This window comes from Marmota flaviventris, chromosome 18, assembly GCF_047511675.1.
Source record: "Marmota flaviventris isolate mMarFla1 chromosome 18, mMarFla1.hap1, whole genome shotgun sequence".
Taxonomy (NCBI): domain Eukaryota; kingdom Metazoa; phylum Chordata; class Mammalia; order Rodentia; family Sciuridae; genus Marmota; species Marmota flaviventris.
This window is the reverse complement of record NC_092515.1, coordinates 33,127,045-33,271,223: the sequence shown is the minus strand read 5'-3', so window position 1 is coordinate 33,271,223 and position 144,179 is coordinate 33,127,045. Positions and strand designations below refer to the sequence as shown.

The 144,179-nt window shown below is 39.9% G+C and overlaps 1 protein-coding gene across 2 annotated transcripts; it reads left to right on the top strand.

The window, feature by feature from the left end:
- The first annotated feature begins 26,213 nt into the window (after positions 1 to 26,213).
- On the top strand, positions 26,214 to 128,839 carry Tox3 (TOX high mobility group box family member 3). Of its 2 annotated transcripts, none has more exons than XM_027939187.2 (7): positions 26,214 to 26,300; positions 98,945 to 99,010; positions 103,324 to 103,575; positions 116,149 to 116,418; positions 120,635 to 120,862; positions 122,631 to 122,711; positions 128,090 to 128,839. In XM_027939187.2, exons 1-7 carry the CDS (start codon positions 26,214 to 26,216, stop codon positions 128,837 to 128,839), a joined length of 1,734 nt encoding a protein of 577 aa, XP_027794988.2. The 2 variants fall into 2 exon arrangements, with proteins under 2 accessions (XP_027794988.2, XP_027794987.2); XM_027939186.2 differs by having other exon boundaries at positions 103,321 to 103,575.
- Positions 128,840 to 144,179: the final 15,340 nt, after the last annotated feature.

Genomic DNA, 144,179 nt, shown 5'->3' with positions numbered 1-144,179 from the left:
GGATTCTAACTAGAATAAGATATACTCCATGTTTGGACAAATATGTCAAAATGGACTCTACTGGTGATATATAACTAAAAATAATAAATATTTTTTTAAAAAGAAAATGTGGTATATATAACACAATGGAGTTTTACTCAACCATAAAGAAGAATAAAATTTGTCATTTGCTGGTAAATAGATGGAACTGGAGACTATCATGCTAAGGGAAATAAGCCAGAGTCTGTAAGCCAGGGGTCAAATATTTTCTCTCATATGCAAAAGCTACAGTGAAATAAGGATTTTTTTTTTAAAAGGGAATCTCATGAAAATAGAAAGGAGTAGAAAATATGGAGTAGAGGAAGGAGATCTAGTGGGAGGAATGAAAGTGACCAAATTATGCTATGTGCATGTATGACTGTATCACAATGAATTCCACTTTTACGTATAACGATAATAATGCCCCAATCAAAACATTAATAAACAGAAGAAAGATCAATAGAGTAGAGGAAGGGAATCAGGGGGAAGGTGGAAGGGAGAGAAGGAAGAAGTACTAGAGGTCGAAATGGAGCCAATTATTTATATGCATACATGAACGTGTCAAAATGAACACCACAATTATATAAAATGATAATGCCCTAAAAAAATTAAACAACAACAACAACCCCAGCATTCCACACAACATCGTGAAGAGGAAGACTTCAGTGACTCATCAAAGATAATGGAGGATTGCTGAAAATTCATAAAGCTTCTATTTGTACAGACATGTCCCCCTACCCTCAACAAGTTTATTGTCCCAGAGAGGCACCTGTGTTCATAAGTCCGTCTTCCTGTTCACTGTGTTAGGAAAGGTGTGGCCATTCTTTCTTCTTTCTTGCTCATAGTTCAGAGCCTGAATTTTGTTCATGACACTCTAGTCCCAACAGTGGCTCATGTGGCCTAACACACTCTTGCAAACCCATTCCCCTTTACCAGGGATAGGTCAGGGATGGCCATGTGACCTAGTTCTAATGAATCAAGTATAAGGAAATAGCTGCAGGAAGCTTTTGAGTTCTCTTTCTCTGGCAAGAAGGATATATTGCAAGAATATGTCTCCCATGCCTGCTTTGTTCCTGCTTGTGGAAGGATGTGTGACTTGGAGCCATGGCAGCCGTCTTTCAACCATGAGGAGGAATATTGCTAATACCCTGAGAATGGCAGATCAGGAAGACAAAGCCTAGATTCTCAGTAACATCATTGAACTGCGGTGCTAATCCTGGAACCACTTACTTCCATATACCTTGCTGTGTGAGTTAACCAATTATGTTTATCACTTTAACTACCGTTACTTGGAGTTTTTGTTACCAGATCAAAGAGACTATCTTGGAATAGGACCTTGGTATGAATGTCTAAAATACTCCCAAAACATCCTTTCTACATCATGAAAACCCTGAGAACTACGAGAACTGTTAGAACTATTCAGAAGAGAAAGAAAGACTACTTTCTGGGTGGGATATCAGTAAAAAACATCTTGGAGAAGGTGGCATTTGGTTCGCACTGAGTGAGATGGGTAGATTCTGGACCTGTACAGGTCAAGAGAATGGTATAGCAATGAAGAAAGCCTGAAAAGAAGAGTATGTATGTAGAGAAGAGCAAGTAGCTCAACTTCACTGGAAAACAGAATGGAGAATGTAGGAGATGAAAAAGAAAAACTAATTTGGGGGTAGATCGGGTGTTGGGTGATGGTTTGATACTATGCTAAGGACTTGGTGCCTGGGCTAGTGCCTATAGGTGACGCAAGAGAAGTTTAAGACTTTACTACTGAGATGCTTCCAAAGTAATTCAGAAGACAATAAGTATTCATGGAAACTCTCAGGAATATAAATAAGCCAAAATATGGACTTAGGGTATAGGTATGGCACAGAAATAAATAGACTTCCAGAGTCAGGAGAGAAGAGTGTTGGATAGGATCATGGAATTGTGGGATGTTAAAAGTGAAAATCATCTGCTCAGTTCAGTGTCTAACTGTCCAAATGAGAGTGGAATTCCATCTCTGGTGCTCTTGGAAAATGAGCCACTGAACTCCAACCTCTTCTGGGACAAGGATTTTATCAGTTTACATCCATCTTTGAACAATTCCAATGATCATTCAGTTTTTGATCACACTATACCAAAATCTATCTTCCTACAGCTTTAGACCACTGACCCTAGTTTTACCCTATTAGCCTGGGGTAGGATAAATTTAATTATTGATTCCACAACTTTGTAATAAGAATATATACAATTCCCTTTCCCTGGCCTCATGGTGGGCAAAGTCTGCTTCCCAGCCTCCTGACTTGGAGATGGCTTGGTTTGGGCAATGCAGTGGTGGCAGATGTGACACCAGCAGAGACTTTTCATGTATGTGCCCTTTTGTGTTTCTCACATTACTAAGAGAAAATATTCCCAGGGAGCACCTACAGGTTCCCAAAGAAAAAAGAAAAACATGGAGCAAACCCGAACACAAACCATCCACTGGAGTGAAGTGCAGCCCAGCCTCCATTAGATCACACAACCACCAGCTCACCTACAGATGCATGCGAGATAAACAGATGCTGTTATAGGCCAACACAGTATTAATGTGTGATAGCTGACTAAAACACAGAGCTAAGGACATGTTTACTCCCTTTTACACCTGAATGCTTGACAAATAGACAGAGGCCACTATTATTCCTGTAAAATATTATCATTTTGTTCTCATTTGTCCCCAGTGCTGATAACCATTCCTTGTGTGACATGCATCTGAAATCCCTCCTGCATCTAATTGCTCACTCTTTCACCCAGAACTGAACACACAGTGCTCCCGGTATAGTATGCCTCTCACCGAATCTATTAGGATTATTGCTGCTCTTCATCTGAAAATAAGACTTTTATTACTACAGCCTAAAATTGCTTTAAAAAATAAGCAGTTTTGTTGTTGGATCCTATTGAGCTTGGGTTAATTAAAACTCCCATGTTTTCTGACTCAATTTCTGTCAACCCAGCTTCCAAATCCTGTTCTGACACAATTGACTTTTTTGATGTTAAATACAGATTCTGTTACTCTTAAGGATGATATTGAATTGGTTTTACCTGACATGCAGGCTTATCAATACAAGTTGAATCCTAATTCTCCCAACCAACCTTCCTTCCTTCCTTCCTTCCTTCCTTCCTTCCTTCCTTCCTTCCTTCCTTCCTTTCTTTCTTTCTTTTTTCTTCCTGCCAAACATTCTTTCTCCATTTAGGTCATCCATGAATTTGGTGAGTTTGGCTGTAAGGTCTTCTCCAAAATCATTAAAGTATTTGAGGGGCAGAAACCAGAACTCCCTGCCATATCTCTATAGATGTGAGTGTGATTGTTTGAAAACAACAACAGAACTCTGTTTTTGCTGGGTAGTCATCCTACCCAGGTTTTTGGCTTGTTGTCCACAAGAACATCATCAGTGACATGGCCAGAAGCCTGGCTTGGATCAGCGATCACTAGGGCAGTGACTTGATTGAAATGGAAACTGATTGGTATAATCTGATCTACTTCCAAAGACCTTCCAAAGAATCTCTTCTTCTTTTTTTTTTTTTTTTAATGAAACTGCCAGGTGTGGTGGCGCATACACAGGGGCTCAGGAGGCTGAAGCAGATGGATCTCGTTCAAAGCCAGCCTCAGCAACTTAGTGAGGCCCTAAGTAACTCAGCAAGACCCGGTCTCTAAACACAAAAGAAGGGCTGGAGATGTGGCTCAGTGTTTGAGCATCTCTGGGTTCAATCTCCAATATAATTTTTTTTTATGAAACTTATCATTAATGAAGTACCATAATGTGGTACACTGCACTCTGGTATGATGGACATTATCAGGACACTCCACTTGGTCTTGAGTCAGACTCTCTGAATGCCTTCTGGACCAGTTTAATGGTGCATCACCCCAGATCCACCCTTCCTTTCAGGAAGCCTGGTTACTACAGCTTCTGCCAGTGTTGTGATGGGAGGGCTCAGGGGGGCAGCAGTTTCCTCACTCCTGGGCAACTGGGCACCTCTTCTCCTCTCTCCCCCACTATGCACTTCTCACCTCCTGCCCCAGGACTTTCCTGTTGCCATTGAGGTATAAGAAACCTTGTCACCCACAAGGCACCTTCACCTTTGCAACCCAGAAGAGCATAGGAGCTGAATTCCCTGGTGTGGGCATGAACTGGTTTCCCATGGCCTCCCAGAAGACACCCAGTAAGACTAAGCAATCAGCTTCTCATCAAGCAGTGCACTGCCCTGTCTGGCTGGCTCTCCTTCCCTGCTCATAAGCTCACAAGCTCCCTCGGCTCTCTCTTCCTCCACACACTGAAAAGCGAGCTCTTAAGCCATGTAAATAACTAGGTGTCATAAGAGGGAAGGTGCATGCTGATATCTAGGTTGTTCAACTTGAAAGCAAGGTCAGGATGGATTTGGGGTAATGCATAAATCCAACCTGGCCCACAGGGCTGTGAGGGAACCCAGATCAAGACCAGGTGGAGTGTCCTGATAAGTCACAGCATCCTGGGGTCCACTGTACCTCTCACAAAGGTCCCATTGAGTCTGAGCTCCAGTGGTAACTCATGAACACACCCTTCATTGACTTCCTTTCCTTTTTATCTCTCTCTTTCCCACTCTGTTTGGGTGCTTTCTGGGACCACCTCGCAAATAAATTACTTCCACTATTTTTTTTTTTAACTCTAGAACTGCTTCTTTGAGACCCCAACCTTTGGCTGTAGGAACGTGAGATGTTTTTCCACCTCCCCATGGACATCTTCCCTTTACCAACATGTTTTTTTCTATAATTTGAATAAGTAATACCTGCAAACATTATAAGATTATATGCAAAAGGAAAAACATTGAAAATCGAGTCTTTCCCCACTACCCTAAGTCTTCCAATCTGTCACTCGCTTCTTAAGTACCTTTCCAGAAATATTCTTCATTTGCAATCACCCATATGTGTGCATGAACACACATACCAATCTTTCCTTTTTTATTGAACAGTAGAACCAGCTCTACAGACTGACCTGGATGTTGTGTTCTTACTAAGAGATAATCTTGGTGATCTTTTTATGTCAATAAACAGATTCGTCTCATTCTTTTAACGCACAGTTCTCCATTGTACAGACTGATTTTTGTATTGACGACTATTTAGGTAATTTCACTTCTTTAACATAATATAAGCCTTAATATAATCTAAACTGGAAAACAACAGTTGTTTTATTTGCTCACAGTTCTTCAGTATGAATTTGGCACAGTTGGGCAATTTTCCTGATTATTATTATTGTTATTTTGTACTGGAGATTGAACCCAGAGACGCTTAACCACAGAGCTACATCTCCAGCCCTTTCTTTATTTTTTATTTTGAGACAGGGTCTCACTAAGTTGCTGAGGCTGGTTTTAAACTTGGATCCTCCTGCCTTAGCCTCCTAAGCCTCTGGGATCACAGGCATGAGGCACCACACACACCCAGCAATTCTGATCTTGAGAGTGGTTACTCTGATGGATGTTTTCCACCAGCAGGTAGGGACCGTGCTCAGCTGGGACACTGGGTGTCTGGGACTCCAATTCCATGTAGTCTCGGGGTCTTGGTCTTTCCCCAGGGCTTCTCTATGTGGCCTCTCTAGAAGAGGCTGAACTTCTTGTGCAATAGCTCAGGGCTCTGGAATTCCTGTTTGCTGCATTCTGTTAGCTGAATCAGACTACAGGTCGGGCCCAGATTCTAGAAGGAACTTCACAGGTATGTGAATACAAGGAAATATAGGAGGCACTGGCCTAATAGACTAGTACAGGGGCTTCAGGCAAGGCAGTATCAGGGCTCCCACCAGAAGTACATCCCTTTTTATCAGTTTTATTTGTGATAGTTTGTTTGAAAAGGATAATTACACTTTTTAATAATGGTTGGAGATCACTGATTTATATCATGAGGTTAGAAAAAGACTTATAAAGACCATATAACCATTCCTTTCCATGTATTCTATGCGGATCTATAAATCTATAAAAAGGTCAGTGATCAAAGGAATCACCGCAGTCCCTGAGCTTCTAGTCTCAGAGTCAACACTGCCAATCCTTCTCTCTTTTCCTCCCCTCTCCTGCTTCTCACTGACTTCCCATCTGTGGGCTTCAACCCATTCAATTCTTGGTTAAACAAACACTTATTGAGCACCTGCTAGGCTTAAGGCATGGTTCCAGGAGGCCATAATTCCAGTAATTTAGTCATTCTAGCCTCAGATACAGCAGTGGTGTGCTGGGTCTGGCTTGGACCGTCTCAAGAGACCTGATTATATGTACCTCTTTCCAACTCCAAGCTCAGCAACAGCATGTTGGTAGCTTGAAATCAGTTATGGCGGGAATATTTACATCAAAAAAAAAAAAAAAAACGGCAAACACTGCAAATCAGGACTCTTTCTTCTGCACAAAGATGTGGTTGTTAAACATTTACCAGCGCACTCTGGACCTAGACTTAAATCACATTCTCTGTCCGGCTGAGATGGCCCCTTTACCACAGTGCATGCCCACCTTCTGGGCTCTAACTTTTCATTCATTTACTCCATCTTTCAATAAACATGTATTGATCAACTACCATATTATTTATATCACCCTTAAAGGTCCAGTTCTACTCCTTTCTCCTCTTTTCAGGCAAGAATGTTGCTAGATTGGATTTTTTTTTTTAATGAAAAGAGAAGTTGGTAATTTGGAATTTATGTAGAATGGCCCCAATGATTGAAAGTAAACAACAAATTTAAAATTTTTTCAACTATTGCCTAAGCCAAAGTAAACACGGCTTGAAGTTCCATTTGGTAAAGGGGCCACCCGTTGGTCATTTTTGATCTAAAGCGTATTTGTGGTGTCTGGGAGTTAGCCTTCCCACTCTCCATTTCCATGACTCTTGTTGCAATGAAAGCACCCAAATCCAGGCACACAGCTGGTGTTTTGCACTCTACCATACATCTATGTATGTTTAAAATAGTGTCCTTGAGACTAAGAATATAGCTCAATGGTGAATGTGTAAGGCTATAGGTTCAATCCCCAACACGCAGACACACACACACACACACACACACACACACACACTCCTATCCGTAACAGCTTCTTTGGGCTCCCTAGTAAAACTCACTTCTCTGTCCCCCTCAGAAGTTGTATTGACCTTCTTTTAATTTAAGGGACATGCCACCCAGGCTGCTACTGCCACAGGGCCTTTGCACTTTCAATTCTCTCTTTCTGTAACACTGCAGTGTTATCTCATGCACTCAAAACAAAGATCATTTTCTCAGAGACTCTCGATTCTTTGAAACCAGATCAAGTCACTCTAATCTATCCTATTAGGACTGTGTTTGGCTCCTTTGTAGCTTGTGACATGAAAATGGCCTTAGATCTTGTTCTGAGGGGTCTCTGATTAACCAACAGCCCTAGCTGCTGTCTTCTGAAACTCTGCTGGGGCCATACTTCCCAAGGCGGCTACCAGCCCATGGCTGAACACAGCAGGAATACCAAGGCAGGTCTGTTCTTGAGAATAGTCCACCTTTTGGATGGTCACTTGTAGCCTTTTCAGAGGCTGGCAGGATTGGTTTGGATCTGGTAGGAGTGGATTAGTTCCAAGAGTGGATTGTCATAAAAAAGTGTGAGCCTGGCCCCTCCCTCCCTAGTCTATTGCCTCCTTGTTCACACCTGTGCCCCTTCTGCATGTGGCAGTTTCCCTTTCTGTTTCCCTGCCATGATAATTCACACAGCCAGAGAGCCCTTACCAGGAATCTAGCACCATACTGTTTAGACCCTTGAGTCTTTGAATCAGGAGCCAAACCTCTTTTCTTTGTAAGTTTCTCAGCCTCAGGTATTTTATTATAGACATATAAAAATGGACTCAGTCAAGTATCCATCTTTCCTTCCTTCCCTCCTTGTCTCCTTCACAGAACTGCTTCACCCTCTGAAGGCTCTCCCAGATCACTCCCTCTGTTCACTCACAGACATTTCCCCCATAAATCTCTCTCATGTGCAGTCCTGTCTTAGCATGCTTCTTGGAGGATTTAAACCAACACAAGCTTCTATGATGTTGATAAATTTAAATATATAAATACAATTTTTTTGCACATACCTATATCCCTGATGAGACTAGAAGAACAGAGACCAGGTTAGGGATTGGTTGTCTTTAGCTTACTGTTAAATCCCAGGACCTCCCACAGGGTCGGGTGCCCTGTAGAGGCTCATGGATACATATTATTTAACAGATAATGGAACAATTCAAAGTACAATTTCATATGAAAATGGAAAGTACAGTTAAATATAATGAGTGTCTGTCTTACCTATAGGCTGTATTAATTTCAGCATGAGAAATGAACTTTGGGCATGTTTCTGGAAAATAAGGTAAGTAAAAAACAGAAGACAAATTCAGTCGGTCCTAGTAGTCTACATGGTCATCTAGGGACTTAGATGAAATTACACTTCCTTGTACTTCCAGGAGGAAACCCTGGTTTTCTTCTTCCCTAAGCCATGATGGTTTGGGGATAGAGAACAACACTACATAGAGTCAACCCGACTTCTGTCCCAGATGGACAACCTCAGGAACAGTAGGCCTTCAAAGAAGTTGGCAGAGGAATTTTGAGACCTGACTTGCTCAGGATCTTGGGCAAGTTGCTTTTCCTCATCAGATTTTGATGTCTGCATCAGTACCATGAGAGGAGTGGCCGGAGGACTTCAAGGCACTTGAAGCTTGGACAACCCTGGATTGGGGTGAGTGTGATCTCTGTCTTGCTCCTCACTGTCTTTCCAGTACCAAACTCCATGATCAGCACTTAGGTAGGTACTCAAAAATCTTGAATGAATGAATGAATGAATGAAAGAAAACATGAATGGAGAATCCCTCCTCTTTTGCCTGGGTACTCTCTGTGTCAGGGCCCCAATCTGGGCCAGCAGGGAAGGCAGGAAGTAGCTGTTTACCTTGGAGGGAGCGGCTGGGTGATCTGCTTGTGCAAACAGCCATTTACCCAGGTGTCAAGAGGAGCAAGCGAGAGAGAACACACATTTATTCCTTTCCTCATGGTAATGATCCAGAAATCCCAGCCCGTCTCTCTGCATTTTTCCAGGCACTGCTGGAGTGGGAGCCCACTGACCCTGCCAGGGGCCAAGCAAGACTCCCACCCTCACTCTTCAACTCTTACTCCAAGTCATTCCCTCTCTGGTCCAGCTCCAGTGGAAATATCAGGGTCTGGAGTCATGCTACTATTGAATGTTTTTGCCTACGTGCTGTCTGTACCCTTCTGCATCTGGGGAGTAAATAGTTTGTGTGGTTCAATGCCCTGTGCCCACAACTGGAAGAGTGTCTTGCCTGGTGGCGCTGCTCAGTAAGTGGATATTGATTGATGGACGATGGGTCAGGTTTGCTCCAAGCCTGCTCTAAGGCAGTCACCAGCTTCAAGCGGGCCTGATGTTCCCACCATTGAAAACATCTCTTTGGGTTAAGCCCAAATCTCAGCCTATCACTTTTTACGGTTTTTGCCACATTTCTTGCTCTTATATAATATGCTTATTTAATTCAGCTCTCCTCCTTAATTTAAATAAATCTACTAAAAATTCTAATTGTATTGCATGACTGTAAATGGAAACCAATATTGCTTTCCCTAAATAGAGAGTAACCATGAAAAGAAATACAATGATCACAACCTTAGGGTCAAGGCAATGGAGGATAGAACTCTGGTTCAGCGTATTTTTCCTTTGTAATACTAGGTATTTTATTGTATGTATTTAAAAAGGTTATTTTGATATAAGGCCCATAGATTATACCAGACTCCAAAATGAGCCAGATGGAGTCACCTTTCTGTTAAGAAGGTGGAGATACCAAGATACCATCTATCAATGGTCCAAGCATGAGGCTTGTTATTTCTTTGTTAAAAAAGGAAAATCAAACAGTGTTGGGAGAGTGTGAAAGACACATTAGCACTAAGCTGCGACTTCCTCCATGACCTAATCAGAAGGACTAAAAGTGAACAGAAAAGACAATGAGTATCTCCATGTTCTTGAGTACCTATGGGCCACGTTAAATCATTTAGGTACCTTGGATTGTGGTAGGGTCTTCAGAAATCCTAGTTGAATGATGCATAAATTATTTAGGGAAAAATTGCAAATATCCTAGTACTGTAATTTTGGAATAATAGCTAGGTGTCATGGTTTGGATGTGAGGTGTCCCCCAAAAGCTCATGTGTGAGACAATCCAAGAAGGTTTAGAAGAGAAATGATTGGGTTAGGAGAGCTTTAAAGTAATCTGTGAATTAATCCCCTGATAGGGATTAACTGAGTTGTAACTGAAGGCAGGTAGAATGTGGCTGGAGGAAGTGAGCATGGGGGTGTGGCCTTTGGGATATATATTTTGTGTCTAGCTAGTGGAGTCGCTCTCTGCTTTCAGATCATTATTTCCTCCGTCACACTCTTCCGCCATGATGTTCCGCCCCACCTCCAGCCCGTCAGCTGTCTATGGATTGAGATCCAAATCAACTTTTCCTCCTCTAATTGTTCCCGTCAGGTCTTTTAGTCACAGCAGTGAAATAGCTGTCTAAATCACTAAATATTTATTGAGGGACTATATGTACTAAGCTCATGTGCAAAGCCTATGTTAAGTAGTCCCCAACCTATGATGGCACAAAACCAATAAGCATCCAACAAAAACTATTTTGAAGTTTGAATTTCAATTTTTCTCAGGCTAATTATATACAATGAGATTCTTTCTCAGGATTTGGGTCACTAGCAGTGAGCCACACAATCACTAGGGTAAACAAAGAGAGTACACTGAGTTACCAGTGTTTGGGGCATACAGGTATGGAAGAAATTATACGCTGTGGTCAACACTTCATCATAAAATCTGTATTGTGTGAGATAATTTTGTCCAACTGAAGGTTAATGTCAGCATTCTGAGCATGCTCAAAGTAGGCGAGGCTAAGCTCTAATGTTTGGTTAGGCAAGGTGTATTAAAATTGAAATTATGATATTTTCAATTTACAATGGGCTTATTGGAATGTAACTCCATGGTAAGTTGAGGACCATCTATTTCTCTTGAGGCTGGAGTTGGGATGAAAATGTTCATGTGATCATGGTCACTTTAAAGTGCATGGCTAATAAAGAAGAGTGAAATTATGGCATTTGCCAATAAGTGGATGGAACTGCAAAATATTATATGTTAAGTGAAATAAGCCAATCCCCAAAAAACCAAAGGCAAAATGTTCTCTCTCACTGTGGATGCTAACCCAAAACGAGGGAGCTTGGGGAGGGGAATAATTGAAATCCATTAGAGATTAGACAAAGGAAAATGAAGGGAAGGGAGTGGGGAGGGGAACAGGAAAGACAGAAGAATTAATTGGACATAATTTTCCTAGCCTTGTATACATGACCAGGGTAACTCCACATCATGCATGACCACAAGAATGAGGACCTGATTAGAATAAGTTGTACTTTATGTGCGTATATTATGCCAAAATACATTCTACTGTCATGTATAATTAAAAATAAAAAAATAATAAATAAAGTGCTTGGCTAATGACTTCAATATCTAGACTCCCTGGAGATATTTTCCTATCATTTATATCTTCAGTTATTTGGTCTTGTCTTCTGAAATGCCAGACATAAATAAATACAAAATTAAGAAGATTTGAGAGTTTGAGTAATTTTATCTTCTTACAGAAAAGATTTCTTTTATTCTTAGGAAACTGGGTAGAGGTAGTAGATCACCTGATTCAATCAGAGATTGAGCTTACTCTACTGTGGACTACATTCTTTCCGAGGGCTGGTCTGCTTTTAGTTTATTCCTCCTTCTAGAGCACAGTGCTTAGTGAATGTCAACTGAAAACCTGGGATGCTTGTCATGACCCCTTTTCCTTTATCAGATTCCATCTTAGTCTGTTTTGTGTTGCTATAACCAAATACTGCAGACTGAATCATTTATAGGAACAAAAATGATTTCTTGTAGTTCTGAAGGCTGGGAAGTTCAATATCAAGGTGTTGGAATCTGGTGATAGCCTTTGTGCTACATCATCCCATGGGGGAAGATGGAAGGGCAAGAGAGCATAAGAGAACAAGAGGGGGTATGACTCATTTTGATAACAACCCACTCTTCGCCTGGTGTGGTGGCACACCTGAAATCACTATGGCTCGGGAGGCTGAGGCAGGAGGATCATGAATTCAAAGCCAGCCTCAGTGAAAGCAAGGCACTAAGCAACTCTGTGAGACCTGTCTCTACATAGGGTTGGGGATGTGGCTCAGTGGTTGAGTGACCCTGAGTTCAATTCTCAGTACCAAAACAAACAAACAAACAAAAAACAAACAAAAACCAAAACAACCTACTCTTGCAACAATTAACCCATTCTGCTGATCACGACATTAAATTCACTCATGGGGGCAAGAGCCCTCATGAACTAATCATGAGGCTGAACCTGTCAACACTGTTGCATTGGAGACTGAGTTTGTAGCACATGAACTTTAGGAGACATAGTCAAGCCATAGCAGGTTCTGAATTCCCATTTTTCTTTTTAGTATGGACAGATCACCAGAAGCATAGCTCAGCTTCTCTGCTCTTGGCCATTGCTAGTGAATCAGAAAAAGTCCTTAAGGGGAGAGGGAGAGCGAATGTGGAGCCCACTTCTATCTCTTTGCACCTGCCGTTTTTTTCTTAGCCCCTTGACCTCACCACCTTGGTAGCTTCCTGATACCCCCAACCCAAGTCATTCAAAAACGTCATCTTGCTTTTCTAGTTCTTATTGATACATTAATCTACAACAAACAAATCTACTATTACAGGCTGATGGATACATTGTTACAAGGGAAAAGCAAGTTACAAAAGAATATGTCTAATGGGATCTTTATTAAAACAAAAAGATGGGGCTGGGGATGTGGCTCAAGCGGTAGCGCGTTCGCCTGGCATGCGTGCGGCCCGGGTTCGATCCTCAGCACCACATACAAAACAGAGATGTTGTGTCCGCCGATAACTAAAAAATAAATATTAAAAAAAACAAAAAGATGGACAATTTGTTAGAACACGCGCAGGAATATAACTGGAAAGAGGAGTCACCTGATCCTTCACATTGACTATTATACCATTATGCGGTATTTCATTTTCTATGTTATATAATTTTGTAATGTTTGGGCTTCAGTTTTCAATGAGGATATTTCATATAAGTGTAGAAAATAATATGATGATTCCAAAAACATAAAGAAATTAAAATGGCATAGCAAAATAACTAGAAGGTGATCTTGTCTTTATCTCTGTTTCCTACTTTGGGAAAACCAAGCTGACAGAATATCCAGCTATATAAGGAACAATAGAGTCTCGTGCTTAGACTCAAGCAGCAGGTCACAGCAGCTTTTCATTAAGTACAGTATAGAGGAGCCTCTTCCATCGGGGATTTTTCAGGTTAGTGAGTTACCTGTAGGGATCCAAATTATTTACTGGGTCTGGTTATCTACTTAATCTGCAAATAAAAGGGAAACCAAAATGATCAGAATCTTCCACATCTAAAAAGAAATGTATATAGCCAAACTAACTTCAGCACACTATGAATTTAAAAAGGACTTTCTTCTCAGAAAAAGAGGCACATACCCACCAAGCGCTATAATTTATAGAAGGGCTTAATTTGCAAACTCCATTTCATTATTTTGCAAGTAAATACTGAAATCCAAATTGGGACGTTAATACTTATCTGTGCTTTCAGTTTTTTTTTTGTTTGTTTGTTTGTTTTTCTGCCTAGACTTCTAGCCCTGTAAGATGATTTTGAGTCTGAATTTTGTTTCCAACTATGTTAACTAATGCTGCCATCATCGATTAAGAATTCAGTACGGATGTCTTCTATTTGCTAATCTATTGATTAAAATACTAGAAAAAAATTTTAAAATTCAGAATCCAGGTCAGAATAAGACTAAGACTCTTCTCTTGGTTGTCAATAATAAATCAATACCTGTATGTACAATTGTCAATATGTTTTGAATCCACTTGATCATTGGATAAACTTAATCAACATTTCCCTTCTCCTCTAGAGCTACCAAGTATTGTATCCCCATTCAAATCTTCTTGGTGAACTCACTTAGCCATTGACTGTAAGAGCCAGCTGTCTATACCTCCTGACCCATATTCCTGGCCGCAGGGGGTTGGACCAAAGGTGAATGTTTGATGCAAACTTGGCCAATCCGATTCTCTATCTCAAGAATTTGACAAAGAGGCACAGAGCCTAATTCTATTCAGGGAGCCATATGTGAAGGTCATGTGACATAGGGGCTGAGGCCACCATCACAGGGCCTCCATGATGGGCCTTGAGACACCTATGGTGAGAAAGAGCAATCTGAGACCAGAGAGAGGAAAAAAGATGAAGAGTCAGTGGTCAGTGCCTATTGGCTTCTTAAGTTCCCATGAATTCTGACTTTATAACTTGTACTTCGGTTCTGTGAGATTTTTTCCTATGGTTTTAAAATAGAACCCCTTCTGGCTTAAGCCTGTTCTATGAGCTGAACTGTGCCTCCCTCAAATTCATATGCTCAAGCCCTGATCCCCAGTACTTTAGAATGTGACCATTTTTTGTACATAGAGCCTTTAAAGAGGTGATTAAGTGAAAATGAGGCACTCAGGGTGGGCCCTCATTCAATCTGATCAGTGTTCTTACTTAAAAAGAAAACTGGCTGGGTGCAGTGGCACACAGTTGTAATCTCAGCAAAACGGGAGACTGCGGTAGGAGGATCACAAGTCAGAGGCCAAAGCCTCAGCAATTTAACAAGGCTCTCAGAAACTTAGTGGAACCCTGTCTCCAAATTTAAAAAAAAATAAAAAGGTCTGGGGATGTGGCCCAGTGGTTAAGCACTCCTGGGTTAAATCCCCAGTACCAAAAAAAAAAAAAAAGGAGGGGGTTGGTATTAGGACACACAGACACCAGGAACATGTGTGCTGAGAGAAAAAGCCATATTTGATCAGGGATGTCAATCCTACAGAAGTGGAGGAAAACAAAGTTCTGCTGTAAAAGTCACCCACTCTGTGGTATTTTGGTATATCTCCCCAACAGACAAATACTGTGAGTTTCAGTGGGTGTCAATGCTTACAGTAGTATGTAACAGAAAATAGACTGTATGTCTTACAACTAGAAATTAGGACAAAAAGAGACCCAGGGTGGGTTTGTCAGTGACCCAGGACATAGGCAAAGATCTCTGTTCTTTCCATGTTTCTGCTCCACCATCTGCAACTCAGCATCTCAGCCGTGACCTTGGGCTCCGTCTCTTCATGTTTACATGGTAGTTGCAACATTTTGAGACATGACATTGTCTAGAGGAGAATTTGTTATATTTGTTAATGTTTCTTTCTAGAAGCAAAAATAATTCTTAGAAACCCTCTTGCACTCCCCTGAACATTCCTTAGTGACCAGAAATGCATCACAGCTAGTGGCTAATGGCTGGCGATGAAGAGAGCCACAGTGAAGGATCTACTCTGGATGAAGGTGATCCCATGGAGAAGAGCAGGACCTAAATAACATGGGGGCATGGTTAAGAAGAAAGAAGGGGGGATGAATCTGGAGGATGTAGCTAACAGTATCTCCTTGGTTCCTTTTACAAATGCTCTTGACAGATCAAGTGCATGGGAGGCTTTGGTAAATGTTACTGAAATAGAGATATCTTTAATATCACTCCTCTGATCTGTCAACCTAGTTTATATATAAACAAAAACAAGTACAAAATGAGTATGGATTTTCATCTTTTCGTAACCCTGAATAATTTAAAAATTCTGTTTGTGTTCTCTCATTTGCTACAGATAATAATTTTACAAAATGTGAAAGTCATCTTTGAGAAGCTCACAGGCCTGAAATAATTTGCTCGAGAACACGTAAGGTTTGCCACTGAACAGTTAAAAAAATGACTAGGGGCACATGTCACTGAGTAGTGATAGATTAGATTAGAATAGAGAAATAAAGAAGTAAAATCATAGGAGTGGAGGTAAGGTAATGAGGACCAAAGGAAACTGATTAAATATATGGTAAAATCTTCATCTAAGGGGTGATTAGTGAAATATTTCAAGAAGATTGATCAAACTCGGTTTCCATAAACAGTTTATAGATGGCTTAATTATATAGCACACAGACTTAATTTGAAATTGGTTCATTTTCCTTGAAGCGCTATTTGTTGAGCATATACTATGTGAAATACCTGGTATTCGGCAGTAATAAAACGGGACTGAGCAAGACATATTTGGTTACTTTTCCTATATCAGTCAAAGAATAGGCTGGACTGTGCTACTGTGATAAGGAAATGCTGACCTCTCATAGCTCAACACCATCAAGATGTGTTTTTGCTCATGTAAATTAGAGGCACGAGTGGCCTTGTACCATCTCTGTACCTATGTCATCTGGAACACTGGGCCTCCAAGGACACCAAAGTAGGGCAAGAGACCTAAGGAGGATGCTTCCTGACTCTTAATTGTCTCGGTCTACATGCTATTTCTACTCACAGTCTATTGGCCAGAACTGGTTACATGGCCCCTCACCCAACAGCAAGAAAGGCCAGAAATACAGTGGGCAACTCTTGAACATTTGGTGAGCACTAACTGTCTCTGCCATGAGCTTTTATAATAAATACCACGCACAAAGTTGTGTTGCTTCTTTATTCATTTATAAAGTTTTCCTGTGTAAGGAATCACTATGTAAACATCATTTTAATGACAGCTTCTGCTTGAGGAGAAAAAGCATCACATTACCTTGCTTTCAGACCGTGGGTATAAGAAGATAAAGAAAAACAAGTCAGTACTAAAGAAAGGTGACATTTTTATTTCTTTGCCCTACAGTGAGGTAATAGAAGGAAAAGAGCTCAATTTGCATCACTGATCTCCTGCATACTACTTTTGGGTGTTTAAGCAAGTCATTTGGCTTCTGTGGGCCCCCTTCTTCAACATAAAAAAAGCGAATGATACTTGTATCTACCAAGAGAGATGTCGTGGGATTAGAATTGAAATGCATATGTGTGTGCGTGTATGTGTCCGATTGCTATATGTTCACATAGCACCATTACTGCTACACCATATTAATTCATTGGATGCTAAATAAGTCTGCTGCATACAGGTCAACGCAAATTTGAGATCAGAGTTTCTAGCTGCGATGTTCACATTGTCTTTCATGCAACCTCCTGCATGGAGGGTAACTCAGCTCCTGGCCTTCAAAGCTCCATTAAGTATCCCTTCTAGTCATGGCTCCTCCCCCGTGACTTCTCAGCATCTTACCTCATCAAGCTCTTCCCTTCAACACTCACTCACTGCTTCGACTGAGAATCTGGAGAAGTCTCTCAAGACCACTTTCCATGTCACTGATCTCATTATTGCAAAAGAATGGGGGTCCCTTCCTACCAAACCAGTCCCTCCAAGAAGATCATGCTTTCTGCCTTGCTGACACCAGGCTTGGCCCCCTGACCCGCTTTGACCAGTAAAAAGTGAGTGGAAGTGATGTGAGCAGAAACTTTGAGAACTGCAGCTTCTCTCTATTCTCTCTTTCTGCTACAAAGACCAACAACATGACCCAGATAGAAGTGTCGGCTTCAATTTTGGAGCTAAAATGCAAAGTACAAAAGAACAGCCGCTGATGTATGGTGGACAGGAATGTGGCTGAGAAATGGTCCTTAGTGGGGTAGCCCATGAAGATATTATGGGTTAATTTGTGCGGAAGCATAATCTATTCCAAAAGTTGATGCAAAGCTTAATCCCCACCACACATATAATTTCTTTGTAACTTTTGAAAATCTCCTTCCCTTAAGACATATTTTTCCTCCATTACCTCCCTAAGATACTGTCTATCAAATGCCTTATCCAGGAAGCTTCCTCTAATTACACTGATCCCAAATTATCTCACCTTTCTATAAGCAGCCCCCTCACATGTTATTTGTAACAATAACTGTAAAGAAATGTTTGTTGACTACATTAGCAAGGGAATGCTTCTCCAGTGGCACTGATTGGGATGTGATATTTCATTATTATAAAACTTTCACTGGTTCTTATAATATTTTGTGTGGACAAGGGTCATGCTTTTTTCATTTCTGGAAACTTTGAGTGTGTTAGTCAGCTTTTCATAGCTGTGACCAAAATACCCGACAAGAACAATTTAGAGGAGGAAACATTTATTTTGGCTCAGAGTTTCAAGAGATTCAGTCCGTGCATGGTTGGAGGTGAAGCAGAACATCATGGCAGAGGGTGTGGAGAAATAAAATTGCTCAATTTTTGGCAGCCAGTAAGGAGAGAAAGAGGGAGAGACGGGGGGGGGGGGGGGGGGGGGCGGGGGGGGGCAGCCAGGGAGACAAAAATCCAATCCCAAGGTCCCAAGGGCAGGTCTCCAGTGATCCACCTCCTCCATCCACTCCAACCAGCCTACTGGTGCAGTACAGTACAGTATTCCTTTCCAATTATTAGTCCACATATGGATTAATCCATTGATTAGGTTTCAGTTCTCATAATCTAATCATTTCATTTCTTAATAGTCCTGTGTTAACATAGGAGATTTTGGGGGACACCTCATATCCAAACCACAACACTGAGTAACATATACTTAGAAAGGCACGTAGAAAAATAAATGCCATGGGTTTTGGTTCTGGATAAGATGGGAGGGAGTATTTGCACTCTACCCTGTCTTTTGCATTGAACATATAAAACTTACTACTTCAAGTCCACAGCAGGAATTCAGTTGGTGATGTTTGCAAATTAGAGAACTCAGCAACAGCAGACCTGTAGTTTGGACTGATAAATAGGTTTCTCTAGATCTGTTAAATGCAAAAACTCCCTTCACCTCCTTTCTCTGGGTTTGAGAATTGGCCAGTTTCACATAGGTTGATCAGAAATACGAATCTTCCATAATTTTGTTGTTTCCACTGCTGTGAGAGACTAATAAGGTGGGTAGTGATCTCACCAGATTTGTGACTATAGCATCCCCAGGAAGGTGTGGGGAGACGCACATAACGAAGTGCCCATCCTCCCCGGGGATGACCAGAAAGAAAAAAATAGGTGATGAAGGATGGTTTCAATCCTCCGGGTGACTTTTACATGACCGTCTGCATACCTTGCAGAATTGGCCTTATTTTACAATGAAGGAAATATTCGGAAAAATAATAGAGACTCTTTCTTTTAAAAATACTTATTTCATCCCAGGAAGAAATCAAACAAAGACATGGTAGTACTGGTCAGATAAGTCAATACACAAGGAATTTGGATGGAAAAAAAAATCAAATATGGATTTTTAATTTAAGATCTAAAAGAATCCAGGGAACTCATGGAATTGGTTGCTGGTGAACAAGGGAGGGGACCAAAAGGAGGCAGAGGAGCCAATAGGTAGTAACAGAGGTCAGTCTGAGGCTCAGCCACATGAGGTTTGAGGGTGTTGGTTTCCATTAGCTATTCCGCCTAAAGATATTCAAACCAAGCACCAGTTCTGAAAAACCTTCAAAACCTCATTGTGATCTTCCTTCCCTTCCTGTCCTGGGCTTCTAGGGGTGTATTGGGTAAGTGGAAGAAAGGAAAATAGTGGTGCTATTTCTCTGCACAACTCTAGGGGGCAGCACCCTCACTGATCCATGTAACAGAAGGAAGGTGTATTTTCCTAGCCTACCAGCAGCCTCAAAAGAGAGGAAAGATGGTGTTTTCCCTGAATCACTTACCAAGACCACCCTTCTATTAGATTTATATTACATGTTCTTCATTATATATTATACATTCGTTCATTCCCAGAGCCCTTGTTTGGAATTTTAAAATATTTTCCTTTTCTTCAACATGTTGTTGACACAGGACAGAGTGAGTGGATAAAGCTAAATGATTTTACCTGCTCTCTTTGAAAAGAAAAGCTCTTGTGCTAACTAGCCTCATTTCTTTAAACATGTTTTTTTTTTATATGTGCAAATCCTCTAATCTAACTTGTAAAACGTTTAATATTTTGGATATACGGTTTTAATGACCATCCGAAAGTCACAGTGGCTGGACAATGGGAGCTGCTGGACTATTGTGCATTGGCTACAAAGCCATGAGGTGGCTCTTTCTCTCGGGTCAGGAGGTCAAGCTCCACAGCATTAATTTTGCTGAGTTTCTTTGTTATAAATAACAAACAAGGTCATTTATTTTCATTTTCTTGTTTCTAATTGCATGCATCGACTCCCGAGGATGAACTCCATAAACAGGTGGCTGGAATGCTGGGGAGAAAATTTGAAACTGTTCCAGAAAAAGAGGGCATGTCCCACTCTGGCGAAACAGTTTGATGAGGTAGAGATTTAGTCACTGCAGGATGCGCACCTGCACTATTACTCGAAAAGCAAACACTCATCTGTTTGGCACGCACAGATCTATGTAAATTAGGGGAGATTATTTTGCTGCTAGTTCTTGGCTGTTCTGTGATCAAATGCAATTGTTTTCTCTTTCTTAAGAAACACAATCTTTATTAGTCTCAGTTCTGGGTTACTTTTTACAATTTTACTGTTAACAACTGCTGAGTTATTAAAAATAACATGCCATATAAATTAAGCCAAGATACAAACTATGAAAGATATTTATGTGCAATGCTATGTAGATCTGTCAGGGAAGGGTTTAATGAATATTTGCCTGAAGGTTTTCTCGCTTAATGCTCCTATAGCTCTCCCTTAGTGAAAAATAAAATATGGACTGACCCCCACCCATTTGCTAAGAAAGTACTGGATCTTCAGCTCCCATTGTTCAGCCACTGGTCTTTGTGGGCTGCACTGCGGGGGGCCCCTCCTGCTGTAAACCCTCTGGGCTTCCTGATTTTCACTCTGTATAAACCTCCTCCCCCTTCACTACCTTTTGTCTCTTTGGGGGAAAAAATCTTTTTCACTTGAGCAAAATAAAAACTACCCGGTATTTGTTTCTGGAGTGTAATTATAAACTTCATTGTACATTCTTCCTGGCTTTGATGCTTATCTTGAAGAGTTCAGTGAAAATAAATTGTTTTTATGAAAGCAGAGAAACCATTTGATAAACACACTGTCTCTGAAAATTGTTCCTGCAAAAGAGGTCATTCTTTCACTTTAGAAGAAATAGAATATATTTCAGAAAACAGGCAGGACAGCAGTTGAGGATTTCTACCAATACGGATCCTTTTTATTTTTTTGAAGATAGGGTGTAAATACACTGAAAATTGCACACCTCCTGATTGTGTCGAGTGTATTGGTTTCTAAAACAGCTTTATTAAAGAGTTACTCAGGTCACGAGCAAATACTTGCTGCATTTCATATTTCTGAGAATGAATTCTTGGTTAGTACTCTTTTGCTACTAGGGTTTTGGGGTTACTGTTCCATAATTACTATATATCTGTCAGAACCTATGGGTGTATCTATTCTTAGTAAAAGTATGGTACACAGGGAAAATGCTTGGTTTTTCAGAGTTCTTCTTGTGCCTTGTGGCACAGAGGCCAACCTGACCAAAACTGGGTATATATACACAGAAAGAAAGAGCAAAACTGAATATATATTTATTATCTTGGAGAAGGAAAAGTTTGTTTATTACCACCCCTGCCATTTGCCTAGCTACTGTATTTTTTAACTAAAGTAAAAATATCAAAACAGTTCGCATTTCCAGACCAGAAAAGTTTAGATTCATTGAAAACTGAAACTAAAAATGATAAGTTTTTTTTTTTTAACACTATAATTCCTGTGTGGAACACTCTCCTGGTGATTAGTTTTAGATCCTGCACTAGAGACACCTAATGAGGGCCCCAAGGTCAGAATTCTTCCTCTATACCATGTATGTGTATGTTCACTATTGTGAAAACCTTCAGTAGGTCTTGATTTTATCTGCATGTCATTTAGACTGTGAATGTGAAGTGTTGATTCTCTGACATTGAAACTCTATTAAATTCCATGGAGTTGAGTTTTATGCACATATTAAGAATCCAGGCTGGATAGGAAAGCTATGCTTTATGACATGAAGTCAAATTCAGATATAAAACCAACTATCAGACATTTTACCAATATAATACATTAGCTGTTACTATGGGAATACACGAGGAGAAACTTGAGGAGCTCTGGCCTTGTTAATTTCCATTTGGAGCTGCTGTTAATTTGGCTACATTACATATTGCAAACAAGGATCATAATATTTGGATAGAACTTTTCATCACCCAAACTCACGAGAATTAAACTATATATAATGTTTAATAGTATCCTCATCTCATCTGGGCAAGCAGAACCCAGAGGGGTTAAATTACTTTCACAGATTCCGAAAAGTAGGAGTCTCAGTACAATTTCTGGTTATAAAACTCAGCAGGTTTAGGTTTAATGCAGTCCTCTTGGGGACCTTCTTGCTTAATTTGGAGGCAGGTAAAGTAGAGAAGTGAAGTTTTCAGGGTTCTGTCACAGTGTAATTTCCCTATTATGTTAAAGTTTATGTATTTTCCTTAGCTTGTTTTAGGGATTCTTGGGTGATGTCAATTATTCAATTAGAAACATCAATATAATAAAACTGTTTTGATCCAAATCATATAAGAACCTTAAAGAAGTTTTCTTATGTTTGCAAAGTGTATTTTGGCTGCACAAGGGATTCTTCTGTCCTCTTTAATCAATAACTGTTAGCACTGTTCAGCATAAATTCAAAGCATATTTAAGATGCATTCTTGGAGAAGTTTCTTCAAATTCAAGGCTAACCTAGTATGAAGGAAACCTTTGTCTATGGTATTTCAGGAAACAAGACTGCCCACAGACTGAAAAAAGGTGACACCCTTGAGATGACAAATAGCATGACAGTTAGAATTGCCTTACAATTTTTAGAGCATCACTCGAAAACTTTTAATGGAAGGGCTTCAAATCCCCAGGAACTCTTAAAATTAATTGGCATTTCAAATGCAACGAAGAGTTGAATCAGATCAGTTCTAAATGAAGCAACACATGATCTTAATTTTAAAGTACACAAAGGTTCTAAAATAGCAGGGCATAAAAGGCCCTACCCTTCTCCTCCCAAGGTAGATTGTTCTTAACCAAACCAAGAGGTCCTGGATACACTCTTCTCAAATCCTTCCTTAACCAGATTCCTGCAAATAATCTTCCACTATTTAAACATTCTTTCTCTCTCCTCTTTTTTCCTTCCTTTCTTCTCACCTTATTTCCTTCCGAACTGGCCTTTGAATTACTTGTTTATTGCAAACACACCGTGTATGGAGCATGGCCCTGTGTCCTTGGGATCCTGCAGTGATCTGGTGGTGTGTCCTGTCTCCTCTTTCCTGCCTTCTCTTACACCTTTCATGGAGGCCTTGAGTCTGGCCTCTTTCACACTATGTGTGCATTTGTTTATCAGATTGCTTCTCTCAATATCAATGATAGATGTGACATGAGAAGATCTCCAGGTGACTGGATGGGACAGGGCTTGTGTGCATGTATGCATGAAAAGGTGTGTAAGTGTGTAAGTAATCCACTTCAGAGTTCTTTTTAAGGACTTCCAGTGTCATGTTGAGATTCTTTCTTATTCACAAGTGCCTAAAATAGTGCCTCCTACATTTTAGGTACTCCAAAATAGTTTCTGAATGCATGGAGACTGGATAAAATCAAGGGACAGCCTTCCCAAATGACCAGTGATTTATTTTTTCTTTCTAAATGGCTCTATACACACATCTTAAGTCTCATTTATTTTTTTCCCTCTAATCAAAATCTATACTCCTAACTTTGTTTACCTTCTAGCCTAAATTGTAATAATAAAATGCAGACCAATGAGTACTGTCCTCCTCTGTTTGCATCCTCTAAAGCAAAGACTTCCAAAACAGCAGGCAAAGATGTTCTGGGGTGTGACTGGGCATTCCTAAGCCCTAAGAATCTCTTGGGGCAAGATTCTCACACTTCAGTTTCTTCTGAGTTTTAGTGCTGCACATCAGCCCAGGTTCAATTCCTGCTCTGACAGCCAGCAGGCTTTCACTTCGAAGAATATTAGTATGCCTGATTCTGGAGGTCTGATTACAACTTCAGGTTTACTCTGTCTGGAACTTTGATTATACTTTCCTTCGTTCTCTGTAATCAAGCTCAGATTGCTCCGGATGAACGGCAGAATGAGCAGAAGGTGAGGCATTTACAAAGAAAAACTCAGCTTCCCAGCCTTTTGGGCTCCTTTTAAGAGCTATCTGGGGGGGGGGGGGAATTCTTTTCTGGCACCCCAGGTCAGCAGGCTGCTCCTCTCTTGTGGCCAGACTCTGCACTTTACACCATTGTTAAATACTCTAAAAGATGCTCTCTTTCTCGACAACAGGTGGCCACTGCAACCTCCAGCTCTGATTGGTGGAAAGGCCACAGGCGCCCAGTGGCCCAGAGAAAGGGCCTCCACTTTTGCGTTTCAAGAACTTACTCAATGGGGTGTTGTCCTGATAATATCTCAGCGCACTGCCAATTTGTGCAACCTGCTGGGCCATTAGGGAGCGCCGCTGGGTTGTCAACGTTAAATGGAGACTCGGGATCGGAGTCAACCCAGGGACAATGTGAGCAGTTGTTCCTTTCCTGAACACACATAGCTTTCTTGCAGTCTCCCAACCCAGGTTTCTGCTAAGAGAAGAGCAAATACACACACTTTCACCTAATTGAAGTTTATTTTCCCTGCTTGGTTCCAGAAAGATAATATTGAGTGAAGGTACACATACAGGTGTCACAAGCCCGAGTGTCTACTTTGGAGAGAGAAAAAAATAAAAAACCCGTGTAATGCTTGTCTGAAAAAGTTCAGGCCCAGGGCCAGCAAAGTATGATCGAGGAACGACACTGTTTGCGCGTGTCTGATGAAATATTTCGAAAATTCTCTACTTTTAAAGTAGCTCACAAGATAACTGAGCCGGGGACCGGGAGCAGATTCCACAGACTCTCTAACGTTTTCTTCCGCCAAGGCTGAAGGCCAAACTCTCAAATTAACTCACAGCAATAAAGCCGAGGACAGAAAAAAAAAAAAAAAATGCAGCTTAAAGAAAGAGAAAGAAATAAAGAGGGGGTGGGTGAGTGCAGTATGGGGAAGTTAATCACCCAGAACCTTTTAGGAAAATAGGGACATTTTCTCTCTGAGAACAGTGAATGATCCGCCTAGATCCAGTTACTCAAATGCCTTTCGAATACAAACAAGAGCAAAGAAAATAAGAAGAGAACCGACAGGAGGCTTAACCCGGGAAGCTTCAAGTCTGCCTACCTGTGAAAGGTCAGGCCCCAACACCCCTTCTGAAAACTACCACAGGTGTACATGGGGTCCCGGGACCCGGCTACCGGGAGCCACGCGTGCAGGTTGTCTGCTGGGAAAGGTGTGCCCACGCAAGGGACCTTCGGGACACAGGGCCGGGAGGGTGGAGGGGCCGAGGGACAGACCCCCACGGGGAAGCATGGGGACCTGAGGAAAGCGAAGGAAGGAGGGGCGGGTCGGGAGCGGACCGCGTGGGGATGCTGGGGCCGAGGCGCGCGGGGATCGGGAAGGAGGAGGGTGGGACGCCGGGGCCACGGGACTTGGCGGCGGTGGGGCCGGCCGAAGCGGCCGAGGAGAGGAGGGGAGCGAGGAGCGCTGCGAGGCAGCGGGGACAAAGAGGACCGGAGAGGGAAGGGGGGTGAGGTGGGAAGAAGAGGGGCCCGGGAGAGGGGCGCCCGCCGCGCGAGCGACAGGGCAGGCGAGGGCTGCTCCAGGCGCGGGGTGAGCGGCTGGGCCCGCGCGGGGCAGGGGCCGGGCGGGGTCGCGCGCGCGGAGGCGGGCCGGGCCGGGGAGCGCACCGGCGGGGCGGGCGGCGCGCCAGCTGCCCGCGGTGGGAGGGGCGGAGCGGCGGCGGCGCGGGGAGGGGACCGGCGGCGGAGGCAGGAGGGGGAGAAGGAGGGGAGGGGCCGGGCCCCTTGTCTCCGCGGCTCCTCTCCTCAGTCCGCCCGGGGAGGAGGAGGAGGAGCGGGGCCAGCCGCCGCCGCCGCCGCCGCCGTCCCAGCCTTGCCCAGCGCACCTGAACTCGCCGCGCCGCCCCGGGCCCCCGCGCTGTGCCCCGCGACCTGGGCGCCTGGCCCGCGCGCAGGCTATCTCGGTGCCCCGGCGGGGCGCGTCCCCCGGGCCGCCTCCCGCTCTCCCGCGGCTCGCGTGGCCGCGCCTTTGTGTGCGGCGATCGCGGCTCCCGGGCTCCTTGGGCTCCGGTCGCGACGCCCCTCCAGCCCCGAGTCCCGCGCGCCGACCCCGGGCGCCCCCAGTCGGGCGCCCCCGACGGTGGATCTAGCGGTTGCGAGGAGGCGGGCACCGGCCCCGGCGAGCCCCAGTCCCGGCCCTCGGCCCCGGGCCAGGCTCCGGCATGGATGTGAGGTTCTACCCCGCGGCGGCCGGGGACCCCGCCGGCCTGGACTTCGCGCAGTGCCTGGGGTACTACGGCTACAGCAAGGTGACCGGGCCGGGCCGGGCCAGGGGGGTGGGGGGCAGGGGCCACCTCCCCATCCCGGGCGCGCCCCGCGCTCCGGCTCACCGCTTGCTGCACTTTTCTTTCCCCTCTGTCTCCCTTAACCACTCCTTTCCCTTTGCGCCTTCATCTCTGTCCAACTATCCTTTCTACCCCTTTCCACCCCCCCCCCCCGTTTTTTGTCCTTCTGCGGGCGCTCTGCGCGGCCCCTCCGCCTCTCCTCCCACCTCCTCCCCGACTCTCCATGCTGCCCCAAAGCGGAGCGAAGAGCAGCCGAGGACTGAAAGACTGGACTCGCGTGTGATTCTTTGTTGCTGTTATTAGTAAACACGATCGCAGCCCCCCTAACGGGGGGTGGGGTGGGGTGGGTTGGGCAACCCTGGGGTCCCTGATCTCGTGGTCCGATGATCTCGCCCCCCTCGGCTCAGTCCATCTTACCTCCCCCACCCGCTCGAGAGCTGGCCCCGGGGCCGCTTAGGGAACTGGGGAACGGAAGAACAAACTTTTGAATGTTGCCCTGCCTGGACCTGAGATAGGGGGGTGGGAGAAGTGGTTGGGATCCCTGCAGGTGGGCTCTGCTACCTTCCCGCTGGGGCGCTCTGGACCAAGGAACGGAACTGCCCGCCCCTCCCGGGTCATCGCAAGTGGCTTCTCATCTTTCATTTTTGGGGGCGGGGGTTAAGTTTGGCATTTCGGGGAGATCAGAGCTGCAGACCTCCACACCACGCCTTGGGATCACCCTACGCTCCTGCACTCCCCCCCCCCCCCCCCCCCCCGCGCCAACTTTGAGAACCCAGTGTTTCAGGCGGCTGAAGGTGGATCGAAGGCGGGCTGGCGGCGCAGCGAGTCGGTGCCGGGCTGTAGCCCGGGTGCCAGAGCCGCGCGTGCTCCGGTTCTCTGTTCTCCCTTAAGCCTCCAGGGCCGAGCTTTGGAGAAAGCATCACCCCGAGGGCGACATTCTGAGAAAGACCCGTGCTCTGTAGGGCCTGAGCCTTTTGAAATGTGGTTTTCTTTCCCCTCCCCCCTGCTCCCCCCTTTCTTTCAAATACTAGTTTGTTTATGATTGCTTGGATAACAGAAGAGGAAATAAGGAGGCTGCTGAAAGAAAGGTGCTATACAAAACTAATGAATAAATAACAGGAAGAGGAGGAATTGTATCTAGAGTGAGGGACAGTTTGCTGTGCCCGGTGGCTGATGGAGGCTCGTGTTCCTTCCTATTTGTTTGTACTTCCTTCCCAACTCCAGTGCTGAAGTTTGTAAAGACCATTAGGATCGCTCTTGTTCTCCCCTGTGCCATCGTGGGCCAGCTCCGCGTCTGGCACACAGGGCCCTCCCAATAAGCACCGAACGAAGGGACTTAGTGTTTTTAACCCCTTGATGGTAGTGTTTGGGGGGGGGGGGTGGGCGCATTCGTGCTCTCGGAATTCCAAGAGTAATACATTAAGCACTGGAAACGGAGCAAGAAAAGGCCGATGGCTGTTGTCAGAGTTAAGGATTGGTTTTTGTCCTCTGATTTTGGATTTACTCAGGTTATTAAATGCTTTAAAAAGTCCCCCATGTATGCTCAGTCAGGGACTTAGGCAGCCTAATTAAGTATGTAGTGTTTCTGAGAATCCACCTAATTGTTCCAGTGGGGTATTATTTATCTCCTTACAACTTAGCCTATGTGTGCCAGCCTTGTATAAACCGGGCATGCTTTTATTTTGGGAAGCTATTACCTTGTCTAATGTAACTACTTCTTTCTCTGATTCAAGATCAGCAACACTCGAATGACACCAAAATAGAAACCTATTGTACTAATCCAGTCACTGCAATGCGTGGCAAATCTCTGTTCACTAGGATCCAAAGGTACTTCAAGGGACCAGAGGAAATTGTGGATGTTTTTTTGTGTGTCTCTTTTTATCTTCCGAGAAAGACTATTTTGAGTCAATTTAAACTCAGCATACTTATTTCAGGGAGGGCACATAAAGCTTGGAAACAGACATTATTTATTAGGATGCTTGTTGAACTTCAGAGTGTGGTAGCAAGCTGGTTTGCTGTCATCTTAATTGAGCTATATTTCTGAAATAACCTGCTGTCTTAGTAATCAGCAATCTGATCATGGTAAGTGCTGTAGTACCCAACTTGTGAAAGTTAGGTACAGCACTCAATATTGGGAGGAATATAATTGTACTTATTCTAAGGGGCATTTCCATTTACTTACAGGTAAAAATATATTAGAGTCCTTGAAATAAAGCATTCCTTAAGTTGAGCCACAATAGTATGTTTTCCTACTCTCGATTTTCTATCTCCCAGTTTTATTCACCGTAATTTTTCTTTTAATGTAGTAGAAGAGGAAATGTTAACTTTATATAAAACAGCAAGTGCTAATTAAAGGTTTATAGCATTTTGTTTCACAGCTAACTTATGTGTCTGAAGTGGTGCTGTTTAGTGAGGTTTATATTAAAAATGTAAAACCTAGCACATAAAGACATGCATTTATTTTATATAAAAATACCTGTAATTATTAATCTCTTAAGACTTTAAATGACTTGCATTATCTTTCTGGATGGGAAATGATGAATTTCCAAAAAAAAAGTATGTTTTTGCCCTTTCTTGTTTTAACGACCATCTGGGAAACTTTAGAAGGAACACAGAACTCTCGGCTCCAGGCGTAACAAGTGAAAAGTTAGCGCTTATCTTTAAATTTATTTACAAACCGTGAATAATAGGGTTTCATTCATTTCTCTCTTTAACAAATGACCAGAGTCCTTTGTATAAATTATATGTGAGTGTATTATCTTTACATTCGGAGTATATGGATCCTTTTTAAATGTCAGCGCTCATGAAAGTGTACTCTGTCTATGGAGAATGGATGAAAGAGTTTTGAGGGTTCAAAAGTCATTGCAAGAAGGAGAATAACTTCAAATAAAATATAGCCAGGATCATTAAAATCAGTTAATAATTCATGAACCAGCCACTGATGTATAAACTTAAAGTCATCTCTATTTTCTAAGGGCTAATTTCCATTTTAATTTCAAGTGGAAAATCTACTGTTTGAACATTTCTTTCTGTGATGTGGCTAACAAATTAAACTAAAGTCTATATGTTTTTAAAAAAATCCTTATTATATGATTCAAGTGAATTGGTGACCCACTGACAATGTATATGGAATTTCTTTCCCTGGGTTCAATTAATTTTCTCACCAGTAAGAAAATAATATGTAAAGTATCAATTAGCATACAGTTGTCAGAAGTCTGCCACCCCAAAATAAGATTTGTGTTTTGAATGTGGGTGTAGGTGAGGTAGAACTATATAGTAGGTTAATGATAAACTTGGATTAAATTCTACTAGCTTTTTCTTCATATTTTGGGGGGTTTTCTTTTCGCTTCCAAATATAGCTATTGTCTTCTTATCCTTAATGATGATTAGTCCTTTGTTGTTTTTTACTCAGTCCCAAATCTTCTTTTAAGATTATTATATGTATTATTTATTGATCACTCTACTTAATTAAGACATTCCATGTTGGAGCTTTGACTCCACCTTATAGGGGCTCTACCTCGGTTAGCTGAAAGAGTAAGAGAAACTGAAAGGTAATTTGTCATTTGTCTACTTTCCTGGGGATCATGGTTCAAATTGGGAATACATTGAGAGGAATTTGATGGAACCTCTTCTTAGACTGATATCTTAAACTAGCATAAGAATTAATTGCTATACTTCTGGAGGTGTTGAATTTTGAGAATAGGTTGGGATATTTCCATATCGTTCCATACAAGATATTGAAGCTGTGTTGTGGAAGAGAAATAAGGTTTCTCTAAAGACCTTAGACCAGGGGTCTTGCACTTAAATGTCTGTAGGGACAGCCATTTAGTTTAAATGAGGATAGAGTTTGTGACCAAGTGGAGAACATGCTCCACTTAAAGGGGTGGCCTTGTTTTATCATTAGTAGATTGCTCCCATGCCATCATCTGGGCCCAATATCTCCACATTTTCTAGTTTGTCTTTTCAAGAGAATGACAATCTGAATTTTATATGAAATATCCCAGATTCTAAATGTTGGCAGTAAATTAACAAATAATTAAAATCATTACATGGAACCCTCAAAACATGCTTTTTTTGTGCTACTTCTTTGAAACTTTTGTCTTACAAATTTATATGCAGATGAGAATTCAAAAATGAATTTTTATAAGTCATTTGTGGTTTATGTTCAACTATGTGGGCAGTTCTGCATTCAACTCTGTGGACAATTGAATGGGTGGAATAGACCTGGGTAAAGAAATTTGTGATAGCTATAAAAGAAGACTAGACTTATGGCAGAGTGGTTGGATTCAGGTTATACTCGGGTTCTTCTAGAACTTTGGCAGGACCTAAGCACTATGGATCTGGGCTCCCCTCCACAGTTGTATCAAATATTGAAATATACCTGTATCCTCCATTTAACATGATATGATATGACCCCATACCTGAGTTGGTCAGCTGACTTATGCCAGTGTGTAGACACTTGATTTTGTATTTATTCGTTTTCATTTTATAGTTCTTTTGGTTCTGCTTGCCTCATTCATTTTCTTCTTCATATTTTACACATTTTTGTAGGCCCTCGAGAAGCTTGCAGTTTGGTCAATTGTGACTGATAGATAAAATGGTCCTGTTGCCACTAACTGGAGATCTACAAACACCCCAGTTGGCTCTTCCAAAGAGGGACATGGTGATGAAAAATGCCGAGTCTGGTAGAAACAAGCATATGGTTAGCCATAGAAAATTAATTTTAGTCATGTTAGATGGAGGCAATGAGTGTATGTGGTCACCATGTTCAAAGTATGTGTTGATATTTGAAGAACCAGCTCCTTCAGGACACAGTCTCAACTGGATGCTGGATGTGCTTGATGACTTGTTTCATTTTATTTTTAAGTATTTTTTTTCAATCCCAATTAGTTGTCTGTGTCTAAAAAATCTTTGTATGTAAGTCTGGATTCCAGCTTTTTTTTTTTTTTTTTTTTTTTAGAATTAATCATAAAATTGGCAATAAGGAACCTGCATTCCCTGGGGGGGCGACATCTGCTGGGGGCCCTTCAGATGGGCATGCAAACTGCTGTAGTTCGCCATGATCTCTACTTTCTCTTCTCCTGCTCAGCCCTCTGTGTGCCTCTCAGGTCTTGGGAGCCATTGAGTTTGAAAACTTTGATAAAAGAGATGAAATTAAGAAGGAACAAATGATGCTGAAACCTAGTGAAAGGAGGTTACTGTCACTGGAGAAATTACAGTCCAAGTGCACTTTGTAGGTAGTAACATGTGATCATTTTATAGAAGTTGTTTCTCAACAACTTCGTCATCCACAAGAACCACCTGGAGAGCTTGTTATAACGCATACTTTTGGACTTTACTCCTAGAGATTCTGATTCATAGGTCTGGGGTGGGGCTCCCAGGAGATGCTGCCGGTGTGGGGCTGGAGCCTATGTTCTGAGGAGCACAGGGCAGAAGGCCTTCCACGGTAAGGTACAGTTTGCTTTTTGTGTGTTCCTAGGTTAGAATGGCTTGGGTTGAAGATAACAGAGAACCCAACAGAGCGATGTAAACTAAAGACATTTGTTTACTTACAAAGAAGTCTCTAGGTAAGCACTCCCAGTTTTTTTGCATGGTTCAATCCTTCCTTGAAAGAGGCCTCTGATCTCTTTGTTCTGCCAACCTTGGAGTTTCAGCACTTTCCTGAAGCCAGTCACAAGTTGGCTACTGCAGCTCCCGGCATCACATCCTCACCTAATAGTGCACAAATCAGGAACAGGACAGTGGTGGTGGGAGCGGTGGTAGCCAAGAACACATTTCCCTCCGGCATCTCTTGTCAAGAAGCAACAGCTTTCCCAATAGATTCTCTCTTTTATGTTATTGATCAGAAGAGGGTCGTGTGACCACCCTAGGACACTCATATTGGTAAAGGGGAAGGAGATTTCTGTGATGGGTTTAGACCAATCCCACATCATTCCCTGGGGTTAAGCCTTGCCACATGAGCATAATTAGTGTCATGTTCTATTGGCAAGAAGAAGGCTGTTGGAAAGACAACCAGCAGTGCCCGTTGCTTTGTGTGTTTGAAGAATTGTTGATGGGCCAGTGGTTTGGGTGCAAGTTGTACTTTGTAAAGGTGGATCTGACCTTTTGACTGAATCAGTATAGAGCCCCACCAGAGCTAGGGAGACTAGGAGGTCATTACCCCACCAGGTAAAGTCTGAGAAGGATTTGAACAGGAAAGTGTGAATGTGGCTACAAGGGAGAAGAAGGTGGTCGATGGGACATCTCTGTGACTTGGGAATGGAGAATGGAGATGGAGATGATTAGGGTGTTTCAACTTGGGCCCTAGATGAATGGTAAGACCTTGAGCAGAAACAGACAGGTTAGACAAGAAGCTGGTTTGAAGGGAGAGATAAAGCTGACTTTGGATATTTTGGTGGAATGTTCCCAGAGAGACATGTACCAGGTTATTCTCGAGAGAGGTCAGAGATGAGGAATCAAAGTTGGTCTTCCTGTATGCAGTAAAGTGATAAAAATGGTCTTTCATCCTTTTAGATTAAGGAAACAGGAGTTCAAGGACATATACTTGGTCTTGAGGATTGGTATAATTTCGGAGATAATATGTGGAACTCAGATTATTTGGAAATCCTACTGCACTGTTAAAATAATGGATTAACTATATAATTCTTAATAGTTATTTGGAAGAAACATTCTTTTTTGCTGTGCTGAGAATTGAACCCAGGACATTATGTGTGGTAGGTAGGTAATCTATCACAGAGCTATATCCCTAGTCCAGGAAGCATTCTTAAATGATAATTATTAAATGGGAATGATGCAGAATTTGCAATAATAATAGTAATAGCCATTTATGAATGAAAATATTTAATATTTTTCTTTATGTAAGAGGTAAATTTTAAATTGGATTTTGTGAGATATTATATATGCCCTCAGTATCTTAGAGAATCTGTTTCAAGTGTGGTTAATATGGAGGGACAGAGCTGGGGTTGTGGCTCAGTGGTAGAATGCTCACCTGGCACGTGTGAGGCCCTGGGTTCAATTCTTAGCACCACATAAAAAAATAAATAAAAATAAAGGTATTGTGTCCAACTTCAACTAAAAAATAAATATTAAAAAAAACTAAGGAGGGACAGGATTTTTGCTAAAGTATGCTTGTAAATTTAAATGTGTTTTGATTGTAGATTCAGGTCACTTAGAACCCTGTTCAAAATATAGGAAGTAGAGGCTTTTTGTCAAGGTCTGCATGGGCTTCTAACAGGTTTTTATCTTCTCCTGTTGAGGTAGATCATTTAATTTTCTTTGTTTTCTGGGTTTCTGTCCTTAATATTCCTTAGGGATGCCATGTTCTCTTAAATATATATGTTCCAGGCTTGTGTGAAGCCTATCAGTCACTGGAAAATGGTCCTTCTTGTACGACTAGCATTCTGTCTTTCATCTTAATTTTGGTTTGTTTATAAAAGAATAATTTGGAAATCTTGATAATCCATAAGTCAAACAAATTGGCCATTATCAAGATGCATTTGGATTTTACTCTAAACACATATTTGAGTGATATAGACTCCTTCATTTGGAGGTGCTAGATTTTAAGCTTGGCTCTTCAATTCCACATGTGGCATGTTTAATGTGGCCTTATCTACAATGATCAAATTGTTTATGTAGAAGGATTGTGTTAAAGGTAATGATGATGGGGGTGAGTTTTTAAATCCAAATTGCCAACCTGACTTGAAAACTTTAGTGAAATATGTATGCTTGGGTGGAAGTTGATTTTCTTGAAAAAAGGATGAGTTGTATCTAGCAATATTATAGTAGTTAAAAAATATAGTAGATTTGTTTTAGAATTCCTTGATGTCTTTTAACAAGCACCTCAGCATTTACTAATTGGTTTATTTAAAACCTCATAGCGAGAAAGCTTAATGGAGAAGTGGTTAAAATAGTTGTATAGTTAAAATTGCTTTTGGTTGCAAATGAGAAGATGTCGTCCAACTGAGTTAAATACAACAGGGATTGTAAGTTTTGTTTCAGGCATAGCTGGATCCAGAGTCTCAGTGGCTGTTATAAGACTTCCTGTATCACCTCTGCTTGCTTCTCTTTGGCTTCTTCATCAGCGAGACTGACCTCAGGTGGTGGGAAGATGTCCAACAGCTGCTCCCGGGTCACATTCGCACAGCTCAGCTCCCCAAGGAGGAACTCTTTCTTGCTTGTTTCAACAACTTCTCTACCTCAAGTTCCATTGGATAAACTTGGTCCCATGTCCTGCCATCTCAGGAGGGGAGTTGATAATGTCATCCCTAGGAAGCCACGTGGACTACAAAAGGGGAACCTTCAGTCATAATGATGAAAGTAGGTACAGAGTAGGAAAAAAAAAGTCCATTTAAACATCAAACTTCAACTGAAGCTTGATTTTTTTTTTTCTTTTTGGTACTGGGGATTGAACCCACTGGTGCTGAGCTACATCCCCAGTTCTTGTTATTTTTTATTTCAAGACAGGGTCTCGATAAGTGTCTCACTAAGTTGCTGAGGCTGGTCTTGAACTTGTGATCTTCCTGCCTCACCCTCCCAAGTCTCTGGGATTATAGGTAGGCGCCACCATATCCGACTGAAGCTTGATGATTTTGAAGATATCTGAGGATTTGCATGATGCATGCATATTATGTTAGGAAAGAACTTCTTTTGGGGGCAGAGATTAGATGTGGTCTGTCTTCAAGAGACCTCTAACTTGACTTGGGAGCAGATATATATGTAGGTATTCATGAACTATGTGAGCATGTGTGTGAATGTGTGTATAGCAGAGAAGTTGATTGCCTGAAGCTAATGATGGTGTAAGTAAAAGTACCCCATGAGTGGGTGGGATGAGGAAGAAGGTCATGGAGGGATGTTCTGGTCATGAAAAAGCGCTCCCACGAACTGTCAGGCTTGGTTGGACAAATAGGAAAATTAAGGATGTTTAGAGGAGAGAGTGAGAGAAGAAATTCAGGACAGGATTTGCTGTGAACATAACATCTGAGCAGAAGTCCCATTAGAGGCCTGGGTGGGATGGTCCTATGGAATAATCTGTGGAGGTGAATTTTTGTCTTCCCATGGCAAGAAGTATGGTTGGTGAGATCAAATTGTGGAGACACTAGAATGTCTGGCCAAAGAGCCAAGCTTTTTTTTCAGTAGGTACTAGTCAAGTGTGTATGTGTTGTAGTATTTCAGTACATTGGTGTGTGTGTGTGTGTGTGTGTGTGTGTGTGTGTAGGTAGGCAGGTAGAGGATGACATTTTGAAGGGGAAGTTAATGAGAAAATATTTTCAAGACTATCTGAAAATTGTTTGAGGGAGAGATGAGAAGGAAGAACGTTAGCAAGAGAAGGATAGGTGGATAGGATGGTCACTTGGGGTGGGAATGAAGACTGTAAATAAAAGGGAGTTAGCCTTTAATTGATGCCAGAAAACACTTCTTTGAGATAATAAGGAAGAAAGGAGATCGCTGAAGATTTATGAATATATATGTGAAGTACACACATCCCATAATATTTATATAGAAAAGATGCAGGGGAAGGAGTGGGAGGAGGGCTGGAGAGGGGAATGAGTACAAATGGTTGTGGACATTGATTGACAAGCCCACGATCTATCCCGCTCTCTGCTCCTGTCTCATTTCTTAGAGCTGCTCCCTCCATTCTTGTTTTGTGTGTCTTAACCTTTTCAGCCTTTATCCAGTTGTTTTGCACTTGCTGGTCACCCTGTCTGAATCCTTTTCTCCCAAGATGTTTACTTGGCTGGTGGCTCCTCAGCAGTAAGGTCTCAGCCAAATGTCTCCTTCAAGTTTGTCCTCACCATTTAAAAATATTTCAATATCTACAATATCCTTTCCCCCTCCCTCCAGTTACTACTTCTCTACCCACATCATTTTATTCATGGCATGTGTCCCCAATTCAATATTTTGTTTGTTCATTTATGTGCTTCTGCTTTATCTCTTTGCACTGGAGCATATACTTTATGAGGGTAGGACTGGGTCTATTTTAATGACCAAGGCACAAATATCCAGGGCAGTGCTGGGTACACAGAAGAAAACGTGATAAAGAGTGAAAAGGAGATGAATAAAAACATCATTGAGCAGAAGATCTTTGTATCAATGTGTGGGACCTAACCATGTGTCAGACACCTCTAGGCGATGCATGGGAAAGGAGCTGTGAAAAGTCACTTGTCCTACTTTTCAGGGTCCATTTTCAAGGCTTTTAAGTTAGAATTTTATTTTTAATTTTCATATCAGTATTTCACGTGTTGGTGGCAGGAATAGAGTAATGGGTGTGAAGATGGCTTCAGGGTAGGTCTTGCCTGAGGAGGAGTGAGAGAGGAACAGGAGAGAAAGGAGTAAAGAAGTTTTCAGAGTGACCGAGTTTAATCCAAGTATTTGGGTTGGTGAAGAAATAGTCAAGGAAAGGGAGGGGGAAAAAACAGACTGGAGTAGCAATGGCCTCAATGATGTGGACGTGCGTTTCTCTTTTCCCTAACCAAGTCTAGAGGGAAGTGATCCAGAGCTGCTAGGAGGGTCCTTGAGGGATTGGGGGCCCACACTGCTGCTAGCTACCTTGTTATTGTTGTCCTAATGGTTCAGGACTGGGCTCCAGTTGTTTGTGGTCCAGCCAGCAAAAAGGAGGGAGGTGGTCTAAGTTAAATGGAAGGTTCTAGAAGGTGCCACATGATACTTTGCTAATATCTCACTGGCCAGAGTGAGTCACAGAGCCACATCTGTGACTGCTGAGCTCCCAAGAAATGCAGTCTGTGGTGCCCCTGGCCATATGCCTAGTTACATACGCCATTACTGTGGAAGGAGTGAGTGATAGGAATGGACCCTTCCTGGGTATCTACAAGTTTGTGATTTTTGTGTACAAACAGCAGTGGTCTATTTTTCCCCTAAAGTTTAATGTTTTTTAGTTTCAATTTGCTTCTTGGAAAAATCCTTCTTTGGTGAGAAAGATACACTGTAATAAGTCTGATATCTTTTTAGTCCTTTCTTCAGTTTTGGGATTTTATTTTGGGCATGCTTAAAATACCCAGTGATTTATGTTCTTTGTAGAAACTGCAAATCATTATGCCCTAATTTTAATTGAATACCTATATTTGAGGCCCACATTTCTCTTCTTTTCAAAACTCATCTTGAATTTTTATAGCGCTGTTTCTCAAGTCTTAACTATTGGGGACAAAGTTTGAGCAATTTTTTTTTTAATTAGATATTTATTTTGAAAAATTTTGATCAAACCCAATTTACCCCTGACTCCTCACATCCACATGTCCATTGAGAGAATCTTCTTCACTACAGAACCCCCAGTCCCCTATGTCCCTTTGCTTCACACAGTCTACTGGCCCTTTCGGTTAGCCCTTGATTCTTTCTGCAGCCTTCACTATGAGAAGATGTCGGCTGCCCTGGCCTCTACCCAACCTCCTCTCACTGCCTTCCTCTTGCTCTGTATTTTGTAGCCTTCAGGGAAATTCTTGGTTCTCCACTTAAGGGCAGCTGAACTTGGTGCTGTCTGCCCTGGGCCCTGGCTGCATAGTCCTGTGTTTATTCGTTTATTATCTTGGGAATTCTCCACAATGGCTAGGTCAAGTCCCCACTGTCTTCACATCCCAGGTCAACCAGGCCTCCCCTTGTTCCTCAGTGGAACTCTGGAGGAATTTGATATTATCTGCCATGAATCTCATTGGTCATTCTCCCTTGTCCAGACCTACGGGAAGGACAGCCCTACTCTTTGGAATAAATCCTTCCAACAATGTTGTCTATTCCTTCCTGACTCTCCCATGTTCTTGGTTCTGCCGTCAGTACCCACCTCTCCTGGCTTGTGCCTTTCTACTTTCAATGTTCCTGTTGCTTAACTGGTACAGTGGTGTCTGCCTGTGATTCCAGTAACTCAGGAGGCTGAGGCAGGAGGATTGTAAGTTTGAGGCCAGTCTCAGCAATTTAGTGAGACCCTATCTCAAAATAACAAGGGCTGGGGATGTAGCTCAGTGGTAAAGCACCCCCGGATTCAACCCCCAGTATAAAAAAAAAAGTTCCTGTCTTCTGTTTTCTATCCTCCACTATAGATTTTTGCCCCCAGAATGCTACCTCACCCGTCCCAATTTTTGCTCTTTCCTCACTCTGTTCTCATAAAATGTTCATTTATTTCAGTTTTCCCCTTAAATGAATGCAAAATTAAGACTACCACAAATGGAAAATCCCATGGCTTTTCACGTACAGGGGAAAAATAAATCCTAAAGATAAACACAGGGGAGTAAACAGAGTTTTTGAAATCTCACTGGAGACCTTGCTTGCCCAAGGCTCTGCTCTGTGTTTGTTGAAAGGGGAGATTTGCAAGTGTTAGGAGGCGCTGAAGATGTGTTAGCATTAAACTGAGACTTGGTCTTTGATTTTATCTGGCCTTGAGAAGGAATTCAGAACAGAATGGCTTTTTCCAGATGTTGTGAAAGGTACTTCCTTCCCTTCCGTGTCCCTTACCTCCTAGAGCAGAGTGCTTCTCAAACTCCAGTGTGTTTACCAGTCACCTGAGGTCCTGGAAAACATGCACATAGTAGGTAGCATGCACATAGTAGGGAGCCTGAGAGTGGAGATTACTAACAGGTCCTCAGGGAGCTGATCTGGCCACATATGTGGCAATAGAGTCCTAAAGAAATGACCATCCATGCTGACACTTGCTGAACTCTGTGGATCCCTCTTTCACATGGTCTCTCTGATGTTTACCGGGGGTCCTGTGTCTTTCCCACCCAGGCCCCCTTTACACCCTACGGACCCCTTCTCTTCCTCCTAGTGTTGCTGGAACTGTCTCCTAGCTCCTTGCCACACCAACCTCACTCACTCTTGCAGGAATGTGGAGTGCCTGTACCAGGTACAGTTCTCAGCCCTGGGGTCATCCTTTTCTGATGACTCTGAAATTTCCTACTCCTAGCTGGTCCCTATGTGGCCCCCTGTGCCCATGGTCTTGGTTCCCTAATGTAGTCTATCCACATGCTTCCGGTGGCTTCTGCTGTGCCATCTTCTCCACTGCATTCCCTCTTCCTCTCAGGGACTGGAGGTCTCCTTCTAGAGCTTGATCTCTTGCTCTTTTTACCTCTGCTTTCCCTCCTCCCTTTTTTCATTTTTATTTGTTTTGTGCCTTTAGCCATTCCCTTTCTGGTGTTTGTAGTAGTTGTCTATGGCCATGTCATAAATCACCTCTGAATTTTGTGACTTAAAACATTTTGCTTATAATTGTGCAAGTCAGCATGCAGTGGGCCACTGATTCTCCTGTGGACTCTCTGGGTGTGTGCAGCCAGCTACAGGGTGGCCAGGAGGGTGGAGGCTGCTGGAGGCTGCTGGCTGTCAGGGGGCCTTCATTTTTCCAGCCTCACCTCCTGCACTCTGTCCTGGGCGTGTTCTCCTGGGGGTGGTAGCATTTTGAGAGGGCGTGGATGTATCCAGGGCCTTGGATCTTAGAGACCCAGAAATGTCATCCTTTTCCTTCTACTACATTCTCTTGGCCAAAGCAAGCCACCAGGCCAGCCCAGATTCAAGGGGAGAGGAAACTCCTTCTATTTTGTGTTGGAAGGAGAAGCCAAATTACCTTACGTCAGGGCATGGCTACAGAAAGGCAGGGAGCATGGTGGTCCTTTTCCAATTTTTGAGGTCCCAGGGCCTCAGAAATCCTCATCTCTCACATTTCTCCTGCACAGCACCTCTACGGGCCACCCCCACTGCTGGGACTGTCTTCAGTTCAAATCCAGCACAAGCCATATGTCAACCCACATGCCTCCCACCCCAGACTCCCCTTCAGGTTTACAGATGCCACCCTCAATTACAGGTGCAGAATCTTAAAATTAATACCGTTTTCTTGGCTTCTTTTGTTTCCTCGGAGCAGGGAGTCTTCATGTCTTCCTCATTTTCCCTTCAAATGCTCTCTTTTCTGCCTTGTTCTAGCTGCCAGGATTCTCATCCAGCCGCAGGTTCCTCACTACCTTTCTCTACTTGGAGTTTTTCTCGACTCCTAAAATCACCTCCATGGCTCATCGTTGTTTGTCGCAGAGCCTTCTCAGACCTGCCACCTTCGTTTTCCCCTCTCTTCCTATCACTGGTATTGTTTATTCACAATTTTTTTCATATTGATCCACTTTCAAATTTATATTCCCATTGCATATGGCAGCCCTGTATTGCTTCGGTGTACAAAATCACCCGTAAAATAAATGCACAACTATTTAAAATTTAAAAAGGTTTATTTATATACCACTTCATTGAGTCTAGTATGCACAACAGATCTCGGGAGCCCTGGCCCATCAGGTAAGTTGCCATGTCTTCAGCTCAATGCTGCAGACCCTTCATATCTGGTGTCAAACTTGCCACATTAAGCAAAAACAAAATTCCTTAGCGAACATCTGGCAAATTTTCTTAAATGCTTGAGTTCTGCTCTGTGTCACAGTTGATGGCCATATAGATCAGCGCCACAAACTAGGATTTGCGTAAGAATCTTCCAGATCTCTCCCATCTAGCCTATACTTATCTTCTGCTGTCACTTTCCTACCTTTATTTTTTTGTATCTGTTCTTAAACATACTCATTGTTTTTTGAAAATATTAATTACAAATAGTTTTTTTCCTTCTGCTTCCAAGGTTCATTGTTCATAATAAATAGCTTTTCTTGGCATAATATCCTTGCTCTATCTACATTATTTTATTTTATTTATTTTTTTGCAGTACTGGGAATTAAACCCAATGGTACTCTACCACTGAGCTACATTGCCAGTCCATTTTATTTATTTATTTATTTATTTTTCAGACAGGGTCTCACAGAGTTGATGAGGCTGGACTGGAACTTGTGATCCTCCTGCCTCAGCCTCCTGAGTTACTGGGATTCCAGGCATGCGTTAGCCACTGTGTTGGGCTGGCTGCATTAATAATTTTTAAAATATTTTCTCTAATCCTGGTTTTGTCATAACAGGTTTCTAATTGTCAAAGGAGTACAATCATTTGTTAACTCTTCCTTTTTTTTATGGCTTGTCTCAGTCCTAGATTCCTAGAAAACATTGGAGTCAGGACTATATAGCTTTAATCATAGTTTAGACACTTTGAAAATGCATTTTGAAGCAGGTGCAAGATGGCAGGTGGCAGATTTGCATTTCCCTTCTTCCATGCTTCTCAAGCCTGCAAGCTTGCTTGCAAAGGTGGGATTTGTGGATGACCCAGGTAGAAACCAAATAAAGGAAAACCAAGTCAAGTTGAAGGAATTCTACTGGGCTAATAAAAGTAAGGATAGTGATAACAGAAGACAAAGTGAGAATGATGCGTGGGAGGGATCTAGAAGAATCTTCTATAAGGAAGAGGGACAAAAATCCAGCATCCAGTTGTAAAGAGGCAAAATAGAAGGTTATAATTTTAAACACAAGGCCAATTTAACCTTAATGGATCCATCTGACAACAGATAACATCTCTTTGCTTGATGATAGTCACTAAGCAAAATGCACCATGGTAGCACGACCCATACATTAGCATTCATCTTTCTGGGAAATTTATTTGCTGATGATAAATTTTGCCATCATCCATAATTGTTGACACAGAATTTTTGTCAGAAATAATGGAAATAATGATCTTGAAGTTTCTGCTGCCCATCTTGCATTTTAAAAATCGGTTGCAAGAAAGAATGTATTTCTGGTGAATGGCCTGAAGAAGATGCAGAGCACCCATCCAGCCGGATAACCTAATTTAATGAGAAGGTGCTGCCAGACCGAGAGCTTTATGCTCCTGGTGACATCTTGTACACCCTGCTCTACAGTTGCTTTTGCAGGGTCTCTTTCCTTTATTGAATGGCACACCCAGTAGAACTCACTTGGCATCTGGAGGAATCCTGAGTCGCCGCTTCATGTTTGTTTGTTGTGCTTAGAAGGTAGCCCATCTCATCTCAAAATGTCCCTCTTTAAGGATGATTTTCCCGAGAATCTTCTTAGAAGACTGTAACGGGAAGATCTGAAAAGAATCCACTTCGTCTTATCTTGTGGGTATTATTAGTCTTGTCATTCTCATTTCTTCCTTTGCATTGGCTGCCAAGAAATTGGATTCAAACATGAAACCCATTTAGTAGCTGTCCAGGATGGTAGGATATGCACTCCTCTTTGTGGGTCATCTAGATTTCATTATTTTCTTTATTTTACATTCTCCTTGCCTTGATTCTTGCATTATCTACTCCTCTTTTAAAAAAAAAATAAATATGCTTTTAAAAGTCACCTCAATCTTTCTGTGGAGATAGGCTATGAATAAATACTTGAAGTACTTATGAGTATAATGAATATGTTTGTGTAATGTCAAGGATACTTATATCTTTCTAAAAGGGAAATTTTCACATTAAAAAAAGAACTTAGTCTACTGTGTCAATATTGTAAAACTGAAAAACAAACTCTTATCCTTTCCTCTTCTAGTCTTTTTTATAAGTAGGACACAATTCTCAATTTATAGCACTTGCTGGAAGTTGTTTCTTACATTTCCCTCCAAAATTATAGAATCTATTAAAATGGTAAAAATAGGGAAGTTGAGCATTTGGCAGGCTGACAGGGTGTGAAGCAGAGGCCTTGGGACCAGGGTTCTACCACTTAGTGGCTCTGTGATCTCTAGCATGTTCTGGAGCCTCTTAGCGTCTTAGATTTTGCTCTGCGGTGCTGGAGAGACAAGACTGAACAAAACAGATCAAGTCGTGCCTCACAGCACTTACTGCCTACGGATTATTGATATACCTACTCCATGGGCTTATTGTGTATAATAAACAAGCTTACCTTCTTGAGAATTATAATAGTATTTCCAGCATAGAGTTTCTGTAAATATTGACATTAACCCCGCCAACTAAGCACTTCACGGATGTTAGCTATTAGCACTAGTTTATTATTCCAGTATATTAATTGTCATCCTAAGATTAGGTCAGTATCTTAATATATGGATAGATGGCTGTTCACAGACTATGGGAAAATCATCTTGCCTTAGAATACCCCAATATTTTACTAGAACTTGAAGGACTGAATTTGGAGGACTTTCACCTTGAGCACTGAGAGGTGGAAACTCTGTTCTTTGTGTAATGTATGACTTGAGCAGGGTTTTTCACCCTGGACATTATTGACACTTGGGGACAAATAATTCTTGGTTGTGGTAGGCTGTCCTGTGCATGGATGTTCAGCAGCATCCCTGGCCTGTACCCACTTGATGCCAGTAGCATCACCACCTATGACAACCAAAAATGTCTCTATAGACATTGCCAGATGTCCTCTGGTTGAGAACCACCTTGCTAGAGGAATATTTTGGAAAATTTTCTGATTTTGTATTTAGAAAGGGCTAACCGCAATGAGTTATTCCTTTGTTACAAAGGGCACTTAACTAAATATAGGGCAGTTATTTCTCTAGGGCTTAAAGATGCTAAAAGGAGCCTCCATCACTGTGTTCCCCAGAATAGCAAAGAAAGCCAGTGTTCATTCTAGGGAGTAGATGATCACCAAGCAAAGAGGTTCTTAGACCAGTTAAAATAATCCACATGTGCCTTGGCACCTGCCAAATGTTTTCTTTTTTCTTCTTGCTCTTTTCCATTTAGGAATCTCTTGGGTTATTCATTTATTTATTTATTTAAATTTACAGAGCTGTATGATACACACTGGTCCAAAAAGAGCAGGTCTTTATTCATTAGAGGAAATAGTTGTTCATCAACTGACTCAATTAGAGTTCACCTATGTCCCTGGGTGCTTGAACTAACTCACAAAGCCATTTGGGATGAATTTTTACAATACCAACAATGACTGGTTCTATGTATTGATTATATTAGAGTAAAAATAGGACTTAGATGACCAGGATTTGAATTTCTTGTCCTATTTCTTCTGACATCGGGGCTATACACTCAAGATGATGGATTTATGTGTTTGTGGTTCCCGGTGTTTTTGTTAGTTAATTTAAATTATTTATTGAAGTCTTAAGTCACATGAACCCCAACCTCCGATGTCATTTCATTCCTTAAATAGTCACAAAGTGGCTGCTATGATTATGTTCTATGGTTTGAAGGGCACTGAAATATTTTTTAAAAATTATTTTTAGATGTTCATGGACCTTTATTTTATTCATTTATTTATATGTGGTGCTGAGAATCGAACCCAGTGCCACACACATGCTAGGTAAGTGCTCTGCCACTGAGCCACAACCAAAGCCCCAAGGGCTCTAAAATTTAACAGGCAGTTTGGCCCCTTCACACTTTGACTTCCAGGGGACAGTGACCACATCTGCCTCATTTGCTGCCATGTCCCCAATCCCCAGGACTGTGCCTAGCATGCAGGTAAACCTCAGTACATAACTAGTTGCAAGATTTTATGCTAATATTTAGGGTTCTTATAAATTTCATAAGCTGATTACATAGTTTGGGAACAATTGGCAGGTTGTCTTAAGCCTGCAGCAAAACCTTTAAAAGAACAAATCCCAAGAAAACGCATTGTGGGGGTCCAGTGTTTCCCCACAAGTTAATTGCAAAGCCTACCTGGTAGATTCCTCCCCTCCCTGCAGTTGGCACTGTGACCCTCTCTGTCGACTGCGCCTGGAATTCCTGGAGGAAAGGGGGATGCCGAAGACAACAGTGTCTCTCTCTGGCTCTGATCAGGGTTTTATTGTCAGGAAATCCCCCCTTTCAGGGACCTCATTGTCTGTATCCTCTAAACAACCCTCCCCCACACCCCCCATGCCCTGCCAGCCAATGATTTCAAGGCTTTATAGAAATGAAAAGTTGCTCTTCTTCTTAAAAAAAAAAGATCGGGGAGATAAAGTGATTAACACTTATTTTGTTCAGGAATCCATCTGAGCTACCATCCTTGAACACTCATTTGGCTTGTTGGAAGGGTAATCTCTTTCAGAAACATTGGACAGAATTGACCAATTCATTATGTATGTAAGTCTGCTTAAGAATGTTTGATTCAGTGCACCCTCATCTCCTGGCTTCCTAATCTCCTGCCTTGGCTCTTCTGTTCTCTTTGAGTTTCTGCAACTCATTTCTACCCTGATTATTGAAGCTTTCCCTGGACATTCCAGGCCTGGTCGAATCTTGATGAATAGATTTATGGGGGGAAAATGCCATCCTCCTTTAGTTAGTTATTGATGGCCAAATTGTTCTGGGGTAATTAAACTCAGAGAACTACAGATTTAGGCAGAAAAGTATGAAATTACTTAAGCCAGTGGGAATGTTGAAGGATGTCTTAGAGGCAGTGGGGAATTCTTATAAAAAATAGCCACTTTGGACAATGTGGGCAGTTCCTGAACAGCTAATTACGAAAGATACATATTTATAAAAACAACATCCATTGAGTTCATCATGCGCATACCATTATGTATACTATTTAAAAACAGGAACAAATAATTGTAGGCATCCTTCAAGGGAATGTATCGTACTTTCATTTTGTTTCAATTCCTCCTCTTTTTGGGTTTACCAGGCAGATTTCTAGTAAAGTATTATTGCCATCACCTATTACAGGGAATGGAGGAAGTGGGCCAAATATAAAAATATTAGAAAATGTTGGAGGGAGTGTGCGTGCATGCTTGTGTATGAGACAGTGCTCCTGTGGACTTCTAAATGGTACAGAAGAGCAGCGGTGTAAGAAGAGCCCCTCTCTTAAATTATTGCCTTGGTATTTCTTGCCTCTAATGCAGTGAGACAAATTTGCAAATTTAGTAGCCATTCATAGGAAGTTCGTGTTTTCCCCCTGGGTGCAGCAGGCGAAGTTACCGATAGTAGAATGCACACCTTTTAGCAGGTGGTCAGGTGCCTGTAGTAGAATATGATTGTATTATTTTATTATCTAAATGATAGGTAGGTAGATACTGTGGACTCCAGATAAGTTTTCTTTTATTTCCTTTCTAGTAGGAAAGTTTTAGGGAAAAAAAAAAGGTCAAGGAAGGGAAAAAGGAAGAAAACAGAAAAATCTTCACAAACTAAGTAGATCTTTACCTTCTAAAGGAACATGGATAACCATCTGCCCCCCAAAGTTATCATCCACTTTTGTGTTCATCAGAAAGAATCTCAAGTCATTTTATTCACTGTGCCTGATTAGGTGCAATGTGATGAACTAGAATTATCAGGTCCTGAAAACATTTATTTATTTATTTACACTCGTGGGGATTGAATCCAGGACTAGGCAAGTGCTCTACCACTTAGTAGCTACATCCCCAGCCTTTTTTTTTTTCCCCTCCAGAAATGGTCTCGCTCAGTTGCCCAGGCTAGCCTCAAACTTGTCATCCTCCTGCTTCAGCCTCCCAAGTAACTGGGATATAGCAATGTATCAATTACCATGCCCCGCCAGATTTATGGTTTTAATGAATAAAATGAGTATTCTTCCCCTCCACCCTTCAGATGTCTTACCTTTTATATTTTTGAAATGAAAATAGAACAAAGTAGGATTTTTTTAATTATTATTGCTCCAGCTGAGGACACTTCCTGGGAATTTTTATTGTCACTGAATAAGAAAATCAGGGTGAGTGGGCCAGGAAAAGGAATCAGCATCAGGACTTAAGAAAAGATAGCCAATGGGGCTTCTCAGGAGACACAGAGAGGAGGGCTGAGCTCAGCTTTTGCCTGCCATGATGCAGAAGTGAGGTCTTCTAGAAAAGAGATAAAGCTCCGGTGTGCTTCAGTATGCTGCTCAGATTTTTCTCTTTTGGAAGGAGGCTGGAGCTGGGGTGAAGGACAGACTGGGTTAAGGCAAAGGAGGAGGAATGGCCACGTGCTTGGGACAAGAGTGAGTCCTTCCCAGCCCTCTCGGGGAAGGAGGACATGGACATTTTCATTTCCTTTTATGTCTTGTTCAGTGAATGCCCAAATCTTCCCAATTCTCATTAAGAGACTTTGTAATTGTGTACACGTACCCGTGGTGATTGGAAATCATTTGCATTTACTGCTCCACACATGTAAATCATAGTAATTTTGGGAAGAAAGAATTGCAAACATCTAAAAAATTCATTTGAATGCATTTTCTCAAATTCCATTTTTAATATATCCATTTCTTTCAGGCAGTCTCTAATGTCTTATCAGAATTATTTTTTAAAACTGAAATAGACCACTTTTAGGCCCTATTGGATTCAGCGAGTTATTAAATTTCACATCTTCCAGGGTTTATTTTTTTTTCTGATGCCATAGTTCAAGATAATGTTTTTTTAATACTACATGCAGAATTCCAGAGATTCATAATAGCTTATGACATCTTAATGTCCACAGTGACATTCCACTGGTCATATCCAACTGTGATAAACAGCTCTGTACTCTATAAAAGACGACAGTCACTAAGTAAATGCAGGAAAATGCAAACAGTCTCTCGATCTTATGAATGATGTTACAGATCCTGAATGTTAATTTTGAAGAAAACACATGCTTAAATTTAAAGTTTATGCTTTCAATTCATAGTCCTTTTATTCTTCCAGGAAAAAAAATATCAAGCAGCTATACTTTAAATGAATTTAATGAACTGCAAAGACTGACATTTTCACTATAAAAGTCACACTTCATTTAATGAGTAGTTAAATATTGATGCTATATTAAAATACAGGCAGAATAAAAATGGTGCAGTGGATTTCAAAATAGGAATTCAGGGTTCTTTTATGTTGAAAATTTCATGAACTGAAAAAAAAGTACCATTTATCAAAATGTGTTCATAAACACAAATATTCCAGTGGAAATCAAATAGTAGCCTGCAGGACATACATCTCTGTAGATAAACTGAGGTTTTTCTTTTCACTGTTTTGATTCTGTCAATCTTTGCTGCAAAGGGACCCAGTGATGTTATATGTGGTTCTGGTTTCCTGGAACTAACCTACTTTGCATGAAATGTAAAAACAATGAGATGATGATGTTTATTTTCGAAAAATAAGTGAACAAGGTCCTGTTCAATAAGAGGGAAAGCCACGGTGGCCACATTATCTCCTTGACCTCATCTAGGCCTGGCTTAGTCCTCTTACCATGTACCTACCTCCCCCTGTTACTTGGAAACTCCAAGCACACTCTGACCCAAGGCCTTGGGTTTCTTTCCCTTTGCCCCAGATCCCATTTTCCCCTCCAATATTGCTTGTGACTAATTCTTCAGGTCTTTCCTTCAGCATCTTTTTATCAGAGATGCCTTCAAGATCACCCTTCTCCAAGAGTGTCTTCTTTCCCTGATACTCTTGTCTTCGCGCTTCTCCTTCTATAAGTGCCGCAGTCCGGCTGCAGCAAAATAACCGGGGTGGAGGGGTGGGGGGGTGACGAGCAACTTGTGTAGGTTGAAACAGCAGGAGTGGGAGCCGTTTATTGTAGGACAGGAGGGGTATATATACATTCCACACAGCTTATCTAATTAACATAAACTAGATACAGCAGTCAACCAATAAGTAATCTCCACACTTGCTGGCGTTACTTCACAAACCACTCCCCCTGGCAAAATGCCAGGCGCCATCCTGACTTGTTTACAGACCCTAACGTATAAGCATTTAGCATCACCAAGTGTAGTGTTCCATTTCATTTATTGCCTGTCTCCCCCATGATAGAACATGACCTCACAAGGGCAGGGAATTTTAATTAAAAAAATTTTTTTTGGTCTGTTTTGATCCTTGTTTTTATCCTTAGAGCCAAAGACTGTGCCTGCTATAGAAGAGACATTCAAGAAGTATTTGTGCCCTGCATGTATGAATGAAGTGGGTCTTAATGAATGAATAAAAGTGTGTTTTAAAGGCCAAAGTTGGATTTTGCAAAGGGAATGTGCCCTCTGGTAGCTGTAAACAGAGATCAGACTGTCAGGAGGTACTGGATTGTGGATATGGAGCCATCTGCACAGAAGGCAGGACCAGCTTGTAGCAGGTCACCTGGGACTCTCCTGGTTTCAGCACCAAAGATCTGCATTCTAGCAAACTGGGATGACTGGTCCCCCTGGCACAGAGAGCATACTTGAAGCCCTTAGGGATTATAGGAGTACAGGGATCACAGACAGGTGTCACAGGTGTCAGAAGGATGCTATATGGCTGCAGCTGACATGGCCTGTGTGTATGTCTGAGGGTCATGCTTACAGGAGAACCCCCTGAAGGAGGTGTCTGATGTAGCTTTACTACAGCTGACCAACTCTAGAGAATTATAGGCCAGTTTTGTCTGAACTCCTAATTTTTCAAGGGAAAACAAATTTGGATTTCTATGATATTTTTAATTTCTTAAATGCTAGCACTGATTTGAAACTGTCTAAAAGTATTACCTATGGTCTGTGGGCTGCTTGTTGGCCACCTCTGCTGAATTTGACCCAGGCTTTCTAATTCATTAGGAGACAAGGCGTATGGACCTGGATTTTGAGCACTGAAAGAAAAATGTAGCTATTGAACATCTGTATTCTTTGGAGAAAAGAAATATCATGAGTAGCTTTAATAATAGGTTTTGGGTAGCTTACATGGCATACTATTAATATTTAGGGAGTATTTCCAGGAACTCTTAATTTCATCCTCAACAAGTCTAAAAGGTAAGTACTATGAATGTCTCAATTAACACACGAGGAAATGGAGGCAACTGAGATTAAATAAATCGTCCCAAGTCATAGACTAGAAAATAGGTCTTTGATTCAAACATAGCAGGCTGGTTCCCGAGATTGTGTTCCAGGCTTCTCAAACTTCAGTGTGTATCAGGATTACCCAGGGGGATTATTAAACCACACGTTGCTGGGCCCCACATTCCGAGTTTTAGTAGTTCTGGGTGGGACCCAAGAATTTGCATTTCTGCTAAGTTCCCAGGTGATGCTGATTTTGCTGTTCTAAGTTGCAATTTGAGTACCACTGTTCGGAACCATCCCCAAACTTCTGAAGGGACCAGGGATCCCTGGAGAAATGCCACTTTGTATCCACCAGAGTTGTGTATTCACAGTTGATCTCTATGGTCATACCTACATATTTTGTGGATAACATTGTCCTGGGCACAGGTAGCCATAGACAAAGACAAAGCATTAATGGGCATTGCCTTAGTCCATTTTCCGTTGCTATAACAGAATACCTAATACTGGGTCATTTATAAAGAAAAGAGATTTATTTTGGCTTGTGGTTCTGGTGGCTAGATTTAGCAACTGCTTCTAGCAAGGGCCACATGCTGACTTCAGCTCATGGTGGAATAAGTTTGTGTGGAAGAAAAGCATGAAAGTGAGAGGTGCCAGGCTCACTTTATAACAACCTGCTTTTTTGCAAGAACTAATCTATTTCTGTGAGAACAAATGCACTCTTGAAGAGAGCTAACTGCATCTCTCAAGAAAGACATTAATCCATTCACAATTGCGCCCATGACCTAGTCCCCTCTCAGAGGCCCTACCTCCCAACACCTTTATGTCGACAATCAGATTCCAACATGAGTTTTGGCAGGGACAAACCACAGAGGCATAAAGAGAGTTTTTACATAAAATGAAGCACTTCCTGCACCCCTGTGGTCCTATAGTTTTTTTTTTTTTTTTTTTTTTTCAGATGAATACTGAAGACCTCTGTGTGTTTCCAAATATCTGGCAGAGAAAGCAGGGCTGGGATGAGCTTGTGAAGAACTGGGGGAACTACCAGTGGTTGGATGTGGTTTGATTTTTAGCTCCAAAGATGTGTTTTCCAACCATATTGAATTACATAGAAAGCATTTTCATTCCATTTCTCGTTCAGTCTCTCAGTGCATCAGTGAGAAGAATCTCAAGTTTGGTGCCAATATGTCTTTAACAATACTCGCTAATCTCCCTTTTTAACAGAGAGATTGAGAGATGGAGGGATAGAGGTTGGGGGAGAATCTGCAGGACTCAGTTACAGACCCTCCTGTAGCTAGAAGTTTGCTAGAATGAAATAGATCATTTTACTCTGACTGTATTTCTTTTGATAGTTATGTTCTATTTGTAGCAAGAAATACTAGTTTTCTACTTTTGATGTATACTTTCCTTTCATTAATGAAAATATATACTTATGTTTATTCAAACGGCTGAATTGAAGAGAAATGTTGACAGTACTTTATCCATAATTCCAACATTCTAAATACTTTGACAGAGTTGTTTTTTTTTTTTGGAGTAAGTTTACAACGTATTTGTAGCAAACCTTACCTGAAGTCATGTTAGGCCATATTAAGTTTTTATCTCCCTTTGTGTGAATATTCAGACAATTTTGCTGCAGAGATATCTGCCAGGGGTATTGTTCAATAGGTGGGTTCTGTATTACTTTTCTAAATCTTAAAAACTCTTAAATACAAAACATTTCCATCCCCAAGATTTTGGATAAGAAGGAGTGTGGATGTACTTTAAATGACCAAATCTGTGCAGGTGGTATATAAATAACTGAAATTGGCAGACACTGATTTAGAAGCAAGAGCTGTTATTTGAGATGAGTATATTAATGTGAGCAGAACAAACATAACGTCTAATAGGATTTTTCAGCTTTTGCTTGCCTTAAGCCCCCGGTAATGGTTGCATCTGTATTTAGGGGGCAATGTACTATATTTTACATATGATAAGGTGCTAGCCCTGCTGCCAAGCCTGGTTTTTTAAAATCAAAATTTCTCAGAAAAAATGATAATGTAGTACATTGCTCTGTTTTGTTGGAAAACCAAAAACATTCAATCAAGAACTAGTTTTCCAGGATTTATTTTTATTGCAGTAATTATGGCTCTACCTTTTATGTATTTTTATTGCATATGAGGCATGGGATGTCTCCATCCAGGGTCCAGTTTCCATTGCTCATTGGTGTCTTGTATTTGTACCAATGACTGTTTTACCACTTTTGGTAAGAAGTCATGTCTGAGTCCTAAGACAATCTTCTCAGTATGAAAAATGGCTAGTTGTCCAAATATCATGTCCCTTTCATCTTTTTCTCAGCTAGGATTCACTTCCCATCCCTATCTCCAGCAGAGCAACAGAAGAGACAGAGATGGTAAAGAATACTCAGATGCCCATAAAAGATTTAGTTTGGGGACTGGGGGCAGCCTCACTCAGGGAGCCAGGCGCACTGGTGAGAGCTTTGTTACAACTGCCTATCTGATAGTAAGACTTAATCCTTTGGTAAGGCTGGCTAATGTATCTTGGTGGGCAAATGACAGTGTATTTTATCAGTTTGATGAATGAACTAGCCCTTTACATTTCTAGCTTAAATAAGATGAAAGTGGTTGGGAATAACGAGGCGTCAATTTGAATGTAACATCATGAGCTAATGTAGGTTTCACAAGCTTTAAACAATTTGCAGCCTCCAAAATATTTGTAGATAACAGAAGACAATTTGGCCCATCCATCTGTCCAGGACAGTGAGTGCTCAAGGAGTTTGGTTTTACATAACTTGAGTGATGCTAGTCCTCTTTGATCTTCTTGGCAATAGTTGCCCTATAATTCATCCTCACTAGGAGGAAGGATTTTCTGATGACTGACATTTTGCCCTTCTGTCCCTTCTTCCAGCTTCTAAATCTAAACTCATCAGTCATTGTCCTTTGTGTTTTCATGTACATGTAAATTCTGGTAGAAAAAAAAATTAAAATGAGTTTTCCCAACCATAGACTATTAATGATCCTTAAAATCAGATTCAAAATCAGAAACATATCCTGCCAGATGAGAGGATGTTTGAGAAAGTAGTTCATGAATCCTCATGTTTGTGTTCTGTGAGCAATATATCAAGCAAAGTAGTTGCTCTGTGTATTTATACTATTCAGATGAACATTGGGCTCCCAATTCAAAATTTCTATAAGATAGTCTTCATTTCGATCCCATAAAGTATTGCATTTTATCAAAATAAATGTAGATATTTAAGAAACATGTTGCTTACAATTCTGGTAAATATTAGAATTCTGTATGAGACTATTAAAGCTGTATTAGGACTGATACCATTAGCAGCAATATAGAGAAGATGTTTTATTAAATACTAATTTCATATGTTATTTAACAAGTAGCTGGCTTTGAACACATTAATCTCTCTTTTTAATTCAAGGTTGATGGTCTGGGTCTTACATATTGTATCCCTGAATAGGCCATTCAATAACTATGCAAAATATCTATTTCTCCCTTGGGTATTTGTGCTTTGATATATTCTGATCCTTATTAAATTTAAACAGGATCAAATTTATACAGCTCTGGCAGAGATTTATTAAAATACACTGAATGGACAGCTTGTGGGAGCGCAGTGTACTGTAATAACATATGCCTTTTACCAGAGAATAGTAATTATTGAGAATCAAATAAATCTGTAGGAGGTTAAGTATATATGGAAAAGATATCAATTGCAGTTCTTCAAAACTAGCCTAAAATATTTGAAGATGTGTTACTGTGCAAAATAACGAATCTCATCTTTTTAGACTCCAAATATTTAGCAATGTTTGAAAATGTAGGTTTTTTGGGATGTTTTAAATTCCAAAGAGGAGGGTGACTCAAAATTATCAGAAGTGTTACATGTGTTTAGCATACTCCATCTGTAGAGGCACCTGTTTTTTTTTTTTTTAACTTTGCCCTACTTTTTATTAAATAAATTTGAAAGCACATGCATTATCTTATTTGTGAAAAACTTTTATTTTATTTTTATTTTTTGAAAACAGACATCCATGTCTCTCTTGGTTGGAGATTTGGGAGAAGGATTACAAAACAGACTAAAACAAAGAAGTTCTCAATACTCAAACTAATTTATGTTTTTAAAAATATTGTTTTGGTCTTAATTTAGTGTTTATCTACATACTTTCACAGTGGTCTTAGGATGTTGAATCTGATCAGGTTGCAGACTTCTCATGTCTTTTATTTTCTTGGTGAGATGGAACCTTGGAGGATGGTTAGGATTTTCAATGTTGATTCTGTCAGCATGATACATATGATCTGTTCTTTCAGAGCTCTTGTGACTCTAATATTTTATCCTCCATACATTATTTAATTATGTTACAATTGTCATTATTAGCACTCTTCTCTTCCCCCTATTTATAGACACCCTTGGGGCAGGATGGAAAAAGGACCTTTCTGTGTGGCTAGAGGAGACTATATTGGCACAAAACCATCTTGGCTTGCCAATGGATTCTTCTTCTTCCAGTATGGAAATCTCTGCCTAATTTCTTCTAGTATAGAGAAGTAACCTCCTTCTTATAGTAACCTCCTTCTTTCCTGGTTAAATTAATATGAGTGTCAAGTGAAGCCAGGCTTGAGGTGTCTGGGAACCAAGGAACCTTTGGTGGTCTCCAGAGGAAGTGAGGTAAGCCCACTCCCTGCCAAACTCCCCCAACTCTAACCTAAATTAGACCAAGCATGTATGTGATAGTTATAGCAGGGGTGGAAAATCTGTTCTCTGTCCTGCATTCAAGGTCTTAACTGGAGGTTTGTACTGCCTAACATACTGAGTGTGCACGTGTGTGTGTGTGTGTGTGTGTGTGTGTGTGTGTGTGAAAATTTATAGGAGAATCACTGGTTGTGTATACTTTAAAGTATGATGTTGGGTTGGGATTCATATTTGGGTGTTCATGATGTGGTCAGTAGGTACTCCATAGACATTATTCTTAGGTAATGAGGTACATCAGAGTTTTTTTTTTTTCTTTTTTGCAGGAGGTGGGCAAGTATGTGATAAATACAGAGCATTTCCACCAGCACAAAGTTTCCTGTAGATGCTTTGCAGGCAGTCTGCTACCTCTGACTTGCCCTCTGATGATATGTTTATAATATGCATTCTTCATAAGTCCATTATTTTGTGCCATTATGCATGTGAATGTTCTCGTTTACCCATATTGTTAAGTAAGCATATGCATACTTAGTTTTTTAAAAAAATCTTTCACTGCATTTTGGTGATGTTGCATCATTATTGGTAGAATTATCAGAAATTTGGGGATTAAGTAAAGAAAATTGTATTAATTACAATGAAAAAGATTTTTAAATGCCTTAGATTATTTGTACTTAGGAAATAAGTATACTTGGTTCTACTCCCAAATTTTCTCCTTCATTGTTGTTGAATTTAAAGATTTAAAGAAATACATTTCAGTGGTGAAGTCAGTTCCCATTCCTTTGCAAGTTTTCATTTATATATCTATTTATGGATGGGGAAAACATGATTATTTGTGTTACAAAGCTAACTGGAGCTACAGGAGCTACATAGGACTATATAGATCTAGTTTGAGAAATTTGAAAATTGAATAAAAATATTAAATGAGAAGGTTTTTAATCAAAACATCTTAATGTTAACATTTGGCTGATGTTCCTAGGCATTATATCCACCATTGTGTTGGGTATCTGTGAAATTTGGAAGTTATTTTGCCTTTGAGGTCATCTGCAATACCCAAACTTTAGACCAGATAAACTACAAAATGTACCTTCACTTCTGAAGCATATGATAGATTCTTTGAAGGTTCTCCTAATGTTTTAAAATACATGTATGTGCATGTTTGAATTCTATGCCTGTGAATGTGTGTGTGTCTACAGATTGACACACACAAATCTTTTTCACATTAGTTTTTAAATGAGAAAAAAGAGGGAAAACCCCGAAGTGATGGTGCTATTGGTATTTTGGAGTCAGTGGTTCAAAAGATTGTAACTATACTAAACATTTTAGCTATTGCCTTAATGCAGATGGAAACAATGAAGAAAATATCAAGCCAGTGTTTTCTAGAGGTATCCTCAATACCAAAACACAAAGGAAGTCAAAAGGCAAAGCTAAACAGCTTAAGCGATTCTTCTTGAAGTTTACCGGCTTCAAGTTTAGAGAGTAACATGATCACTCAGCTCCATAAATGCAAAGCTCCTAACAAGGGCATGTTTTAGTGTTGTCAGAACTTTTGTTTGCACCTGGTGTTACACTTGATCACTGAATAATTGAGTGATAATGACTGTTATTTTTAAACTAAAGCATAACATCAGGGGAGGATGAGAAACACAAGACACCCAACTTCCCAAAGCGGGGTAGGGAAAATATTTGTAAATGTCAAGCATGATAGAATTATTGAAAAGTACAAGAAGTTAGCTATCCAAATTCAATATATTAAGTCATGGTATAATTTGTTCTACAGTTCAAAAAACCAGATTAAAAAATCGGATTATTTGAAAGAAGAAAAACCCATAGGAGTTTGGACAGGGTTAGGAAACTCCAGCTAACCAGACACAGTTATTCAGGACCAAGGACAAGGGCACTGACTCGCCTCTCCCCATTTAAAAATTTGTAACAAACTCACAGCTGCGTTTTTCAGTTACTTGGTTGGCTTTATTGATTCATTCAGAACTTTCCTAATAAGTATCAGATAATGTGAGGAAGCGTGACATATTAGAGCTCTGCCTCCCTGAAACTTGGATTCAAGGGTGCTTTTATAAAGCCCCTCTTCCAAGTCCTACCGCCCATATAAATACCTCTCCTTAGATTCTCAATCTGCTGGTCTTGTTCCAACATGCTCTTTCTCACACTCTCTTCACAAGCCTTCTGTTGCTGGCTCTCTTGAACCCACAGGAACATTTTTTAGCATTTACCACCATATTGAGAAAACAATACAGGCACCCATTTCCCTTGTTTCATAAATGGTTCCTGCAATGATGAATACAGTGTGCTATGCAAATAGCTTGGTGGTTAAGGACCAGTTGGCTTCTTGCTAAAACCAACCATGTGGAGTTAGATGTATAGGCACTGACTCCTGATTCATGGTTGAAGTAATACCCAAAATGCAAGGGAGGAAGTGCAGTGATTAATTCAACAGGTATCCATTTAGGCCTCAATGATTTGGAATTTGTTAAACTTGTATATTTGGGTGACAATATGATAGAGTGGAGGAGCATGGATTTGGAGTTTGATAACCCCAGGTTTGACTTCTCAATTGCCATTTATTAGCTTTGTGCCTTTGTTTACATTTTTTAATGTTTCTAAACCATGATTTCTTCAGATATAAGGAGATAGTAAAATTGGCCTCATGTCCATTATAAGATTTGATGTTTGTAAAACACCTAGAAATATATGTAGCCTTTTTTTTTGCAATGGTAAGTGATTTTTATTAAACAAAACTTCAATTTTTCCTAAGAAAATATTTAGAGTTTAACTTCTCCAAGCCAGAGTTCTCAGGGAAATGGATATACTTTTAATGTGCCCAAAACATCTTGGATGGTGGATTAATGTTGAGAAACTTGTAGGTGAATAGTTTAATGTAATTTATACTTCTTATTGAAGAATAACATGTAAAGTGCATAAACCATAAATGTACAGCTTTAAAAATTGTCACTATCCCTTAAGTATGTTAATGAACTAGAAGTTAATAAACTTCCCCTCATTTTAAAAGTTAAATATTTTAGATTTTTTTCAGTTCCATCGTCATTCTGAGTCACTGCTTTTACTTAGTAAAGTTTTAGTTTTAGAACTTTGGTGAAGCAATACAGAAGAGTCATGTCACTTTTATTTTGGAAAGGAAACTAACATTGACTGAGCCTGTGTAGGATTGAAGGTACGTACTGTTAGGAGCTTTGCATATATTATCCCGTTTTAACTATAAGAGACTTCAGGTTCCAGTGTATTTTCAATTTCCATCTCATCTGAGTTTCTGTAAATTTAACTTATGCCATTACCCTTGCAACACTTCCAATTGCATGCATATTTGGAGAGAGTGGACCTTGTGCTAGGGATTTCTGTATATTGACCATATAAAGAGGAAAGTGCCCTCGTATTTGTGGGGAAGGTACCGTATATCTCTAGTTCTCATAACACAAGATGCTTTTACAACACAGAGCTAACGAATTACCTGTTGCTTAGAAGATGGTCTGACAGCTCTCAGAGGGCATGAGTGCAAGCCAAGAACCAGTGGCCCTTCCTGTGGCCTGTGTCCTTAATATTGTTCTTTTGGAAGGTTCAAACAGCACTTTGTGTTGAGTCTCACCTCTCTTTTTTTGGCAACCTCCCTAAAGAATCTGTTGCTGTCTGTTCACACCTTCCTTGTGACGCACTGCCATGGCACGATGTGTTATTATGTTATATTATATATTTTAGCATTGGACAAAGAAAATCAACTTTTGGATGTGAAGAATGGTACTATTTATTTATTTTCATTTTGCTCACCTTGCTCAGACCACACCCTTTCCTTTCTCTCCACATGCAACACCTTAACTTGCTGGGGCTTCCTCCAGCCTCCCTCCCATCCTCCCTGGCAGGTACCTCCCCACTTTGGGGCTTTTCCACTTTCTCTTCTGTTGGGAATGCTCTCCCCCATCCTTTGGAAGGCCAGCTCCTTATCATATGTCTCAGCTCAAAAAATGTCATCTCCACTGGAAAGCCTTTTCTGTTCACCTATGACAAGTATCCTAGCTTCCGAGTCACTTTAGGTCACGATCTTATTTTATTGTCTCCATCTGAAATTTTAATTTACTATCATCTACCTTGGACTGTCCCTGCCGATCAGGACATGGACCAGGGCTTCTTTCATTGCTAAGCACATGGGGCTAGGACCTGGTATGTAATGTAAGGCATTTGTGGCATGAATAGATGCACCGAACAGCCATGATGCACGTGGTAAACAAAATCACAGGCACATGTTGGTTGGAACGTTCCTGGGGTAAAGTTCTGAGTCATAGAGCATTATGGATTGGACTCGTTTTGAGCAGGTTGAACACTCCACCCATTAGTTTCCTAGCTTTTTTTTCCTTTAGAAACCTCCTGACACTTGGACAACTGTATCTGGGGAAAATATTTACCCCTTCAATTCAGCTGAAACAAAATCAACTTGAGCCGGTTTTTATGTGTCTTATCTAGATGAAGGTGTTCTGTAGGGTATGGTAATAACAAATATCTTGCTTTTTTGGCGGGGTAGTGGTGCTGGGAATTGAAACCAGGACCTTATGCATGCAGGACAAGCCCTCTACCAACTGAGGTATATCCCCAGCTCTCTTGTTCTTTTCATAGTCAAGATGTTTTAAAGATGAACCACTATTTAGCCAAATGAATAGAAGCTGCAGGGACTTGGAGGATCCTGAGAGGAAACAGGAACAGGGATTATCAATTTTAAAATTGGGAACAGGCAAAATACGACTTGCACCTGGAAATCTGACTCTAAGTTCGCTTCTCCATTGTGTGGAAGGACCTCCTGCAGGAGTCCTGAATTTATCCAGTCAAGCATTAGTTATTTTGTTTTCTTTTCATTATTCTTTGAAATTTATAAAGACCATCATGCTTTAACACTGAAGATTTTTTTTTCCAACTCATAGAGTTTGGATTAACAGTTCTAAACTTCTTGACATCTAAAGACTCACTCTCAATTATGTTTTCTTCCCTGACCATATTTGGGTTAGAGTTCTCTAACCCATTCTTTCCTATTGACAACAAAATGCACACAAGTACTTCATAAAGAAGCACATGCTTAACTGGAGAAACAGAACATTATCTTCGGTATTCACTCTTCCTTTGTTTTACAAATGCTTTTTTCTTTTGTATCCATTGCTGTTTCTATTTGAGCTTCCTAGACTCAGCTTTTTGCAGGAGGTGAGTTCATCTTCTCACCTTGGTGCCCAGGTGGTTCCCATGTGACTTCTGGCTGGGAATGGGGAGACCCTCTGAACTCCCTGTTTGATCTTGGTGGCATTACCTCCAGGCTTTCCTGAGAGCACTTTTGTTTTCTGAGAACCACAAGAAGTTCCAGTTGATCCTGATTTCTCTCCAGACACATGGAATCAGCTATTTCTCAGGAATTCTCCAATTCCTTTTAGTAGAGAGTAGGATTAGAGTCTAGAATTTGAAGTGGTAGGTAGGAATGGTATTAAATGTTTTCATTCAAGGGCTTCTGGAAGGAAGAAATGCCTTTCCTGGTAGGCCATGCCAAGGAAAGAGCTAGAAAAGATATTGATTTTTGGTAATCCGTTCAGTTCAAATAGCTATTTCCAATTTAAATCTAGCATTACTAAATCCATTTTTATTTTGTTCTAGTGTACTATATATATATGTGTGTGTGTGTACTATATATATAATATATATAGTTACTATATATATGTATATATGTACTATATATATATATATATATCTCATATGCACATACATATATATGTATATTTCTGTTCAACATACTTAGATTTTAAGACCTTAACCCTAAGTGTTTTATTTCTGTCTCTTCCTTAATCTTTATCTCATCCATCATTTTATTATAATCACCTTGTTGACATGAATATTTTGAGATTACCCATGCTTGCCGTAGAGAGAGGGAGAAAAACAAATAGAACACCTGGTCCTTTCCTCTGTAAGCAGCATCATTTCTACCCAAGCTTATTATATCTTTGCTCTGTCCCTTGGAAATACGACACATATTGGTGGAGGTACAAGGGAAGGGGCAGGTTTCCAGGAATTGGAGGAACATGGTGGGGTAGGATAGAAACTCTATTCTACCCTGGCAAATAGCCAATGGATCTGATTTCTGGGAGGAGTAGGACTGGGCTCCCTTTTCAGCTCATCTCTCAGACATCATGACTTGCCATTACTACACTGGTTTGAGAACCATTGGTATGGATCTTAGACTTTGGAAGGCTCATTCCAATCTAGAGGTTAACTACATTAGCACAACCGCTAATATCAGTGATTATGTTCCATTATATACAATATAAGATGAGGTGGTATGATGGAAGTCTGTTTGTTTTAACCAATACCCAGCAGTTGATGTGTTGATACACATTTAGACATTGTGCGTGTTTGTGTTAGCACACCTACACACACACACACACACACACACACACACACATTAGGCAACCTTGCATCATCTGGAGGAATTGTGAGTGGGCGTGTGTGATTGGCAAGTGTGAAATTGAATTTAATATGAGATCCTGTGTCTTAGGTAAAATATTTGAGAGAATGTTGATGGTGAAAAGCTGTCTAGCTTTGAGAGAAAAAAAATGGTTTATGTGTTTTGGGAGCAAGAGGTCTGAATGTTAAAATTTCGTTTAAATGGCAAAACACTTTTAGAACTCTACTGAAGAATTTAGTTTTAGTGGGAAAACTTTAATTTGCCTGTAACATGAAGTACAAGTTATTAATTGCACCAAAGATAACATGCTAATTAAAAGGTTCGTGTATAGTTGTCAGAGGTTAACAGTGCATACTGACAGACTTGGAATAGAAACTAATTATATTATGTTCTCTAAAAGGGGTATTTTTACCCACGAATGTAAGATACCTTATTATAGTTCTGTTTTTTTTTTCTTAGCTTGTTCTTTGTAATGAAGCTCCACGATAAGTGTTCAAACCAATGATATATAAATAGCTTTACTTGCAACATTAGCTTCCTGCATAGTTACAGAGATAATTCCAAATAAACATTTATTCATATTTGCAGCTTAGAAGAAATATACCCAAAGTAAAAGCTTCCTAAACTTTATTATCCTGGGTTGGAAGACTATTACAACCCCCATGATTTCTAGAAATACTCTTATATTCCTTTTTGAAATACTGTGTCAGTAACAATTATCTTTTGAATATTAGGGTGCCAGAGAATTGGGCTCATGTGTTATTTCATTTCATTTTATACCTCTGAGTTGTTTTATGTAACTATACCTGCAAATTTAAATTATGAAATTTATTTTGCATACAAGAGTATAATTAATAAGTATTTTTAAAGACGAATAAAATGATCACCGATTTGCCCAACACTCAGCTTAACTGAGTGATCAATAATTTAGAATATTTTTGTGTGCTATTTTCAGAGGTAGTTATTTCCCTGGATTTTATGTTTAACACTCCCCCCTTTTTCTTTATAGTTTTTACCATGTATTTGTTTATCCTTTAACAATTTATTATTTAGCTTTGTATGTATCTGGTCTCTTTTTAAGTGGAATAATATTGTACATTTTCTTTTTTATCCCCTTCAATATTATTTTTGTCTTGTTCATGTAAGTAGATGCATGTGTCTGCATTTCTTTTAACAGTGCTCTATAGTATTCTGTTGTATAACTGTACTGCTTTTGTTGGTGGACACGTGAGTTGTTGCCAATGTTTGTCTATTGTGGATAGAATCCTGCAAACAGCCTTGTATATGTACCCAGATGCACAAGTGCAAGGAGTCCCTCCCTTGTTTTAAGTTAGGAGTGGAATGCATGGGTTCTAGGGCAAGTGCTTGACTAGGGATGGTTGAATTGTTTTCCAGAGGAGGTTGTACTAATTTGCACTTCCACCCAGAACGTATCAGTATTATACATTGCCTCCAAACCAGCTTTCATAAGAATGTCTCCAGGTATTTGTATGATTAATTAATTCTCTAAATCAAAGAGAACATTTTCTTATACAATGGAAGCTTCATAGGAGTTCTGCTATGATAGCAAATTTCTTTGCTTATAATACTTAGTCACAAGTGCTCAGTATTTTTGATCCAATATTAAGCATGCTCACTACACACCTGAAGCTCAGTCACAACGTCTTTGTAGCTATGCAGACTTCACAGCTTAATCATGAGGGTTTTCAGCCATCTGATTTACTTACACATCTTCCTGGATATTCTTCTGCCACCTAACACGATTTGAAGCTATTATTCATCTTCAAATAATATAATCTGGAAATACCAAAATAGAAAAATAAAAGAATGTTTATTCTAGTAAAATATAATTAAGATCATGGACACACTGTAAAAATGACTTGATGTGTTTCAGTTCTCAGTATGTAACCTCCAGGCTAACTGGTATCTTGGGCTATTATTCATAGTACTCCTTTGCTCCATTAATATGAAAATAATGAGTATATATCATTTTCCTTAAACGTTTTAAAAAATAATATTGCACACGTGTGGCTTATCTTGCCTACTGAAACACGGGCCTATAGTGGAGCATATATGTTGATATGAAGACTTCAGTGACCCCTTTAAGGTCCACCTTCCAAAACTTCATCAGAGAAGCACCCTCCCTGATTGCTACAAAGGTGGAAAACTCAGATGTTTCAAAAACTCCTAGCCTGACGCAATTTTTTCAGGCCTTTATTTTTATTGCAGATTTTTTTGTTTTATTATATGGCATCTCCATATTTGCTGTGATTCAAAAATCATGGCTCCATTTTCTCCATTCTTTGAGTAAAAAGAATAATCTGGAAAACTATTATGTTCATTTTGTAACTTTGGAGACTTCCTAAAATCTTAGGTACACATGTGCCCCAATTTGAAAAGTGGGGTACCACACATTATCACTTTAAATGTGAATTGGCCAGGTCTTGTCACTTTAAGGGTGAATGACTGCTTTGTGGAAGCTTTGAGTGGTTGGAACAGAATTCACCATCTCTGCGGGTGACTCTGATCAGCATTTCCAGCTACTTAAAGCCATTAGTCTCCACGATAACCTCCTTTGAGCATTTGACACAAACTACTACATTATCAACGCTGGCACTTCTTAGAAGAAGTGGATTTAGCAGGACACTCTAAGGAGAGTCAGGGTTCTACGGAAAAGAAAGCTAATATGTGAGTTAATCATGTTCATTAATCTTTGAAGTGATTAGAGGTGATAGCTCATCATTGGAGGCTTCCCCAGTAATTCCCCCATCACCCCAGCACAAGAGTCCTCTTACCCCTTACCTGTAGTCTATGGTGGGCAACTTAAAGGGCTGCTCTTATACCATATGGTTTTATCATTGTTTAGAAACTCTTTTTCTTTAAAGGAAGAGCCAAGAATTGTGAGGCCCCTGCCAACGCTTATATAATGTCTCCAATCCATCTACAGTCCATTTTGATCCTTAAGTTGGGATAGGTTGAGATGAGGACATGGACCGACTGGGTTTTGATTTCTCACCTGTGATACGTTGATCACCATCATATTACTTTCTTCACTTTGGACTTCATTTTTGTCTTTTGGCACTAGACCTTGGCATGCCTGAGTAATGGAGCTTGGACATTTTGCTATTTCAGACATACACCTGGTGAGACTTGAGAGCAAGAGTCACATTGTGCATTGTTTAGTGTGAGAAGAGTTTTAACTGCACGGCTTCCAAAAATTTTTGAGATGTATATAAAATAGCCTTTGAGTTGAACTAGGAGGTTCTTCTCTTGCAATGATTGTAATTTTGTAGGAGTTGAACTCAGGGCTAAGTTAATAAAATGAGGCTTCAGGTAGGTTTAAATAAAAATTGAGATTGTCCTCGAGATTCTTAATTCTCATTGTGTATAGAATTATTGTGTAGTTGAAGGTGGTTTTGACTGTTTTGTAGTCTCTTAGAAAGAACTTGGGGCTCATCCAGGAGACCATTCTTTAGAAACCAAAGCAGTTAGTGATTTTTGTGGCAAAATCCTGTCTCCAGTTTCAAGAAAACCCAATCTAGTTATATTTATCTCGCATAATCTGTAATTATTCCTGTGCTTCCAGATTGTCAATCAATTTGTTTAGTGCTTAGTTGGGAGGCTGGCATTCAGTTTATTATAGCTGAAGAAACAAGAAAACACATAATCCAGCAGAAGAAATGGATTAACCAGATGATTATATTTTTATTGTAATGAGAGGTTAATAAAATCAGAACTATGGGAGGCATAAATTAATCACTCAATAATTCCATTTGATAGCTCTGGTTCTTTTTTTTTTTTTAAAGAGAGAAAGAATTTTTTAATATTTATTTTTTAGTTTTCGGCAGACACAACATCTTTGTTTGTATGTGGTGCTGAGGATCGAACCCAGCGCCCCGTGCATGCCAGGGGAGCGCGCTACCACTTGAGCCACATCCCCAGCCCAGCTTTGGTTCTTAATCAAGTCATTGGTTAAAGAGGAGTGGAATGGGAAGGTACAGGGGTTTCTGGACAGGCCTTTTCTTTCTTTTTTTTTTTTTCTCATTATTCTGCATGACAGTAGAATGCATTTTGACATATCATGCATACATGGAGTATAACTTCCCATTCTTGTGGTTGAACATGATGTGGAGTTATATTGGTTGTGTGTTCATATAGGAACATAGGAAAGTGATGTCCGATTCATTCTGCTGTCTTTCCCATTCCCTTCTTTCCTCTCTCCATTCCCTTCATTCCCCTTTGTTTAATCCAGAGAACTCTATTCCTTCCTCCCCCACCTCATTGTGTGTTAGCATCGGCATATCAGAGAGAACATTAGCCTTTGGTTTTTTGGGATTGACTCATTTCACTTAGTGTGATAATATCCAGTTCCATCCATTTACCAGCAGATCAGGCCCTTTCTTTCCCACATAGTTCTTTCCTTAATGGATCTTCCCATCTTGTTTTCTTAAAAGTTTCTCTCCTTTGGGGCTGTGGTTGTAGCTTAGTGGTTGAGCATTTGCCTAGCACCTGTGAAGCACTGGAGTTCTATCCTTAGCACCACATAAAACAAACAAACAAACAAATAAAGGTATTGTGTCCATTAAAAAAAGTTTCTCTCCTTTTACTACATCTCCAGGGACTGCTGCTCTGCTGGACTGACTTCATGTCCACTGCCAATCTTAGGTCCCCCACCTTGCCTTCCTGTCTCTCACTGATCCCTCCCTTGCTCATACTCTGGGTCCCTAGGAGCCTCCTGCAAACTCATCAGTGAAACAAAACACATTTCTTCCATCCCTGAAATCCCATGTCTGCTTTGAAATGTTGTCGTGGGATCAGGAGCAAGTGTAGACATGACTTTGCACTCCAGCCCCTGCCCATATGTGGAGCCATGTGTGCGCATCGACGTCTCGCTTCTCTTCATTTTTAGAGTGTGAACCTCTTATGGGAAGATACGGAGCCTTTTCATCCTCTCCCAACAACAAAAACTGTTGCACAACCAGGGCTGGTAGGCATATGCTGCCGTCATGTTCCATTTTGCTAAAAGAAACGACTTAATCCCTGGATTATCATGACCTATTATTTATTAAATATCTCATCTCAGGCTGTCGTGAATATGGAAGGGAAGAGACTGTTGGGGAATAAATACCTGCATATGACTAATTGATGTTTTAAGACATCGGAAAGGCAGATCTTGGCACGATGTCTATAGTATATGGAGTGACGTATTTTTTGAATGTATGTGTTTCATGGATCTGTCATCATGTACTGATTCCATTGCATGACACATTTGCTTTTGGAGTACTATTTTAGTATTTATAGTATTAGAACTGGTTAATTTACAGAGTATGTGTTGTTCCCATAACCACATCTTTTGGTTCAAAGAATGTCAGCTCTTTTTTATTTACTTTTTGTTCCTTATAATTTGTCACAAAAAAATTATATGGAATTTTTCTCTAGAAAACCTATTAATAGTATTTAAATATTCACTATTTCTTTTTGATGCCTCTCTCTTGTAGAGCCTTAGAAGATTCAGGTTATTTCTTAGTTTGGAAACCAAGGCAGAGTTTTGCTATTTCCCCTTCTCCTTTCATTTGCTTATTTGATGTGAGCCAGCGTTGTGCTTAAGTGTTTGTAATATCATCAGTGACAGGCTAGAAGGAGTTGATAGTAATAGTTGTGGTCAGGTGAGTGGTAGATAGGGTCATTCATGACTGTGTGAAGTGTTATATGATGATTTATTTGTTTGGTCCTCTCAATGAGTGACCCTAGGAGGTCAGGACTATTATCATCTTGATTCTACAAGGAAACTGATATTCAGAGATGGTAGGTAACTTGCTCAGAGTCACACAGCCATTCTGCAATTCAGTCCTGTTTGACTTCGTAGACCGAGGCTGGCTCTTCATTTTGCACTTATATACTTTTCAAATTTCTTTAATGAATAAATGTAACTTGCATGGTAGAAAGACCCTAATAAAAAATAGATACACATCATAATTTTAACCAGGGTCATCAGACTAGCCCATGGATGGTTACTTGTTTCTGTAAATAAACTTACTGGAAAATTGCCACAATCATTCATTCATGCACTGTCCTTTCTTCTGCAGTGGATTTAGTACTAGGGTTTCAGTCATTGCAACAAAACCTGGGTGGTCCACAGAGCCTAAAATATTTACTATTTGGTCCTTTCAGAAATATTTGCTGACCTCTGATTTAAAGTAGTATGTGAAAGTGCATTGTTATTGTTATTAGCAGCATTGGGATCATACCTACAAGCCAAAATTATACTTCATGCAAGAAGTGATATTATTTGACAGCATTTAAGATTTCCCAGACACTGAGTTCTGAGGTAGTCTTCATTCAGATATCACCAAATTCTTATGTTGTTTTTTTTAAAAAAATAATAATCTGTAATATTGATAAATATTTCCTCTACTCTTAGTTTTCTTAAAAGGTATATTTGAAAGAACTTGGAATTCATTCTGACTACAATATAATTAGCTGGTTGAACTTCAATGTTAAAGATTTTCTTAAAAACTTTCCTTCTTTTTTAATAGACATGGCAGCCTGGATCAATGGTAATTCTCTTTCTTTGCTATTGAAATATTTTCTCAATCTGTGCTTTTTTGGTTGAGAATGGACTTTTACATTTTGATCAGAAACGCTTTCCTCTTCTTGAAGGCCTGTTCTTATAGGTTTGACCTGCATAATCTGTATTGCTACTTTGCTTGCTGGAAACTCTTTTCTGGCTAACATAAAAGGGAAGATATTTTAGAAAGGGAAATTAAACTGAAGCATGGAAGGGCATGGATTTTTTTTCCCCTACTCTTGTTAGATTTGCCTCCTTTGTTTTTCTTTGAAATCTGGTTCCTAAATGGTAGTAGCTCTTATTTTTGTGTTCCTGGTGCTGCATGCCTGGCCAGTAGTAGGTGCTCAGGAAATGTGTGTTTGTCCTATTGTGGGCTTGGAAGAAACTTTTAGGAAAAAGTGGAGTTGCAAGCCAGGTGTGGTGGTGCACACCTGTAATCCCAGTGGCTCTGGGGGCTGAGGCAGGAGGTTTGTGAGTTCAACGGAGGCTGAGGCAGGAGGTTTGTGAGTTCAAAGTCAGCCTCTGCAAAAACTGTGAGGTGCTGAGCAACTCAGTGAGACCCTGTCTCTAAATAAAATACAAAATAGAGCTGAGGATGTGGCTCAGTGGTCGAGTGCCCTTGAATTCAATCTCTGGGATCCAAAAAAAAAAAAAATGGAGTTGCACCTGTATCAGGTAACTTGCTGAGCCACCTGGGAAGATGTGACTGCTTTCTCCCTTACTGACATGGGTCAAGGTCAAGTGCTAATTGGTGGTGTTGAAATTGCAGAAAACTTTGAATCCTCCTTCCCTTTTCTGTTGCTTCTTTCCATCAGGTAGGTAGTTGCAGGCTGGTAAGGTCCATATATTGCTACTCCAGGAAGGATGGCAGAGGGAGCCTTAATTGATCACTCTAGATAGGAACAGTTGTTAAAAGGAACTTGTTTAAGTCAGTGACCCTGTATATAGGCCACAGAGCTCAGGGGGTGAACATTAGGGTTGGAGAAGAGAATGTAAATAACTCTGTGTTTTCTGTCAAAAAATATATTTATTTTTTAGTTGTAGGTGTACACAATAGCTTTATTTTATTTTTTAACATGGTGCTGAGGATGGAACCCAGTGCGGCACACATGCTAGGTGAGTGCTTGTCACTGAGCTACAATCCCAGCCCCTCTGTCATCCGTTCCTTTTCTCATTTTTGGTATGCTTTGAAAAGTGCATAGTATGTCAGGATGGTGGTAACTATATACATGATTTGTAAATAAATAAGCCTGTGTGTGTGTTGGAGATGGAGACTCATGGTTCTAGGAAGACAGTTCAGCCATTCAGAGTTCGTAAATTCAGGAGTTTCTGCATTACCATGTGGCCTGGGCCAGGGTCCTGAGCTTGTCCTTTGTGGAATGGGTGAAATGATTGTAGCTCTCACATTGGTTGCTTTGAAGAAGTAGTGACAAGGGAATGTGCTTTGCTCATGGTTAAGTGATATACAAGTGCTGGCAGTTAGTATTTATAAGAAAATCTTTAGTAGAGGGATATAATAAAAATAATTGGAGAGTACTTTAAAGAAGACTTAAGGTTTCAGAATCAAACAGTTCTTAGTTTGAGTCCAGACTTTCTTGTTGGTGATTGTGGACAAGTTCCTTAACCTCTCGGAGCATTCCTTGCTTAGCTGTCAATGGGAATGGAATAACAGTAATATTAATAGCACATGGACTAAGGCACATCTCTGTTCACATGTTCATTTATAGTTGGATTGTTTCTTACAGTCAGTAGTGTTTTAGATTTTATGAAATATGATAGTTTCTACCTCATAAGGTTCTGAAGAATAAGGGACATGATTAATGGGAAGCGATTAGCATAATGCTTAGCATATAGAAGGTGCTCAGTAAATACTAACCTGTCATTATTAAGAGGTATTGGCATATGTATTATTCTGAAAGAGAAGGGGGGAAGCAAACTGCATTGATAGTACTGGAGGGTTTTGGAGATCAGCCCTTTAAATCATGATAGATTTCTACATTCACGACTCTTGGAAGTACCCCTATGGTACCCAGTTTGAGAAGCATGTTTTCCAAAATCTTTGCGAAACATCATTGTGCGATGTTACCAGTTCATATTCATATGATCACACGCTGATGAAATAGTACCAGCACTCATCAATTAGCAGAGCATTTGTTACACCTTGTTCTGAGGGGCTGATGTAAGATATACCTGTTTTATTTACATCCTCATTGGTTTCTGTTCAACTCATAGTACCACCTCCTCTCTTAATAGAAAATGTATAAGCACAAAGAGGAAAATATACAAATAGATATAGGGCAAAGTAGCATGCTATCTGACTTCCTTTGCCAAGTAAACATTAGTAAATTTTGTTTTTTAATCTGTTACCTCTGGCATAATCTCTTTTATTTGGAGAAGAAAACTAGGGTCACCAATCCCTTTTTCAGTACTTGAACACCCTGTCTCTGGAGGGATAGAAAACTTGGGCCAACACAAATGGCTTGCTTTTTACATTGGGTCGTATGAAATTCATAGTTGTTACTTTGAAGCCAGTGGCTCTTAGGCTCAGGCCAAAGATTGATGCTTGTCATGGTTTTTGCTTAGCTCTGATTGGACACTAAGAACCCGAGGGAGAACTGTCTTGGGAAGAGCTGTTGTCAAAGGCTTGCCTCCTCTCTTTGTACCTAAGGGCAATGGCAGTAGAGTTGATCTACAGTGTCTTCACTCACCTTCTACCTGTCCAGGGCAGGCGTATATTTAAAACCATGGGGAGAACATGTTTTCAGGTTGGTAGAACCACAGAGTCAGCTGTGTGCTTTTCTGCCAGCTCAGAGCATTCCGAGGTGGTGGGCATAGATCCTTCCAGACTAGATGACTAGGGAGGAGAAATAATCACAATAAGGTTTAGCATCCTTTTTATTTGGAGTGAGAGTGACAGTGGTCCTTTGTCCAAAATCCTCAGTTCATTTTACCCATTGTGGATTTTTTAGCCTCAGTTCTGGTCCTAAAAATTAGATTCCAGAAGTGAGATGCTTCATACTTTTCCCTCACATCAGGTCGTTTATGGTTTTGCTTTGGAATCAGAAAGCCTTGTGTGAATCCTTGCACTTGAACACTGCCTTCGTTAACATTATGGGTATCTGGAACACAGACCATGAAGAAAAACAAAAGGAGTACCTCTCCAGGAATTTGCAAGGACTGGCTCTTGCAGGTCGTTTTGTAGGAAGTGCTGCCTGGTTTCATCTGAGCAGCTGTCTGCATCGCTGAGACTGGTGTGGCGCACCTAATTCCCTTCTGTTGCTTACCGGCTTTCTAATTTTTCCCCTGTGATCATAGTTATAAAACCTAATTTCCAGGGGGTCTTGTGAATCATATTAGTATCTTTGTGTTATAATAGCAATTTTATATTGCATTGGTATTCATTTTCACTATTACGAAATAATCAAATCAGCACCTCTCTTATTATGCCGTTGAAATAGAAAATAATGGGACTGTAATGTAAAACTGCTAATGTGATGAAACTTGCTCATTGTGTTAGGGTAAGAATGTCCTCCTTTCTTGTTCCAGCTCACTTGAAACTGTGATTGAGGAAGGAAATGGAAAGCATTTCTACATCTGTGATAAGGCCCCCGCGTACATCCTTCATTTGAATACGTAATTGTCTTTTGATGGCTCAGGGGTGCTTGTTCACACACTTGGAGGTCTTCCCTGCCACTGTGGTGATGCACTGGCAGGAGGGATGCTCCGTGGACTGGATTTATCCTGTGGTTTCCCTTTTCATCATGAGTAACATTTAATGTCTCTGCTTCCAGACATTGCACCCTTTCCTGCTCATCAAGATCTTCTTGTGTTTTTTTTTACTAACATGAAGAACACATTTAGGCTACATGGTTACAAAGTATCACCCCCCCCCCCACCCCGCCACACACACACACCCCAAGGTTCTGATTTGACAGGGATGTTGGGAGGCAGGTCAAGTGACTGCCTAATGAAGATGAATGAAGAAAATTGCTGGTACCAGGATCACGCAGGGGCTCCCAGCCCAGGTTGTTGGAAGTGTGATGGAATCTCATCGCTTCATTTATCAGTGTCATATTTGGGCTAAAAGTGAGCAGTATTGTTCTCATTTCTCCCAGATGGATAGGTCAACTTTAATATTTATTGCTCTTGTAGAACATTTGTTTGATGTATTTCCATTAGCTAGGCAATAATAGAAAAGCAGTGGAGAGAAACATAAAACAGTTCCCTTCCTATTCAGTTGAAATACAGCGTGTACTAATGTGTAACTATGGCTTGAAGTGCCATTGATTTTCCCCCCTTTTGGTTGATGACATGATTGTATATATTAAAGATTCCCATGAAAATAATGGGAAGCAGCGTGAATATAATATATATTGAGAGCAGCTGGTGGGGTATAAATTGTGTTGTCTTTTGATTTTCATGATTTGGTCCTATAATTGGTGAATTTCTCTTGGCTGTATATTAAATCCTTAGCCCAATAGCATATTTTAGAATGGGGAATAACGTGTAGTCCTCATCCTCTGGGTTCTACCGTGCATCTCAATAAAGCTAGAATTTTCTTCACTTTACAAAGCAAATTGTTTTCAGTTGCTGAATAATGTTGATTTTTTTTTCTTCATATATTTGCAAGGAAAAAAAATACCTTGTTATAAAAAGTATTTCCCCATATGTTTTGAATAGATTAAAGATAATACCCTAAACGTTCAGAAAGACGGGCTTTGCAAGGACAGCGAGCTCCCGATTTATTAACTGATGTTCACATTTTGCAGTAATCTGAACGTTGGGATATTATTTTATACCGTGGAACAAACCTAGCTCTTTGTGAGGTAGGTGTTGTCTTAAGTGCAAAGCAAACATCCTAGCCATATGTTTCTATAATTTAAATTAATTTGGTACAGTCATACTGTTAATCTTTAGTGACTTGTTGATTGGCATTTTGCAGACATATTTCTGGAAGGCTCCCAATACCATTTTCTGCAGCCTTTCTGGCAGTAGCAAAGAGCAACATTTCCACAAATTGGAATCTTGTACAGCACTGGGAAGCGAGCCAAGATTTAAATTAGACAATAACCTCTGCTCTGTATATAGCTTCTATTCTTCAGCTGTAGGCAGAGTGATTTGTTTAATACAGTCAGCCCTGTAGCATATAATAGACTGATATATGAGTCACTCCTTGGCAATGTGTGTTTCTTAAATTTATATAGATTGAACAACTGGTTGGTAATGTACTTAGTTACAGTTGTACAAACAATAACTATTAGCAGGAGTGAAACAGGCCTGGAAGGGGCTATACTGGGCTGGTGTTTGTGAGGATCCTGAAGTATTGCTGATTTTCAGAATAATTCTCCTTTTGAGGCTCAGGGAACCTCCATTTCATAAACATGAGTGTGCTTTTTTAGCAAAGTAGCCATAAAAGTTTTATGTGATAATTTTCTGTTTCTCATTTTCTATTTGTTTAAAATTGAATTGGGGGAACCTAATTTGCTTCAAAAATTAAACTTAACATCAGTCTGCATTTAGGGCAGTGTGATTTGGTTGTAGGGTATGTGTGTGTGTTTTGTTAAACATTTGCTCTTTCTTTCCAAAGAACATTGGTATAGATACACATTTTCCATTCCTTTCCAGGTTAGACTGTGTTGTTGGCATGTGCTGTTCCTGGGTTGAAAGAGATCTCTCTGAACAACAAAGATCTTTTCTTAAGGGAAAAGCTTGTGCTCCAAGTTCAGTTCATGTTTATTTAAAAGATTAAAATCATTAGACCAGATCTCACTTTTTTTTTGTCCTAAAGAAAATTGATTTTGCTTCCCATAAAAGTGGGATCTGAAAGAGGATATTCAGGAATACTCAAATAGCGGCGATGGAGAAATCTGTTTGTGCAGCTGAACAAAGCAATTCTGTTTTTACGCCAAACGTTTACTTAGCCTTGGTGTGAAAATTTCTGAACAGAATTGTCACCTGTCTTCAGAAAGTCCTTCTTTTGTAAAGCAAAGGGGATCATTGTGATCTGAAATGTTTTAAGCCTTTTTTTTTTTTTTACCTCTGCCAACTGGAGCATTGATAAAATAACATACCCTGTAAATATTGAACAATACAAAGACATCTTTCATAACAGTTTATAGTATGTTGCGTGTGCTCAGTGGAAGCCAAGCAGTAGTTAGTGGCAAATGATATGCCAATCAAAAATTATTATTGTGAGTGTAACCTGTATAATGCAGTATCTTATCTGGAAGTGTCAACTTGATATAAGCCAAGTCTTTGTCTTTTAAAGTTAAGCTCTTGTTTGCCCTCAGTTAATTCTGTCTCCCAAAGGCTCATTTGAATTGCATAAAGGATAATCTGCTTGACAGTTTTATACATTTAAACAATCTTGATTATATGGTATTTTACATGTATTTTTAAGCTCCCAGTTACTATTTTATATAGGTTTTTTAAGTCTTTAGTTAGAAGAGAATGAAAGAAACTGATAGGCAGAATTCGATACTCTTGTGAACAGCATTTTAGTAAAACTGGATGTAGCATCTCTTTTCATTGCCCCATGGCTCATGATGGTCGTATGTGATCATTGATGGTGGAATAGAGGGGCTTTTTGGAATTGCTCGTGACAAAACTCTAGGGAGAAGAAATAAAAGAAAATGTAATACTCAAGTTTCACCCTACTGAGATATATATAGGCAATCTTCTGCCCCACCCCCCATGACTCAATTTGGATAATTTCTAAATGAATTTTGATTCAGGATCAAATGCCCTGCTGCAAGAATTTGGAGAGCATCTATGTGTTAGCTCTGGAAGGGCACGGGTGTGTATTCACACTGTGGGTAGTTAAGAGCTCACCATCTGGCATCAAGACAGACTGGCTTCAAAAATCCTGCATTCACTACTTGTGTTTGTGCTCTGTGGTTTTTGAACAAGATACTAAACCTCTCTGAGAATCTGCACCTGTGAACAGAGGGGAAAATAATACATCTCCCATAGGGTTACCATCAAGGTGAAATGCACTCTGAAATGCCTATAAATGTTACTACTGTCATGGTTGATCTGTTCCCGGCTTTAGGGCTAGTGAGATCTGGAGAAGCTGGACCAGAGTAATAACTTCAGTTCTTACTTTCTTTTGGCTAGCAAATGACTTGACAGTCACTCACACAAAGTCACACGGCTGTCCTCCATATCCTTGGAAGATAAGAATTTTGAAGTGAAAATAAGGCATCAGGGAATGGTATCCTGAGGAGATGGAGAACTCTTCTCTGTTTCTTCCAAGAGACATGATGATACTGTGAAGGTGAAAGGGGTCTCCTCCCACCTTGTCACCAGTTGGGGGGACCACAGTCTGCAAGCTCAGCAGCAGTACTATTCCATTTTATGGATGAGGAAACAGGAGTTTAGATAGTTTCAAGAACTTATAAAGAGCAATATTAACCCAGGGTTGGGGTGGGATTTGAACCCTTGTCCCTGGTAGACTGTGTACCCATTCCCCTTTCAGCCATGGCAGGCTGTACCCCTGTTTAGGGGAATAACATCTTCATGGAAGATCTCTTAACCTCCATTACCTATAGGGTACTGAGGATGGTGTTATAAATGAGTCGATTCAACTATGCTGTCTATTTCACATAAACTCTTGTACCCACTGGCACAAGATCCAGGTGGATGGTTTGTCATAACAAAGCAAGCAACTGAGAAAGGCAGGGAGAAACCCACCCTCCAGTATCCTTTAATCAAGTTAATGGAAGGACTTTGCATCAGACATAAGAGCGTTGAATAAATATTGATTGAGTGATGTCACCAAATGCAAGCCAGTATAATATAAACAATATGTAAGTGTTGGGAAGAGGAGGGTTTTCCAGTGGAAATTTTTATTAAAGAGATGCACTTGGTCAGGAAGTGAAAGAACACAGAATGATCTAAGCAGCACCCAACTATTGAGATGGCCTTAAAAAAAATCTGATAAGTAGAAGTGAGTTCACGGGAAGGAGTGGCTCAGAGCAGCCAAGCAGCTATACAAATGGACCCACAATGGAAAATGGGGTCCCCATGAGGGAGGTGGAATTCTTGCTCACTTGTGTGGTTCAGGGTTGTTCCAGTTGGGAGTGGAGGAGTGACAGAGACTGACGGAAGCTGTGCCATCTTTTCTTAAATACCACCCAGCTGGAGTGGACATAGGGAAGAGAAGGTAGAAAAGCCACACCTTCTTTGCAATGGCTTGGGTCCCAAAGTGAGCCTCAACCTTCCTGCTCCCATCTCAGCTAGTTGCATGGCCCCACCCATTTCATACCATGGAAAAAGGGAGCATGACTTTTAGAAAATCATTAGCTGGAACTGCCACCAATGACAAGCAAATTTTTTTTCCAGACCTAGAGGGTTCTTTGGGGAGTTGGAAAAAGTGATGATAAAATTATTCTTACCATTGTGGGTGAAAGGGTTAGAGGGGAGTTTTGGATTATCAGTGAGAAAATATCTGTTCTCCTCAGATATAAAACTCAAGCCTTTCAATATTGGTGAAGATAAATGTTTAAAGAGCATGTGCCCACAGGGAGAATTATAAACAGTGAAGAAGCGTCTCACATATTGACATTGAATGTAAGGAGTGTGGCAGTGTCTGAGGAGCTGCCTGGGTAATTATGGGCTTAAACAGATCGGAGTTTGGGAAATAATTACCACCTTGCTTCTAGATCAAGGGGGAGACTTTGCAGGAGAGGTGGGGTTTTGAGAGGTGGGGGCAAAGACTTGATGAGATGCTCTCTAAGGCAAAGACTGTTTTTAGGAAAATTCTTGGATGGACGAGACTGAAAATAAAGAAGGCATTGAGGAAATTTTCTTGTGTCAGTTAGGGAGGACAAACGAGAGTATTTAGAGTTGTCAAATATTTATAACCAATGGTCTCTCTTTATTCCTGCCAGTAGGTAATTCTCTTCAGATGATACTTGGTATAAAATGTGTTTTATTGCTTTTCATCATCCTATAGTTTATTTATCCATTTATTTTTTCACCTCTCCTGGGAACTCACTATTACTACTTTCATTTTATGGCCCAATTTATAGATATGCTGAAACTTGAATAAAAACGGTAGCTCTCACTTTTCCAAGAGCTGATTTTCAAGAGGAAGAGGGTCAGTGTGTACATGGGCTTAGGAGTGTGTGCGGGGGAGTGTGGATAGGTATATATCTAGATGCAAGTCCAAGGTTAAGTATCTCTATACATTACATCTGTGTCTCACTTACATTTTATTCTGCACAAGTTGCTTGAAATACTGCTCCTGAGATCCTGTCCTGGTGCCCCAGTTGTAAGTTACTGGCTCCAGACAACTCTTCCTTTTTCAGAACTGGAGTTTCATCCTATGTGTGAGTATTGACTGAGCAGAAGGAAGCTCCATTTTGTCCACTTATTCTGTGTTCAGCAAAAGTACAAAGTACATGTTTGTTTCACTTGTGAGTTAAAAGGCGGGGAAAACCCACCTGTTTTGCCTTCAGAAAAATTCTTTTGATCTGTCTGCTCTCAGAACAAAAGCTGGGGTGAATTTTTTTTTTTTTTTTTTTTGTATTTTTCAATTGGGTCGTCTGATCTATCTTGTGCCTCTCATGAAGACAAAATTGGGAGTTGAAAGAGTTTTGTTAAGGGAAAAAATGAAGATGCTTTCATCATCCTGGAAATCAGAAGCAAAGAGAGGGCCTTTCATTTTTTCTCGTCATATCTGATAACACCTGGTAACATTTGGAACCCTGACTCTGTTGGAAAGGGAAAAAGTGACTTCATTTTGATTGGTCATCTGTCTTGGTTCCCAGCTATAGCATAGGAAAATTTAGTTTCTCACAAACATTGTGCATGTAAGGGAAAATTACGGGGTGTCTTTGTTTGTAATTTTGAAAGTGACTGATAATATAGGGACATGAAAAAGCTTCCCAGATATTACAAAGTCATTTGATACCAAATTCATTGTACACACTCATTTGGAGAGATTTAATTTATTAGGCCGGGAACTACTGAGGGAGTCATGTTTCAAAGTCAGCCTTTCAGATCTGAGTCCTTCAAAAGCCAATTGCTTCCTATTGCTCCCAGTAGCCTGTGTATAGCCCTGACACGACTTGGCATGTGGCCACAGGTACCTTCTTTCATGAGAAGCTAGAAACCCTTAGAAAAATTATAATGGGGTGGTGAAACATACTGACTTGTCACTTTCTGGTCTTCATGAAATCCCAACCAAAAAAAAAAAAAATTCCACTTTCCCCTCTCCAGGAATGGAGAGAACTCTCTTTGTAACCTCGTTGGGTCAGTTCTTCATTTATGCAGGAGATATTTATTTAGCTCCTATGATGTCCTGTACAGTGTGTCCAATACTGAGGACACAAGAGTAAGCAAAGAGGGTTGTCATTCCTGTGTGACATTTACAGCCAGTGGGAGCTGCAAATCAGTCAAATAGTTACCCAAATAATGTAAAATTGCAGTTCTGAAGATTAAACAAGATGATACGTACTGATATATCCTTAGCTCTCAGTAAATGTGAGCTCTTATTTTAAGTATTATACAGATACCACGTCCATTTATGATGACATATCCACATTGAAAAAAAAAAAAACCACTACCGTTCTCTTTTATTGAACACAACTTGAGAGGCTGCCATGAGTCTGTAGCTGTGCAGTGTGGGGGCGTGTGCATGACAGGGGACTCTCATCCTGATTAAGGAGAAAGATAAAGAAGTCAACCATATTTCAGTGTGGAGGAGCCTTAGATATGATGACAGCAAGTTGTAGGAAGGAGATCTTCCCACTGGACAGTTGGGAGGAAAGGTGCAGAACAACTGAAGGGTCATGGGAGTGGAGGTCATGAGGGTCACAGTGGAAGAGAGGAACAGAGGCTGGATAGATAAGGTGGTGTTGATTTACCAGTGAGCTTTTCCCCAACGCGGAAAGGAATTTGTAACCAGTAGGCTGTGGGTCACCACTGAAGGATCTTCAGCCTGACAGGGACAAGTACAATCAGGTTTCCATTTTGTGCATCCCAGTGGCTCAGGAGGCTGGGGCAGGAGGATCACGAGTTCAAAGCCAGCCTCAGCAAAAGCAAGGTGCTAAGCAACTCAGCGAGACCCTATCTCTAAATAAAATGCAAAATAGGCCTGGGGATGTGGCTCAGTGATTGAGTGCCCCTGATTCAAACCCCAGTACAAAAAAAAAAAAAAGATTCTCTATGTTGGGAGTGGGTCAGGGGTGACTAGGAGAACAGATGGGAAGACATTAAGCCAAAATATTGAATGGTCATATTGGGGATGGGGTAAGAAAGGCTTTTTATATTAGCATTCAAGCTTTTCAGTACTTCCCATTATCTATCTTACAATGTAATAAAAATGTTACAGGACAAATTGAAAGAAAGATAACTCCAGTTGCACTGTGTCATATAAATAGAAGAAGAGAAACTGGACTCGGAGAACAGGTTAGGTTAGGATTGGTCACGCCATTAGAAGGCAATGATGTGATAAGAAAAAATGTTTGTGTAGTTGGGAAATTTTAATGACTTTCTGTGCAGAATGAGCCAGAGGATTAAATGTGGTTTGGGATGGGAAATTGAATAGATAGTAATGGGTTATTTGAGGGGAACACGTTTGAGATTGGTAAAGATAAGCTTTGCATGAGATTGAATGAATTTAAGTTCTTGTTCAAACTTCTGTGGTGATATTCAATTGTTGGAAATTTGTAAGCAAATACGATGAAAGTTGTTTAGATTGGCAAGTGGTGGAGTGGTAGATGTGATGAATTAGCAGAGATGAGCATGTGTTAAGAAACTGAGAAACTTCCAAGGGGATAAGAACACTGACTTGGAGTGACTATTTCCAAATGAAAAAAAAAATTATTATTATTATTATTTTTTTTTTTCAGAGAGGGAATGACTGGAAGAGCCAGGAGGAAAAGTGATCATTGGAGACAGAGATACCAGGGGGAAAGTGTCCATGGGATTTGGTAATTAGGAGTTCACAGTGGACTTCATGATAGCAACTCATTAAATAGAGGAAGACAGATTATAGAAGCTTAAGCAGTGAAGTAAAGATTAAGATGTGGAGATGGAAGGGGGTTAGTGGGGCTGGGAGAGGAGAGATGAATTTGAGATGGGCTCCGTGAATTTCAATCCCCTACACTGTAAGGATGAATGTGATCTGAGCATCCCGATAAGTCGAAGGGAAGACATAGTGGAGAGGGAAGAGTTGGAGAATCAAATGAGAGGTGAATTGATGGATTCAAATCTGGATGGGGGGTGAGATTTGGAATGCAGGTGGAAGATTCTTTTTTCTTAGCAAATGAAGGAAAGGGAGGATTTAAGATTTGAGGTGACAGGTGAAGAACAGGCCTGATGGCCTCTGATTTCTCAGTGAGGGCCGTTCTTTAGTGGAGGAGTGGATGAGCGTTGAGGCGGGAAGCTTGAGGGTAGGGTGAAAGTTCAGCGGAGCTGCAAAGAGCATGGGACAGAGGAGAGTTACAGGAGATGGATGAGGGCTTGGAATGGCTCTGCTGGGGCCAGAGGCCTAATAATAAGACCCTGCCTAAAGGGAGATACATATTTGGTGACATGGCTTTAAATATGTGGACTGTTTATGTGTGTATATATGTCACTCTGTATTTATAGTCCATAATGTGGGCTCGGTATACATTTGTCGAGCAAATAAGCCAAGTATAGATTTCATATATATACATAATACATTATATATAGAAATATATAATTGATATTTGTATATAATATATTTATATATTATTAAATATAAGATGTTTTTATATATATATATATTTTGTCTACTTCCTGGAACCTAAATAATATAATTTCAAGTATTGAATCCTTTTTCCTTATTTTGCTTTACTTTGTAAGACCTTTGTATCTTTTTCCAAAGTTTGTATTTCCTCTTCCACTAAAAAAATAAAATAAATAAAACAAAGAAGAAAGTTGATGTAAGAATGAAACGTTAAATCCAAATACTTATTATGACCCTTTTACGGATCAAATATTGTATGTGCTTAGTCTTGCAAGAATCATGAGGGCAACCTGGTTCCTTGTTCTTAAGAAGTTCCCAGTGTAGGGCCTGGGAGTGGAGCACAGGAAGAGAGACAGGTACTAGAGATGGAAAGGAAGAGCTTTGGAGATTCCGAAGAAGGGGACAGTCCTTCTGGTGGCCTGCAGTAAAGGAAGTGTGCAGTACTAGGTGTGACGAAGGCATGCAGTTTTATCAGGAGGCCCCTGGCTGGAGCAGAGGTGTCCTGGGGAGAAGCAGCCTTTCAGATGGCGGAGGTGGCCTGACACTGGGGAAGTGTGGGGTGTGTTCAAGAAGTAAATACCAGGATACATGTGCAGACATACCCATCTGTAGAAAGTCCTGTCACTCACTTGCTGGTTTTCAGGTTTGAGCCCTTGGGAGTTTACCTTTTGCTCCTTCGAGAGCTGCCAAGGACCCCGGATGAAAGGAGAACAGCTTCCCTGTGGGTGTGTGTGGAATTTGGACTACACACAGAATCTGATTTATACAAAGCAGAATCTGGGGGCAATTTTTTTCCCTATTAATCATTCAATCTTTGATTCCAAAAATTACAGACTTGTAGGAATTCACATTTTTCCCACGGCGGGGGCAAAACAAGAAAAAAACCAAAACAAAACAAAACAGCTGTCAGCTTAAAAGTGCCCCAGCATCAACATTTATCAAAACCAAATTGCTTAGTGAGAAATGGTTTCAAATTTTATTAGGAAAATTTTCAAATTTTCAGTTAATACTTTATGTGTTCACTTTAACTGCAAAACTCCAGTCTCATTCTCTTGTTTTTAGACCCACTATGGAGAAGATTCAAGATGGTGACAATCTCAGGTTTATTCATTTGTCCTGGCGGATGAAGCTAGCCGTTAATCCTCTTTCTTTTAGTAGATCTTCTTTTCTTATAAACACATCCTGACAGTTTCTCATACTTCAAAGGATATGTATGTATAAAGTTGAGGGCAGGCGGTGTGTTTCATTTTGGACAATTCTTGTTTTAGAATGACGAAGTCTTGAGCTGAAGTCCGTCCCAGTTACCTTATGAAGTAGAACATTCCCAAGTAGAGCCAGGTATTGGAGGAGCCTACCTTTCTTCCTGTTGCCACCATTCATGACCAAGTGGATACCTGTTGTTTTTTCTTTTTCTTTTTTTGTCATCTGTGAGTCACCTGCTTTGGGGGCTCCTGATCTATTTACTTATCATGGAGAGGGATGTGGGTTAGAATAGCAGGCTGGGAGATGCTCTGTGGTTGGCCCAACCAAGGTTTCTAGGATGCATGGCTGCTGTCCTCTTTCATTGGTAATCTCCAAAGAGGCATCTTCTGCTTTATTATAAGCAAATTGATGTTGTCCATTTATTCTAAGAGATTTTCCTTTATAGACATTTTTGGACTCTGTTTATCTGCTGAGGGATAATTTACATGCTAAGGGTATAGTGGTATATTTTTTTTCTCCTCATAAAAAGTCAAAATCACATGATGGTTGTTCACCATATTTTCTTTACATACAAAACTCTTCCTTCTTTGAAAAAGCTCCTGTTTTCTCACTAGAGTTGAGTATTGATTGGCCTTCCTTTTGGATAGGGTTCCGTGTAGGTGATGTGTGTCTGTCTTGTCTTCATAATTCCCTGAGGGCAGAGCCTACTGTCCCCCACTCTTGTATTTCTGCTTGGTGCTCTTGGTACATGGCCAAGTATCTTTGGTGTCATTAAATCCAGCAGGTGTATTCAGCATCGTTGCTCACTCTCCTTACCGAAGTCTTCTTTTGATGTCGGGAACCCCCCCCCCCCCTTTCTAGGCTTCCCTTCTATATCTCTGGTCACTCTCCCAAGCTCTTTCACTGGATCAACATCCTGGTCATTAAATACTGGAGTTTCTAGAAGTTCTTCCCAAGGCTTTTTGTGGAAGTCCTCAATTCCTGATCTTATTCACATCCATGGCTTCACTGAACACCTGTCCCCATGGTTCTCCTAGAGAGTCTCACACACAAAAGCCTCCCTGTTCCACATTTCCCATCTCTTGACACCTCAGTCCTAACACATTTAAAGTGTACCCATGATTCAGCCATCCCCAGAGGCTGATTCTGCTCCGTGTCCCCTATTGCGATGAGTGGCGTTATTTAGTTATGCCAACCCTACTCCTCCACATCTTCCTCCACAATCCCTTCTCTCCCTCCCTCTCTGCCTCATCAAGTCCAGGGGGATTGCTCCTATGGAAATCCCTGGCATTTCCCCACCCACTTCTAAGCTCCACCCTCTTCATTCCTTTTCTGCCTGATTCTGTCTCAGCTCATTCTGGGCTCGTCTCTCATCTGTCTTGGGTACCTTTTCCTAACTGGTCTGCTGGTGCCCACTCTGTTCCTCTCCACCACAGGTCAGGTTCCACAGTCACTCATTCTCACTATGATTTCATTACTGTCTTCTTTTCCTGCACTGAGCTAGATGCCCCATCAGGGTTCATGTCTAATTACGACTTCAGCAAATTTCTTAACACCTGGTGCTAACCAGAATATATGTAAATAAATATATATTTACCAGGGGCAGTAAAATCTGATTATTGCTCTTAGTTACTTTCAGGATTTGTATTTACTTATATGCTTTATGCTGATAGACATTGAGGAAATTCTTCTTGAGCGGTTCCACTGGGAATATATGTTTTTCTGATGAAAGAACTGGTAGGTGCTAATTTTAGAAAGCATAGAAAAGCAAAAGAAGAAAAAAAATCCTATCACAATACCTGGTTTTGAGTTGTGGTTTTTGTTTTCCTGTGTCATTCAAACCACTTCAATCTTTTAAAATAAAATTGACATAGAGAAGACATATAGTCTTTTTAGAATGTTCATCTTTAATCCAAGAAAACTCTAGGAAAGACCTTGTTAAAGAAATTCTCTACAGTATTGGCATCCATAAGGTTTGGTAAACTTTAGGCCCCATTGAAAATATACTACATTTTGTTTGGTTGTCAAAAATGTTTTCTGCTTCAGTAACTGCTGCTGTTTTGTAAAATGCCGTGTTGTTACCTGGACCTTGCATCGGTTTTCTCAAGGCCAGCATGAGGGTTCCTGGGTCAATATTTGTCACAAAGCAATACTTTCATAGTTCCAGATGACCACAGACCACAGTTAACTTCAGGTTCTACCACTGGGGAATTGAATCTCATCTCTTTGTGAAGTTGCTTTTCTTGTACTAAAAACTGTGGAGGAAGCAACTTTAACATTTGCCTTATGGTGGACAGGTAGGCCCATGAGGGTTTTATTTCTGCTTTTGAAATCCAAAACACATGAGGGGAGATGAAAATTGTACAGTGCTGGAAAGAGGTCACCTCAGCCCTCGGCTCTTCTCTCCTAGTCATTGCAAGAGTTGGGAACTCTGACTTACTGTAACACAACTTCTGTCCTGTTAACACTGGAGTGTTGATTTTCCCATGGAGAATTCTGTTTTTTTACGTTGAAAGATTCCCTTTTATGGGTACATATCTGGTGATGGTTGGTTGTTTAAAAATTTTATTTAAGTTGTACATTAGGATATTCTGCTTCACCTCTTTGTAATCTTATTAAAGCCATTAAAACATGAAAGTAAAACACCGTGAACACCACGTATCGGAAAGTGTGGTTTTGTCAGCAAGAGTATATTTTTGGTATGGAGTGGAGAAGGGAGCAACTTATGGCTAGTGCCAGATGGACGTCCCTCATGGAATCTGCTCCTAATCCCAGGGGTCTTATTATATGGGGTTTATTTTCAATATTAATCTTGATATGAAGGCAGCTGCGGTTCTTGAAAAAAATCATGCTCTTGCTTATTTTTATTATGGCTAAAGAAATTTATAGGTCGCCTTCATAGATGGATTCTACTTTTCCCCCTCAGTTATTAACCAGCACTGTGGAATGTGCAGTAATTTTTCCTATGTGCCATATAGATTCTTCTACCAGTAGCAATGAAAAAACGAATTCTTTTTGTTAGGAATAAATGGACTCAGTCTATGTTGGTAATATGTGTATTTTGCATAGGAGTTACTGTAAATAGGGTGCTCACATTTATTTAAGGGCCAAATTGTTTGCATTTTTTTTCTTTTTTCGTTTCTAGACATTTCCATTGTAACCGTGGCATGTAAAGAGCATTAATAACTTTTCAGATGGTATTCTTACAATTTTGAGCTGAAAATACCACCTCTCTGTGATGGTTTTAAGATCTTTACTTTTGTTTTACCTCCCTTTCCGTCACTTGTCACTTTTGCATTGAAAAACTTGCTGTAATTTGCCTAAATCCAGTTGAGTCACTGTTCTGGAATAGAATTTGTTTTTTTGCTGAAGTGAGTAAAATTTGATATATGATTTAAGAAGAGCTGCTTACAAATCGCTGTATAATCACATCTTTTTAAATTCATGTAAGGAAATGTTAAGGTAATCTTGAATGTATTAGTATACAACGACTGGGATCCCAAGAATCAAATGCCTCCCTTCTTTAGGAAGACTTACATTCATGGTTATTTATGTAAAAATGCTAAAATAAATTTGAGCTGTACACCAGATTAACATTGACATCTTGACTAAATTCCATTATTTGTCTTCCAGATGAAAGCCAGCCACCTCTGCTTTGAAGGGATTTTATTTTCTGGTTATGTTTAAGAAATCATTAGTCTCATATTCAAACTAATTAAAATATAGGTTCAGGAAAAGAAACCCTGCTTTGAAAATAAATATAAGATACAAAATCTTAAGTGACGGATTTTGGAATAGATGGTCGTGAGGACTGTGATTTCCCTCCCTCCTTCCTGGGACCTCATCAGAAGTGAATTCAAAGCCTCACGTGAGCCTTTTCCAAAGAGTGAGAGATTTTAGATAAACAAACACCACTGGTCAAATACAGAGAACTAATGAAAGCTATACGATCGGCCAACTGGTCTGATTGGTAAAAAGTTGTCCCTGTAGAATTCAAGTAATGATAAAATCACAGGAAAATGTATGTAATCAAGATGATCCCTGTTCTAAAATACTAGCCCTGTGCTTCGGTCGCCAGACCAGGACCTGTGGTGCCCGGGATTCTTGTAATTTTTTATCAAGTGTCTGAGACTTGCTCTTAAGAATGATAGATGTGAATTAATAGACATTAGTAGGCCTCATCTGTAATCCTGATTGGTTTAAATGATTATATATCATTCTGTATTATATATGCTTATTAACTTTTTATTGATGACTTTTGAGTTAAGTAGGCTTTAGGATCTTTGGTTTATCAAATATGATTAAGACTGGAAATAAACACACTGAGTCACTTATAATACTTCAGGAAGAATTTATAGACGTATTGATTTCTTTTTTTAATGTTAGCTTTAGAAGAACATGTTAAAAACTATTTCTATTTCTTGACTTAGTCTCAGCAGGAAAAAAAAAGCAAGTGGGTATTTTTATACATGGAAAGCTTCACAGAGGACAACCAACTTGTTGATATGTATTTAACACATTCAAAGATAAACCTTGATTGCAGCCAATAATCTTATAAGTAGATCTATTTAAAGTCAGTACGGTGCCCAGTGGAAGAAGGAACACTGTGTGTGCATAGTGTAGAAGCAGTAATTCTATAATATTTATTTTAAAATTCTTTAAATTTAATCTTGTATTTATGATTAATATATGGGTTGATCTCAAGGTCTCAGACTCTTGACATTTTGGACAGGGTAATTCTTTGATGTGTGGAGTGGGGGCTTCCCTGTGCCTTTGCCTGCTGGATACAAGAAGCACCCTCAAATCATGATAATAAAAACTCTCTTTACATAATCGGACCTCCTCTGAGGAACATAATTGTCCCAGTTGAGGATCACTAATCTATATACCTGTATATTTGTATCTGTATATCTATGGTTTATCTTGATCTCTGTTATCATATTTGCATTAAGTACCTGAATGTGATTATGGTATAAGAACATTAACTCTTATACTGTAGAGATCAAAGAATGGCAGACAGTATAGGAAGTCATTGATGTTTTGATGGAATTCATACTAATCATAATTAAAGGGACTGACTGATTGAAATTGGAGAACATTTAATTTTACCATTGGTTAGCGGAGTTTGGTGACTGGCTGTACTAAAGAAATTTTCTAATTAGTTAAAAGGTTTTATTTAAAAATACTGTGGAACATTTTTACTTAATTTGTGGTTTCTTTTTGTATCTGAAATTTCATATTGTGCAAGTAATACCTGGGAGACTTACTAAGAGTATTCGGTATAAATATGTCATTAGAGACCTTAGTTTGTTTTCGGCAAAAGTCTCTTAGGTCCTTAATCATTTGATTGCAGCAAGAACTACAAAGTCTGGCAGTACAAGGAAAATAACTCAGATTTTATCTTCTGTGACTTTTTCATTTCTATTTTGTTTAAGGTTCTGGCAGTCCTTTGGCAAACCAAAATAGGAATGGTTCCTCTGACTTTGAAGTGGACTAAGTCAAATGCATAATTTAAGGAAAGGTGAAAATAATAAATGGCTTTATTTAACCACACTGAAGCTGCCAATCGCAGGTAACCCTGGGGTTGATTCTGAGGTCCACCATTATCAGTTAGGTACTTACTGTGCCAGATCCCGGGGCTCCAGTGGCCAGTGAGGCCCAGCCTCTGGCCCTCAAGGAGTCCAATAGGGAGACAGACACTGAAATAGATCATTTTAGCACAGTATGGAGTGATGCACAGGTTGCCTTGGAGCTTGGAGGAGGAGAATCACATCCAGCTAGGAATGGAGAAGGTGGTACCGTGGAAGGCTTTTCCAAGGAGCTATTTTCTGAGCATCCTTGAAAATGGTTCCTACTGAGTGCATTAGTGGAACTACTTATTATAAACTGATTCATATTAAAATGCCCATGGCAGATGAGAGCTAAGTTGTTATTCCTGCCAGCAGATTTATATCATAGGTCATAGCCCTTTCTGAATCCAAGGGATGTTCTGTTGGTAATAGAAATTTGCATGTAAATGTCAGCTCTTTGGCGCCACAGAGAAGGGATCTTTCTGGTTCTTCTAGCAGCATCAAAGAAAGTAGCCCCCTATTCCAGCTAGACTAATGGCCACTTTTAGCTGTCATTTCAATGGTTCTCACAAAACTCAAAGCAGGCTGAGCACATTTCTTTTGTAAGATGTTGTTGTCTTTGAGAGATATCCACTAATTTGCCAAAATACTATAGAAGATACACAGAATAGGCAGCACTTTCATCTTCTGGAAATGCTACTCCGAATCTTGTCTTCTGCTGTTGTGGGCTGCTCTTCCTTCTTTGGGTTCAGTCTTTCTCCACCTCTAAACATGGACACGTTTCCTTTCATCCACATGCATGTTCAAGCTAAACCTCCTCAAAATGTAGTCTATATTTAGGGGCCCCCATAGGAATAATGTTTGTGCTGTGCTGAAAATGTGTGCATGTCCATTTCTTGGTCTGCCCGGCCTATTTTTATGACAGTGGACTTTTGCCTAAGTAGTTTTCTCTCTCAAAGGGCTCTTGTCTCTCAAAGGCAAACTTCTACACATCCTTCAAGACCCACTCAAATTAATTCTTCTAATTTGAATCTTGCTGACTTTATTGGGAGAGTACCTTGCATGTCCCTAGCCTAGCACTTGTCACATGGAGTCATATCTGTTTTCTTCCATTAGAGTTCTTCTTAAGTAGAAAATAAGATTTCACATTTTAATCCAGTACTTATCTACCACTGTGTCTTTTTTTTTTTTTTTGGTGGGGGAAGCCATACTGGAGATTGAACTCAGGGTCAGTCAACCACTGAAACATATCCCCAGTCCTATTTTGATTTTATTTTAGGGACAGCATCTCACTGAGTAGCTTAGCACTTCACTTGCTGAGGCTGCCCCTTGAACATGATCCTTCTGTCTCAGCCTCCTGAGTCACTGGGATTACTGGTGTGAGCCACTATGCCTGGCCCCACTGTGTCTGTTGTATAGGGAGCTCCTAATAAATATTATCTGAGATGTTTCAATAACCCATTTATTTTCCCCAGATTATTGAATTCTTTTCTTCCCTGGCTTCTTGCCCTCAACTTGCTGACATTTATCATTTGCCTCTCCTGTATGAGACCCTTGGCTGGAGGTTTCATACACAATCCATTCCCACAAAGCATTTCTGATTTAGAAATGAGGAAACAGGTTCAGAGAGGAAGCATGACACAGCGTACCTGATGACACGTAGCTGGAAATGATGGAGTTGGGATTTGAACTTGGATCTTTCTGGCTCACTCATTCACTCATGCATTCAGCAGATTGGGCCCACTATCTAAGGCCAGGGGAAACAGCACTGAACCAAAGGAATCCCTTGTCATCAGGGACTCAACATTCTAGTGGGGTGGGGAGGGAGAGAGAGTAAACAGATGGATACATACAGTGAAACCAGCAACTTGTAAGGGAATTTATATCTCCAGTGAGATGTAGGGCTGGGGAATGGGAAAGAGACTGGGGATGGGGGTGTGTGTTTTTCTGTTAAGCTGATCTGGGGAGGCCTCTCTGAGGAGCAGACATTGAACAAGACCCTATGCATAAAGATAGAGGGTCCAGGGGTCCAGGCAAGAATAGCTGGTGTGGTGGCCCAGAGAAGGGACTGAGGGGTAGCCAGAGCCGCGTGCCTAGAACCTGGTGACCCAGAGCAGCCCTCTTAGGAGGAGGTTTGGGGGAGCCAGTGGCCTGATTATATAGGGACTTACTGCCCATGGAAAGGGGTTTGCATTTTCCCTTAATGTCATTGGAGGCCACTTAAGGTCTTTAAGTAGTAAAACTCTCCTGCATGATCACATAAGCTATAGCAATTTGTAAAACAGATGTGCTTTGGTTTCTGCAAAGCTCATTGGAACATCACCTTGGCTATTAATACAGATAGAAAAGATGGCTTTATTTGCAAGAGCTCATTTCATCCTCAGGGTTTCTGTACGAGGCAAATACTGTTCTTATCTCTGTCTTATAGGCAGAGGAACTGAAGTGCACTGAGGCTAAATAACTTGTGCACGATTACACAGCTGGCAGGTAGCTCACCTGGGATCTTGAACTTGCCTTTAAGACAAGTTAGGCAGTATGCCGGCCATCCCACAACTAGGTTGTTGGGTTTGGAATTCAAGCCAGCATCTGAGGCAGGGTGAAGTGCTCCCTGTATTTCATTCATCCTACTGTCGTTTCTGCCCAGTGTAGACACCTGCAGCCTCATACCAGCCTTGGAGGGTTAACTGGTCTTGTTGCTCCTAGTCTTCTCAATATGAATTTTGTCCTCCTCAGATTATTGATGTGCTCAAGTTTGGATTTTATATATCTCTCTGCCTCCTCCCTCCAATACACCGTTCTGTTGGGTACATTTCAGAAGAGTAGGGTTGGTTTTCAAGGCCCACAAGAGGCTGGCTTCATACTGCCTCTCTCAGCTCACTTCCACTGTTCCTGTGGCCAACATGGCTCTCTGCTTTGTGCCATGAGCAGATCCTGTTCATGCTTCTGTGGTCAGCTTTGCTCACCCCATGCGCTTTTCCTGGGACTGTCCCTCCTCCAGGCTCGTTCCTCTGGAGGCCATTTCTTTTTGATTTCTTCTCCTAAATTTGAAGTCTGTTTGTCACCAGTTGGTTCTTACATTGATCCTTTCTTTTATCCTGTCACCACAACCAGGTTGACATCCCTTCAAAGCAGCAATCACATCTTCTACTTCTCTGCATCTAAAAAGAAGTAGATAGATACATTCCCCCAAATATATCCAACTGATTAGCACCTACTAGGTACTGTCTTGAAAGAAAGGCTTTTAGGAGGAAGTAGAGGAGATAAGCCAAATTTATGTAAAAGACGTGCCACACAGCAGAGGTGTTACCATTGGCTTTTATTGTTGGTGTGTGTTTAAAGAAAACTGGACCTTTTCCTATTCTGTATATATTGGTAAGGATTCATTGGCCAGTCCCAAAGATTGCTCTTTTTTGGCTATTTAAAACACCACCAACAAACCCCCACCCCTTGATTCTGCAAATTTAGTATCCTCTCCTCTACTTACATTTTTATAAGTGTAGTTGAGTTTGAGAGGGTGTTTTTTTTTTTTCTTGCCACTTTTAACTCATCCAGATGGTTATGTGATTCACAGACTCAAATGTGTCCAGATCATGAAAATCCAAAGGCCCTGTGTTTGAGTTGGGTCCATATGTTTAGGCATTGTCACTACTTGTGTGGGTCCACAGAACTTGTTAAAAATCTAACAGTGGAACTTGCATTCTCTACTTGATCCAATTTTGGATGTTCCTGGCCTTCCTCCAGTGATGAGGGCAAGAAAGGAGGTGGGGGGTCACCTCGAAAATGATTGCATTTTCCTGAGAGCAGGAAGGGGAGAAGAGAGATGGTAAATACTTGAGCTAAGCCTTTGTCCCTTAAACAAAACAGCTTGTGTTGCATCAGCATTTCTGCAAGATCACCCTTAGCTGTTTAGAAAAGTTTATTTTATAAAAGAAATTTCTACTATGTTAGTCCAAAATGAACTTGGTCTAGTACTTCTCAAATATTAGTGGGGTGTAGAGTTCCTGAGAAACTTATTTTAAAAATGTAGATATTAGGGTCCCACTCACTGCCTTGAGATTCTGATATAGTGAATTCCGGGTGAGGCTCAGGTAATTTACAGTTTTTTTTTTTCCTTGATGCCAAGGATTGGACCCAGACAGGTTTAACCACAGAGCCACATCCCCAGCCCTCTCTATATTTTATTTAGAGACAGGGTATTGCTGAGTTGCTTAGGGTCTGGCTAAGTTGCTGAGGCTGGCTTTGAACTTGCATCCTTCTGCCTCAGCCTCCTGAGCCACTGGGATTACAGGCATGCACCACCACACCTGGCTGTAATTTGCATTTTTACTTGCACCTGTTTATTCTCTGGTCCTTGGCACAACATGTGAAGAAACAGTGATTTAGATTATTTTATTATGAAAATACCAAATTTAGTATTTGAATCCTTACCCCTTAGACATCAGGTATTGGTTCCCTTTTCCCTGGGATTTTTCCTCCAGGCCAGAGTCTGTGTTATTCATTGCAGTTTGTATTTAACCACCTGAATCATCCATCCCTAAAAGCCCACTCCTATCCTTTTATTATCAAAAGCTTAGTGCAAAAAAAATAGTGCATTTTATTTACTTTTAACATTTTTATTTTTACTTGATGCTTAGTAACCATATGTATTTATGGAGTAATTGACACATTTCAATACATGTATATACTGTGGGATGATCGGATCAGGGTAATTGGCATATATATGACTTTCTTGTATCAGAAACATTCAAAGTACTTTCTACTAGATATTTTTGAGATAAAATTGTTGTCAACCCTCATTATCCTACTGTGCTATAGAACATTATGCATTATTTCCCAATTTAACTGCAAAGAGCATTTTCCAGAATAAAACTTTTTCCTAACTAGAAATCTCCAGAGTTTAAAATATTTCTTTTATTAGAATATATGTCTTCCTACAGCCAGTTTTTTTTTTGCCTGTAGATGTGGCTTGGGGAACAACAGTGGTGGTGGCCCCTGGGCTTCTTGCTTTCACTTGAATTGCAAGAGCATCAGCTGTGTCCTGATGGATTCGGAAAGCAGTACCAAGTACCAGCACTTCACACCCAGGAATTCACTTGTTCATTCATTCAGTAGAGATTTTCACCAAATACTCTTCCTGGCACTGGGGCATCATGTAAACAATAACAAAATGTTTTCCTCCTAATTGAATTTATATTCTAGTGGGGGCAGGGGAGAAAGACAGTAACTGTATATTATGTGATGTTGAAAGTGTTAATGGTAAACAGAGTAGGGGACAAGCCTGAACGTGCTGGGGTGGAGCACAGAAATTTGGTAGTGTAGTCGCAAGCAGGTGACATTTGAGAAAAGGTTCCAAAGGAAAGGATGAGTGAGCCTTGGGGACATTTGGAGAGAGGATGATTCAGGGAGAAGAAACCTGGTGCAAAGGCCCTGAGATGGGCGCATGCCTGGGTCATTGAAGGATCAGCAAGGAGACAGCAGGGTAAAGTATTGTGAGCAGAGAAGAACGCTAGCCAAGGGGTCAGAGAAGAAACTGGCCATTGTAAGGACGTGTGCATCTTCCCTGAGCCAGTGGGAAGCCAGTGGAAAGTTCAGAGCAGAGGAATGGCACCGTCTGACTTAGATTCTTCAGAGGGCCTGGGGAGTTTGATGGAGTCAGAGGGACCCATAAGAGGCTGCTGCAGTGGTCAGGAGGAAATGGTTGGCTCAGGTATGGGCAGGGCCAGTGGAGGGAGAGACAGGTGGTCCGCTCTGGGTATAAATTGGAAGGCTGAGCCAGCAGAGTTCTGACAGTTTGTTGGGGGAAAGAAAAGAAAGACTAGGATCAAAAATGATTTGGCCCCAGTCATTGAAACTGAGTCCGTTCCCCCTCAAGGGAGATGGGGAAGATTGTGGATGCACCAGGCTTGGGGGAGAGGGTGTAGGCAGATGTGTGTGTGAGTCCTATGCTTAGGAGACCGTCACCCACCAGATGTTTTAGCATGTAGAATGGCAAGTGTGCATGTGTGTATAATTATGTGTGTGTGTAATTCTCTGCATGTATAGATACAGCCATAATTGCATATACATAATTAGCAGCAAACATGTGTGTAAGTTACAGATGCTCCTTGACTTAACGATGGATGGGGTCATGAACCCATCCTAAATTGAAAATATCACAATTTTAAATTCTACAAGTTGAGAACGTCCTAAGTTGGAAACTAATTCAATACACCTAACCTGCCAAACATGATGGCTGATCCTTGCCTACCGAAGAAGTGCTGGGAACACATACATTAACTTACAGCAGTTAAGCAAAACGTTTAATACAAAGCCTATTTTACAATAATATGTTGAATGTGTTGTGTACACACACAGGTGGGCATTTTGTAGGCATGATGAGATGAAAAAATAGAAAACTGTATCCAAAAAAGTGCTGACGACACAGTGCACCGTAGAGCATCAGTTGTTGGTTGTTCCCCTCTTGATCGCGGGGCTGATGGGGAGCTGTGGTGCGGTGTCATTGCCCAGTGTCTCAGGGAAGCATCCCACTGCATATCACCAGCTGGGAAAAGATCAAATTTCAAAAAAGTGTAGTTTCTAGGGAATGCATAGCAGATCATCTTAAGTTGGGAACTAAATGTGTTGGTGTACACACGGATTGCCCTGTAGTTATACCTCACGGTATAACTGCAGTTTTTCTTTCCAGACTATTGTAAGGACGCCTAACCTTTGGTGTAGAGGATCATTGTTATTGGGTCCTTCTCTGTTCCTACTATGGTGCTCCAGATCCCCATGATGATCATCAGTGTTGTTATCTTTAACGATCTTGGCTTGTTTTGCTCCTTTGGGCTTTAGATCTTGAACGGAATGACCGCCGCTCAAACTGGTCACAACTTGATTATCCTGGGTCAGTTCTTTTCCAGGGGACAGTGAGCAAAGCCTCTGGGAATAGGTGGACCTCAGGGTGCCACCTTCCCATCATGTGACAGGGCCTGGCACACTTGATCTGTCATGGCACAGTTCATTTGTGTGAGCAACTTGACAGATGTCCGTAGTGAGGCATCAAATTGGATGGTGTCTGCTAACAAATCTGATGGGAAAACAGAAAAGAGAATTCAAAGGATTATTATTATTTTTTTTTTAGGCTTAAATTTGCCATTGAGCTGTTTGAGCCTCTGTCGTTAAGGCTGCTTTATTAGAAGTCTACACAATTCTTCACATGGGTGTCAAAATAATTTCAGTGAAAATGAGGTTGGGTGGACTCATCAAGCTGAAGTATTCGTCTTGTGATTACAGATGGGTTTTTGTTTCTGCTCTTCTACTTCCTTCCAAGCCTTTTGCTGGATGAGCTGGACTTAACAATCTGCATTAATTTACTTTGGCACTTCACACGGTCAGACGGGCCACGAACACCATGGTCTCTAATACATTTCTAAAAAATCCTGCGGATGCTCCTTTTTAATTGATGTCCTTCATAAATTGTGTTTGCTGGAGCTATAATTACTCGTCAAGCAGCAAAAGCAAATCTACCTCCAAGTACAATGAAGATGTTCTTTTATAAGATTATTAAGATACAGAAGTTTGACATGCAGAGTAATTTAGTTCTGCTTTATAATGATATCTTCAGGGACTGTATCTTTGGGGATCACATCCATTAGAGCCTAGCAAAGTGGAAAAGGACCTATCACTACTGCGCTCCTCATAAATGTCAGATGCCCGCGCCTTGCAGTGACCATTGCCCCGTATATGTGCTTGTTATAAAACACTTGGAACGGGTTGATTTTTTTTTTTTTATAATGTTTTTGCATGCCCTTCAGAGTAATTAACTGCTTCGCTGGACGTTCATTTAGCTTATTTGGAGTATTTTAATCTGACTCTTGAAATTGCTTGAATGATTCCTACATGATTGAACGGGGATCTTTGAAGGAACATCAGCAGAGGGGTTATCATCTCAAAAATTTGGAAATAGCCCAAATTAAACAGATACAAGATGGATCACTTAGAAATTCTTATTTAACTGATTTATAAAATGCGTAAGTTTTACCTTGGTATTAAATTAGGGTATTAGTTTTTTGTTTTTAAAGAGGGATTTAGGGAAAGTGAAAGAAGAAGATAGCAAGGTTTTCTAAAGGGTGAGGGTATTTGTGGGAGAAATAAAAGGAGGTGATCCAAAGATCTTATTTTATTTTTTGTCTCCCACTTAAAAATGTCAGCTATATGTAAAGCTATATGCATCTTTTTCACTACTCTGTCTCCAGCGTCCAGCACAGTGCCTAGACACAGCTGTCATGTAAATAGGGGACTTCTCAGAGCCTAGAGCCTCATGGGGCATTGTGACACATCAAGCATCCTTTTCCAAACTCGATGGACTATGGAACCCTTTTCTCAAGAAACATTAGAATGGGGTCTCTTCAAATACCCCCTGGGAATTCTAGCTTTGAGTAAAATAATAGCAATAAAATATTAAAACTGAATTGATCACGAAGTGAAATGTTTACTTTTTTTGCGGAGACTGGAACACAAGGGATAGAGAGCATGAGGTAGGAGGGATGTCAGACTTCCATGTTGAACCCATCATCTAGAGCAAGTTGCTTGACCTCGGGCAGCCTCTGTGTATCGATCTTTGAAGTAGGGATCATAATTATATTTACCTTGCTGGTTGTTAGGAAAATAGATTACATTTAGTCCCACTTTGGAAAATTAAATGAAATAATGTATATAGCGGGCTTCCCTGGGCTAACTATTTATTCTTATTTTCATTATTATTGTTGTTCTTATTAAGAAGTAAGTGATAAATGACCCCAGTTAAAAGGGGGTGATGACGAGGCACTCAAGATTAAATGGAGTCAGCTTTCCTCCCTCTTCTCAACAAATATGGGAGTGCTTCTAATATGCCAGGCATTGTTTATTCTGGGGGTGACAGTGTCGAACCCAGTTAAAGCCCCTCCCTGTGGACCTGGAGGGGTTTTGTAGCATAATGTGTTTATGGCTGTCACCGTCCCCTAGAACATAAAGTAAATTTAATTGTACATAATTCACTTAAAGTTAATTGTTCTGAGGTCATTATACTAGTGATCTGCCCCAAAGCAGTACTTTTTCTCTCAGAATCCGATCTGTTCTTAACACCAAATAAGTAAATCAGGATTCAGAGGTCATGTTTTGAAATGAAATAAATCAAATGAAGCTAGCATTAAGAAATAAGCTCATCAAATGGAACACGCCCTTTTATTCCAATTAGTCTATCCACCACAGTGGGTGGTTAGAAAATCAAAATAGGCAACACCCAGTTAAATTTGGATCTCAGATAAAGTATAAGTATATCCCAAGTAGTACGTGGGATATACTTATCCTGGCGGGGGGAGGGGGGAAGCTGTATATTTGAAAGTCCAATTTAACTGGCTGCCTTGTGTTTTATCTGACTCTCCTACCTGCTCTGAACCAGGGTTCCAGCCATCTGTGCAGGAGAGTGACCACTGTGGGCTGCAAGTCTTTAGGCCAGGAGGCATCTCACTCAAAATAGAGTAGAAGCCTTTACATCTCTTTGAAATGATTTAGAACTGTTCCCGCCTGATCACCGAGTGTTTCCAAATTAAAAGCCATTAATTAAGGCCTTCTGCAGATACAAGAGATAGGCAAGGAGTGCTTTGTAAAGCCAGCTCAGTACTTCAGGTGAGAGCTTTTCAAATTACGTGGACCAGTAGAGCCACCTGCTTGACTCAACGCTGTGGCCTGCGTGGGGCTCCTCAGCGCATGGCGGTGCCAGGGTTGTTACTGAGTTTTCTCATTTCTCCAGGGCAAATACTAATTAATGGATACAATTCACAGCTGATTAGCTGTAGTTTCTTCAGTAATTACATTCGCATACTAACTGTTCAGAAGAGGATTTCTAACCCAGTTCTTATTTCATTCTAAGCTTAATTTGTTTTTTGAATTGTTTAGGCCCTTAGTTTAATAGCCATTTTATTTTTCTTTGTTGTTTTAGGTGCTATTAGATAATAAGTGAGTTTAATCTTAAAAAAAAATACTCTCTGATAATGAGCTGTTTGCCTTAAATGGATTTCTAATTCCCCAACAAAACCTACATTTAAATAACGTTAAAGTTGTGATACGGGCTGTCCGGTGGTTTTTTTTGGGGGGGGCAGGATTGGAACATGGAATATACCGGATTCTCTTTTATATTCCCCCCAAAACTTGATTACAGGCCTGAGCTTTTAATTCTGGTATCATTCATACATCAAAAGCTTCATGACAGAAACCTTTACTGTTTTTTTTTTTTTTTGCATGTATTTGGCATAGTGGAATAATGAGGAAAATGTGTGTGTGTGTGTGTGTGTGTGTGTGTACATCCACGTGCACTGGTGCACATGTGTTTGATTCAGAGAAGCCAGAGAAAGGCCCTCCTTAAGGGATAGCTAATACATTTTTGAGAAATCCTTGTAAAGACATTTACCCAAATGAATCCAAGTGCTGGAGGAGAACCTTCCTGATGGTTACTTGTGTGTGTGTGTGTGTGTGTGTGTGTGTGTGTGTGTTGAGGTGTCATTCCACAGGGGAGAATTTTCTGCTCTGGATGGTAACAGCACTTTGGAACCATTAGTCTTTCCTATAAATCCTGCTTAGTTCTTGGATCCCTGACATGATAAAGTGTAGCATGTCAATCCCCTATCTGTAGGTTCAGAGTCAGGCTGAGAGCACCCCCCCCCCCATAAGTGTTTATCAGTTTATGGAGAGGAGGATTATGTGGGTCTTCCATATCTATATATTCGCATCTGTGTTCTGTTTATTCTCTATATCTCTATATCTGTATCTGTATATCTGTCAATATACCCTCCTATTTATCTATGTGGGTTTTAGATTGAAAGAATAGCTATATACATTTCACCCTTTGGACACCAAACCTTTGTTTTATTTGATGCATTAAATAATTTGATGCATTAAATAATTAAATAATTTGATGCATAAATAATATGCTTTATAAATAGTCCATGCTTATACCATTTAAAAATCATGAAAATAATACAGCTCTAGGTAATTACACCCACAGAACCTTTCCATATTGCCAGACTGATAACAGAATGTTTAAGGCAACAAAATGTGCCTATTTATACCATTTGAACCCAAAAATACATTTCTGCCCAAAACCCAAGTTTTACATTTTGATAACAGGTCCCTAGAAGTAAAGAGCTTAAGTCTGAAATGCTGATACAGTCTTATTTGTGATGATATGAATGGGCTATTGTGTTAGGGAATAAAATAAAAAATTGCTGTGTTCATAGGATCCCGCTTATTTATTAAACCTCTTTGCATTTAATGTTACATTGAGAGATTAAATATCACTGTTTTCAGCAGCTCCGATGGATATAGATATGGCTTCTTTAAATTCTGGAGATTTTAAAATTTTTTTCTTTAGTCTTATTTATTTATATTCGTGCCACACCTCATTCACTTAGAAAATAGAATTTGAGTCCTGGGAATTGAATTTTATTCCCTTTAATTCACATTTTTAACCTACCCACACTTGTGACATCTGTTCTTGAAAAGTAAGCTCTAAAATCCCAACATGCTTTAAAATGTGTCAAGGTGATTCTCTTGGAAACTCTTCTCCTAACCTCTGACAAGTGCCAGTTCGATAAACAACACCGTGGTGATAGGTTGGCCTGGTGTTTGTAATTGTCTCCCTTCACTATTAGTCTTGATGAGAAACAAAACTATTTCCTAGAATTATTGAGTTAGCTTAACTCCGTGCTTTATTTTCCAAGGGAACTAGCTGTCAGCAGGGCTGTGCTTTGACATCTTTCCTGTTTTGAATTTGATCTCAGGGAGACCCCTATCCCTGACCCCATTCTCCTAACAGGGACATTCTTTCTAAATGGTATCTGAGCTTTCAAAACCAGGATTCTTATTAAGCCCCACATTAACATAAAACCATCTCTTTTTTTTTCTTTCAGTTTGGAAATAATAATAACTACATGAGCATGGCAGAAGCCAACAACACATTCTTTGCTGCCAGCGAGGTAGGTGTCTGTCACAATGGTGTCCCTTCGTGTTTTGCCTGTTATTTAGGTAATTTGATAGGCTCCAGAGTCACATAAGAGAGTGAGATAAATTTGATAGTTTGCGTTCCCTCATGTGGCCCAAGGTAATGACTCTGAAGGAGAAATAAGAAAAACCTACCCGAAAAGAAAATAACCAGACAAAAGTTTATCACTTATCCATTGCTTCTATTGCTTCTGTGCCTAAATTTGTGCAAAAAAAAAATTGTTGAAAAAATATCCATGAAAACAAAAATGAATTATGTTAATACACATATACACACAGTATATTGGTATCTAAGCAGATAAGTAACTGTTTTGGAAATGAGGCTAGAAGTGAATTTTAATAGAAGATATTTGAACTTCATATTTCTCTAGAGGTAATTTCATTAAGTTGCCATGATTTGGGAAACTGTGGCAGAGCAGTATCATAGTCTTTTGGAGAGTTGATGGGGCAATGCAAAATGAGGGTTTTAGTTCATGTTGGGGCCTCAGAGCTTAGCACAGTCCTTGGCTGTATGTAGTAGGTACTCAATAAAAATTTATTGACTAAATGCATGGGTGTGTTCCAAGACATGGTTGTAGCTGGGAAAGCTGGGTGGTGGAATCTGAATGCAGCACCACATGGGCTCTGGGTTCGTAATCCAGTTATGGGAGTGCACATGGAACAAACATGGTCTTCTTGAGATATATGTATTTTTTAACCACATTCCTATTATTGACTTAGAACTGTTTTTTGGTCTTACTGGTCTACTTTCTACAAAAACCTGGATGTTAATTACACCAAAGAAAGGGTTCCCTAATAATGGTGGCCTGTGTGAGATTTAAGATTTTCAAATAGGAACAAACAGAAGTGTGAAATTGGTCCAAATGGAACATTTCCTCTAGCGGCTTATGTAATAAAAAGTCTTCATTTTCCAAATACATTCAAATATAGGAAACTGAACTGGTTTGACCCCAGAGGATGAAAATAATAATGGCTTTGTAAATGATCTTGGTACCGGGAAGCAAGTGATATGAAAGAAATTAACGCTGAGAAATTATTAGAATAAATGGGGAATCAAGAATGGAGGGTCTTCGTGGATGAATCGTTTTTTACAGTGACCGTCATCCCTAACCAGGAAGGCAGCTTAGGTAGCGAATATTGTTTGGCGCTGGCTGCTGTGTTGTTTGTGATAATGAACACAAACCCCATCTGTAAGGACAACATGATGTTTCATTCTGTAGGATTTTTTTCCCTACATTTGAATCAAACATTGATGAAAGCTCTACTGCCAGCAGCTGTTCAGAGACAATTTGATTCCAGCTGTGATAATTCACCGTGTCAGACATTGGCTGTTATATGTTGATACAACAGTTCTCCAGATTTGCATTTTTATCAAAAGGAACAAATGTTTTGAACATTTCAGTACAGATGGTATTTAACCATGTACATTCTACTTTAACATGTTCAAGGTAAACATGGAGAAGTCGGTATCTGCAAAAATAATCACATAAACTCCAAATGATTAGTCTGATATTGGTCATCTGGCGGAGTTACAGAAGTCAGGGTCTTTTATTGTTGATGTCACACATGGTTCTTTTTTATCATCTCTCAGCCAGCGTTTTGGAAATAGAATGCTTAACTTTAATATTTTGCCTCTCTTTTTCCTTTTCCCTGCAGAATACTTCACTTTATATTTAATATTTTACCTCTCTTTAAAGAGGCTTTAAGATTTTAGCATTTCCCTGGTTATATGTGACTGTGTTATTTTATCGTTTCATTAGGTTCCCATATAGCAATACACGAAGTTCTAACTTAAAATTAATTTGTCTTTTGAAAAATGATACCATGGGGACCTATGATATATAAGACATCTCTCTATTCCTTAACAAAAATAAAAAATGGAAACCTCTTTAATTTTGACTGCCTGGCATAAGACATGCTTTACGGCAGTGTTTAAGAGGTAATCTTATGTAATGATTTCACTGTATATCTCTCAATCAAAACATAAGGCCCAAGTAAATGTTAACGTATCACCACATTATAGCCTGTTCCTAATTTCCCAATCACTGCATTAAAAGTAAATTTATTTGGTATTTTAACATTTTAATGAGTGCAAACTAATTCAGGAGGACTGTAGGTCTGCATGCTGTAAAGTCTAAATTGTGCCTGAAACCAGTTCCCTTCACATCAATATTGTCCTGAAGATAACACTACAGGGACTCCGATACTCTAAGTTTGAAATTCACACATTAGCTTTATGTTTTCTATCTGTATCATGATTACCCTGACCATTTTTAAAGTACTTTAAATATTTATTGAAATAATATTTCAAGTGTTAATTACAGTGGTAATGAAAACAGCCAAATGCCACATATCAAGAATGAGTGTTTATCCGTATTGTTAATGTGATATGTTAGATTTCATTAAGCAGTAATGGGGTAGCAAATGAGTCACAAATTACAGTTGCATCTGTTACTAGACCACATTAGTGCCAAAATAACGGCAAACGCAGCCATAGGGTTACGTTCATTAGCCAACCACGTTTGTGGCCAATTCATCCCTTTGTTGCTGAGAACTCGGGGTAACGCAGTAAGAAATTGACATCTTTCGGGGTCATTGTAAGAATGCATACGTTGGAAAAAAATCTAATATTTCATTCTGGCTTTCAGATGTGTTCTTATGAGGCTGTGTTTTGCATTTATTGACTCTGCTAAGAACCTCAAGGTGATTAGTTGTCCCAACACAGATCCCCACAGCTGTGATCTCTTTATCTCCAGGGAGATGGAAATAGTATCTGACAGGTTCTATGTGTAAGAAGTGTTTTTCGTTGCTTTTTTCTCCCCTAGAGTTTGTTTCTCTTTTTTTTTTCCCCCAATGCTTATTATATGATATCATCCTTGATAGTTTGAAGAATGAAGCTTTTTAACTCTTAATTAGTTTTCAGGGCCTATAATAGCAGACTCCAATTAACTTGCACAAGTTCATGCTTTCAAATATTATTAATAATAAACGAACTATAACTTTGACCCTCTGAGCTAGGAATAAAAAATATGTGGGTGGCTCACTATATATATATGCATATATATATATATATATATATATACACACAACTCATAAATATATAAAAATATACATACCTGTTATATATTATATATACACTATATAATATAATATATAATATATATTATATTATATATAATAACATGCATATATGTTATAAAATATAAGGAACAGAATGTGAGGGTATCTATATTTATGTCTTTTAGCAGACATTCCATATGCTATATATGTTTTATATATGCATGTTATTATATATATAATATATATTTATTCATTTTTCTTTCTGTACCTTGATTTCCCCTCTTCCCCAAACATCCAATTATTTTCTAAGAAAGATGGTTCCTATGGTTGAGTGAGGCAGCCCTGATTTACGTAAAAGAACCTACCGTAAAACACAGAATCTCCGTAGCAGGGAAGAAAAACAATTCATGAAGATGTACTTAAGTTTGAAGATGTCACACTTGTCTAAGCAAGTGAGCAACATCGATGTCATTAGTATGTCTATATCAATATAGCTCTGTGCTCTCTAGGTAGTCTTTAAAAGTTGAAGACTGTTAGAAAATGTTTCGATAAACACATATTAAAATGTTCACATAAAAGAAAATAACCCTCCTTCTACTTTAAATACAAGCATGGTGCCTTTTAATATGAGCTCTGATAATCCTTATATAAAGCGTTGCATGACACACAATTTCCATGGAAGCATTCATTGCACTTGGGAATATACCAATAAGGAAATTAAAAAACCAAACCGCAAATTTAATATTACTTGTTTTATAGATTGTGGCAGAAAGTAAATATGTGTAATGTTCACTTCTGGATTAATGCTGTGTATGTGTGCACCACAAAATCGTCAGCATTTTATGAAGCATGTGGATCGTGTAAGCGGTTTGAGCTGTTTCACTAACATATCAATAAAGTGGCAATTTGTTATATAGCCAAATCTAATGTCGCTGATGCTCCAACTAACAACAAAGACAGATGTTGCTAATTAAGTACACATTAAAAAACTGTTAATACTGATACTCCATTAAAACCATATGATAATGAGACTTAAATCTTTAATCAGAATGATCAGCAAAACTTTATATATGGAAATCTGTGTTTAAGATGTTTTCATTTGAGAAATAAATATTTGGCCTACATATGTAGTGTTTTCATGAAAAGTCTTTCTTCTTCCCTCGAAGGAGGAATAAAAAATATAAGGAACAGAATGTGAGGATATCTATATTTTGTTTCCTTTTAGCAGACATTCCATACGCCCAGCCTGGGGGACGAGGAGTTTGAAATCCCACCCATCACGCCTCCTCCAGAGTCGGACCCCACCCTGGGCATGCCTGATGTACTGCTACCCTTTCAAGCTCTCAGTGATCCACTGCCTTCCCAGGGAAGTGAATTCACACCCCAGTTTCCTCCTCAAAGCCTGGATCTTCCTTCTATTACGATCTCAAGAAATCTTGTGGAACAAGATGGTGTGCTTCATAGCAGTGGGTTACATATGGTAGGCACCACATTTATTGCTTGAAAGTCTTTTTATCTTTTGCACTATCATAGATAAAGATCTGAGTGTTCATTCTGGAGTATGTTTCTGCTTGTCCACTGTGGACATGTAGATTGTTATGCCTGCTACCATTCAAATGTGGGCACAGTCCTGGATCAGTACCTGGTATTGGGTTGATTGACAGTTGTAGAAAAGAGGATGACCAAGGAGATCCTTCTAATATGACACAATTTTTAAGAAGTCTGATTCATGGGTTTGGAAGTAGCCAGTCTTCCTTTGCCTCTGGTTGAATACAGAGGTGTGCTTGATTTGAAAGTTTACCCAGGTGAGATTTTAGAAATGGAAACCTTTATCAGGTGTACCTGGGTCTTTTGAACTTGTTGGATACAAGGTAAAGTTGATGATACATGATTTGCTCCTGCCTCAAATGAAATATCAAACTGTGATTCAGAGAAAAGAAAAAAATAATAATTGCTTATAACCAGCAGAGGAAAATATAGAATGGGTTATTGTGTGAAATGCATCTAATGATGTTATTTATTGTCATAAACATCAAATAAGGCACTCCGGAGAGCCAAGATTACTAATGCAATAATTTTGATTCTATTTTTCTTGGTGTGCAATTACAGTCAGCAATCACCAGAGTAAATCTGCTTAAGTATTTTAAACTCTTCTGCTGCGATTGTCAGGTTTTTTTCCACCATAGTATGTAATGCATTTGTGTCTGTCTAGGTGAGGTACTAAGCAGATATTTTAAAACAAGATTAATAGTTTATAGGGCTTAAAAAAAAAACTCTGATAAAATGAAACAGATGTGTTGGTATAACAAAAAACAAATCCTTTTGCTTGTTTACATATTTCTCTGCACATTAGGACCATGCCAGTGATGTTTATTGGTTTCATTGTTAATTCCCCAGATAACAGCATATGATTGCAAAATATGTAGTGGATTAGCCGTGCAAAGATTCAGTGTGCTCTCTGAAATACAAGATTACTTTCCCAAATAGGATTGCTGCAACATAATTTTCTTTGCCTGTGATCTTTTGTGTTTAAGCTGAACATGAGGGTTTTTATTTTTACTTTTTTTTTAAGTCAGAAAAAGAATGCAGTGAGCAGTCGGGAAATGGTCATTAAGTATTCATCAACGTTACTCGACATCACAAATAATTGTTTCCTGTGGACTTTCCTACGTTCTTGTCCCTTTGACACTAGAAAGGAGGGTTCCGTCCCTTTCCTCTACAGGCAGGCTTGTAACATTGTGTCTGGAAAATAATAACAATAAAAAAGGGTGTTTAGTCGCCAACCAGGTTTGCCAGGACTGTGCCATTTATTCATAGAGGCTCAGCCAGGCTCATTTAAGTTGCAGAAATAGTTAAGAGACCATATAATGTATGCTAAAATGTGTACTTTATTAAATTGGTAAATATTTATTAATAATATAAGAATCTGCCTTTAAATTAAACATCTGATGAATTACCTTGCCTTAAAGCTATAAAACTGTTATTGCTGCTATAAAAAAGTGTAAAGGAGGCATTTTGACTATGAAATTTCATTTCATGGTCAATTGAATTTACTATATTGGAAAGAACTAAAGATGGAATCATAAAATAATTATGATATTCACATACACTTAAAGAACAATGCTTTCAGGGACTGGCGTTGGGGGAGAGAACTCAATTTTTAATGCTTCTTTTGTAATGTATGGGCTAATCACTAAAGCAGTTGAATTATTTCATTGATTTTTAAAAGTATAGGTACTTCAGCTAAGTGCAGGCTGTTGTCATGGTATTTACATGGACCTCATCACATTTATTGGTGCCTTTTTGAAGTTTGGCTGAACCTGAATGCCATTTATTTGGGCTGGAAACAAACTAATCTTGTTGAAAATTCTAGTAGAATTTCACCTTGAAGAAATGTCATGGGATTTTAAATCACAAATGTTGGAAAAAATAAAATGTACTGGGACAGAATTATGATGAATACAATGTGTCTTTGGCTTTGTTCTATGGACTACCTGACATGTTCACCTATAAACTTGAATTCAGAATCGCCAGAGGCATGGTTAAAAATAGGTTATGTCAAGGTTCTTCTATATCTCCCTCCGGGTACCGAGTTGGCTGGCTACATCATAATACTCCACAGAAGCCTCCTCGGAGATTTCCCTGAGGAAAGTCACCAGAAAAATAATAAATAATACTTTCTACCTCATGCATTCAGCTTCCCAGTGCACGTTGGATATTTCCTACCTTATGCAAGGCAGAAGTTTTATTATCCAAATGAATATGGCAGTCTGTTAAGGATTACTATGGTGCGTTAAGACTATCATATAAGAAGAAAAGCCAGCTTGTTTATATGTTGCATTGAACCAGCTTTTCTTCAGAGCCTCATCGGTTTTCCTTTAGAATGAGTGACAGTTTTGTCACATTACTGATTAGCTGCATTATTGTTGACAACAAGCACAACACGTTTATCTTCCTTAAATTTATGCCATTATATTTAAAAACAGAAAGCAGGAACATAAAAAGGGGGATTAAAAAGAGCCCAATGATTAGCATTCACATTTCAAAATATGCAAATAATGCCCTAGTATTCAAAAGTGAATTGCTGAAAAATTGAATGTCGAAGCATTTGTGGCTTCAAAGAACAACCTTGATTTGCTTGTCGTGGATACGTATGTTTTGAAACAGGATGTGGTTGGCAAGTCAAAATCAACTGTAGATTTTGCTTAAAAATTCGTTCCCCTTAAGCATTATTGTCAGTTCAGATGATCATCTGGAAATTATTTTAATCTACAAAAGATCGCAATTCTAAAAATCTACAATGTGCGCTCCAAAGGATTTTTTTTTTTAACACCTCTCTATAATCTGCCCAGCCCGCTGAGTAGCATTGACATCAGTAGTACATCAATTTCAGAAAGTGGATTATTTTTACTAGACAGCTATTGTGACATATTGGGTCAGTCATAAATGAAAGATATTCATGCAAGCATGCAATACTTGTAATGAAGTCTCACTCTGACCTTCTGTATGATTGATTCTGTAATTTAGTTTTCTCAGGCAGTGCCTGAAATGAAATGAAATCATGTTGAACAAGTTTTGAATACCCACAGTGCACCAGGAGAAGAAAAATCTGCAGCCCCAGAGGCTTGAGAGAGAGCAGATGAACGATTTATCTCTATGCTATTATAGCCTATGCCAGCATTCAACATTTCTTCTTCTTCTCCTTTTTTTTTTTTTTTTTTTTCTTATTTGGCTTAAGTACTTAATTCTGCAGGTAGCTGTAAATGGGAAAATAAAATGCTGTTCTGATTTAAAATGACAGGACAGGAGTATGTGCGAGGGACTGATAAAATATCTTCAATAGAACTGACCTTTCATGTAGCTGAAAGTTACTGGGGGATTCATCCTCATAATTACCATATAGATTATTTTTATTTCTTTCCTGCAATGAAACATTTCAGAGAGCAGTAGTGCTGATTGAATGAAAATTGAACTTGTTAACATTCTTTTCAGCTTAGCCTGTTGTACATAACAGAAGGTTAGCTTTGATGAATTTCAAAATTCTCTTTGATATCGAAGAAACAGACAGTAAAATAATTGTCTCTAGTCTGATATTTTGTATTGCCCCCCCAAAAGAGAATTTATAAAACACACTGATAATTCACACACTTCCCCCCACCCCTACATTATATTTCACGTGTAGAGGACTGGCGTTTTCTGTTTGATTTTGCTTTGAATTTAATTGTGATAGCGCATGTGTCTAGAAAATGCTACAGTGGTGCACAAAATAATAACCAATGTAATATTAGGAAATTGAAAAAGATGGAAGTACAGGAAGAGTCTGAAAGTATCTGTACGTGTTAAGGCACTAGGAAAAAAAAGTCCTATAGGAGATACTCGTGCAGAGAAGAAAATGATAAGCTCTTAAAATATTCATAAGACTCTTAAATCATAAATTACCAGGCTTGTTTTACAAGTTTTTATTTTTCCTAAAACTGTTGGCATGACTCTAATTTTGAAGTTGAATTATTTTCATCTTTACAAAATGACTTTCCTGCCGTTTCATACTTTTGAAAAAATTGTACATTAAGAGACATAGCAGACTTTCAATTAATACATTGTTTTTAGCAATGTTGCTTAATGTGTTACAGATAAAACAGTTATTTCATGGGTCATTAATGTGTTTAATGCGTGGAACGTTCTATTAAAACAAGCTCTTATTATTATTATGAACATGTTCATTGCCATTGTCAATAGAGGCTGCACAGCTAAATTCCGCAGGATGATTACCATTTAGCCATTGTGGGGGTGGGCACCAATTCTTCATATCAATTGAACAGTTACTTCAATTGTGTTTATTTGGGGTGAAGTTATTGTCAAAAGGTATTTTTATTGTATGTTAACAATAGAAAAGATACAACTTACATAAGCAAAAAATTCACTTCAAGTGGAAAAGGACCTAATTATACAAAACCTAAGTAATAAAATGAAAACCATATTAACCTACAGCAAGTATTTATTGAGCACCTACTAAGCGCCACATATTAGGGATTTTTGTTGTTGTTGTTTTGGTACTGGGGACTGAATCCAGGAACACTTAACAACTGAGCAACATCCCTAACCCTATTTATTTTTTACTTTGAAACCAGATATTGCTAAGTTGCTTAGGGCCTCGATAAATTGCTGAGGCTGGCCTTGAATTTGAGATCCTCCTGCCTCAGCCTCCCCAGTTGTTGGGATTATAGGCACACACCACCATACCTAGCTTATGCATTGTTCTTATTCATTAGAAAGTGATTATACTATGTATGAAATTTTTTTTTTATTATCAGTTCCTCTGTGTAATACAAAAACTCAGAATCTGAATATAGAAAGGTGCTTATCATCAAAATCGACTTTAATTGGCTTTAATTGACAATTGTCTGCCCAAACTGCCCAAGCTGTAGGCACTTCTACTGCTTTCTTGGGGGGAACAAATAGCCTTGTACCATTTGGAGCTTAAAATAAGTATTCTTTGTTCTCACTGACCCTGATCATGCAAGTGCCGTCTTTAAGGTTAAATTCAGGGTTATCTGTTAAAGTGGGAATATGTTCCAAACTTCTGCTAGCCCCAGTTAGCTGTCAGTGCAGTGTGATACGTGACTGCTTGTTTGATTTATAACATTTACAGAAAAGTGTCGTTGCAAAGTTATGCTATGGTTTATTTCTCTGTATTTTCTTTTTTAGCATGGATCTTTATAGTTGAGTATTATGGGAACCTAGTAATGATATAGGACCCGTCCAAACACCATTGACATTCAGATTGCCAAATAAAACTGACACAGTGGTTCAAATGTTTTTAGAGGGACAAAAGTAACTCTTTACATCATTACCCCAGTTTCTTTTATTTGGGACACTGACCATTCTTTGAAATGGTCTCCTTGGCTTGTTCACCCCTGCCTGCTCTCCACCAGAGTACAGACTCTAGGAGGGCAGGAATCTGGCCTCTTTTGCTACTTGCTGTCATCTTAGGGCCTACAATAGCCACCAGGCTGGCACACACCAGGCCCCCAGACTGTACTTTATTGGTTCAATGTATGAATAAATGAAAGGACGGTGAGAGAGTATTCATCTGTTGTTAAGAATGTACCTTGACTCCTACATTAGGCTGGAGGGAAGGGAACTTCAAGTATCAACAGCTGGAAAGGTAGAATTCCTCTTTATGATTTTCAGTTAGAACTGAATTAAAAAAAAAAAAATCTCTGGAGTGGATTCCTTAGGAAAACAAAGGAGTTAGGGGATACATGAGTGAATTACCATTAAGAGTTGATAATAAACTCATGAAAATTTTATTTTGCTAAGAAACTATTAATTAACTCTTGGGAAGACTGTTTTCCATGAAACTTTCTTATGGAGGTATGTTTGATTATAACCCTGAGAGTACTTATTAAGGAAAAATCATCTACTGCAGTGAAGATACTTTAATGAATATCAAGTTGGTGGGATGTGGTCTGTAATTACATTGGTACCTTTGGTATGCATTGGGCTTAGCTGTGTGTGTGTCTCAGGGTCTTCTGGGGATAGAAATATACTACCTAGCTAAATAGAACCATTTGATTTGGAAATAAAATTTTAACACTGCTATAGGACATAACTAAATAATTGGGCATAAAATTACTGGCTTGAATGATATACTTGTAATTTTGATATTTATTAATACAAAGTAATTTTGACTACAGATAATTGTTTAATTACTCCATTTCTCAAGAAATGTTCATTAAAAAACTGGCACAGTGAAAAATATATTTAGTCACACTCTCAAACATTGGAGTTATTTGCTTCTTAATTGGATGTTATCCTCTATTATGAAAACCTGATATTGGATTGTTACAGAGAATATTTATTTGTAAGTGTAAGTAAAAGGTACATTAAGTGCATTTGCCTATTAGATTTAAAAAAATCTTTTATGTTGAAATCAATCTGGGTGGAAAGAATCACCATTGTAATGACCAAGAATGGTTAAAATCAGAATAAAATACTTTAAATGTAACATTTACAGTAAAAAAAAAAAAAATGAAAAAAAAAGAAAGAAAGAAGGAAGAAAGAAAGAAAAAATCCACACTACCCAGGAAACAATATTAGAGAGGTGTAATTTATACAGTCTTCAGTGAGAACACAGGTGAATACCTCTTTGCTCTGGGCCTGAGTGAAACAGGGAGGATGATTTAAATAGGTAGAAGAAGTAGTTTTCTTGACTCAGCAAATAGAAGCAAACTGTACCCATTCCTTTTCCCCTATGCTTCCCAAGACATATCTTTGACGTCCACACTGGCTAAAGCAACTAAGTGATTTATACAGTAAGCCCATCCTTCATCTTTCAGTTCATTCAGTCTTGATTAAGTTTTGTGCTGTGCATTGAACCCAGGGGTGCTTAACCACTGAGACAATCTCAGGTACTTTTTATTTATTTATTTTTTTAGTTTGAAACGGGATCTTTCTAGGTTGCTGAGGGCCTTGCTAAGTTACTGAGGTTGGCTTTGAACTCATGATCCTTCTGCCTCAGCCTCCCTAGTTTCTGGGATAACAAGTAGGTGTCGCCATGCCTAGCCACACCTCTCTTTTGTCTTCCTTGAGTCAGAGAAACAAGTTAGGCCCAGAGCCTTAGGCATAAGGTCCCATATTTATCCTAAACGGACAGTTTTCCTCTCTTCTCTTGGTATTTATTTGGCATGCCATTTGTCATGAGCGAATCTAGTTTTTCGTTTGTGTTTGTGATGGAAGGTTTCCTTTTCAATATAGAAAAATCTAGATTTTTTAACAATTCACTTAAATAATTGACCCTCAATAATTGACGGCTTTTCAGGCAATTTAAGAAAACAAGGACTGCTTCCAGAAATACCCACACATTGGTTTCCCATTGAAAAGACAGAGAGGCCCCCTCATCAGGCAGAGACCAGCGCTGGGTTGCTGTCCACCCTGGGCATCGCATGCATGAGTTGTGCAAAGCTTTAGGTCAAGAGGACCAGAACCTGCCCACTCTGAATGCCTTGTGATGGCAAAAATTAACACTTGTTTTCTCTTCAAAACATAGTTTGAGGGATTAGGCTGCACATTTCTATTTGAACTAAACCAAAATGCCCACAGGTGGTTTAAACAGGTTGCCCATGAAGAGGGTCAGGTAGGGAGAGTTTACTGGAATGGATGACCCCCTCGATGGAGAGACGCCAGCCCTTAAACACGCCAAGGCTTCCTTCTACTCTGGGAACACAATCCAGACTGCCTAAAATGGACCATAAAGCCTGTCACTTTATGGCCACTGCCTTTCCAGTCTCATGGTGGGCCTTGCTTGTCCTGGCCCCGGGGGACTCTGGCCTCCGCGTCCTTCCCTGTGCATGCGTCCTCATGCGGGGCCTTGGCTCGTGTTCCTGTCTGCTTGGGATGCAGTGCCCTCTTTTCCAGCTCAGTTAGCTTCCGCCTCCCTTTGTGCCCTGTCTCTTCTGGTCCCCTCCTCTGGGGGGCATCCTGTGTCACTCGCCCACTTTGCATCATCTGGCCCCTTCCATCTCTCGGTCCCACTGCATTTCCTCTCCACCTTGCCCAGCCTGCTTCTGGCTCCCCTGATTTTTCCACTTTGTGAGTCGGCCAGGCTTGATCCCTGCTCACTTTGCACCTGCTATTCCCTCTGCCTGGAACACGCTTCCCGCCCATCTCTGGCTCTTCCTTGCTCCTCTCTACCTGCTCCCGTGTCATCTTTCTAAGAGGACTTCCTTGCTAGCCTAATGAATGCAACCATCCTCCCCAGTAACTTTTTTTTTTCTTCATGGTATTTGTCACAATTTGAATCTTCTTTGTCCTCATGCTTTCTATTTTTAGGGATAAAGTATAAGCTTTGGCTACTAACCCCCACCATCCCCGCCACCCCAAGTAAATGATGTCCTTGATGTTTGTCCAATAGCCTACTTCTCAACAAGGGAGATTCTTGACATTTGTCAGATAGTGCTTGTCAAAGCCTAATAGGAAGGGGCTGCTGGCATCTTGAGTGTAGAACCAGAGAAGATACCAGACACTCAACAATGCAGAATCCCCCCAATAGAATTTTCCAGACCAAAAGGTCAATATTGAGATTGAGAACTCTTTGTCTAATATCACCCAATAGAGGACAAAGTTTTCCAAGTGCTGGACTAGGAAGTAATACAAATGAATACTACATATTAACTTGGTGACAGAGTGCTTGCCTAGTGTGCTGGAGGCCCTGGGTTTGATCCCCAGTAACATAAAAAAATAAAAGAGTTTGGCAAAGCTTCCAGCACCCAGATCTTATTTCTGGTTATGATAGTGACCATCTCTTGCAATGCACCAGTTAGTTGCCTTTCTTTTAAGTAAACATTGGTAAATCTTTCAGGACCCACTTTTAGCAAATGAGAGGTAATGATTTATAAAAACATATTAAATTTCTTTAGGTTGTATTCATGGTTATATATTTCCTTACTAATATATTACTACTGATAAGAATCGTGAGCTATCTCTTGGAGGAGTCTATATAAATTTCTCTGACCTACCTTTTGATATACTAAACCTTTTGGTCCATTCCAATTTTTGTTTAGAATAATGTTTAAAAGACATGGTAATTTTGTTTTCAAAGATGTGAGCATTGATATGTTGGCTTCACCTGCCTGGCATATAATAGGTGCTCAATAAATACTTTTGAACTGAACTGACAGCTTTCTCTTTTTTAAGTGGGAATCCTAAGATCAAAGGAAGTGTCTTCTAAAGGTTACATTTTTTTTTTTTTGGTATGGAAAATGATTGGCGCCTTTGGGGAATCAAGTTCCCTTAAGCGGTTGTTAATAATTGGTGACCCTAAAGGAGCTTGAATTTCTAAAGAGACACTTTGACCATTAATCTTCTTATACTATAATCCTCAAGCATGGGAAGTTATTAGTGGATAACTGTGAGCCGTGGTAAATGCTAGCACATTTTGATGCGTTGATGATGTGAGGCAGAGGTTACTTGAAAATATTCTAGAGCGTCCTGCCCTGTGGAAGATGAGGATGCAGCCAGCATCTTTGATGGTGGTGGAGACCCCAAGGGCCACTCCCTTCTCTGCAGGTACCTGCTACCTTTGAGGCACTGCAACTCCTCTGGAGAATAGTGTTTCCAAGAAGCAAGTGTCACTGCTAGCTTGGTGACGTAGGGAATCACTCTTACCAAAGAATTGGTATAGTAATACTATCAAATCAAGACTTTCTAAAGGATTAAATTAGAAAATACATGGCAAGTTTAGCAGAACCTCTGGCACAGAGCCAACACCTAGTATTGTTCCTTATTAGTACATTGAACCGCAGCTGCCCATCAGCAGGGGTTCCCAAGCAGCCCACTCATATACAGGCATATATGGCCGGTGGAATTCAGGGAGAGCTGGCAGGCCAGGAAGAAGAACATGTTTTTGGTCTTCTGTTCCATTAGGAGATCTGTCTAAAATGCTGTCGTTGTGGGTGAGTCCACGCAGCATCTTTCTGTGCTAATTTTCACAGGCATTGGAGCAAAGAGGGCAAAGTAACTCCTCTGTTAATGAAAAAGCTGCATAAATCTGATTAGCATAGTTCATGGTCATGCTAGTTAACTAATTTATTATTATACAGTCAGAATTAAAACAATTTAAATGTACTCTGGACATTGCTTGTTGATTAAAAACATCCAGATTTCAATAAGTCTGAAAAGACTTTGAAAATATTCTATTTTAGTGTGTATGGGAGTAAATTTAAGGGTAAGATAGGTAACTTAATTGCCTGTTATTGGGGGGTGGAATTGAATAATAAGTGAATAATGATTGAGCCTCAAAAAAACATGGAAGACTGGACAGAGAGCTCAAAGCTTAGAAGAAATGGGTTCATTTTTTTGGTCAGAATGCCAATCAAATAAATAAATAAATAAGATAAAGTGTTTTCACCAAATCCACTTTTAGGACAGAAGCCTGCAGAAGGTCACCTACCGATGGATCAATGGAAGAGAATGTTATGAGAGAGGAAAGAGTGGGGTTGATGGGATACCTGTGACATTTTCTTCAGAATCAGACTAATTTTAATAATTCTGCAATTATTAGGAGATTGAAAATCTATATATTTAATATTAAACTAACAATTTGCTAGACCATTTTAACCACTTGTGTTATCTTCTGTTTAGCTTTTCGTGACTCAAGTATTTTAGCGTTTCTTTGTTTCGTTTTGTGTTTTGGTGACAAGTTTGTCAAAACAGTGTACGCAGGTAGAGGGGAAAAGTTGAGCCTCTCCTCTTCATTCCCCTAGTCCTACCCTGGAATGTGACCTAATGTAACTGTTGTAACTTCCTCTTTTTTCTTTGTTTGTTTATTTGTTTTTTGGTACCAGGTATTAAACCCCACTGAGATACATCCCTGGCCCTTTTTATTTATTTATTTTTAAATTTTGAGACAGTGTCTCACTAAGTTGCCTAGGGCTTCGCTTAGTTGCTGAGGCTGGCTTTGAATTTGGCATCCTCCTGCCTCAGCCTCCCGAGCTGCTTGGATTACAGGCTTGAACTGCCATATTTGGCCTTTGTCTGTTTGTTTTTGTTTAACAAAAATAGGAACTGTGTTCTACAATTTTTTTACAACTTGTTCTTTTGTTTGGACATCTTGGATGTCACTCTAGGTCAGTGGTTTGTCAACTGGGAATGATTTTCGCTTTCCAGAAGGCAATGTCTAGAGATGCTTATTATCATACATATGTGGGAAAGGAGGTTTCTCTGAGCATCTAGAGGGTAGAGGCTGAGGATACTGCTGAAGCACCCAATGCACAGCATGAGCCCCACAACAAAAATTAAAATTATCTGATCCAAAATGTGAATGGAGCTAAGACTGAGAAAGTCTGCCCTAGGTCAATATGCATAAATCTAATTCATTATTTTTAAAAGCTTCATAATACTTTGTAGTACAGTAGAACATAATTCAAGTAGCCCTTTGATACTGCTTCTTATTTAGTAGCATTTGTATGTTTAACATGAAGAAATTTAGTTTTTAACAATTTATTCTGCTTCTTTAAAGAGCAAAAATAAGCCTTCTCAGAAGGACTCGAAAGAGGGACCAAGAATTCATAGGCTTGTGTATAAAATTAGATTCTGGGTCACCGAGAGTCAAGAAAATTTGGTTTCAGTAAAATCACAGACTCACTCTAAATGACAAGTCTTGAAGTCATTCGAAAAGCATGTCTTCATATTTTGATTCGTTGGAATTAAAAAAGACAAGAGAGAAAAAGAAGCAATAATAACTCTAAAGCCTTTTGTACAACTCCCCAGAGCAGAGAAGGCTACTTTTGAAGTCACTGATACCACTTTCAGAGAAAACTAAATTCTGATGATCTCTACCTTCTCTTTCCACATTAAAAAAAAAAAAAATCCATTAGTACATTAAATCATGGTGGCATTGAACAAAAGAAACAAAGTAGGTTTAAGTGAAAAAAAAAAAAAAAAAACTGGTATCTGATCCGAAAGACATGAAATGACTTCCAGATGCCATTGACATGTACCCAGCATCGGAATGCCCCTTTGGCTCACCGACCGAGGGGGTTGCAAAGACAGGATGCCCTGCAGCAGACACGTGTTGTTCTGTGAAAGCAAAGCTCTGTGTTTCCTCTCTGTGTGTCCCTGCGTTCCTTGAAGGACTGACTTTCCTTGACTCACAGAGCTGAGTGGAGGGAAATGGAATCAACTGCGCTGTGTGCACCAGTTGGTGAGCCCAGAAGGGCTGGGTCCCTGTTTCTGCCTTTCCCTCCTTGACCAGCAAGAATTTCATCTTTCCTTTTACTGATAGTCTTTAAAAAAAAAAAAATGTCATTCCAAGACAGTGTGCAGTCAAACAGCCTGCACTGGATATTTGGCGTATTTGGGTTTTGTGCTCCTGAGCTTACGATGACCTGGCAGGAGTCTTTCTATTTACTTAATTCATACAGAATATCATCCTGCAATCGTCCAACCTGTCAAAATTGCAACAGGTTGGATCTAAGAAGCTGATAACTTTATGCGTTTGTGGATATTTGGGGAAACTAAAAGTCTTTTTCCGCCCTTGCCATTGCTGTTGTAGGATCAGAGCCACACACAAGTCTCTCAGTACCGCCAGGACCCCTCCCTGATCATGAGGTCCATCGTCCACATGACTGATGCTGCGCGATCGGGGATCATGCCTCCTGCCCAGCTCACCACCATCAACCAGTCCCAGCTCAGTGCCCAGCTGGGCTTGAATTTGGGAGGAGCCAGCATGCCCCATACATCTCCTTCACCTCCAGCAAGCAAATCGGCCACGCCCTCGCCTTCCAGCTCCATCAATGAGGAGGATGCGGAGGAAGCCAGCAGAGTAAGTTAGAGCTGTCAACCCCCAGAGAATGCGCCTTGCCCCCTATCTCTGGCTGTGAATTTCATTCCTGGTCTAACCCTTGTTTCCTCATGGATTTGGAGTCACATTTAAGTTTATGCTAGTTAAATATTTTTTTCCCCTTTTATTTATTTTTTTTCACTAGAAAGGGTATGAACTGAAAATTGGGAGATGTGGTTTCTCTGAGTTGTAAGCCGTGGGACAAGTTCATTTAACCCTTGTAAACTTAATTTTCATAATCTGCAAAAGGGAGGGTCTGTACTCCCTTACCAGAAACTTCTAGAAATTCTAGACTTTGCAAAAATGGGGACTGCTCTGGTTTTCACTGAGTGTTCCAAGGGACAAGTTTCATCCAGTTCTTTGGCTGTACCTCTGCCACTTTTGACAGCTTTGCATCTTCAGTGATGTTTATCTCTTAGTAAATTCTGATCATTCACATCTTTATTTTTATCATGGGAAGCATATTTTTTAAGAATATAGATGATTGCACTTATGACTTTTTAGATTGCCTGGAATGAATCCCTTTTTTTTTTTTTTTTTTTTGGTACTGGGGATTGAACCCAGGTGCATTTTACCACTGAGCTACAACACCAGTCCTGATCTTTATTTTGAGACAGGGTCTCATTAATTTGCTGAGGGTCTTGGTAAGTTGACAAGGCTGGCCTCTAACACGTGTTCTTCCTGCCTCAGCCTCTTGAGTCACTGGAATTACAGGAATGTACTACCTACCATACCTGGCTAGTACGAATAACTTCAATATAAAGAATACTGTAATAAAACACAGCTACTCTTTACTTTTTTTATGAATTCTGGGTTGTACACCTACTCTGTACTTGACATTTTACTTGGTTCATTTTACTTGATAAAAAGATTTATAAGAGAATTACTGCCCGAGGGACTCCCCACGGAGGAGGAATAGCAATGTTTAAAACTAACTCCAGATGCGATTAAGGGTATAATTGATGTATCTGGTGTGCTGGGATTATAATCGATTCTGCTTGGGAGAGTGATTTGAGGAAGCCTTTATTGAGAAGGTTGTATTTGAATGAAGTCTAAGAGGATGCATAAAAGTTTGTGAGGCAGAAGAAAGAGGCCAGCATTCTGGTAGCAGGAACAGTGAGAAGCAAAGGAAAGTACATGTGAATTTATTAGTATCATGAACTTTGATGTGGGGGAGGGGAGAAACAGAAGAAAGAAATGGCATAAATGTGGTGGCTGAGAGCTGATTAATTATTTGCACAGAGGAATGGACTAAGCAAATTGATGCTTTAAGAGGGTAATTTTTGGCAACAGATAGAATGCATTACAAAGGGAGGAATCAGAGAAAAGAAAATCCATTAGAAGATTTTTGTTGGTTTGTTTTCTTTCATCAAAGAGCAGATTGGGCAGAAGGTGCCCAATTAATGAGACATTTAACAGAGATTCATTAAGATTCAGTGATTCCCTAGAATTTGAAAAAGAGATGAATTGAGTTTTAGTTTGAGAGACCGCATGACTACCTGTAAATGATAGGATCCACCTAGAAAGAGAAGTGTCCCCACCCCCAGGGGCAGGATGAGTTTGGCATGTAATGGTTGAATTTAGGTGCTTATATTTGAGTCTAGAGCTCACTTCATTGATCTGGAACTATAGATTGGGGAACCATCAGCCCATAGATGTGAGGACATGGAAGTAATCAGGATTTCTTAGAAAGGGTAAGGAGCAAGTCAAGGCAGAAGCATCATTTACTTTAAGTAGTAAAATAATAAAAATAATAAAATAATGAAAAGCACTTCGAGAGAAAGAGAGAGAGAGAGAGAGGAAGGCACAGAAACCAAAGGGACTTCAAGATGAAGGATTTGGTCTCAAATTAGCTCTGCATTGAGCTCAGGGTTGGCAGATGCAGGGTTGGTAATACTCACACTCACAAGGACTTCACTGTGGTGAAGTGAGAAATAAAGAAACTCAAGGGACATAAGACACAGCTTGGTGACAGCTGGTCATTACATATCAAGGTGGAGTCCTTGCACTGAATGCCCATGTCCACTGATCAGACTTACCTTTGTACCAAATTGAAAACATCACATCTAAGGAGAACCTTCCACGTCACTCCTATCTTGCTCCATTTTAAGTAAGGGACTCAGTTTTATGTGAAAGCATCTCGGTTTCCAATTTTTTCCCTTTTAAATAACAGTTGAAAAAGGAGGATTAAAATGATGGTTAATTATGTCTCTTTGGGGGTAAAGCCATTTTTTCAGCCTTCCCAGCCCTTTAAATTCAACTACACAAAAGTTTCTCCAGGAAAATTAATTCTGAAAGTTTATTTAAACAGTGGGACTATTTCATTTCTGGTTTATTCTTAAAAAGGTAATAATAGCTAAGGCAAGTTACAGTTTTACAAGAGAAGCATCAGAGGTTGTCGACATTTATACCTTGTTTTAAAGAGAATAAAATTGAACTTCTCTCGTTTGGGAAAAAAAACAAAACAAAACAGAAAACTGCACTATAAATTATCTCATTGGTCAGGGTACTTACTTTTGGCACAAACGGTACCAAATTTTCTTCCAGAAAAAGAATATAGTTGTTTGACTCAATTAGAAAAATATGAGCGGATCTATATTTTGTTTTTCTTGTTGCTACAGTAATGTTTTCATTGAAGGAGAACTTGGCTCCAATTCAAGCTGTAGTTGAAGGATATGGGTTCCTTTGAGTGGAATTAAACAAGTCTCACTCACTCTTGAGATTTTAGAAAAAAAGACAATGAATGGGGTCTACAGATTTATTGAATTGTGTGAGTTATGAAAAATGGCATCTTGAAGGGGAGGTGAGATAAGATTTAACACCCTCTGAAGCATTTTAACTACCTGTCAACTGGGGTGGGTGTTATTACTCCAATGGCACAAATCTAGAAGGTGGCCAGTGGTTTCTTAACTTTCGAAGGTTCAGAGCTCTCAAAAAATCTACATATCAGTTTCCTCTCTTAAGAATTTTAGTAATTGGATTAAGTTTCAAATGACCCTCATTCAGAAAGTAATAATACTCTAGGAATATTTGAATTAGGATTCAAGGCCATTAAAAGCCAATCTGTTAGTAACTTTTATCTATCTCAGCTGATCTTGCCCAAGGCTGGCTTTTAAAACAGAATTTGTCAAACACTTCAGGATTCTTGATGAAATTAACCGAAAATTGTTTTCAACATAATTGTACTGTAATCGAGGAGAAGAAAAAACCCAAGGTTGATAAATCATTTCCTTTATGATCAATATGATCAATAAAAATAGATGGTAAAAAGTGAATATGAAGCTTAGTAGTTTGTAAATTGTGGGGGGAGGGAGGTGGAATCTATGGATCTATACTGTATCATTTCCATGGTCTTAACTTCAGAATTCATAATGTGAATCAATACCTGTGAGTCTTTATGGCAATTAACTTGCGGATCAAGTTACTTACCACATATAATAAATATCTTCTTATTAGTCCTCTAGTTAGTCTTGGTGATTTTAAGCATCAACTGTGGTTCTTTTACAGGTTTTTTAATTTTATGGAGAATATTAATTTCTTTTTTATCTCCAGTTAAAGTGGTTTTGACATTTTTACATTTCTTGTTATCCTGTCTTTTAGAAAGTTATTGTTATTTTAGAAAATAAAGATGACCTTTCCTTTACTGTGCCAGTGTAGTGATTACAGCTTCTTTCTCTTTTGAGTTTCCAGAGACTCATTAGCAAAGTAACATTCTGGAAAAATTAAAAAAAAAATCAAGCTTAAAAAAAATCAATTAAGACCGATCATACATATGGCATATGATTGTGGCAAGGGACCTCGTTTAAAATACCTGAATGTGATCGACATCCAGGATGTTGTTAGGTTTTACTGCTAAAATCCCTGAAAGTGTAAAATATTTTGCTTGTGTGTGCATAAGCATACACCTATAGTATTGCTTGGAATAGTGTTCTGTTTTTCATTGCTCATAATTGCTATTTAGAGCATATGCTGTGAATGTATTGAAGATACTTCTGGGTCTCATTAATCAGTGTTCTAAATGCTAATCTCTGCTGTCCAGTTAACTCTAAGCAAATTCGCCCCTCCCCCGCTTTTGGTGGTGATTCATCTGTTGATGATGCTTAACAAAACCTTCAAAGAACAATTGTGGATCTGAGCAAGTCTCGCTGTATTCTCTGCAAGTACATTCTAGGCAGTGAATTTTCTTCCCGCTTTGCAGGCCATTGGAGAGAAAAGAGCCGCTCCAGATTCTGGCAAGAAGCCCAAGACTCCAAAGAAAAAGAAAAAGAAAGATCCCAATGAGCCGCAGAAGCCAGTATCAGCATATGCCCTGTTTTTCAGAGACACACAGGCTGCAATTAAAGGTCAAAACCCCAATGCAACCTTCGGAGAGGTCTCAAAAATCGTCGCGTCTATGTGGGACAGTCTTGGAGAAGAGCAGAAGCAGGTGAGGCAAAGATCTGAAGTTACCAGGATATTCCCCATGTATTTTCTGAGTGCATCCATTCCATTAATATGATTGCTTCTTATGAAAGCCTTTCTAAGCTATGGCATTAAAACACATGCATATAAATCCAAGCAACTCTCTAGTTACATCGATTTCTCAGTTAGTTTAAGGGTGCATGTTCAGAATCCGGTCACAGGAGGGTTGGAAGAAATCCAGGCAGTAGCCTGCAAGCATCAACTTTTGATGATAATCTTTTCATTTTAAATAATGTGGAATTTTTTTCCCCCCTTTGTTCAAAAAGGGCCCTACAAAGGGATTAGGTCCATCCTGCTTGCCTTCCCATTGATCATCTTTCTGAACCCTTGTGCTATCCTGGTGGGTTTCCAAACTTTGAAGCTGCCTCTGCATGTCTCATTATTGTCACTGGGCATTTGAAATTTTATTCCAAGTTCATTTTAAAGCTAGGCAGTGTGAGAGGTATTCAGAGATTAGCCATGCTGGTGGGAGATACTTCCTTAGGGGCCTAGCCTCCTCTCCTTCCCCTCAAAACGACTCCACAGGAACGAAGAAAAGAACGGGTTCCTTGGGGGCTGGTCCTCCCCTTGCTCCTTGCGTGAAACCTAATTACCATTAATAGGAGTCAACTTTTATATCGTCACAGAAGAATAGACCCTTATTAGTGATAAAACAGAATAATTGTTTCAGGAATGAAGAGTGGAAAACTTGGGATTTTTTTTTTTAAGGAATCATGAACTCATTTCCGGTGGCTAGTTCATTGAGAGGGTGCAAGTATTGAAATTCCCTGTTTGTTTGCCATGAGCTCATCACCTGTACAGAGGACTGATTTTCTGTCCCCTAAGTGGAGTTCTAAGGAACTGGCAAACCGAACTTTCATGCTCTGGAGAGAAAAATTAGTTGCATTTTGGTCTACCACCTAGCCATCAGACAATTTCATAAAAGGAAGCCCAAATCATACTTAATAGACTGGGATTTAATTATGTAATTCATTGATCTCACTAATGGAAATCTCCCACCTTTTATTATTTCTGACTTAATTTTTTATTGTTGTTTTTCCTCTCCCAAAGAAACCAAGTTTGAAAGGTCTCCATCTCTTCTCTTTGTTCTTCACAAATTCTACCGTTTATTTGTTTGTGGTACTGGGAATTGAACCTAGGGACACTTAACCATGAAGCCACACCCCCAGCCCTTTTTTTGTATTTTATTTAGGAACAAGGTCTCACTGAGTTCTTTAGTGCCTCACTAACTTGCTGAGGCTGGCTTTGAACTCGTGATCCTCCTGCCTTAGCCTCCCAAACGTCTGAGGTTACAGGCGTGTGCCACCATGCCTGCCTGGCTGTTGTTTGTTTTTAATACTCTGATTTGATTTCCCTTGCAGTTAAAACATGCAAGGGAAAGAAGACACAGATAGAGAAGCTTGTTATTTACTAGAATTTAAGCTATTTGTGGCAAAGCTGGTTATTTGCTGCCTTAGCATGAGGCCTTCAGCTCTGAAGGCATCTCTCTGTGGCAACCCCAGATCTTTTCCCTCATTCTTAGAATAAACATCCCAGTTGTGCTGCAGTGCTGAGGACAAGGTTTGGTGTGTTTTTAATATCCACGTGCTTGTGGGTAACATTTAAAAATCAAAGGGCGAGGAGACCAAACTTTGTAGGTGAGTGATGTTTATGCGACCTAATTTGCGTGGCTGTTATTTTAATAGCTGAGAGTTTATAAGCTAAAGGCAGTGCTAACTGTTGTCTTTTAATAGGTATATAAAAGGAAAACAGAAGCTGCCAAAAAGGAATACCTGAAGGCCCTGGCTGCATACAGGGCCAGCCTTGTTTCTAAGGTAAGCCTGTGTTCAGGGTGGGAAGCAGCCCTCCGGCCTCAGAAACACAGGTGTGACTCCCCGGAGAGCTGATGAAAAGTATCTGAGCATCTTAACCTTGATCTCATCAGAGATCAGTTGAATGAGGACAGGAGCAGTAGGACTTCATGTAGGCTGCTGGATCTGAAATGTTGCTAGAAGGTTCACAGATCGGTATGCAGGTGTACGTGGCCACACAAATACAAATCTTCAATAGCCTTTAACTCTTTCCTTGTGTCGGGGATTGGAATCTGTCTTAATGTCCTCGATTTAAAACTGGGAGGTGATTTTGTCAGGCAAATTTATGCTATGGAAGACCATATCATAAATTCTTCAGTGGTTACATTATCCTCTTAGGCAATGGTGCCTTTTTTTTTTTTTTTTTTTTACTTTTTGTGGTACTGGGGATGGAACCCATGGCCTTGTGCATGGGAGGCAAGCACTCTACCAACTGAGCTATATCCCCAGCCCACAATGGTGCATTTTTAATATTTTTTTATTTGTTCTTCTTAGTTACGCATGAGAGTAGAATGTATTTTCACATATCATATGTACATGGAATATAACTTCCCATTCTTGTGTTGTCCAGGATGTGTAGTTAAACTGGTCCTATATTCATATACGAACATAGGAAAGTTATGTCCGATTCATTCTACTGTCTTTCTCATTTCCATCTCCCTCTTCCATCCCCCCACTTTGCCTTGCCCAATCCCGTGAACCCCCACCTCCACCCCACCTATTTTGAGTTAGCATCTACATATGAGAGAGAACATTTGGCCTTTGGTTTTTTGGGATTGGCTTATTTTATTTAGCATGGTAACTCTCCAGTTCCATCCATTTACCAGAAAATGCCATAATGTCATTTGTCTTTATGGCTGAGTAATATTCCATTGTGTATATGTGCCACGTTTTCTTTATCCATTCATCTGTTGAAGGGCATCTATGGAACCATCCTAGATGGTTGGCTATTGTGAATTGAGCTGCTATAGACATTGATGTGGCTGCGTCACTGTAGTATGCTGATTTTAAGTCCTTTGGATATATACTGAGGAGTGGGATAACTGGGTCAAATGGTGGTTTCATTCCAAGTCTTTTGAGGAATTTTCATACTGCTTTCCAGAGTGGTTGCACCACTTTGCAGTCCCATCAACAATGTATGAGTATAAAATAGTCTATTTTTGACCAAACTGTTCCAAATGATATAAACAAATAAACCTCATGATTATTAAAATAAATAAAAAATAAATATTACAAGTACTAAGACAAAGCATGTGTATTACACATAGACTATACAATGGACCCTGATGTATTACACAATTCCAAGGCAAATGCCACTCTAGTTGATTGTTACCTTGATCCAAAAGGAGTGTGAGCTGTGCTGTTTATTTATTTATTTATTATTTTGCCGAGCTGGGGATTGAACCCAGGACCTCATGCATGCTAAGTAAATGCTCTTACCACTGAGCTATGCCCCCAGCCCTGAGCTGTTTGTATCATTTTAATATTTAATTACATTGTCTTTGCCTAGAATTTAGATGGGCTTTGGAGAGGATAGTTTGAACTAATGTTTTTGCTGTGGATATATTTCTTCTTGGAAGTCAAGATGCCATTTCATTGTCAGTGTTGTCTCAGGTACAACAGAGGACCTTGGAGCCCGTGTGAAAGGGTTTACTGCCTTTCTCTTTTTCACCTGAGTATTTTTTCTTTACACTGAGATTTGCTGGGCGGGGGGCGGGGTGGGGGGTGAGCAAGGGCGGTGGAATGTGATGGACATCATTATCCAAAGTGCATGTATGAAGACACAGATTAGTGTGAACATACTTTATATACAACCAGAGATATGAAAAAGTGTGCTGTATATGTGTAATAAGAATTGTAATGCATTCTGCTGTCATTTATTTTTAAAAAATCAATTAAAATTAAAAACAAATAAATAAATAAAATTAAAATTCCCAGGGTTGGGGGGAGATTTCCCGGGCTGGGGTTGTAGCTCAGTGGTGGAGCGCTTGCCTTGTATATGTGAGCCACTGGGTTCCCTCTCAGCACCACATAACATAATAAATAAGTAAGTAAATAAATAAATAAGGTCCATCTACAACTAAAAATATATTAAAAAAAAAAAAGATTTGCCCCTGGCAGCTGCTCGGAATCGGATCCACAGGGGTCCTCCTGCCTTTGTTGACAGCTCTCAGGACACTTCCCACTTTGTTAGAAAGAGGAAACATTTATTGAGTCAATAGCAAAACCCTTTTCTGAGGCTCTGGAAGACACATGCTGGGAAATATACTGATTCTGTACTCAGATTTGCACACTGCTCGACAACTCTGTGAGCTACAGGTGTTCACACTGGAGGTAGAGATGGTTAATGAGTTGGGAGTGCAGGGAAGAGCCGTACTTCTTCAGTAGATCATTTATTCATTCATTTACCCAGAAGCAGGTACAAGTAATCTTTGTGCATTAAAGCATGAATAATGGGCCATACAATGATTGAAGCCAAGAACCAGTTTCTCAGATAGCTGACGAACTTAGAAGGCATAACTCAAAAGTGATACATTGTAGCATGCTGCTATGATGTATAACTAATTAGAACAAATTTTTTAAAAAGTGATAATTGGATTAAGATCAGGATCCAGAGGTATTTCCTGATGGACTTCAATGACCCCCCCAAACCCAATGGGACAGAATTTTTAAAAGAGTAAACCTTAAAATACTGTTTCATTTTTTAACTCAGTAGATGCTATTTGGGAGGATCCTAAATCTATACTCAGAGACCTAACATACTCCTTGAGGTATAAGCTTAAATAATTTCCTCCTGAACCCAAAGTGTGAAATAGCTGCCAATACTGTGATCTCAGAGGAGGCAGCTTCTAGTTGCACAGAGTGATGATTAGACCACCACCAGAACTGGCTGATTTGGAACCCATAATTTAAAGAGATGGGGACCCATCGAGGCTGTCCAGCGTGTTGCCTACATGCTTGTGAAGACTGAAAATCAAATCCTAATAGAAAAATTAAAAGAATCAAGAGACAAGAAATTGGACACATATGATTTTAGTTCTCAAATATAAGAGCCACGATATAAGGGGAGCTAATTGAGATTTCCATGTCTTAGACAGACTACTCATCCAAGGGGTGAAATAACCCCGAGCAGGATCTCATCCTCATGGTTACAGGTAACATAGGGGGTGCATCATATTCCCATTTACTGGACACCTCTGTGTGCAAGAACCTGGAATTTCCTTCCTTAAGTAGTGACCCCACCGTCACTTTTCATCTTCCAGGAAATTAAGAAAAGCTCACTATTAAACCATAAGAGGTAAATGTGGCAAGACAGGAACTCTACAATCACCCACCCAGCTCCACTTACTATCAAGATGGTCCCTGTTAAAAGCATAATGATGCAATTGCCCATGTAGACTTTCCTGTGGTTTCTTCCTTGAGACTACCTTGGTGATTTTCCAACATTAGAGTATATATGATCTAAATATGCATATTTATATGTACAAAATTGTGTACACTTTGTGGGTCATGAGGTTTTTTTAAAGATAATTTTGAATATTTATAGCCATTATCTTACCCTAAGTTTTCAAAATGGGACCCTCTAGTAGCAGGTAGTCATTCTGGGTTTTCATAAGGCAGGGAGTTGTTCACAGAGGGATGGTACTTTACAGTGACAATTTTGTGTTCAGTCAGAAGCCCTCAGAAATGACTTTGTCTACTTGGGGGACTCCTTGTAAGGTGACTCAGGTTTCTTCTAATAGCAGGGTTTTATCATTGGAGTCATAAAAGCTATAAGTACTTTAAATCATGAAAGATACTAGACAGCCACTTGATGTCTCCAAAGTGCCCCCTGCTCCTTTCTTCTCAAAAGACACCTAATTTTGTGGAACAAAAGAAGAAAGAAAATAGTCTTTAAGATGAAGTATTCCAATCACTATTGCATTTGTAAAATAATTTACCCTTGTGGAAGTAATTAGTGTATTTTTAGCACAGAATAGGTTTCCATGTTGGACCACAGATTTTTCATGTGTCATTAAGAGATTGTTCAGGCATGGGAAGGTTGAACATTCTTCTCTTATCCTTTGATAAATTCTGGAGATCTTCACCATGGCTAGTCAGGCATGGTGGCACATGTCTGTAATCCCAGCAGCTCAGGAGACTGAAGCAGGAATTCAAAGCCAGCCTCAGCAACTTGGCAAGGACGTAAGCAACTTAGCAAGATCTGTCTCAAAAAAACAAAATTGAAAAAGGTTGGGGATGTGGTTCAGTGTCGAAGCACACTTGGGTTCAATCCCCAGTACCCAAAAAAATCACAGTTGGTAAACCGAAAACATTTCTAAAGTTGTAAAGGACTTCAGTTTAGTATCTCAGAGTAATCTAATTATGTTTTCTTATAGTCAAGTGAGCACTGCATAAATAATTATGAAAACACAGGGTTTTGAAGCTTTCTAGTAGTGGTAGTTTTCTGGTGGTAGTAGTTGTTAATTGATGAAAATACATAACATTTATCAAGTGCTTCTCAAGGGCCAGGCACTGTTCTAAATGCTTAACACATGAGCTCATTTAATTCCCATAACCTCTGTATAAGGTCAATGCCCTATAATTCCATGTTATAGATGAGGAAGCTCAAGAATAGGTGGATGAATTAAATGGCCCAAAGATACAAAATTGTTCAGTAGCAGAGCTGGATTTGAACCCAGGCAGTCTGCGCTTCATTGTTTTTCAACGTATGGTACCTCAGTGGCGAGGTTAGTATGGGCTTAAATGCTGAAGAGTTAGTATTTTTAAAAACCTGTACCAGTCATCTTTTGTTACGCAGTAGTGTTGTGTAACTACCAACCACAAAGCACAGTGACTTATAAAAGAAGCACTTATCTCTGAGCCAGCCAGTTAGCTGGTTGGTTCTTCAGATCCAGCCCCGCTCCTCTATCTGGGGTCAGCTCACAGGTTGTTGGGGAGGTGGCTGGAGTCACTTGCATGCCTGTAGTTGGCTGGCTGGCAGTGAGTGGGCTCTTGAGGGGGGCATTTGGGTCATGTGTCTGGCCTGCACGTGGTGCTGATAGGTTGCAAGAGAGTGAGTGGAAGGGTGCACGGTCTCCAGCCTTAGTGTGGATATTGGATAGTGTCTCTTTCATTCTAGTGACCAAAGCAAAGGCACAAGGGCAGCTTTGACTCAAGAAGGTGGAGAATTTGACTGTGTCCCGGAAGAGCTAAATAGTCACATGACAAAGGCCATGGAGATAGGAAGGCATGAATAATGGTGGCTGTCATTGAAGTCAATTTATAATGCTTAAAAATATGTAGGTACTCCACATACTTGTAGATCATAACATTCTGGAATTTTCTTCCCCCAAATTCAGGCTGCCGCTGAGTCAGCAGAAGCCCAGACCATTCGTTCTGTTCAGCAGACCCTGGCGTCGACCAATCTGACTTCCTCCCTCCTTCTCAACACTCCGCTGGCTCAACATGGAACGGTACCAGCCTCACCTCAGACTCTCTCACAGTCGCTCCCTAGGTCAATTGCTCCCAAACCCTTAACCATGAGACTCCCCATGAACCAGATTGTCACATCGGTCACCATCGCGGCCAACATGCCCTCGAACATTGGGGCTCCGCTGATAAGCTCCATGGGGACCACCATGGTTGGCTCAGCAACCTCCACCCAAGTGAGCCCTTCGGTGCAAACCCAACAGCATCAGATGCAATTGCAGCAGCAGCAACAGCAGCAGCAGCAACAGATGCAACAGATGCAGCAGCAGCAACTCCAGCAGCACCAAATGCATCAGCAGATCCAGCAGCAGATGCAGCAGCAGCATTTTCAGCACCACATGCAGCAGCACCTGCAGCAGCAGCAGCAGCAGCAGCATCTCCAGCAGCAAATCAACCAACAGCAGCTGCAGCAGCAGCTGCAGCAGCACATCCAGCTGCAGCAGCTGCAACACATGCAGCACCAGTCTCAGCCTTCTCCCCGGCAGCACTCTCCTGTCACCTCTCAGATCACATCCCCCATCCCTGCCATCGGGAGCCCCCAGCCGGCCTCTCAGCAGCACCAGTCGCAAATCCAGTCTCAGACACAGACTCAAGTATTGTCACAGGTCAGTATTTTCTGAAGATGCACGCGGCAGGTGGATTTGCGTGCGGAGGAGAGCGACACAGGAGGGGAAGGCACACGGGGCTGGAACGAGTAAGCTGGTGTTGGTTATGCAGAAATGTGTAACAGATCAAACGGTCCTCTCAAGCGTCTATTAGATAGGCAATAAGAACTACAGTGTAGCTGGGTACCACCTCTTAGCTGACTATCAATCACTTCGTTTTTAAACAAGGAAAGCTGTGCTCTTTTATGTGATGCCTTTTTTAATTTATTCAGGCTATACCTACAATATGTGAATCAAACCGTTTAATGAATCCTGGGACATTGCTGATGACTATAAACTGGCCTCTCTGAGTCATAGAAAATGGCCTTATTTCTCCAGAAGTGAGTTAACCACACTTCCAGGCTGTTTGAACTTCCGAAGCCCTAAAAATAAAATAAAAATAAAAAGCACAGTTGTAACTACCTGAAATATGAAGATCCAGTTTCATACAAACATTTGTATGATGTAAATCGTTGATGGCATTTTTTTTGTCATGAAAAATAATAATAATAATGTAAATCACAGACTTTTGCCAAAGCTCTTATTTTTTTTTCCTAAATCTCTCCAGAAAAAAAAATGCAAGTGATTAAATTCAATTATTGACTCATTTCCACTTTTTATCCAGGACTTCTCCAAATCAAGCCACAGTATATGTTGTAACAATATCTATGACCACTGTTAGCCCATCCTATTCATTGCAATTAGAAGAAAAGAAATGTGAATACTATATTCCGTGTTTTGAGTGACAAGTTTCGAAAAATAAAAACACTGTATTTTTAAAAGGGAAATGCACTTAAATGAAAACAGTTATTACAAAAGTTAAGATTTAAAAAGAAAAAAAGCAAGAGTTTTTATTATGATGTAATACCGGTAGAATATTTAAAAGGCACACTACATCTGAATAATCAATGTAAATATTTTCTTTCAAAGTTGTAAGTTTTCATATCATGTGTTGTAAAGTTTTCCTAAATGAGGCTTTAACGTAAACACTGGTGACATAAACCATTCATTGCTACGTTGCTTATTGTGTTTTTATGCTGTTTTATACTTTTTTATGAGTTACGATAGCAGCGATTAAGTTGTTTGTATTTTGCTTAAACTGAAACAAAATGCTTTTATCTTGCTATAGAATAAACACATTTCAGTAAAAACTGTGGACTGTATTTTGATGCAACAACGAGGAAACTGTTCACTTTTCAAATAAAATGCTATGTCAAATTTCACTTTCGTTTCCTTGAATACATATAAGATGGGGAAATAGGGCACGTGCCCCATTAATTTGCACCCCAGCTTCGTCGTTTCATTTTCATTTGGAAACGTGATATTCGTGGCTAAGAATTCTGATTGATCAGGCTAAAACCGGAGTCCTTAAAAAGTACTGGAAATATCTTTATAATATTCTTTTTGTTAAGATGCAGGTACAAGGTAAATAGAGAAAAGCAATCATCTTCTCTTTTGGGGCCACAACTATCTGGCACGGCATGGTTATTGCTATTAAAATGGATGGTGAATGCTAATTTTAAAGCCAAAATAATTATTTCAGTGCCCATTTCTTCCCCCTCTTTTTTGCTCTATGGTGGCTTCTCTTTGAGAGCCGTGTGACCACTATCCCCAGTTGTCTTGCATGATTAATTACAGCATCTGTCCTGTCAGAAGCTATAATGAAGAGGTCTTGATAAAAATTGCAAATTACCACTGGCAACAGTCTTAAACTGCTTATGATAAAATGAAAATTAAAAACAGCAAGTGTCAACCCTGACCAGAATCCTAATCTGGAAAAATGAGGGTGTGTGTGTGTGGTGCTGTCCAGAGATACTGTGTGCAAGACATTCAAAAATAATAGGATATGGATTCCTCAAAGTTGTTGTATTTCAAAGAATATTTACTGTATGTTGTGGGTTATGAATAATGAATTCAGCTTTCAATATTTCATAATCCTTGCGTACTCTGTATTATGTACAAATATTGAACAGCAAGAGATTCTAATTATAAATTTATAGATTTCTTGCCGTAGAAAAATTTATGTCTAAATTGAAGCTTTTCATAAGATGTATTAGTTGACAGGTATCCGTGTTCAAACAGTCTCAGGAAGATGCCTAATCACATCTACAAGGGGGCTTTCTGTTCCACAAAGAAATACATCAGACCCATCAGAAGCAGAGCTGATGGTAAAAGATTTTCTGTGAATTGAAACTAACATTACATAACAATAAGAACCATTTTATATTCTGTTGTGAAACCTTTAGACAAATGTCTTCAAAATTAATTGCTAAACTACATGTGACAGTAATTGTGTATTAGTTCTATAATTGTCATTTTGAAAACCCATGAAGTATTGCTTGGAAAAAAATGTCACTAGTGATAAGACTTAATTGCAAGTGAAGTCTGTTTTCAACTGTTTGCAGTTAGAGGCAGGTGTTGTAACATCTATTAAATGATTTTATAAATCTTAGGTTTTATCACATTTGATTAAATGCTGCTAAGCCACTGACGGTCAATTCCAGGGGAAAAAAAGAGAAAAAAATAAATAAACCAATACTTTAATTACTACAGTTTTAAAAATTAATCACCAGGCGAAATTATGTATTTAAAATGTCAAAAGGCTTGAATCATGAAAACAATCTTCCAACCTTTTTACCAAATTATTTTTCTCAGATTCACAAAAGCATATTATGAATCGACTAGTATTTTAATTTATGCATGAAACTGGTTTCTATTCCTGAGATTTAAGTAAGTCCTGGTGTACTTTTTCTTTTTTCTTTTTCCAGTTACAGATCAGAAATAAATCAGGGTAATGAAACAGAGGCATGAGAAATGTGGTATCTGATTGGTATAGACCTCTTAAGTGGTATGTGGTATATAGACATTAAGGGATCTCTCCTCTCCCTTGTCACCTCCATCTCACGAGTACCTTGCCTCTCCCCTGCAGTGGGGACATTATTTTATTACTCTTGGCTAAACATGTTCTTTTTGCATTAACCTGTACTGCCGTATGATGAAAGAACATAAGGAGTTTTCATTTTTAGCTGACACGGGGTCATTAGTTCCCGACTCAAAGAACAAAAGCTTAAATGCCTTCGTGCAGCATAATTTCTGCAATATATTACCACCTGATGGAGGTTCAAAGGCTTTCTAGACAGATGGATTAATATCTCAAGTTTAAGTAGGAGTCCTCCGCTGTGTCCATTCAGCGGACTTTAGACATCTGAATGGTTTCTTTCCCATTTCTCACTTCATGGAACATTTTTCAGCACTGGACTTCAATCTAACCTTTCCTCCTTCCCCCTCCCCAACCCCCTTTGTTTGGCTTTTGTTTTGCAACAGCTGTTATTATCGTTTTTGGTCAGCTGTGATTGCTGGAGGCAAAATAGGACCAGATGGTGTTTTGCTATGCATGAATGGAGCGTTAGAGGAGTTGGGATTGAATAGGCCAAGTTTGAATGGTGTCTATGCACCACCTGCCTGCCTTAGCCATGGCGTACACATCACAGTAGCATGATCCGTCTCAGACCTACTAGAATCGGATGGGAAAGTGGAGAGCTGGGTGGATTTTCCCCATATTTATTGATCCTCCATGCACTAACAGAATAATGCAGCATACAGTCAATTTGAGTTAATTGGATATGACACAGCATGGACATGTAATCTATCACTGTAGAATCCTGGTTCACTTTAAGGATTTCACTGCTCCCCAAAACACACACACACACACACACACACACACACACATAATAGCAAAAATTAATGGGCTAAGAGGCACAAGTTAAAAAAAAAATAGCCTGTCTCAAATAGACTAAGTCCCTGCGGTTGAGGTTTGGGGAGGAAGAAGATATTTTTAAATGTTATTTGTTACCAGTCAATAATGCAACGTAAGAAAACTTGTAATTCTGATATAAATAGAGAACTTTTGATGTTATCCTTCAAATATTGCAAATATCCTTACACTTATAAAAAAAAAATGTGCCTTACTAAGAAAACCACAGATATACAACCAGACTTGAATTATCTTTGAAAATATTCTTCAGTATATAAATTTTTGTCCCTGATCTACTCAGATGTAGTTAGCTTTACTATCTGAACTGACCACAGGATTAACGCTTTCCAGAATGTTAAAGCTGGTGAACCGGTTTAACTGGTATCAACTGTGATCCTACAGGTGTGTAGGTTGCATGCATCAGTGTGTGTCGCTAAGGAAAAGCTTCCTCATCCCATAGACGTGAAACCAGATATGCAGACAGACAGCTACATTTGCCTAAGGCCCTAATTACTTAATTTTACTTCTGCAACATGCAAAACCTGGTGATCTGTCCCAAAGGAGGAGCAAAAATAAACAGGACCTTCTGTTTACTTTGTATATGCTTGAAAGTTTCCTTAATAAAGGTTTACCAAAAAAAAAAAAAAAATTAAAGATAACAAAGCTATCCTTCACCTGAGGAGTTTTCATTTTTTATTGGGGTAGGGAAGATCCCCACTGAACAGAATGATCAATGTACCCACAAGGGACACAAAACAAATTTGTAGGGTGGGGTTGGTTTGTTGAATCTGAGAAAATGAGCATTCATTTAGGAAGGGGAGAGATTGCAATTGGTTAGGGGTATTAGAGAAAGCCGAATGAAATTATTGGCATTTGAGAAGTGCCTTGAAGACTGGGGTAAGATTTCATTCAGTAGGCCAAAATGGAAGTCCTATCCTGGTAGGATTAGCCAAGGGGAGGGTTGGAGGAAAGCTGTTCATGTAGAAAGCACAGGTACCTCCGAGCCACAGTAGAGAATCCAGCAAAACTGGACACAGTGCTTTTGCAGAGGTGAGCTGGAGAAAGTACTGGAAAGGAAGTTTGAGGTCAGATTGTAGAAGGGTCTGTTGGGGAATCATAAAAATCACTGAAGACCTCCTAGTAAGGAAGGTATGATCAGCATTGACTGAATGCATGAAGAGTTTTATCTTATGTTTTTACAAGTGAGTACTCAGCTGGTGCTGAAAGCAGAAAGAAAAATGGAGCAAGATCCCCCCCTTGAAAATGTACCTCAGTATTTGATTGTTCACATGCATAAGTAAAGCCAGGGCTGCACTTTCTCCCACACACCTCTTCCATCTTCCTGGTGCAAGAACTCCATCGAGAAAGCCAAATCCAGGCATTTTGGGTGGCAATGGTAGAATAAGCCTTATTCTGACATTAGCATCAAGAGAGACATCATTTTCTGCATTTCTGCTGTGAAAAGAAAGCTATTTTCACCAGTGGTAAAAAGTACCTCTCGGTGCTTGAACTCAAATGTGATGAATGATGAAAAGAAACCCTTGCTTTGTTGCTGAGTAAAACCTCAGGCAGCGCTGGGAGGGATGTTGGTTATGGTCTCAATTTAATTTCAAAGAAGAATCTTCACAGATAGGAAACGTGAATGTGGATGCACACTTCTTAGCAAAGGAATAATGCTCTTTTGTAAAACATCTCATTATCCCCACCATTTGTATAGCACTCTGTACTTTTCAAAGCCATTTTCTGTGGATTACTTTGTTCGTTTTCTTCTCTAGATGGGGCAGGAGTCAACCTCGTGGAACTAATTAGGAAACTGAGGCACTGAGACTTGTGACTTGTTCCCATGTTTTTGTTTAGAAGAGGCACAATTGAAACTGGAATGAACATTTTCTTATTCTAGGTCTCCTGTCATTACGTTTGCTTTCAAATATTTGTGTATGACATTTTTACATAATTGTACAGAGGATGAGTAACTGTATATGCTCTTGCTTGATAGAAATCCATCATAGTACTAAACAGAGGCACTAATCCATGTGCCTAGGCAAGCAGTAAACCCAGGTGAGTGCCACCCAACCTGTGTTCCTCAGTGGGGCACAGTGCCACCTGGCCCTTGTTTGGGCATGAACACTTTCCAGTCTGATTGTTTTTCTTACCACAGTCTCTCTGTCATTATTTTGTATTCAAGCAAACAGCTTTGACTTGCGTTCAAGTTTTAGGACTGCAGGTGCCATCCAAGTGCCAAGGCATGATATTGCACTACATGTTTAAAAAACAATGACAAAAAAGTAAGTTTCAAGGGAGACTGAGATGGGTGAGCATCAGGTGGGTGTGTCTCGATATGCATTATGTGTAGAATCCAGTGAACAGATCCAATATGGAGCCTGGGAAAACCCAGGGGTCAAGCCGTCTCCATCCTGCACACTGCTTTGTGACTTCCCAGTCTTTCTGGGAAGACATGCCCCTTTTTGCTAAGTGGGGTGTATTCTACCACAGGGAGCCACTTGTCAAAGGAGATACTTCCCCTGTCAACAAGATTGTGCTGTTGACTTAATTTTAAATAAAGCACCAAATCTTACATTGCAAATGGTCTCTTGCTAAGGTTGAGTAGAATTCTAAATGTATTCACCAGGAACACCAGGTACACACAAGTATTCTGGTGAATGAATATTTGGGGGTTTCCATTTGTTAAGGTATTTGGGGGACTTGCCCCAAATCAACAAAGCAGTGGTTATTTTGAGATGTAGGTCTTAGGTTTCTTTTCAGATTTTTGCCCTACTTTTTCTTTCCAGCCAGTTTGCCTTGCGTCCAAGGATATATTCTTCCCGAGAAAGATGGTTTTGATAACATTCCTTGTTATATGTCATGGCTGTCATCCCTCTGACATGCAAGAGACAGCCTTAATTCTCAGTTTGTCACAATGAGCAAAAATGATGCCACATCCTAAACCTGCCTTAATTGGTAATTTGCAAATTTGATACAAGATCTTAGTCCAAATTACCCAGGCCTGCTGTTCCAACCCTCACCCTTTCTGCCCATTCTTAATCCTCTCCTCTATAATTGGTATTGAGTACGTGGCATCCCAGGGGACAAATAACAGCATCTGAGGAAATTACTTACATACAGTCTGACCTCTGGTGTGCTTTTTGGATGCCAAATTAAGACATCCATCTTTGAATGTTTGGACAGTTACCTGGAAGGACTGGCACCATTTTGTCCATAATAACATTTTTATAAATTGTCCAAATGCTGGCATACCTAGCTTGGAACTTTTTTTAATGATGTTCAGAATATTTTGGCCAATGAATATGAGCATGACCACAGTTCTTTCCAAAACAGAACCTCATTCATGGGGAAATGTAGTATCCTTTTGTATGGAGCAAATAAAATCAGCATTGCTCATGTTATTTGGAGGTGAGACTCCCCCCCCCCCCCGCTGCCCCCCGACTCTCCCTCCCCAAAAAGAAATACTATGTTTTCTTATAGCCGAACTCCTAAAATCATGATTGGCAAGGAGATCAGGACTTCTGTCGGGGAAAAATTTCAAAATTGAAATATGCTAAAATTTGACAATGGTGTTTGCTTTTAGATCATCCAAAGCCCAGAAATGTGTTGCTTGGGCTCAATTAACTGCTAGCCACAAGTAACCAATCAAAACAATGACTCTCGACAACAGGTACAAATCATCTTTCTTGGGTCAGGTTTTACTTGCTGCTAAGAAACTGGTTTATTTTTAGGTTGTGTCTAAAGTGTGCTTATTGCTAGAAAACAACTGATTTTGTCTGTTGGGAACAAAATATGAACTTTGTTCTATTCATCTCTCTAGGTCAGCCTTGAGTAGGTAGTTCTAGTTGTCTACAGAATTTTAAGTTCTTGAACCAAAAACTGTTTAGAGATCAGAGTCATTTTTTTTAAAGTTGCTATTTTTTTTGGGGGGGGGGGGAGGAAGTATTAGGATTGAACTCAGGGGCATTCTGCCACTGAGTCACATCCCCAGCCCTATTTTGTATTTTATATAGTGACAGGGTCTCACTGAGTAGCTTAGTGCCTTGCTGTTGATGTGTCTGGCTTTGAACTTGAGATCCTCCTGCCTCAGCCTCCCAAGCTGCTGGGATAACAGGTGTGTGCCAACTGCCTCACTTAAATTGCTATTCTTTTTAATTGTTGAAAAAAAACACAACTTTTCACATAGTGAGGGGCCTCTTTAGGGGGGAATCATTGGGGGATTTCTAGAGGAGGAACTGGTACTCACAGATCTTACTAACATTGTATGAAGGGAAATTCAGGAAGCAACATTGTTGACCAACCTTAAGTGCTTAAATCTCCACTGCACATATAGGAATTCAGCAGAATTATGAAGAGCAAAGTGCCCTTGATGCTAAATAGAGACTGCAGAGGTGGGTCAGCCTCTGGGTAGCTGGGTCATGATTCCTGCAATGAGTGTGAGCCACCCAGGTAGCTAGGCTTTAAGTCAAAGACACAACACAGTCTGAGAAGATCATTAGAGTCATTTGGTTTGTGAGGACCCAGGCAACAGCCATGAAACTGCTTGGCCCAGAATTAATAAGCTACATTTTGCAAGCCTGTGTTCTTACAGCAACTAAGAGTTTTATGTTTGATACAGATGGTGTTTATGTAGAGTATGCGAGCTCAGCGTGAGAAGTAGTCATAAAACAGACTGGGGTTTGGTATAATTATTCACAATTACTATTGTATAATTGAATATCATAACTATTATATAAAAAATATTTTAAGAAGTAGACTCTGCTCATACTTCCAACAGTAGTTCTTAATAGTAAGAGACATATGATGTAAACATCGTAACATATTTTATGATGTTTACAAACTTATCCAAGGTTTGGCAAAGGTGCAGATGTAAAAAGTCTGGGTTCTCTTTCTTGCATACTCAGGAAAACCAGTCACCTCTATGTTCGGTAGCAAACTCCCTTTTTTAAGTCACCTGTAAGACTCCAGGAGCCATCCTCATTAAGGCCACCCCAAAGAATGGATGGAGGTGAATATCAGTATTTTAGCAATTACAAAAGAGAAAAACGAATCTGTTCTAGGGAGAGTACCTGTGTTCCAGCTTTCTCTAACCCAGTGAAGCTCCTTCAGGCCAAATTGTGACAATTGGCTCATTAGCATAATGCTTATTTTTAATATTTCTGGGCAGAATTGTGAATCTATAATATCTGATCATTAAATACATAATCTCCTATGTCTTCTAATGGGGGAAAAATCCATGCTTATGTCTCTATCACCCCCAAGCTACAAAACACCCCCAAAAGAAAATTCATTACAGTTTTAAGTGAAACTTCATTTCCTTTTAATTGTGTTTATAAAACAGGCCTGTGTTCATGAGCATGGCAGCTCTTCATACTGATAATAGGAGGGCGTTGCAAGTGGATTTCAAAACACATGACTTTAGCGCTGGTCCTGGTCTCTCACACATGTGTAATGAGCATGGAAATAAATGAAGCTCCTTAGCATCTGTGGCTGAACTTTCGTCTGTGACTCTTGAGGGTAACTGCTAGACTTTGATGACTGGAGTCTTTATCACTGTATTGCTAAGGGGTTTCCATGTGCACCGTGTTTGCATTGAGAAATGAAAAGGGCATCTATTATCTGGATATCTCACTCACTTCCATGATTTCTAAGCAGAGGAGCAGGTGCCAATCCAGAGGTCATTGCTCGTGCAAGTCCATCTCCTGTTGCTGTAATGACCGTGCCCTTGGATATTTATCTGCCAGGTAAACAGGCAGACATCTTGTGCCTTAGCAGCTTGGGAAATGAGAGTATGCCCCCCTGTTATGTCGGTGACCAGTACTTACTGTTCCAAGCCTGGACGGAGACAGCCTGTTGTAGATATGGTTTCCAAAGAGAATGCCTCCAATGTCCTCCCTGGCCCTGGAGGAAGAAGGAAGGAAAGTGTGGCTTTAGTACTTTTATGCCCAAGTGTGTGGTTCTAGCCTTTCAGAGATTTTCAACTGTCCTGCTGTTTTTTCCACTTGGAAGGTGGCCAACCACACTCCTGACTCAATGAACTCCAAGATCAGGTTCCCGGAAAAAGAGAATGTGAATATTTGTGAGAAAGGACACATGAGGTTTTACCTACCTCGCCCTGGAATTGCTCACTCCCGTTCCCCCCCCCCAAGGTAGAACACAAACGTATACATATGTATTTATATGCTGCTAACTTTGGCCTATGTATTGCAACTGTTTCTTTATGACTCTACAGTCCCTCTTGTTAGCAGACTGGCTTAATTTTGTCACAGGAGCACCCCAGGGGGACTGTTCATGAAAGTCGTTTCTGATGTTGACCTCAGTATTTAGGATTTGATTTCAAACACCCTGGTTTCCATTAATAGCTCACTGTGAATACACTACCTATTAATTATTCTCACCTTTTCATGTTTACAAATGCTATGGGTTTTTCTCTAAGCTTTATGAAATATAGTATCTATTTATTTGACTTCTTATCCTTTTGGCTCCCAGGGAGGCATAACATTACCTAATTGAGACACTCATTCAGGCATTCATTCAGCAAATGTTTACATGGTGTTGTGTTCTGATAGGGAATGCAGTTTCCCTAATTCAGTAAGGATTTGGGGACCCAATAAAATAATATTTAAAAAAACAGGGAGGAGGGATAGGGTGTATACAGGAGGAACTACAAGTTTAAATAGGGTACTCAAGGAAGGGCTCACTGAAAGAGTGGCAGTGGGGGAGGGGAGGAACCTTTAAAAAATAGCATCTCCTTGGGCCTGTCTAGGAAAAGATCAACCCAGGCAGAGAGAACGTGAGTGCAAAGACTCACTCAGAGAAAGGCAGGGCAGGGCAGCCTGTGGATGGAGGGAGATGAAGGGGGGAAAGAGCCATAGACAAGATCCAAGTGGGAGGCAGGAAGGCGGGGCGTGGAGGCTGGGGTTCTGCATCCTCACAGGGGATCTCAATAGCTGTTCATTTTTATTTTTTCCCCTTAGATTTAATAACAGCATTGTGGTTATGTTGGGAGGAAAGAAGGAATATTTAATTCTTTGAGCTGCATTTTGAAATATTTATAGATAGAATGAGATGATGTCTGGGATGGGCTCCATCATAGACAAGGTGCAGGAAGGAGGTGGATTTGGTGGGGGCAGGATTGGCCATGGGTTGAGAGGTGCGGGGGCTGGGTTAGGGGGACACAGAAGTCAGTGTACAATTTCATCTACTTTTGTGTATGCTCAATATTCTCCATAATAATAATAATAATGTAAAAAAGAATCACCTAGGGAACCTTTAAAAACCAGCATCTCCAGAAATTGACATAGACATAATTGGATTCGGATGCAGCATCAATGCGTTTGTTTTAAGCCTTCCCCAGGTTTGGATAATTTCCTGTTAGTATAAAAACCACTGGAACAGACCCTAACAGGCCCTGGGTAGCACTGGGATTTTACTCTGATTGAGAAGTGCAGTCTTTGGCAATTGGCGGGTAGTCGAATGACATGATCTTACTTATATCTGAAATGGATCATTCTGGCTGCTGGGTTGATAAGAAACTATAGGGGATGAGAACAGAGAGGCAGAGAGATCCAGTCAATTACGACAAAAGTAATTGCAAAAGAGTTTGGTGCAAACTGCAATATAGAGAATGTCAGACACATACAAAGGTAGACAGAAAAACACATTGTCATTCCACTTCACTGTTTCTGAGCAAAGATGGACCCTTCCAAAATATTCTAGGATGGTGTACTGTGAAAGGGTAATAGCATTTCAGATCTTGGAGAGAATATAGCATGTGAGAAAGTGAAACGACCCAAAGGAACTCCCTCAGCATGGGGGAGGTCACTTGTTCTGTAAACACTTTGACTTTTGTTACTTAAAGCAATTAACACTGCAGTTACTTATTCTAACTTTGCCCCAATTTTTGCTTTTTAAGTGCACAGAAGGTTAGAAAAAAAAAAAAAAAAAGGTTTTCAGTCCAGCATACAGGTACTTAGAATTTCCTCTTTCAATTCCTTGTGAATGAACAGAAGGCTTCAGAAATCCAGCCAAAGCACTCAAACCAGTCTGCAAGGATAGTTCTGGTGTTTCCTGCATATGACGGACTCTTACAAGTTTGGTAGCAGAGTCCTCCTCATCCTCCTGGGCTGTGCCTTCCAAATGTTACTCTCAGACACCTTCTTTGGTGAAGCTTTTTAAATCCATGTCTGTATATTGAGTGTGCCTGCTGTAAGGTCCTGTGTTGGACTTAATGGGGAATAGGTTGCCTAAAATGCAGACTTTGCTTTTAGAAAACTTGTATTCTGACCTCCCCCATACCTTCTTGAACCAACCATTGTACTTCAATGGATTCACAAACAAGCACTTGGTGATGATTCAATGTGTTGGTCACTGCTGATTTTAAGACACAGGGATTACAGGTTCCATGTCTCATTCACAAATCTTTGTATTCCCCTCACCACCAACATGGGTCTACAACAGACACTTAAAGATGTTGGTTGATTGATTTCTCTATTATTTTAATGTGAAATCAGTAATATTACATGTAGTTCAAGAATAGTGCATTTCCTAAGAGTTATTACAGCTCTCTACAGCTGATCTGATCTAGCCTCTGAAGTATCTAGGTAGTCCTCAAATTCAACTTTCCAAAAAGCAAATGAGAGGAGAGATCTGCTTTGGTTAGAATGACCAATCGCACCTAAGAGGACCTTAACATTGACCAGGACTCTTCTGCTATCTTGGGTTTCTACCCTTTGGCCCAGACCATTCTGGATAGTGGGGGAGAAATGCCAAACTTGACATCAACCCAGCTTAACTAACCTCTCCTCCCACATTGATCTTCTCTTTTTGCATCGCTTCAGCATACAGGTGGATGTTAAACATCATTCGATGTACAAAACCCTTTTTATTGCTATAAGCAGAAGTGATTCTGTACCTTGTGTGTGCATGAACATTGTCCCTTAGCCACATGGAAGGACTAGGTTTCTAATTCTTCAGGAGCCCACAGCAGGTACTTAATAGATAGTTTTAAAAGAAATAGAATTAACAAAATGCATTATTTTGTTCATTCCTGTTTTAATCAGGACCCAAATCAAATTGGCTTAGGGAAAATAAGGGAATTTATTTGCTTGTATAACTGAAAAGTCCAGGGACAGGACTAGCTTCAAGCATAGCTGGTGCCAAGAACGCAAACAAGTCTTTTTCTCTCCCTTTCTTTGCTCTCACTTCTGCTATGTTATCTTCATTCTCAGATTCTGTTCAATGACCCTCAAAAGTCCTGCTTCCAAGGTCTTTACTGCTAGCATTCCCAGCAAAAAACAGAATGGTCTCTCCTTTCTTCATCCTAGTAAAATTCCACTGTGTTAAGTTGATTCTGATTGGGTCTTGAGCGCAAGCATAAACCAATCACTATGGGCTCCTTTAATGTATTCATCTGATTGGTTATTGCTCATCCCTAGAGCTGAGGATGAATTCAAGACCACTAGGAGTATGTGGATTAAGAACAGGGACATGTGGTTCTCCATGGAAAACCATATTCCTACTGCCAAAAGAAGAGTGAGTGGATGCTGGGTGGAATTAATGGTGCATGTGAAATACTATCTTCAAAGAATCCATTTCAGAGAGTTGGCTGATACAAAATATCTAACAGGAGCCTGGGAGAGGAGGAAACTTGTTTTGGGTGAACAGCAATCATTAATTTTATGGCTTTGGGAATGTGTTTCCTCTTATTTCTAGCCTGCCTCTTATATGAAGAAGTTGCTTAGAATCAATTTCAATAGTTTATCCTTCAAAGTGAGGCCATATGACTTGCCTGTTATTCAGATTCCCGTCCTTGGGTTTTTTTGTTTTGTTTTGTTTTTGCATAAAATCAGGAGAGGGATTCCTCTCTGCAAAACCCCACCAAACACCCATACTGTGCTTGCTTCCTCCCATTAGCTTCCCTGTGTGGCTGTTGAATAAATGATTCAACATGGGACAGCACTTAATCTTCCTAACAATAGGCCTCCAAACATCCAACACTGTCAGATGCTTTCCTGGCATTTGAAAATATGCCTTGCAGCAAAACCATCTATTGAATTTTTACTGTGACTAAGACCTTGTGGACAAAGAAGACTATCTGTTAAGCTGCCATCATTTGGCACAATCTGTTGCGATGGGGCCTCCTGGGGGAAGAGCAGAAGATATGGAAGGTAACCCCCCTAAGTCAGCCAAGAGTGGGGTGCTGGAGCTTTCCCAGGCTCATACACTGTCTTGATGCTTTTCACAGAGCACAGGAGGGATGCTCTACGATTTGGGGACATTTCAGGGTATAAGCCTCAGGGTTGGAAAGATGGGGTGGCTCTTCACCGCCTGAGTGATATCCCAAATATAGCATTTGTCATCTAAGGCTCTGTGTCTTGGCTTGTTTCCACATAGTCCATGCTAACTCCTCATCCAGGTTTGATTTGCCACTGGGATACTCCCCCTCAATTTTCCTGAAAAGCCATGTTTTATGATTTAAAAAAAAATAGTTATTAGAATTCTTTTGGAACATTAAATGAGGTTTAAGGACCAGATAATGGAATCCACATTGATTTGGCTTATTTTATTGGTAATAGACATTACTTAGTGGGTTCCCCTGGTACTGGTCCCTGATACATTGGACAGCGGCCTCCAATACAACCCTTCTGGCTACAGATGATGGACCGCGGACAGACACCTGTCTGTGGGCGAGCCAATCAGATTATCCCTTTCTGGGATTTGCCAACTGGAGCAAAGCCTGATGGCCAATGGAGTGGAGTTAATGTCATTACTGACTGCAGGGCTTCTTGATCTTTTCTGTTAAGTACACATTTCAGGCTTCTCCTCCCAAAATTTTGATTCAGCAGATCTGGATTGAACCCAGGAATCAATGGTTTAACAAGCATTCCGACATGATTCCCATCATCAGGTTGATTTCAAAAACACTTGCTCTAGAAGGTCTTGGAATTTTTACTATAGAATGTCCACAGCAGGCTTGGTCTTTCCTTCTCAAGCCATTCTGAGTATTCAACTTTTCCTTCCATAAAAAAAGCCTATGTCAATGGATGAGTGGATTAAAAAAAAATCTGGTATATATACACAATGGAGATGTGTTCCACCACAAAGAAAAATGAAATTATGTCATTTGCAGGAAAATGGATGGGACTTGAGACCATTATGTTAAACCAAACTCAAAAGATGAAGGGTTGTATGTTTTCTCTCACATCTGCAAGCTAGAGAGGAAAGAGGAAAAGAGAGGTAGGGAAGATCTTATGAAAATGGAAATGAGTGATAATAATAGAACAGAGTAAAGGGCCCAGCGGGGAGGAGGACAGGAGAGAAAGGAGAAATAATGGGGAATGATAGTAGCCAAATTATGTTGTTATATTGTGTGCATGTTCAAATATGTAGCAACAAATACCACTATTATGTACAACAATAATGTGTGTGTGTGTATACAAAGAAAGACAAGGTGGGGGGGGAGCACATTCTCTTTTTGGCTTTATATTTACCAGAGTTAGTCTATACTGCTTATAACAAAAGACTACTAATTTGAAAATATCACATTTTTGAGGATCC

What these genes read in the sequence shown, in the direction of transcription:
- Tox3 (XM_027939186.2), top strand. Translation starts at nt 26,214, where the DNA reads ATGGATGTGAGGTTCTACCCCGCGGCGGCCGGGGACCCCGCCGGCCTG. An exon ending in CATTCTTTGCTGCCAGCGAG is followed by an intron (nt 99,011 to 103,320) that starts GTAGGTGTCTGT and finishes GTTTCCTTTTAG; the next exon opens with CAGACATTCCATACGCCCAG. An exon ending in ATGCGGAGGAAGCCAGCAGA is followed by an intron (nt 116,419 to 120,634) that starts GTAAGTTAGAGC and finishes CCCGCTTTGCAG; the next exon opens with GCCATTGGAGAGAAAAGAGC.